This window comes from Ambystoma mexicanum, chromosome 11 (assembly GCF_040938575.1).
Source record: "Ambystoma mexicanum isolate Mex_15411 chromosome 11, UKY_AmexF1_1, whole genome shotgun sequence".
NCBI classification, from domain to species: domain Eukaryota; kingdom Metazoa; phylum Chordata; class Amphibia; order Caudata; family Ambystomatidae; genus Ambystoma; species Ambystoma mexicanum.
Window position 1 is genome coordinate 1455642640 of NC_090934.1, and position 132768 is coordinate 1455775407.

Genomic DNA, 132768 nt, shown 5'->3' on the forward strand with positions numbered 1-132768 from the left:
TTACTTGGGTGGGGCTGTGGAAGAATACTTACCTGGATCTTCTTCCAAGGCTATTTAAACCACGCCCGGACAGCCACACGTGCTTTGCGTTATTCTGCTTGCTGCAGCGTAACGCTCACCGTGTTTTCAGCAGCTCCAGTCTTCAGCCACACCTGCTTCAGTCCTGGGAATCCTGAAACAAGAAGACAAAAAGGATGAAGGTTAGAACAGGAGTTTTAACTTTAATCCTTACCTGAATCCTGATCCATTTCGCCACGGAACTGAAAGACAGAAGTCTTTGAAGCAACGCTTCGCATTCCTACGGCGCCGCGCTGAACTCACTTGGTTGGTGGTACTTCAGCATTCCATCACGCTCTCTCCATCCCGCGGCCGCCCTCCGACACCTAAGGAGACAAAGACAGCAAGGTGAGCAAGGGGACTCTCAAGGCCATACAAGCTACCCCCAAGGACTTACCTGATTTACCACGGGGGTCTCACCTCATCTCGTTCGGCACAGTCAACTCTGCTTCATCGCCGTACCCCGGCCCCTAAGGGGAAAAACACAATAGACTTACCTGAATCTTACCGAGTGCCATTTGAAATCTTCGAGTGGATTAATTGGCAACCTGCAAGGAATCGGACAGAGTGAAGAGCAGACATTTGAACTCTTATGAACAATTGGACTTTAGAGTCAATACTGGAACTCACCAATTCCTCAACGCCAGTGAAGTAACTGGTCATCAACGCGCCCCTGCGGTCGACGCAGGATGGAGAGCTCATCCTTCCAAACCATCAGGTGAGACTAAGGAGGGGACATCAAGAGTGATCAGTGGGAAGACAACGGGAGTGGGGAAGGTGGGTTGACACTCAATTCCACGGGTGGTTAATTCCTCTTCTCCTTTGCAGAAGAATATTCTTGCGAGCCAGACAAACTAGGCTGAGCGGGCCAGTCCATTCAGTCATCTCGGCGCTACACGTCACGCTGGTGGAAATAACAGCGGGCCAGTTCCGGTCGACGCCCCCGTGGGAACCAGGTGAGCGTAACAGATACATGGAGCAGCATTTAGATGCCAAAGCCATTGTATTCCAACAACTGCCATAGCATTTCTCTAATAGTCTCAGTGCCCCACAAGCTCTAAAACCCGACTCTTGTCACCAAGAATTTAAAATTTTTCGATGTAGGTTTGAACCTGAAGGCCAGTGGACCTGTCCAGTATCTTAAAACAAATTGGGTTATTTGCCGCGTGCATATGTTTGGACCGGAGAGAGGGATTGAGGTCTGCTTTCTTCGGCAGAGGGGAAATCCAAGTCTTTTTTGGAGGGCTGGTGGTGGACCTCACTAAAGGACTCATTTATCGTTTTCACCATCAACATTGTGCTGAACACAGCAAATCAGTTCTTCGGTGCCATGAAGGGAGTTTATATTTTGGCATATTCCTTAAGTGTGACGAAGAGGCAGCAATGGCCGGGCATTTTGTCAGGTTCAGATTATGGGCAGAAGACCCCAGAACCCCAATCTCGGTTTTATCAGTGTTCATTTTGAGAGCGTTTATGTCCTCCAGTCCTTGATTGTAATGAAGGGAAGAGCAAACCCCTGTGCCAGGTTATCAATTACAGGGCATTTTCTTTGTTTTCCATTGATGAGCAATTAGATTGATTTTTACAAACGAATGAAAGTTATTCTTAAAATCAAACAAGATAATTGGCTTTGGGATTACTGTACTTCTTTTAAATTGTGTATCGAGAGTCGGACTGCTCTGACTGATCAATGATCGCCTTAGTGTAGCAAATGCCCGCTCATTGCATTGAAAGGACTCATATGCGAAAGCACTTTTGGGAATTTGTCGGGCAATTGGGAAGCAATATTAAATAACCCTGGATGGATTTCCCATCATTCTGGTAACCCTGATCTATAAGGATTTTAGATATATTAACAGCCTTGTATGGTGCCCCAAATAAATTATCAAATTTGTCTGACAAAGCGTTTTTAAAAGAAACAAAAAATGTGAAGGAAGTGTGGCAGATTCACTTGTAAACTTTAGGCAAAAGTAAAATTATAATTTGTAAAAATAGTTGAACGGTCTTTCCAAAAACAGAATCTTGGGAATTTAACAATGCTGACGGTTCGGTTTTGTTGGCCAGGGATTTAAACTCACAGCGTACTATGTTAGAGTCTGATGTGGAATACTTTGGTTTGGCCCTCTCCTCAGGGATTAGCCGATCTGTAGATTGTAGCGGGAGGGCCGCGGGGAGTGGTCTGCCTGCATCGTCCTCGATGGGCTTGAGAATGCTAACCGGAGCTAAACGGAGCAATTCCTGGACACGTCCCTGGACCTACTTCTTGGCACATAGGCTCTAGAAGTTTTACCCTGGACTACATGTATATGAATGAGTTGCTATTTGAGAGGTGTTTCCGCTGGCGAGTGGTAACAACGTCTTTGAGTGATCACGCAATGCTCTGGGCTGAGTTTAAAATGCATAGACGTTCATCTGATAATGGTGCACTGGTTGATCTGGTGGTTAACACTGGTGAATCCAGAGTTAAGTGGAAAGATAGGCTTTTTAGCTGTTTTAATAGAGAGATGTTATTCTTGATCGAAGGCACGTTTGAGTGGAAACTCTCTATTTTTAAATTAGGTAATTATGAGAGTACAATGGCTGAACTGATAAAGGGGTTTATTGAAAAGAATTTGGGAGCCCCTGTAGTTACGAGTAGGAGGGACACCCATGGCCATGCATATAATCATGAGGTTGCCTTGGATAAAAAATTGTATTATGTTGTAAGATCAGGGATGTTAAGAATCGAGGAATTATGCTGGACGCTGGAACCCTTCTGATAAATAAAATCAAGTCAGGGTATAAACATTGGTTACGGTCACATCACGCGTTGGTGCTACAAAGGCACGCTGAATGTATGATGTTGATTTTAAAAAACAGGAAGGTCAGTGATTTTTGGGCAGCTATTAATGCTTTAGAATCTGGTCAGGCTTCCTATCAGACTAATGGAGTGTCGGAGGCCAATTGGGTCTCTCACGTCGAGGCATTGTACTTAGATAATACCAGTAAAAAAGTGGTGTGCCTTGGGTGATTACTCAGAATTGGGCATTGGATGTGAGTGCAGAGGCTATTCAGAGGTAGTTAAACATATTAGTGACTCGAGGACCCATGGCCCAAACTCCCTGTATAATACATTGTTTAAGGGAGATATTTGGGTGTCCATTTTGTCCATTATTCTTTTTGGAGAAATTGTAACCCAGGGGTATTTTTACGGAAAGCTGACGCACATCCAATGTAATTCCAATATATAAGAGGGGTGCAAGGACCGAACCTAGGAATTACCGTCCACTTTCTATCATGGATGCAGATGGTAAGGTCTATGCATCCCTCTTGCTGCCCTATTCCGAAAAAATTGGCTTTGGACGTGGGCAGACTTAGTAAGTACCAGACAGGGTTTAGAAAGGGCCACAGTACCTCGATCAATTGATTCCTTGTTTGTTTGTTTATTTATTTATATTGCACACCGGACCTGAGGGTATTAGGGCACAGAAGAAGGAAAAGAGGATTGTTCAGCTTAGGTTACATTGCTGTGCATTATAATACAAAATATTAGTAAACATTGCAGGCTTATATCATACAAATTAGCAAAATAGTAAAACATAAAGCAACAGTTATATACAATATATACAATTATACGCAGTAGTGGACAGTGTGATGGAGGGTTAAATGTCATGCTCCTTAATCCATTGGATAAGGTTAGATCTGAAGCGTGGGAAGGGCATGTTAAAAATCGACAGGAATTAGCCTGGTCTAAGAGATATTCCTCCATCTATGAGGCCTCGATAGATCTTTCGTCTGCCTTTGACCGGGTAAATCAGTCCCATTTGTGGTCATAATTGGCGAAATGGCGAATTCCGACAGGGCTTCTGAGTCATATAATGGGTATTTATGAAAATGTGTGCATCCAAGTCTGACTAACGTTCTTGCAAAATTGCTACGAGATCAAGTTTAAGGCAGGGATGTATTTTGGCTCCCTGTCTTTTTAATATTTATGTTTCGGGTGTTGGGGACTACATTAATCTTGCAGATTTTGTTTCTCCTAAAGTGTGAACTAAGTGTATAACTTGGCTGGCATACGCTGACGATTGTTTACTCTCACTGCACACCCACAAGTCTTCAGCAGCTACTTGGGGCTTTCTGTGAGTTTGCTAATGAGAATTCTTATAGTGTTAATCCTGGTAAAACTAAAATCTTGCAATTTTCAAGCCGTCGTAAAAAGGCTGCTTATAGGTGATCTCTAAATAAGGAGTTATCAGTTGATGCTTTTATCTACTTGGGTTTTCCGATTTATTGCCAGGCTCAGAAAACCAACATTACTATTTTGGGTCTCAAAGCCCAGACTTTAGCGAAATAAGTGATGAAAGTGAATCTAAAATATGGTAGACATACTTACAGTCCGCTGTTAAACTTCTATGAAGGTAAAGCCGTGCAAAAAATCATATATGGGGTTGAATTGCTGCGCCCTTGGGCATTGGAATTATTGGGCAAACCTGAAGCTTTGATATGGCACAAGGTCCTTAGATTTCCAGACGCTGTGCCTGTGACTGATTTTCGTTATGAACTAGGGCTGACGCTGCTTAGGGGTCAGGTTATTTGGAGGGCTTTTTGAGTATAAACGTTGCCATTAAAAACTCCCTGTATGATGAGCGGTGTGTGGTAATGAGATTGGAAGAAAATGGTACTTTGACTATCTTTAAAGATTGTGCCATCAATTTCTCTTAGAATGTGGGGAAAATGTTGATGTTTCAGGGGAGAACCCCGGAGGACTTAAGTGTTCCTTGTACCAGCTGGATTGGTGTAATATGGTTGATAAACTTCCTGGCTACGCCTCACTCAGGCATTTGAGTCATGAGCACAATAAATTGGGAGATGTGGTACAATACTTTAACATTTTCCCTAAGCGCCTTTGGAGGGAGATTTTTGCTCATTTCAGGTGGAATTTATTTTATGCAAGGGAAGTTCTACTCAGAAGAATATTGATTCCACCGGAAAAAGCGTCTTGTTTATGTTGTGTGGATGGTGACTTAGAAACCATTAGGCATCTGTTAGTGCACTGCAAAGCTTTAAATGTGCAACGTATTTTGAATTTTAAGACTTTTTAAAAATACATTTGTCATCTGTTTTGGTTAATCTGTCTTGAGGGCCGTTCTTTATCTATTTGCGTAGAGGTTTTAAGATTTTTTTTTAAGCTAAACCTATCTAACTTGGATGATTAAAGTATTGTGTAGTAATTATTATGCATGGAAGACAATTTGTTAAGGTTTTCTTGTATTTGAAAATTGTATTTCAATATTTTGTATTTTGTAAAGAAATTATAAATTGTGAACTTTATGAATTCTGTGTAATGTAAAGTCTGAAATGTGTTTTAGGCATATACAATTAAAAAAACAGAATCACAAAAAAAGGAGGAGTTCAAAATCAGTAAAAAGTAAATCTTCATATCACACACCTGAAAAGCATATCTAGCTGTTTTTGAGTATTCTATCTGAAGAAAATGGGAATTAATAGCCAAACAATTATTGCCTGCTTTCAATTGGTAATCCTTATAAATTGGCGATCAGATTACTTGCGGGTGCTCAAGCAATATTTATTTCTCTGTGGATCAAGACATTCAAGCATTTCATTTAATTGCAGGGCATACATGCGGGTAGTCCAGGAGGAAGAAAGCACACAGCACTAAGTGGGTGGTTTACAGTACATACTTGTGATCTTGGGTCACTGCTATATATAATCTGAGCGTTTGGGTTCTGCTGCCATAAGAAACACATGGATCTTTATTAGCAAGCACAGCCTGCAAGCTTCAAGCCAGGGGAGAGGCAAGTAATCACTGTGAGAAGTGGACTGATTGCAGTGAAGTCTTATGATCTTGGACAATCATAAGATCTTCTGAATACTTGTATTTGTGTAAACATAATTAACACATACTACCCTGGCCACAGCTCACACGTGACCTTGCCTTTTAATATGACGTGGATTGCTTTTATGTGTTCCCCTACTTGTAGGTGACTCACCAGTAATATCTGTGACCTGGAAGAGGGTGCACAAGAAACATTCCTTTCTGTGTATAGCAAAGAGATGCAGGCATTTTAATTAATGACTCCGGTGAGTTTAGTCCAGGAGGAAGAAAGCAAACAGCCCTAAGTGGACGGTTTGCAGTACAGCCTTATGATCTTGGGAAATTGCTGTATATATTCTGAGCTTTTGGGTTATTTTGCCATAGTAAATACATGCCTCATTATTAGCAAGGTGCAGCATGCAGGCTTGAAGCCCAGAGGGGAGGAACGAAATGACCACAATTAGTGGATTGATTAGAGTACAGACTTGTGATCTTGGGCAATCACTCAATTTTTCTGAGCTTATGTTTGTAAATGCAGAGTGAACACAAATGTACCCCTAGCCACACAGTTTACGGTATACCTCACCATTTTACAGGGCTCAAGGTGCTTTTGTATGCCTCCCCACCCCCATAGAGTAAGGTCTGTGACTTCGAAGAGAGTTATGTTATTTTACGTTATACAAACTTGTAAAGCGCAACGTCCACCCAAAGGCATCTTGGCGCTAAAGGGAAACAGAAGATAAGGACCAGAGGCAGAAAGAAGGGATCAGAACAGTTAGGTCTTCAGCAGCCGACGGAATGAAAGATGTTTGGAAGTGCTCGTAACGTTAGAGGAAGAGAATTCCAAGCTTTAGCACCAACAACTGAGGGAGCCTACCCACCGACCCGGGACCGCTTAACAGCTGGTACCTCTATGGTCAGGGATGTTTGAGAACGCAGTACTCTCGAGGAAGCCTAGGGGTGGAATTTAGCCTGACGATATTCAGCACCGATTTTGTATAAAGCTTTGTGAACGATGCATAGTGATTTGAAAAGAACTTGCTTCTCAATGGGTAGCCAGTGCAACTGACAGAAAGGGCGACATGTCAAGCCAAACGGGGGATGCAGTACTGCCCTTGCTGCCATATTCTGTAGCAGTTGGAGGCGGCGTTTAAGATATGCTGGCTGGGCGAAGTAGAGAAAGTTACATTAGTCGACACCACTCATGACTAGCGCAGATACTACTGGTGCATGGAAATGGGAGGGAATGAAAGGGAGAGTCTTTAACTTAAAATGTCCAGCTTGGCAGATAGAGGCGACCTTATCCTTCATTGAAAGAGAAGCTGAGATTTTAACACCCAGATCCTTCACCAAGTTGCCGGAAGAGGACAGAGCCCAAGAGTGGGTGGCCAGAAGTCAGGAGTCCAGTAAAGTGAAGAAGAAGAGGAGGCCATTACCAGCACCTCTGTTTTCTCAGCATTTAACTTTAGCCAGTTGTCAGACATCACCTCTCCACATCCTTCAGGCAACCTCTAAGATGACCGGCTGTTTCAAACGAAAGAAGGTCAAGACACAGAATAATCTGTGTGTCGTCAGCATAGTCACTCAGGGTCAGTCGTTTTTCTAAGAAACGAGCTGGGGGTAGACCTCTGTCTTCGGCTGGGGCCTCCCTCTGGAACAGCCTCCCTGCCACTCTAAAACTTGAGGAGAACCATCTCCCGTTCCGGAAGCACATCAAGACCTTCCTCTTTTCTTCTGCCTTCGCTCCCCCTCTCCCCTGCTGATCTGTTCTCCCTTGGCGCTGTGCACCTGGCCACCCTCTGTCTTTTGGGCCCAGGTACTTGCTCATCCTGCCACCCTCCCGCACTGCCTCTGGGCCACCCCTTGCACTGGGGTCTGTATCTGTACCCATACAGCCCCCCATTTTTCTTCCTGCACTTATCAGACCTACTTTGTCTGCTGCCTTAAACCTAGCACTTGCAAATTGCTGGCTGCATTACCACTGTTTGTTGCCTTTATTATTTATTTATTGTTATTTATCTGTTTCTCCTCTGCTTCGCACTTTCCACCTCTCCCCCCTTCAATGCACTTTTCCCCTCCTCCCTCTCCCATGCACTTGCACGTTCTCAATGTCACTGGGCCTAGTAAGATCGCTGTTTTGTTCTCCCCTGTTCCCCTCCCTTGTCGCGCTCTGAAACACTTGTGTTCGAGCGCGATAGAAATAAAATATCAATCAATCAATCAATAGGACGCTGTGGGATTGGAAAAGTCTGACAAATGGCTGGATGTAAACGTTGAACAAGACTGGAGAAAAAGCTACGCTTGCGGAACTCTGCAGGTCAGAGGCACTGATTTCGAGCAGAAAGGAGAGAGGGGAAACAGACTGAGAGTGCCCAGAATGAAAAGAGGAGAACCAGGCAAGCACCTGGCCGGAGAGCCCTGCACGGGCTAGCTGAGGGATCAGGGTGGAGTTGTTGACAGTGTCAAAAGCAGCTGACAAATCTAAAAGAATCAGTGCACCCACTCCACCCTTGTCAGCAAGACGTGCTAGATCGTCCAGCACTGAGAAAAGAACCGATTCAGTAACCCGGCCAGGGCAAAACCCGGACTGACATGGGTCAAAGAACCCAGAATTTCAAGAAAAGAACAAAGTAAAGGAGAGATCAGAGATTCCAATAATGTCATCAGAAAAGGGAGAAGTGATATGGGACGAAAGTTGGATAGTAAAGAGGGATCCAGTGAAGGTTTCTTCAGAAGAGGGACAATTAGGGCATGGTTCAACATATCGTCGAGAAGGAGTCATTGGGCCTCATTACGAGTTTGGAGGTAGCCATGCCTTTAATAAGGGCATAGCTGCCTCCAAACTCGGGTCCGGGTTCCCTGAATGGGGAATTACCGGGCCATTCCGACCTTGGAGGGCCCGGTATTTCCCCATTCCAGCAACCCATCCCCATGCCCTTTCGGGCCCCAACAGGGCTCAATGGGAATGGGGAGCATGCTAATAACGGGCCTGTTAATAACGGGCCCATTGTTAGCATGCTGGTCCCGTTGCGGGACCCGCAAAGGACGGCTGGTCCCGCGAGGGAACCTCGTAATGAGGCAGAATGGGTTTAACAGCACTGGCACCTTTACCGGCGCCGTTAAACCCATTCCACCAGGGTCGTAATGAGGCCGTTTGACTGCTGTCGTTATCCAAGAGACAGTGTCAGTTGAGATATCCTTAAGCATTTTTAGAGGAATTGGATCAGAGGGGGATGCAGATTTAAGGTTACTGACTGCTGTCAGAATGTCCTGAGTAGTAAATAAAGGAAAATTGGACCAAGATGACCTGAGAGTAGCGTTGAAATATAAAGGAATATGCAAACGTGACTAAGAGGAAGTGTTAGTGATCTTATCGCAAATGGTCATGATTTTTCTATGAAGAAATTGAATAGAGAATCGCAGAGAGGTTGGGAGGGAACAATTGTGGAATTTTGGCAGTGGAAGACAGAGTTCACCAAGCCAAAGAGCTCTTTAGGCTTGTTTATTGTCTCTTAAATGTTCTCCCATAAGAAAGCCTGCTTGGCTGAGACAATAGCTTTCTGCTAAAGGACAGTGGCTTGATGAAGTAGGATTTTATCAGCAGGCTTATAGCCAGACCTCCATTTTCTTTCAGCTTGTCTGCGCTTAGTCTTGAGGAGTTTCAGTTCCTTATTATACCACAGTGTTACGCTCACCTGGTCTCTGCGGAGGCATTGGGGCATGGTTGCAGCCCTCCCTCAGGTCAGACTTCGCCCTCTGTGCTTATGTGGTGACTGGTGATAATAGGTGATGCTGCTTGGGACTGCTCCTGCGTGGAGAATAGGGGGCGTGAGTATGCCAGCTTGTGCGCCTGATCCCCTTCCAGACCCCTTCTCCCAAACCGTGGTACCCATGGGATGCGCTGTGCCTGGAAAGCTCACCTGTTGATTAGTTTTGGCGAGCACTCCATCCTGCTGCTTCTGGCAGGGGCACTTGTATGATCTGGAACAAGTTCCTTCACTTGTCCCTTGCACGTGGTAGCCCAGTCCTGCTGCGACTAAGCCACTATACTTCAGGTAAGTGTTCCTGTTTGCCTTTGTCTTTCCTCGTCTGTTTTTGTTGTATTGTAAAGTTTGTTATATTGTATTGCTGTCAGTTCCACTTTTGATGTTTGTTCTTTTGCTTTCTTCCCTTGCAGGTGATGTTGCCGGCCCCTAACAAACACCTGAGAGACTAGAGGAAATATTTCAATGGACCACTTGTGAACAGCCCTCTAAGAAAACAATACAATATCATATATTCACAGGGTCACTTGCTTCCCCAAAGACCATTCGTTTCTATCCCTTTATTATGTATTGAGTTGGATTAAATCATCACATACGATCCAATTTGCATAGAAAAATATCAATTTATTTATTTATTTATTTATTATATATAAAGTATTTCAATAAAAGTATCAACATCTACTGTTCTATAGATTGTTTATACACAATTCTAAAACATACATAAACAATTTTAACACAATTGAATTGTATATTAGCAATAATGTGTGGTACCCAACAATTATTTGTGTCACTAGAGTCAAATTTCAGATAGGGATCTGTTGTTAGCTACCCTTGCCCATTCAGGGAGCACACCCCAGTCCATACAATTTAGTACTACCCGTACTACCATCACTCATTCCATCTCTCATACACTACTCATACAATACCCAACATGTTTCTTTCGTTTATCATATCACACATTTCACTAGGAAATTCTTCAGGGGTCTATACAACAGTTATTCAAAATGTACACTTTTATCTTTTCTTCTTGGACTATTTGGGGGGTTAGCTTCTAATGTTCTTCCTTTAATCCTTTCTTCAGGCAAGATCACCGAATGGAAATCTGTGGGAAGCAAGTAGAGGATAATCGATTTAAAATTCAACCAATCCTAGTTGTGATTATTATTAAATACAACTTGCTGTGCTACATGTCACAGCCGAAGGGAATCATTAACTTGGTCACTCCTTCTTATCATTTGTTTTTAACTCATTTCTCTTGGGATTTAGTCCAGGTCACACATGGCTCTATTCTTGACTATCACTTTGTCTAATCACCATTTTTGAAATTATTTTTATAGACCGACAAGATTTTGTAGGGAACAACGGTATTCGTTCGACGCACTACAATGTTCTATGCCGTCTCTCTTCACAGTCTCTATCCGTCCATGGTTGCTGTCCCTGGATCAAATAGGATATGTGAAAGGACTTCATCGCGTTTGTTATTTTACCATAATTCAACCACAAATTAGTCACCTGCTCTGACTCATGCTCTTACCATGGCCGTTCTGTCGCAAACACCCACACTTTGTTATGCTACCCTGGGGTAACGGTCCGTTTTGTTTAAGGCCCTTCTACCATCCTATGACTTTTTGGCTGGTATCCAGTGACCTAGGATGTGGGTGACACAACACCCTTTCAATGCTAGATCTATTTGTCATGTTAATGGCTACCTAGATCAGTTGGGTTATGTCTCTATATTCTACCATACGTTTGCTGCATATTTTGTCCTTACCACTAGAGCGTAGCTTGTTGTCACTCTTGGTTTTTGGGCTTCTCCGCGTCTGTTGGCTCAATTCTGGGGATGCACTTCTTGTTGATCTTTGATATCCTGCTGTCGACAGCTGGTGGGCTGAGGGGGGACAGTCTCACACCGTCTCTATTAGGGACCAATTATGAAAAACCAATGAGCAACTAAGTCTTCTTATATATAACAAGCCCAAAGATTAGTGCATGGCTTCAACTGATCATTTCTTTTACTGTGAAAAACAACTTTCACCAAATGATCTTCCATTCCCTTTTTACCTTGGATTGCTTTTAATGCAGGCATCCTTTCGGGGTTTGGATCACTTCCTTGTCCACTTCTGTCTGACCCTCACGCATTCACCGCCATCTGTTTTTCGACTTTCCTCCTCGTCAGTAGCTTGCCACTATCTGGAGTCTCGAGTTTTCCTTTTTATCTAATGATGTCGGCCATCACATGACCCCTCGTCATGTGATCATACGTTTTGTAAGGTGCTTTTCTTTTTATTTAAGTGCATCTCGCCGAGTTCTGCCTTCGGCCCCCCTCCATATGTCAGGCTCCTACAATGTGCCGTCCACGCATGAATGGTGCAACTGCCGCTGCTTCACCAAAATCTCCTATGCATGAACGGCAACAGACTCACGTAAATAAAGGCTTTAGTGTTATGGCTGTATCTGTTTCCGTTGTATCTGCTTCCGACTCGCTACTTCCCTGAGGGGTGTGAGTGCGTGGTATGTTTTTTTATTATTTGCCCTAATCAGTTTGCAATTATCTCTTTAACTCGAGAATAGATGTCCCTTTATCTCGAGACCATGCTACCTGATTCTGGTCCTAATGGACCTTTCAAGTATACTGTTGTCCTCCCAATTCGATGTTCGAGTTGCCAAATTCAAAGCCATTCCATCAGCGTGTCTTACACGGGCTGTGTGAGTCCACATGTAAAGGTTTGTCTCACTCCCCTTTGTGTAGAGGTTAGGATAGATAGGAGAAAGAATTCACTGTTTTGATTTTTCATTCAATCCTATCTCTGTACTCTTGGTAAGGAACATTAGTTCTTTTTCTTTCAATATTTATTTTTTTCTGTCCAGATTAGTGTCATTTGTTGTTTTCATCTGGTAGAAGACAGACCACCTAAGGTCTTCAACTTTGTGTATTTTTTCTATAAAGTGTCCAACTAGAGGGGCTGAATGCACTTTGTTCTTTATGCAACTTTTGTGCTCCGGGTCTTTATTTTTCTTTCTATCTTCCCTATATATATTTTCTTACAAGGGCACCAAATAACGTATACCACAAACTTCGAATTACAGTTTGTCAGAACTTCTTGTTTCCATAGGCTATTTAAACCAAGATCTATCTCTGTAGATTTTTTGGTTTGTTGGCAACATGTACAGGACTCACATGGGAAATATCCCTTTGGAGCCCGCATCCCCCATGTTTCTGTCAGGGTTGGTTGTGTCTGAGTTTGTTTTGTAATGTCGTTACGCCTTGTTTGATACTTGATAGATCTGCTCCTTCGGAACGCAATCAGAGGTCTTTCTAAAGGGACCTTCCCTTTTTCCAAAATACCCCAGTTGTGATGCACAATTTTCTTAATCCGATTTGAGAGGTTGCTATATGTGTTAACAAAGACTAGACTAGAAGCTGCGGAGCTCGAGGCGACAGCCGGAGGGAATGAGGAATGAAGCTGCAGTGATACAGTAGCTGGTAAATTGTTAACTAGGGGGCGCGCGGGGTCAAATGTGGCGCGGCCCTAGGACAGGTGTTCTAACCTTGTCTTTCTTCTTCTTAACAGAGTCCGAGTTCGAGGATGCAGAGTGAGTTGCTGCGGCGTTGGGATCAAGATCACTGGATGTCAGGAGATTAGTCTGCAGATGAAGCGATGAAGCACCGGTTTCCTGGAGGTGAGTATGCAGGAGAACGCCTGGTTTCAAAGGTAAGTAAACTGGTCCAAGTGGCGGTGAGCGTCACGTTGCACGTGAGTGCACAGGAACGCGAAGCACCGGCCTTAAGGATGGAGCAGCTTATATAGCTGAGCTTCTGAATCCACGGCCACCAGGTTTAGCCTGCCTGCCACACCCTGCCACACCTGATGAGTCAGCACATGAAGACCAGGCCTAGGGAGACACACCTGATGAGTCAGCACATGAGGATTTTCTCTGGAATAAAGGCTTTCAGCTCCTGGAAAGTTCTTGTAAAATAAAAGCACTCCTGCACTGAAGCAAAGTAAAAGCACTCCTGCACTGAAATAAAGTGTTCCTGCTCACATCTCTATATGAGCCTGGTGCCAAAGGTGCCAGGATAGAGTCCAGCCAGGGCCCCTGTGTTTATAGGTCCCAAAGGGACATAAGTGAGTCAAGTGACCCATATCCCCCATCACTAGATCGGGTGGTTTTTGTGTTCTGGGGCCTGTGGCCATGGCACACGGCTCAGAGGGATAATTCTCATGTTTAGAATGTTTTTTCGGAGCCAGACGGGCAGCCACATTGGTGAATACCTGGGTCAGGGCGGCTGAAGTGCATGAATCTAAATTGGCACAGCCAGCCTCAATATGAGTACTGTGAGAAACCAAAGGGTATCTCACTTGCTAGTACCCGGGGATCTCTTTCTCAGGTGGCCATGGCATGGCCATCGATTTTGGATCCAGACCCTGGGGTCTGTGGGAGGATCACCTTGGTGGGGGATCTTCGGGAAGTGGGGGTTAGGCAACATATGGTGGGACGCGGTATCCCCTCCTTTCCTGTGCCCATATCACATCCTATTTTTTAGAATTTTCCAACGTCCCAACTCCCCCTCCCTTTTTACATAAACACTGGGCCGAGGAAGTGGGAGACTGAGAGTAAAGAGGCTAATCCTTACATATCTCATTGGACATGTCACGTTAATCAGGTCAGGCAACGTCAGGCATTTGACCTTAATCACATACATCTGATACCCATTCGCTCCCCCACAAAAAGGGGTAACATAGAGACACACTCAGAGCAAGGTGAGACATGAGAATGAGCAGATCTTTCAGGGCGAAGGCAAACCCATGCAAGCAGGACGACCGATCGAGGGACCAGAGTGAGGGGTAGGAATATCCTGAAGTTCCCTGAAGGTCGTTGCCTTTGGGAAACCGTAAAGGAGACGCTGAGAAAGCCAAATCTCAGACAAGAAGAAACCTGCATTTTATTTCAAGGACACCAGCAACCCTACAGGGTGAATGACAGAGTTGGGGAGGCGAGGCCAAGCCTGTGGTATCAACCCTGACTTGTGAATCAAAGCTGCAAAGACAAGAAATGAATGCACACAACCGGTGAGTTAGTATTGTATTTTATTGTATTGCATTTTGTTATTTATATAGCGCTATTTCCCCACTTGTGTGGCCTCAATGCGCTTTGTCCTTGGTTGGAACGCCCTTGGTGACCGTAGTCGGTGTGGTTACAGATTCTAGGGGTTTAGCTTAGATGCGTGTGTGTATGTTTGCCATTTTAAGACTTGGGTGGCTGGCAAAGCTCGACTAAGCAGCCGAGTAGTGGTCAGATACGTGGGTGGATGCTCTTGAGGTTAGAGATAGAGAGCTGTTGTTGAGAGAGTCTATGTGAGGCCAGCTAGACTGGGTGGTGGTCGCTGCATGCTAATGGCGGAGATGTTGTGGTACGTCAGGTGTTTCAATCTGGGCGGCTATGTGTGAAACTAGGCCGGATGTGCTTAGCCGTAGACGTGTTCTATTGTGCATGGATGTTTGGCCGTGCCTGCGGCCTGTGTCCATGCTAGTGGTGTGAGCAATACGTACTGTAGGCTGTGAGAATTGCTTATTTGTCTGGGTCTAGAATTGAGAATCCTGTAGCGATGGGCCTAAGTTACCTACTGTAGCTGGTATCAGCGTATGATGAGCATACTAAACACAGCTAACTAATAATGCAATTTGTGAGCAAGACTAAACACAGCTATATTTGCGAACCCTGTATAGTGGGAGAGAGGCCTACTTGTAGCAATGCAATTTGAGTACAAGGCTAAACACAGCTAGATTTGAGAGTCCTGTATAGTGGGAGAGAGGGAGGCAGAGGAATGTAGTCGCAGTATTGTACAGGTGTAGGTAAGTATGCTAAGTGGCTGGGTTTCCAGGGTAGAGTAATGGTCTACTCCCCCCAGGCCACTCCTACTGTACTAGTCCTAGCCATTGCTGGTTGACAGCTGGCCACTGGTTTCCCCTGCTGACACCTGCAGACACTTTCTGGAGCCACCTCTGTTCGAGCCACCCTTTGCCTTGGGGCCCTTAACCGCAGGGGCTGCGACAGGCAGAGGGTTGCCCTGGGAGGGACTGTTAAATGAGTGGATTAGCCAATCAGGGCAGGGGCGCGGGATGGGAGGCGGGTTGCAGGCAAGCAATGGAGAAGTGAGACCGGGTACACAGTGGGGCATCCAGGGCAGGGTAGGGGCTGGGGGGTGGCACCAAATCAAGAAAGTGGGTCAAATTAGGTGGCCAGGAGGCCTGAGCACACTTGCGGCACCAAGATGGAAATGGCAAGCAGGGTGGAAGAACCGAGGCTCCAGGCTAAGGCGACTAATGATGAAGGACCAATCAGAGCAGGGGGGGTGGGATGGGAGGCGGGTTGGAGGCATGCAATGGGGAAGTGAGACCGGGGGCACAGTGGGTCATCCAGGGCAGGGGAGGGTCTGGGGGCAGGCACCAAATCAAGAAAGTGGGTAAATTAGGAGGCCAGGTGGCCTGAACTAACCTGCAGAGCCAAGATGGAAATGGCGAGCAGGGTGAAAGAAATTAATGGCCGGTTTGTGCAAGAAAAGATTGAAGCCACAACAGTCTATCACACAATTGAAGGTTGCGCACACACTGATGAGACTCAAAAGAAAGAAAACCAGTGATGAACTTGTGAGATAAAGATAACTGTCAAGCCAGTGATACAGAGTACCGCAGTGGTCCGGCGAAAGGAAATAGCCCACTCGAAAGTCTCTGCGAAATGTTTGACGTCTTGTTATAAAGCTGCAAATTGAACAAACTCTGAAATGCGCAATGGACAAGATTACCCCTGATTAAAGGGGAAGTTAAAAGGTGATTGATAGAAGAGGAAGATTTCTTTGAACTTTTCTGATTGAGATATAAAACTACCAATACCAAGAGACATTGGCCCTCATTACGACCCTGGCGGAAAGGGGAAAACGATGGCGGAAATGCAATACCGCCATCGAAAAGCGCTCGGTGCGACTATGACCCGTCACCGCAAAGTACGAAGCCATTAGCGACACCGTAGTGAACGCCAACGCTAACTGCACTAAGCACGCGCGCGCGCACCATGCCAAACCGCAAACACCACCATGGTGCAACGGTACGGCAATTCCGACCCTAGCGGACATGTACCTAACGCCATCAGGCATGGCGGAATGGACCATTCCGCCATGGCTAGAAATACGGCATCGTGAACCAACCGTAAATGGCCCACTGAGTGCCTGTACTCCACTCCCTGGCCACATTGCACAACTCCTGGCAGGCGCAATGTACTCACACCATGCAACCAGTGAAATCTACAATTCACCCATGCATGCCAACGTAGAAATGCATGCAGGTGTTCGAAGCGCCCCGTGAGTGGGCATCCATGTACGGCATTTCACCATAGCCGTACTGATGCAGCACAGGCATGTGAAGGTACAAGACATCAAAATGGAAATCAAGAACACATGACACAAAACAACAGTAGTCCCCCATCGCTTGCCACCAGCGCAAGGCAACATCCAAAACAGCATCCTGAGGGGGATTGCACCAGACCTGTACTCTTGCCAGTAAACAAACCAACCATCAGCAGAAGCATGTACCACACAAGTTGGCAGAGTGACTGAGCAGCCAGGCACATCCCAAGAGGGGCCGATGGGAGCTGCAGGGCACAGATGGCATGAATACAGAAGCTATTCCAATGGACATGACCCCAGTCCCCCTCCAACAAACGCACGCAAACACAGGCACCTGTGACCAGCCACATTCTGAACATCCCATCATACCATCAATCGACCTGGCTGACAGGCACCAGTCGGCCAAAAGCCAATCCCCCGCCCCTGAACAGCACATCATGTAAACAGTCACAATGGCAGCCCCTATCCGTGACCACACTGTGCTACGTAGGCAAAAGCGGCCAGTACTGTACCACACAACTCAACTCAGAAGGCGGAACACAATGCAGATCATCTCGCAATACATACCGCCACAAATCGAAAATCGCCACATCACCTGCAAAGAATAACGCAACACGCCAAATATCGGAATACAATTTAAATGCACATCCAAATGACAAAGGCCTCACAGCAATTTGTAAAATAACACCAAAACATCCATCATCACCGAGGGCTGCATCTGCAATAATTGACCAGCTTCCACTTGTGTGACGCCCTGTACCATCATGGCACACAGGGCCAACATCAACGTTCCAAAAGGCAACATGGAAGCGGCAAGAACCGCAGGTCCGTCCCATGAGGCAGGCACTAGTCCAGCTGAAAGGCCGAAATGTTGCACCTAGCCACCAGAACAGCGTAAGGGCATGTGGCCCATTGGCGATCGTCCCATAAGATCGTAATGCTGCTCCACTGATTCACCCGAAGCTGCAGGTGTCGAGAGTAAAAACCATCTGGAGGAGTGGCGTACAGATGGCATCTGCAATAGGGCAGGAGATACCTGTCACCAAAATGAAACACAAATTAACCGATTGCACTACATGACACATGATGCATCACTATCTTCATTCAACACACCAAATCCACACCCATATGCATGCTAGCCCACTCCAAAGGAATATACACACCCCTAAATCAGTATCGATACATAACGAAACCAATCGAGGTTAATACACCATTGGCAACGTCGGTTACTGTGCATGCGTCCGTCAAGATAGAACCCATGACATGGGATTAGTAACGTGCCTAGACACAAGTGTATGAAGGCGCGTCGAGACAGGGAGGATCCGACAAGGGCAGATAGACGTAAGTCCCACTATGGCAGCCTTGCATCACATAGCGCAGGGGAAGGGGATTGAATCAAAAAACACATGTACATGGCAGACCCTAAATGGAATCATCTGTCCATGCATCCATTCATCATTCCCTCATCCCGCAATGAAAACGCATGAACATTCACTCACATAATATGTGAAACTTCCATCGCGTCTGTGCGTAATGCAGTCTGCAAAAACCACTGTGCTCCTGGCCGGATCTGTAGTGTCGTGAAGCTAGATGGACTTGGGAACGTCCTGCCTTATCGTCCACTACGCTATTGCGCATCCCATTCAATTCATGTCATTCATTGCTTGCTCGTTATGGGCCCTGTCGCAAGGACATTCAACAATAGAACGTTACATTTCCAGGCAGACCTGTGGGCGTCTCCTCACCGCTACTTCGCAACCAAAAATCCTGGCCTTCGAATTCCTCACTTGCAACATTACGTCGAAAAGGCTTCTGTGAACGCTTGCATTCACAATTACATCAATGTAGTGCGGCTGTGTGTCATAATGCTAACTGGCTGCAATCACAAATGGGACGCCACGCCCGTCGGTGAAGTACGATACTGTGCTGCATGAGGGTCGGCCATCGATCGAGCCCTACATACCACTGACTCTTCACAGGTATGTAAGCGGCTGCAATCATAGCATGTGTAACAATGGGAGCATAGCATGAAAATCAGTCAAAGTACATCACACTGCCATCGGGATTTGATACATGATTCCAATCCCAAGATGCCATGCGGCCAAATGCAGCCTTACGTGCGGGACGTGCTCGGCCAGAAGGGATTGCATCTGCCACAGATTCATTCAATCAGCACAGGTGGAGGCCATACAGGCCGACAGCACATATATAGCAGACCCAAACCCCTCCCACAACCACTCCCACTCCAAAATGCTACCGGCAGGACTAGCGATGTTGGGCCTGGGGCACCAGATAGCACTGCAAGTGCTACAACTACAAGAAGACGACGAACAACAACAGGTACAACAACCGGGCGCACAGGGGAGACGGAGGAGAAGGAGGAGGAGGAGGGCAAGGCAGGGTCAGCAAGGCCCACAAGCACTGCCACTACCACCACGCAGGCGGCCCGCAATCCCACGCCTCCGAGCTGATCCGTTCAACCTCACTGCTGAGCAGATCCACACCCTCTACCGTTTGGACCGGGACACCATAATCGCCATTGTGGACATGACACATGCTGACCTCGTGAGCATGATAGATAGCCCAACCGCCATCCCACCCCTACTGAAGGTGGTGTCTGTACTCCACTTCCTGGCCACAGGCACCTACCAGCACACAGTGGGACAGTTGCATGGCATTTCACAGCCACTGTTCTCACGGACACTCTCCCAAGTGCACGATGCCCTCCTGAAGCACGCCGACGACCACATCACACTACCACGCACGTACCAGGAGATTACCAACGCAAAGGTGGGATTCCATGCACTTGGCGGCATCCCGGGTTGCATTGGTGCCATCGACTGCACCCATGTTGAATTGGTTGTCCCACATGCCATGGAGGTCCAGTACCGCAACCGGAAACAATTTCATTCAATCAATGTGCAAATGGTGTGTGACTCCAACAAGATCTTTACGCATTGTTGTGCCAGATTTCCAGGATCTACCCATGATTCTATGGTCCTGAGGAACACAAGAATACCACGCTACATGGAGCGACACGCAGGGCACAGATCCTGGCTACTCGGTGAGTCTCATTCCATGCATGACATCGTGGCCCATTTGATGCGTCAATGACCTTGCAGGAGGGGGGGGGGGCTACTTAGCACTATCATTCCACTGACACCCTTTATTCGTCCCATACAGGTGATGCCGGGTATCCACTGAAGAGATGGCTCCTTACACCAATCCGGAACCCACAGAACCAGCATGAGGAGGACTACAACCATGCCCACTCACGTAGCCGTGTGGTCATTGAACAGGCATTCGGCCTACTGAAGGCTCGTTTCCGCAGCCTCAGCAGGTCTGGCGGGGCACTCATGTACAGCCATGAGAGGGTTTCTAAGATGGTCATGGCATGTGTCATGCTGCACAACATGTGCATACGTAGGAATGTGCCCATGCCCCCTGACGCTGTACTGCATGCACCTGAAGATGATGATGATGAGGGTGGGGATGTGGAGGGACGCCAGGGAGTCCATGAGGCACAGGATGCACGTGCAATCCGACAGAGCATCATAGATGCATGCTTCTAGCAACCACGCATGGTGCCTATTACACGGAAAGGGGACCTGTGGCACTGTGTGTGTGTAGTACAGGCACATAGTGGACTGTACGCCTATGAAGGCCTCGTACGCAAATATCAATGTCCACACATGTCATTGGATGATAATGAAGTGCTGTATTGTTAATGTGATTTGATTCATACACCCTATGGACCCGCCACCCAGTGAAGCCCAACACACCCCCTCCACCCTACTTCCTCCCCCCCCAACACCAGTGTCCAGATATGCATGCTGCCCGTGGGTAGACGCTATTGCAAGCCCCCTCTACGGGTATCAGGGGCACCCCTGCCCGTGGAGCGCAGGTTCCTGCCAGATCTGCGTTGGGGGCTGCCCTGGACGGAACTTGCCACGGATGACGTCTCTGCCTGCTCGCGTCCATGCATGTCTCTGAGGGTTTGTGAGAGCTCCGAGAGCACACGGCGCACAGCAGCAAGTTCAGCACAAACGTCTTTGGACGTCGCATGCAGTTCCCCCCTCAGGCTCTCGGTGCTTCTCTCCATTTGTGCTCTCAGGCTCTCGGTGCTTCTCTCCATTTCTCCCCTGAGGCTCTCACTACTTTTCTCTATTTGTGCCCTGAGTGTCTCGGTGGATGTTTCCATGGCTGCCCTGGAACCCCCGCATTCATTTGCATGGTCCTTGAGTAGCGTGGACGCTTCCTGCTGTTGCTCGATCAGCAGGTCGAGGGACTGTTGCCTCTGCTGGGCCATGGACATTTGCGGTGGTGTGACAGGGGGGCTGCTCAACACATGTTGCCTTGGCACAGGACTTGTGGGGGTTGGCCAGTCGTCGTCTTCAGGGTGCCCCTGCGTGGTTTCGTCATGGTGTAGGGGATGGAACATGCAGGGGGATTGGGAAAGGTCATGGATGGTACCTACGTCGCCAGCACTGTTTTCCGTGTCGGAGCATGCTGGCATGACAGCTGTGTCACCTATGGTGCTGCTACCACCAGAGGCAGTGCCATCAGATACGTTCTTTGGGGGGACCTGTGGTGCTGGGGTTGTGGACTTGCTGGCTGCTGGGGTGCCTGTTGCAGTCCCCTCCAGTGTGCTGGCACTTGATTCCTGCTGCTGCCGTGTCTTGATCCTTGCACCTGAGGTGGAGGCTCTTGGGACGTTGGTCCTGGCCCTCTTTGCAGGCGTGCTGGTAGGGGTGTCCTGCAGCTCGTCGTTGGTATCGGACCCTGTGGTGGAGTAAAGAGGGGCGAGCGTTAGTTATGGGTCTGTCGGATTTGGAATGGCAACGTGTCAAATGCATTGGGGTGGTACATGAGGCTGATATGGGACTGGGCCTTGGAGGTGGTCTCATTTTCGTGTGGATTGAGGATGCATTCATTTGGCTGCCTGCAGTTAGGGGGTGCATGCTGCACATGTAGGGGTTGTTTATGGCATCTTGATTAATTTGTTTATTCATTCTGACTTTTAGAGGGCGCTGTCAGGGCAAAGTATGTATTGCACTATGGGGTCACATGGTACTGCACATGTTCGTGGTTTGTGGATTTCGCATTGTTTCTCTTGGCAAACCTACCTGATTCTCCGGATGTCGGCACTCCTTTCTCCATCCCTCCGACTCCCTCTATGCTCTCCATTCCTATGGTGGAGGCGCAGATCTCCTCCCAGGGGGTCAACTTGATGGGCGACTCTGATCCCCCCCCGGTAGCTGTGGCGATGTTCCTGTTCGCAGAAAGTATGCTGCGTACGCGGATCCGCAGGTCGTCCCACCGCTTGCGACATTGCTGTGGCGTGCGGGGTGTTGTCCCCACCGCACTTACGCGCTGTGCCACAAGGGCCCATATGGCCTTCTTGTTGGCAAGGGCCGTCCTGGTCATTTGACTGGAGAAGACGACGGCGGCATTTTCCTGCAGGGTCTCGGTCAGCACGGTCAGTTCCTCTCGGGAGAAGTGGACCTGCCGCTTGCGATCACACGCTTTCTTGGCTACCTTTCCCATATTTATTTTTTGAACTGGGGTTGCTAACGGGTTGGGATGTGTGTCAGGGTCGGATTTTTAATGGTTGTGTTGGGATTCGGATTTTATAGTTGTGCGGCGTGCTGTTTCCCGTTCCGGCCACATGCTTTTACTTCCGTTTCCGTATATTTACGGTGCCCGTAATTTGCGGTGCCCGCTCATTACGGTGCCCGCTCATTACGGTGACCGCTAAGATGGGTGGCGGTATTGCACCTGGTGCAGCGTACGGCGGCGGTAAGGGCCGTTTTGGGGTCATTTCCGCCATCGCAGCCTTTCGGATTCCGCCATGGCGTAATGCTCGTGCCCGATGGGTCGTAATTAGCCGCACTTTGCTCCTTCGTGCAATGGCGGAAACGCTATTTACGCTGTTGCGGTCCGGTCAGTCAATTTCCGCAAGGGTCGTAATGAGGGCCATTGTGACAAATAACATTAAGGGAAAACTAAAGTGAAAGTCGAAGTGGTCCTGCAGAAGTATATGGTAAAAGCCTTGCATATTCAAAAGTCTTCCACATCAGTGAAAGGTCTGAGCCCAGCAACATGAAATAAATTAGGGGAAGGGAACCCCTAAAGAATGTGAATGAAGCTTGGGGAAGTGAAACCTGCAAGTGCTCTGATTGCGAGGTCTGAGCCCGGCTGAGGGAGATCTACGCTGAATCAAGTACTTTTTGGTTGAAAGGTCCGAGCCCAACTGAGGGAGACCTACTTGAACTTTCTTTGAACTGTGAAAGAACTTTTGGAAAGCAGGGATAAGTGACTTTAACGTGGAAGGCCAATCGGGCCCTGACCCACGTTTTGAACTGCCTTTTTTAATAATCTGAGCCAGAGTATATCTTCCTGTTTACGGGGGCCACCTTACTCCGTGATGTCCAACGTATGGAGGAGAGCTGACTCAGCCACATTGATCCTTTATGTTAGAACACTGACTTTTCTTTGCATACATATTTCCCTTTGCACACTTTTTGTATAAGAGATAGGGCAGACATTCTTTTTTAGTATAGGCCATTTTGATTTGACATAGACTGACTAGGACTGTGTCATCTTTATTATTTGATGGTAGACACTACTCCCATCATAGCTATAGGGCAAAGCAGGAGTTTTTCCAAACAACCAAGAATCTAATAAAGGTTTTAAAATGGGTAACTTTTTTGTAAGTGTTATACTTGTGATACCAGGCCTCCTTTACCATACACAGATCTTGGGGGAGGGGGGCACCAAATGCCATTTGTGTCTCCAGATCCCCTCTTACTTGGCCTTAAGAGGAAAGGCTGGCAGGTAAACAGAGAATTGTACGATATGGTGGTCGGATAGGAAACACTGAGATAAGAGTCTTAGGTGCAAAGATAAGATCTGGGGTATTGCCCAGCTGATGCGTAGGATCTAGCACACATTGGGCTAGGCCTAAGGAGAATTGAGTAGTCGCTGATCATCAGCCTCATTGTCAGGGAGATTAGAATCACCTAAAATAGGTAAGTGGGTATATTTTAGCTGTAATTCAGATGTGCAGGAAGGAAATTCTTCACAGAAGGAACGGTCATATCCCGGAGGGCGATGGAGGCAGAGAGAGTCAAACAGATTAGGAGAGCCTCCATCTTTAGGTTGTGCTTAGTGGGCAAAATACTGATTCAAAAGGAAGACTTGTGAATCATGGGGACACCTCCACCAGGAGAATTAGAGGGGCGGTCGCAATGTAGAATATTGTAATTGGGAGGCAGTGGTTGAAGTACTGAGGGAGCAGAATGCTCACGAAGCCAGGTTTCAACAACAAAAGTTATAAAATTATACCAACCCTGGGTGTGGGCCACCAGGGAGCGGGCATTAACTAGGAAGCAGGATAAAGAAGGAGAGGTGTTTCCCAAACGGCCATACTGTTTACTGGTGGTACAGTGAATGTCGACAGGTTGTTTGGTGCTTGCTGGCGCGCAATGTAATATTTCTGCGCGTGACAGGTGACAGGTGTGTTAGGTCAGGACACAACAGGCACAGATAACTCACCCCAAGGAAGGGGTGTTGTTAGGTCTGAAAAAGATCTGGGGCTATGCTTATGTCGGGAATGGTGGGATTCGGGGCAAGCTATAGGCTTTTGTTTGTAGCCCCTGAGCTTCTATCCGGGGCTACAACAAAAATACCTGTGGCTATAGTGCTTTTAGCCCCCCCCACCCCGCCCCCACTGCAACTTAGCAAAGCCTCTGGCTAAAGGAGTACTTATTTCTCTGTGGACCTTGAAGCCCAGAGGGAGAAAAGTAAATCGCCAGTAGTAGTGGACTGATTACAGTGAAGCCCTGTGATCTTGGGCAATCACTCGATTTTTATGAGCACACGTTTGTAAATGCAGAATAAACACAGGTGCGACCCTGGACACGCCTTGATGTCAGCATTCAGGTAAACCAGGTGGCAAGCTGTTTCTGTGAGATCCCTCGCATTTGGGCGACTCACCACAGAGAAGGACTGTGACGGGGAAGAGTATGGCGTGCCAGAATGAAAATGAGCCACGTTTCCCAGTATGTAGCTGTGACTCAGTCCACAGCTCACACAGCTGGGTTTGCCTACATGTGCACTACCTAGATGAGATTTTGAGTTCAAAGGGTTTTAGTGTATCCTCAACATAGATAACAGCAGACATTACAGCAGGGGTGGAAGTTATTTTATAGTGGCCATCCATATTGTCTGACAATGAACTTGACTGTGTCACATTCTTCTTTTCACGTCTGGAAACCTCGGCCTCCGGCTTCCTGTTCCCAGCGGTGCCACACACAGCATGGCCGACCAGACATGCCTCCCTGGCCCTGCATATGGCCCGTGGGAGCCAATCAGCAGCCAGCGCGTGCTTCTTTTAACCTATCCCCTGCGCCTCCTCTCTGCCCACCCATGTCCATGAAGGGGCGGTGCCAGCAGCCCGGGCAGGACGGTCCCACATGCAGAAGTGAAGGTGGCAAGAGGGAACTGTGTAGGACATGAGGGGTGCCAGCAGAGTTCACATGACCTGGGCACGTGCACTCATCACAGGGGCTGGGCACTCACACGCAGCAGCACGCCAAATAAGTGCTGCAAAGCTGCACACCTGTCCCTGCTCACACAGGCTGTGTGCGGAGGAGCAGCGTCTGTGATCAGCACAAGAGCTGTGCGCCGGGCATCTGCAAGCCAAGGTGCACATTGGCACTCATTGCAACAGCTCTGTGCACAAGAGGTGTGTGCACGAGGACAGTGGCCCCAGGGGCTGGATGCTTGCACTGATCACAACTGTTGTGTTCACAATAATTGTGTGCACGGCAGCTGGATACCCCCCAATGACTGCAAAGCTGTGCAGACGGGAGGTGGGTACCAGCACTGAGCACAAGAGGCGGGCCCACTGGATGCCAGCGCAGATCATGTGATCTGTGTGCACTGTGCACAGTAGATGCTTCTCCACAGATCACAAGAGTGGTGTGCACCAGATTGTCCTCGCGGGATTCTCCAGCCAGCACCGAAGCTGTGTGCAGCATTGTGCCCGTGGGCAGGGCACTGGCACGGGATTTGGACACCAGCACGAGGCACAGGAGCCGGGTGGGCGAGGGCAGGGCATCTGCCCCGGCTGACTGTGCACATCGTGCGAGGACGAGCCCCACCCACATCGGCTCGCGAGAGGCAGGTCTGCTGGCCGAAGTACTTCAGCACAGGAGCGGCGAAGGGCAGGTGCAGCGGCGCTGCAGCGCAGGAGAAGCGTCGTGCCCAGGGACCACTGCCAGCAGGGGGCGCCACAGGGGGCGATGCAGGGCTCCGTGCGCAACAGGCATTACCTGGCCTCCGCCCAGCAGGGTTCCCTCTACCAGAACAGGTTTGTTTTTCCTATCGTGTGTGTGTGTGTGTGCGCGCGTGCAGATGTCCTCTCTACAGCGCCTTGATGCCCATGGGCGTAGTACGCTTTATGTTAAATGTTAAAGGTATTTGTACCGCGCACCGTCACCAACGGAGTTGATCCCCAGGCGCTCTGGCGGATCTGCAAACGAGAAGGTGGGATGGGTTAGTGAGGTGAAGAGGGAGTAGGATAGTGAGAGTAGTGGTATTCTGTTAGCAGCTTGAACTCGGTATACACCGGGTGCTGAGCTTTGGAGCGCATATGGGAGCGATGTCAGTCCTCGTGGTGCTGTTGGTGCGGCTTAGGTGTTGTTGCGGTGTTGTGAAGTGCGTGCGGGTTGTTGTGCGAGAGATGGTTGTGTGAGATTTTTGAATGAGTTAAGTCTGCAGAGATGCTGAATTTTTTGTTAGTGGGTTATATGAGGTTTAACATGCTAACATTCAGAACTCTTCCGAGTGTGGCGCTCGCCAATCCTACCAGTCTCATCAGGATGGGCAAAGGGGTTACGCCTGGCAGGGTTTTAGGTTTGTATCAGGCGCTCCCTGTGTTCTAACGCGCTCTGTAAGTGTTCTAATTCTGGTGGAGTGTGTGTTGTGGGTTGGGGTTTAGTTGGTGCGATGCGCTCGGCGTTCTATTCTAGCAAGCTCTGTAGGTGTTCTAATTCTGATGGATTGATTAGTGTGGGTTGGGTGTCTATTCTCCTCCTTGGGCGTTGGAGCAGGTGTTGTGGTCTCCTCTTACAAACTTCTGTCTAAATGTGTCTGCTGGGGGTTTGGATATGGTACGACCGGGAGGCAGTCGGTGTGTCGTTTAAGGGCTTTCTTCTCAGTCTGAGTATGTGATCAGTCTATGGTGACCTCCTTTTGTGGCTATTTCCCATCATATCTTAGGGTCTGTCGTGGGGTCATTTCTTTTTTTGGGAGAGACCGAGGTTGGTGTTTTTTTTTCATCGTTGTTTAACGGGGTGGGCATTCTAGTGCGTCGCTGTTGTGGTTACGCTGTGAAGAGCCAGGATTTGAGCAGTTTCCTGAATTGTAGGTGGTTTCTTGTGTTCCGTATATCCTTTGATAAGTCATTCCAGGTTTTCGGTGCCTGGTGAGAGAAAGAGGATCCTCTGAGTTTCCTTCTGTTATAGGGTTTTGGTTCCAGGCGGATATCAGTGTTTGATCTCAGTGTTCTTGTTGGTTGATGTAGGCGTAGTTTATCGCTTAGGAATTCTGCGCCTTGTTTGTGTATTGCTCTGTGCGTGATGCACATGGACTTGAACTTTATTCGCTGTTTTAATGGTAGCCAGTGTAGTATTTTTAGCGCGGGTGTGATGTGTTCTCTTGTGGGTAGCTTGAGGAGGAGTTTGGCTGCCGCATTTTGTATGCGTTGTAGTTTTTTTAGAAGTCGTTCGGGCATGCCCAGGTACAGGCTATTGGCGTAATCTTTATATATTTGAAATAAATAAATAAAAGGAAAGCCGTAGAACAAAACTTCTCGTGCACACTGAGTTGCACACTGGTGGTTTGGCAATGCACACCGAGAAGTACACTGGTGGTGTGGGAATGCACACTGAGCAGTACTCCAGTGTTGTGGGAATGCATACCGAGCAGTGCACTGGTCGTGTGGGAATGCACACAGAGCAGTGCACTCGTGGTGTGGGAATGCACACTGAGTAGCACAGTGGTGGTGTATTGTGACATCCCCCCGCCCCCCCTCACTCCAGTATCTTTCGTTAGTACTGAATAAAAACCCACGGGAAACATATATATATATATATATATATGTGTGTGTAGGCTACCCCTATGCAAGCTTTCATGTTCGCGCAGCACCCACCCAATAAGTGTGACCCCTCAAGTCCAGATGTGTCTTTACACCAGTTCAGTTGCTATTTATTTGTTCAGCCTAAAAGTCACTAGACACGAGAGCACAGCAGGCACGCATGACATATTCATAAGTAGCGTTTTAGCTGCATTTCCAGGGAGACATAACGCCACGGCAGATACCTGACTGCGGTGCTCTGTGCAGTATTATTAGTATTATTTTTATTTGATTTAATTGATTACAATTTCTACAAATTGAAAGCACAAAACAATCCCCTCCATTCACAATCCTGTTAAGAGCCCTCACTGTGCCATCAATAATGAAATGCCCCATACTCGACCAGGTGTTAGGAAATGCTTGGATCAGGTCAGAGGAGTTTCATAGTTTTGGCATAAATGAAGTTGGAGGTTTCTTTCTAAAAATTCTGTTGCCTGAGCAAAGGCCTCCGCGAGTGAAGTGGCTGCAACATGAACATTCAGAGAAAGACGCACTCATTTCAGGCCAAGTAACAACAATCGAAATACAAACAAAACAGCGATTGGGACCAATGCTGAAAACTGCCTTTACAACTCCTAAGTATGTCTTCCCTCATAGAAACCAATGACAGTTTAAAAAGTTTGCTCACTTTGAAGATTGTTTTACAAACTTTAGGGAAGTGTGCCCTACTTGTGAGATCAGTAAGGGGAAGCAGAGTTTCACTGTGAGCAAATAGTGCTTCCTTTACATAGATGTCAAGGATTGTGTATATTTAACAGAAGCCGCAGACCAACAGTGTGAACAGTTGGTCACAAATATCCAAAGTAGTCAATGGGGCCCAATTGAAATCTATTGACAAACCGGAAACGAAACAATGACAAAGCTTCTCAGAGGTAGACTTTGGCCAAGGGTACATCCAGGAAATGATCCAGGCTTTGCGCAGAGAAGTGGGGGGCCTTAGAAGAGTGGGTAAGGCAAGGGCACGCCCCTGCAGGCTCACACCAGAAGAAATGCAGCCCGCTAGGAAAGAAGGCCCACAACACTGCTTGCAACGATAATCCGTATTTATTTCTACAAAATAGAAGTGCATCAGCAAAGAACTCTGCTGCCACCGAATGTCCTGAGCTCCGTAGGCATGTCACATGTGGAGCGCATTATAAGCACAAACGATGTCACTGATGACGTCATTACATACAGTACAATTCTACAGTACTACTTGGAGGAGCCCTATAGATGTAGGGCCTGCTCCATAGGGGATGCCAGGCCATTGGTCCGTCTTCATCTGTTCATCTTCGTCCACGTGGGTGCTGCTGGGCTCGTTCCATCCGCTGTGGGGTTGGACTAACTATTAATTAGCTACAAAAACAAGTTATTTTATCATTGTAAAGGCGCACCTGGCAGGCACAGGGATGAACCCGGGGGGAGAGCCGAGGTCACACTAACTCACATGCTCCACTCTCTCACAGGCAGCTCTGCAACTCCCAAGGCCTTCCACCCTAGTTTTACGCTATAATTTAACACCACCCTGCACCTCGCTGCACAAATCATGTGACCCATTTGTGAAGGTGCGATAGCCTTGCCTTCTGATCATAGTGACCGATCGAGGGGTGTAAAGGTTTTATGGTCGGTGGTCTGGGTTTGGATGGTTCTGTGGCATGCGGGGGTCTTGGGATGAAAGAATTGCAAAGCTGTATTTCTCATGTGGGAATAGTTGGGGGACAGGAGGGCCTTGCTATCTGTTCCGTGGGATGGTACTGCCAAGAGGCCCTCTGCTCCCTTCTCATGACCTTGCAGGGTGCATTCTTCCCAGGGCGCGAAGGCCTGTAACTCCCAAGGCAATGGAGGGTTTTATGGATCTCTGAAACCTGCCCAGGGTGGGGGTGATGTCTGCACTCATTCAGGGGATCTAATACTAACATGCTGTTTGCTGTGCTTGGGCCTAAGTTTCAAAATGGCTGCCATTGGCGAAGATGGCGTTCACACCCACATCTACTATATGCCCTCTAATGCATGCACTAAGGTGATAGTGCTCCCTCCTTTGTGTGCACCCCCAGACCCACTGCTCCCTGGATGTGCTCTTTAGCATTTATTTCTCATTTGGTATCGCTTAGGGGGGTGGGATGACCCTCTCTCCTTCCCAACATTCTCCCCTTTTGTTACTCCCAAATTAACAAACTCCCCTGCAGTGTCATTGGCACCTAATTCCAATATCTAGTCTCCTCCCCCCTCCGCACCCTTCCCAGCATTTCAGCTTCCGAAGATGATGCTGACCCATCCTTTGGAACCCATGCTCTGCACACATCCCATAAGCTAGCCCCAGAGTGGGCATACTTCTCAGGGGTACATGTCATGTAAATGCATCCCCCGTCCCCAGCTAAATGAACCCAGTGCTCAGTGTAGTTTTTCAGGGTCTGGTGGAGGTCTGGTGAATGTACCAGGGGCGGTGTAAGCAGTGTTCAATCTGTACCATGCAGGGCTTATTTGGGTCGTCTGTCTGGGTACCGCTCTCTGTGGTGCCGCAAGGTGCTTTGAACGTTACCCCAATGGAAACCATCATCATTGCTCTATTGGGCACTGTTTTGGCACAGCGTCGGAGACCCATTTGGCAGGTGCAGAAGATGACTAACGCGAAGACGATGACAGGCACCAGTATTTTAAATATTGCCCCCAGCCAGGATGGTGTCCAGGAAAAATGGTGTTGAACCAGTCCTCACTCTGTTATCCCAGCTTCCTTTTTCATGCGCACTCCTAGATTGTGTACAGCTACTATGATCTTCAAGGGGGAGCTGTTCTCTGCATCTTTGGGGGGCGCAAAGGTGAAACAAGAGTCCCTGATTTTTTTGCAAACGCCTCCTTCCATCGCCGTAAACAGTTCGAGGACATACCTGTTCTGCGCGGTCATCAGCCTCAGGGCGCGCTATTTCACCTTTATAACGTTGAAACCTTGTTCAGTGTTTTTGCCAGCTGTACCAGCTCCCAGTGTACAATCTGCAGACATTTGGCGTTGGCTGCTGCTTGCGCACCAGGTAGCAACATTGAGGTGAAGAAAGTCTCTGCCTGTCAAATCGGTAACAAATTGCACTAACCTGGGCAGACTGCGACCCGGAATGGAGACGACTGGCGGATGTCGTGGAAATGGATGAATCCCTAGTGGGAGTCCTGCTTCCCAGCTCCCTGAATGATAAACCAGTTAGGAGGAGAGCAGGATCCCCAGGGAAACCCTCCTGGGGGAAAAAACCCTGAGCCGCTGCAACTCTTCGGAACGGGAGGTGGAAGTCTGGACGGATCCTCTATGCGCGCTGGACAACGAAGAGGGTCGGAGACATTTCCAAGGAAGCAAGATAGAACAGGTAAGTTCCAGGAAGACTGGTAGCGAGAAATAAGTGAGAGTGGGAAGTGTGAAACCACGTACAAGGGATTAAGGAGGGTGTCCTCTAAGGAAAGAGACTGCTCTCGGAAGTGTCCGAGGGCTTGAGAAGCCGGTCCTGTTCCGGGGATGTGGTGGCGCTAGCAAACAGAAAATAGAAAGTAAGCTTTAGAATGCCGGGGAGAGAAATCTACTGAAGGGAGATGAGTCTGATTGTACTCACTAACACGGGGGGCCAACCCGTCAGAAAACCCACGAATCCCACCAAATACGTCCAGCAGCTGAGTCTATGCAAGGGAATAGAAATCAGAACAGAAGTAAGGAATAAGGAGAAACTCTGAGTCAGTAGAGGAAAGGAGTGTGCGTCCTAGAAGCAAACTTACGGAGCATCCACAAAGGCAGTAGCGACGCGTATACAGACAGCACTTCCTTCCTTATCAGGAGTCACGTGACCCGGCGCGAGTGCGTCAGATGTACGTGAAACAACTAGACCGTTGTTGTCTCTAGGAAAAGGCGCCGTTATGGGAGCCTGCATTATTACGTTATGTGCCGTTCTCCCTATTCCACGGCTTTGCCACCATGACCAACGTTGATAATGTGTAACACTGCCTTACTGAAAAGTCTATATTCATCAGGTATTTCATTGAGCAGCTCCGATGAGTCTTTGGACAGGTAGTTAGCTCTCTTCTTCCTCTGCAATTTTTGGATTTCTCTTTTCCAGGGAAATGCACAATTCTGGTGCTGGCAAAGTTTTCTGTTTGTTCTTCAGAAGTTGGGATGGTGGTTGGGGCAAAAGCGGTAGTTGGCCCCCCTTGCAAGCATTTTTCTGGGATTACAAGTAGGGCTGATTGCAGCATGGCCAGTGAACAATAGCCACTCCATGATGGTGGGAGGTGCAAGTACGCTTGCTGGCTGTACACCCAGTAGTAATCCATCACTGTGGCTGTGCCTTTCTTGAGATCGGGAATGAGCAAAGCCTTGTTGCAATGTTTGTTGGCCCCTACAAAGGTAGCTCCGGCACTATAAAAGCAAAGTTCATATGTTTCTTCTCTGTGCACTTTCACTGGTTTCTCCATTGCTTCAATCCATGTTAGTTTTGTGATATGTTCAGTCCAGAACGGTGCTTCCACTCGGGCGAGGACCCCTTCTTCGAATCCTATTAGACGCTGCAGCTGATTGTGATTTCCTGCCATTTGTTATTCACATATTTGTATCACTAGGTATGGTCCTTTTAGGCATTGGTTGCTCTTTGGATTGCTGTTGCATCGCAGGCGATCTGGATCAATAACTTAAAGTCTCACATTGTGTGCCTGGAAGGTGCCCCTAAGTCTACATAGTGCACGATGTGCTAGGCACTGGGCCTCTAGCATTGGTACGTCTTGTGGCACTAAGACCTTGGGTAGCCCTGACACGTGCAGTATCAACGAACACACATAGCAGACCCCATTCACTTTGTCTCTCCCCACCAAACTCATGTCTGTATACCAACTGTTGGACTATTCTGGGTGACGCACATCTTCTATGGCGTCGAGACCAAGCCTGTGGTAGGGGTCATATTTCACCCTTCGCGCTTGACTCTTTGTACGCTTGGGTCCGCTTACGTATCCATTAATAACATTACTAATACTATTTACATCAGTAAAGCTTGAACTACGAAAAGCATTGGGGAATCTTGAAAACAATAGTGACCTAGTAATATATTCTCCAGTGTGAGAGGGTGCATTCGTATCCTGGACATAGTTGTTGTCGTGTTGATGCTTAGAGTTGTGCATTAGGGAAAGTAAATATCTACTTTTGTTTGTGTGTGCATTTGACTTATATACAGTGGAATTGTGATACCTGCCCCTCCCACCCTCTTTTATATGCCCCCCAATATAAAAGAAGCTCCTAAATTAATCCCTAATATAAACATTGAAATTGCAAAGATTCCTGCAATAACACCTAGACATAATACTAATATTAGGATTTTTCTAAGATATAATGAGTGATTTGAGAGCGCTGGTTCCATTTTCTTCACTAACTGAAAGGTAACAAATAATGCACAAAAAAGAGAGACAGAGGGAGAGAGAGAGAGAGAGAGAGAGAGAGAGAAAGATATTTGGGCGGGCGTATGAAAGCGCCTTCTGTGCAAATGTAATGTTTTTAGCAGCTGAGCAGGTGCACGGGTTAGGGCCGACCGAGATTGGTTGCTGGTAGTACAAAGGGAAATGAGGTAGTTATAAAGTATCAGTCTTTTAGGGTAGCAGGGCAATGGTCGGGGGTGCCCTCCGAAGATCACATAGGTGGATCCAATAGCTGAGCTCCTTCACTTTGACCGCAAGAGGAGTAGAGAACACTACCTCATACGGCCCATTGAACCTGATGCTGGCCACTTGCGGACGAAGCGCTGTACGTATATGAGGTCTCCTGGCAGCAGCAGTTTTGCAGGCGGGAAATCAGTTGCTGCAGCAGCTGTGGTGCCCGGCATGTCCTCTGATCGGGATGATGTCGAGAGACACATTTAATGACCCGTGTTAGTGGGATGTCCATGATTTCACCGAATCCACTTCACCTAAAGGTGAAATCCATGACATTTCCTTTCTCCAATTTTTCTTTTATTATGCATGGGAGACCCCCCACTTCCCCTCACCCCACCCCTTCTGTGTTTTACAATGTACCTACTTATCTAACCAATTCAAAGAAAAACAAATTTGAAGATTTCTGATTAGGTGAAATTGGATTCGGTATACTCCTGTGTTAGGGAAGTCCAATAATCCTTAAATTCGTCATCTAAAACAGCTGCTGCCCTATGGGTGTCTGACGCCCTCCTAACAGGAGACAGGTGTGTATGCATACGATGACCAGTTACCACCTCATGGGGCGATGAATGGTGATCCTTGCTGGCCTGTGTTTGCTAAACGAAACAGTGCCAAGAGTAAGCAATGCACTCACTTTTTCTTCAACATGGTGCAAAGCTTAGACAATTTTCCTTTGAGGAGTGCATTGATCCTCTCTACATTTCCGTTGGCCTGGGGTGGTAAATCGTGCACATCCAGTGTTTAATGCCAAGTAATGCAGTTATCTCTTTAAATAACTAATTGAAAAAGTGTGTGCCATTATCTGACCTTAACACATTGCACCCTCCCCATCGGGGGAACACTTTGTGAACCAGAAACTTGCCCACGCATTTGGCATCTGCATGGGCACAAGGGTCCACCTCCACCCATCGTGCGAAGGGGCAGACAATAAAGATCAAGTATCGAGACCCATTGCATCCCTTGCCCATGTACGTGTAGTCAACATGCAGCTCGAAGAACGGCACAGTAGGGTGGGGCAGTGTGCCTCTCAGTGTTTGTAATGTCATACCTGTACTGAAACTCTGACATGTGGTGCAACGAAAGACCACACTGGCCAAGTGTTCCTGGAGGTTTGGAATAAAGCAATCTTCCTGGATGTCGGCAGCAATGTGGTTTTTGGAACTGCAGGAGGGGTGTCGAAGCTGGTCAAATGCTACTGCAAGCTGCTTGTGTGGCATTACTGCTTTCCCCGTGCATTGCTGTCTCCATAGTAAATCAGTAGGGGACTGCTTACATCCTCTCTTGACCCACAAATCATTCTCCTCCTCTGGGGCTCTCCGCTGCAATTCTATTACTTGTGCTAGGGTCAATGTATTGTACGGTACAGGTGGCTGTTCAGTGGCAGGTGTTATGACAACATATTCAGCTGGTGTGGATACTGTGAGATATGCTGCAATTGTGGCTGCTGTCTCCGTGGCAGCGTTTCCGAGTGACACCTCATTAATGTTGTTGGTGTGGGCAGCGCATTTAACAACTGCAACTACAGAAGGTTGTGATAGTGCAAAAATGAGTCTGTCCAACAACGCAGTATGCTGTATTGCGGACCTGTCTGCCTTCCTAAAGCCCCTCCTTTTCCATTGCGAGAGACCGGTGTGCACTGTTGTAGTGACCTATGCCGAATCAGAATAAATGGTCACGTCACACCCCTGCGATGCATGCAGCGCTTCAATAAGCAATATGAGCTCTGCTGCTTGGGCCGAATAATGCATTGGCAGCCTTTTTTTAATCAATGTCTCATATTCACTGTCCACTTGGCGCACCACCGCTGCGCCAGTATGTGTCGGGCCTGTGTCCTGGTTAATTGTCGCTGACCTGTCAACGAAGAGGACCCCCCTCGAGTGGACTCTCTTTTGCCATGGGAATGTCATCCTACACCCCATTGTACGTCACACAGTTGTGCCTGGCCAGATCCTCATCAGTGCACATTTCTGTTATAAACATACATGGTGGGATTTACTGTTTTGCATGTACAATATGAATATTGGGGCTGGAGAGAATAACCTCATATGCAGAGGCTCTCTGGGTAGTTAAAGTAGATTTTGACCTTTCTAGAACTGCAAAGACGGCATGTTCCATGTAGAGTGTAACAGAACAACCCATTACAATAGTGTAGCTTTTCTCAATCACAAACGCTGCAGCAAGTGCCTGTTCGCATACAAACTGCCCTTGCATCACCAAGTCTAGCATGTGGCTGTAATATGCCAGTAGTTTGTGGCCCATTGTGCTTTTCTGAGTCAACATGGCAGTCATGAGCTGACCATTTGAGTGTGAGAATAATCATAATTTGCGCAAGCAATCTGGGGTTGCTAACACGGGGGCAGTCGAAATCGCCCCCTTCAGGTCATTGAAGATTTGTAACCTCTCTTCCGTCCACACAATTGTATTGTCGGTCTTCTGTGCCTCTTTGAGGCCCTGTAAGAGCGGCTTGGTGTAAGACGCTTAATCAAGTATCCATACCCTGCAGTAATTACACAACCCTACGAGCGTTTGCATTTCTCTCACTGCCGTGCGCTGATGGATGGCACGCACAGAGGTAGCGTGGTCTGGTTTTATTCTCTTGCCATTTGCTGATATTAACTGCGCTAGATACAACACTTCCTGTAGACAGTACTGCAGTTTAGTTTTGTCAACCCTGTACTCCTTGAGGGCCAGGAGCCACAGAAGTGTTATGGAATCTTGTCTGCAGCGTTGTTCACTGTCGCTGCACACCAGCAGGTCGTCTACATACTGGATGATCATGCTGGTCACTTGGATATTGCCTAAATCTGCGTGGAGTATTCTGTTGAAAATGCCTGGGCTCTCACAGTACCCCTGAGGTAATCTTGTGTGTTCGCACCTCCTCCCCCCATGTGTAAAGGCAGTGAGTTACTGCAAGTCTGGATGTAATGCTATTGAGAAAAATGTATTTTTTTAGGTCCAGCACTGTGAAGTGTATTGTTTCTTTGGGGATGCTACACACTTTTGTGGCAGGGTTAGGAACTACAGGAAATTCCTGCTGTACCACATCATTTAGGTGGCACACATCCTGTATCATTCTCCAGTTGCCCCCGTTGCCTCTTTTAGAGGGTAGATAGCCATGTTGCATGGGGAAGTAGATGGTACTATTACCCCTTGGTCGAGTAGGGCATTGATGGTATCTCTAATTCCCTCTTCTGCCTCTGTGGAGATTGGGTATGTGATGCTGGAAATGCATTGGAGGGACAGGGCAATCCAGAGCAGAAGTACAGACACCCCCTCCAGTCTTTACAGGGTACTGTTTAACTCAGGGTAGTACTGCTCCTGGTTTCAGCGTTATAAGTACTGGGCTCACTCCCTGTAGAAGCCCTACATCATGGGGGTTAGTGGTACACAATCTTTCAGGAACCTGTACCAAATCTGCCTCAATGAACTGGGGCGGGGCCGCAAGGGCCATCAGGGGACATTGAACCTTTCGGTACTGTACCATTATTTTGCAGGTTATACATACTGCTAGCACTATTTCTCTGTCATCTGGTTTATCTTCAAACAGTCCCACATCATTTACCTCCTTCAGGGGCACAGTGGGATCAATGCAGAGCACTGCGCGCCACTCGCACTCATCCTGGTCAGTTCCTATCACGACAATCCTTTTTAAAGAAACCACCAAACCTTGCAAGTCTAGGGACAGTATTTTACCTGCCGCCAACTTGGGGGACACCACGGGACGAATTATGAAGTCTGGGGCACTCGCCAACACCCTTTGCCAATCTGAGGCACTGCCTCTACAAGCACAGTTATTCCGTATTCAAACATGTCTGGGTCCACGGGAATCCTGCAAATCACCACCTCCCTCCCATTGCATGCATGAATTATCAGCATGGCACAAACTATGGCTCTCTCTGTGAACGAGATAGTCATATTAAGCTTGCCGAGCAGGTCCCTGCTAAAATCTACTCAGTGTAAGGAACCGTGGAAACGGCTCCAGAGAAGCCCTGCGTGTCAAGAGTTTTGCCCGAACATTGGAAGTCTCCCTCACTGATGCATGATTTTGTTGCACCCGCATCAAGTGTTTATTTCCTATCTCTGTGCCCACAAGGATTCCTCATCAGGACGGACGGTCATCGACAAAACTGGGCACGCAGGAGCTCTCTATTGGCTGTCCTAGTCAGAGTATGTGTATGTCCCCGGGAAACAAAAGGGGTTACCTCCCACTATACCGGCCCCCCGATTAGCACAGCTTAATTTGCGGGCATGCGTCCTGCGTTTTGGGGTTTGGGCGCGTGCTGTTGAACTGCTTGCTGGTTTGGCATTTGTGCATGCTGGGGTTGTGGCAGCATCTATGGGGGTGTATGCTAACTCTGTCTCTGGTGGTATGGAAGTCGGCACTGGAGGGAGTGAGCTTTGATGTAGGGGTTGGGTTGGCAGGTAATATAAGGCATACATTCGTTTTCAAAAATTAATTAGCAGAGTTTGATAATGAAATTTTTCTTGATTAGCAAACAAACCCATTTGATTAGCAATGGCATACTAATATTTTTAATGTCACCAGAAGTAGTTTGTACCCAAGACATAAAACAAAAAACAATACAACATTATTGTGTGCCGCTGAAGTAAGACATTAGAGAAAAAGTCAGGCCTTGCAAATTCTTTAAAATTCTACTAGACCTGCAGGTCTAGTAACTTAGTTTACCTACTCGGCCTAAGACAAATTAACTTGACCCTTGGCAACAGATGACAAAAAATGTAAATGCGCTTTCTGTAAAATGGTTCAAGTCACCAAAAACACACTGGGCCTCATTACGAGTTTGGAGGTAGCCATGCTGTTTATAGCGGCATGGCTACCCCCAAACTCGGGTCTGGGTCCTGCAAAAGGGGACTTACTGGGCCATTCTGACCTTGGAGGGCCCGGTAATTCCCTTTCGCGGGACCCAGACTCGGTACGTCCCCATTCCCATTTGAGCCCCCATAGGGCTCAATGGGAATGGGGAGGATGCTAACAACGGGTCTGTTAATGACGGGCCCGTTGTTAGCATCCTGAACTGCTAGCGGGTCCCGCTCTGCACGTCTGGTCTGGCCAGGCGTACAGAGTGGGACCCGCTGCAGAACTCGTAATGTGGCGGCCTGGAATGAACGGTGCCGGTCCCTTACCGGCACCGTTCATTCTGTGGCCGCCACAGTCGGAATGAGGCCTACTGTGTTTGGCACACTGCTGCCACCCAGAGGCCAGCCATGCACATTGAAACTTTTATTTGACATTTACTGCAAACAAAGTAAATATTAAATGCAAGTTTCAAACGTCCCCTGCAAATGGTACTCGCCCTTCATAAAATCTGCTCGACTATGTGAGTGGGTGATCTGAGAAACCTGAAGGTGTATCACTTACTAGTTCCCATGGATCTGTCATCCAGGTGGCCAGGACACAGTTCCTAGGGGTGGACTTGTGCAGGAGGATCACCCAGATGGGGGATCTTGGGGGAGTGGAAGTGGGACACCGAAGGGTGAGACGCGATATCCCCTTCCTTACAACACCTTTTCCCCATCCTGCTCAGTAGGGTATTTAGAAACTCTACCCCCCCCCCTTTTCCGACACAGACACTTTCTCACACACCGTGAGCGACCATAGACTAACACCAGAGCTGTTTCCCTGACATGTGCCAATTCAAGGGTCAGGCAGAGTCAGGCAATTGCCGATAACTACAACACACCTGACTGCCTTTTCCCTTCCCCACAGGGATAAAAGGCGGAGCATGAGAGCACACTTTGAGCAAGGCCAAATACACGAGGAAGCAGTTATTCCGGAATGGCAGTTCAAACGGAGGAGAAAGGCAGGAAGATCTGAAAGGACGACCAGGAGGGAATTGCCTTTGCCCTTTTCAACCCAGATCTGTGAAGCCTCAGAGAAAAGAAACTAAGACCGGGAATCACATTTGGCGAGTGTTGTGACGGATGTTAACAGTACATGGGACCCTCCCGCACTGATAGCTGAACTGGGGAGAAGCGGTTTCCTTCATGGTACCATCCTTGACTTCAGCGGCAAAAGAAACAGCCGGTGAGTTGGAAGAAACTGATAAGTGATCCGCACTGTGTTAGACTCAAGGTTGAAGTGCCAACATTTAATATAAAGAAAGAAGATAGTAGACAGAGGTATTTTGGGTGTGAAATTGATACCAGAAATAGAGTGGTCCGGCGCCACGTGGGTGCTCATTCGAAGGACTCTAGCTGGTACACCTCTTCTGAACAAAGAGAAGGAATTGAACTAAGATTACAGAAACTACAAGTACCAAGAGGCCTTAGGGAAGGCCGGCGTGAAGTGTCAAAATGGTCATACAAGTGTCAAGCCAAATCCCTTGTACAGTCGAAAGTCTTTGACACGTTGTGGAAGTAAAGTAAAGCTTGACTGGGGGCTCAAAGGAAAGCTTGACTGGGGGCTGAGACCTGGACTTAGGTAAAGGGAAGAACCTAAGGGGTCTAGAATGGCTGTTTGTTGAACTGTGGCAAGTGTTATCATGACAGAGGGATGCAGAGAGAAAAGGGGTGTGAATCCTGAATTTGTAAGAAAACAAAGTGAACAGTGTGATAAGGGCAAACGTGAACCTGACTGAGGGATGCCTGTGAATTGAGGTGAATAGTGACACATCCATGAACATTGTGACGACAAGTGTGTACCCGACTGAGGGATGTCCACAGTGAAGTTGGTGGTCTGTCCATGACTGAGGGAGGCTATCGTTGAGAGAAGGATTGGTGCTCGCCTGAGGGGGCTCCAAGGGTGAAGAGTACTCACCCGACGTGATGATTACCAGAAGGAACTTTTTGTTTTGTTGTTTATAGCATATCAGGCCCTCTGAAGCAAGAGACTTTGCATGAAAGACTTGGGCACAGAAGGCCCTGATTTTGTGGAAAGGGACTGTAAGCACGTGCCAGAGAAACCCAGATGTGTGCTGTGCTCAAGAGTCCCGCCTTGTCCCGTGCTAAAAACATGGGCAAGGGAGACCCCAGCCATAACACTGGACTTATCATTTTGTGAACACTCTTTCTTTTCTTGTGAACATTATCCCACACTGCTCTGTAACATAGTGGTAAGGATTGGCAATAGTCTTCTTTAGTATAGGCCCCTTTTATTTGATCAGACTCCACTAGGACTGCATTATTATTGGTTGGTCGTAGCTTGGTCCCATCTTAGATTTAGGTTTAGATTAGGCTTTTAAGTAAGAGACTAAGCAGAGTGGATGGTGTAGCAGGCAGCGAACTGGACAAACTGGGCAGACAATTGTAGTTTGTGGCCATCCCACTTTCAAGGTAGCTGGTATAAAGCAACATGGGGATAAGATAGAATGTGCAGGAGTATGTGTTGAGCTCATGGGTTGAGCACCAGTTGCAGGTGAGTGCAACCAGTAGGTCACAGAACTAGGATTGCTATCAAAGTTATGGTTGTGTAATCATGAGCATTTTCAAAAGTGTTCACTCTTCTATATGATGCATCTTCCCCAACAAAATGAAATCTAGTTGACACTGAGATTTAGATGCACTAACCCAAACTTTACTGTAAAGCATGGAGACACTGCAGTGTTTTACAGTAGCAATACTGCAAGTATGCATTATGTAAGGAATGGATTTCCATGACTGTAAAGTTAACACATGCTGGTCTTTGCCGGAAAGGATATAGTTGGCTTAATAAAAAGTGTCACCCTGATTCCTTCAGGCTTGCAATTATTTGAAGAAAAAATATTCTTTATTAGCACTCCCACCCATGCTTTGACACTTAGAAGTGGAGGAGATGATTACTGCATTGAACAGAGGAAACAAGGGTGGAGCGAGGTCTGAGGACAAGAGAGGAATGTAGGGTGAGCTGTGCTTTCCTTGAACAGGGTAACTTAAATAGCTATTTTTGCTACACAAGTGTCAATTTAATTAGCATACATACAGAATTGCATAGCAAATTGATATACAACACTGCTTATTTTATGCCTTGTATCGCTGGAATATGGAGTGTACCCTGTCCCCTGTCTGCTACTGCATTCTCTTGCAAAATGTCCCCACTTTCAGCAGTTCCAAGGCCTTGTACATTTACTCTAAGGGGGTCTCCCCTCCCGTTACAGCAATGTCCGCGTTCTGAAGCGTCCCTACGCTTCTAATCTTGCACTGCGCATGCTGCAGATGTCACAGTTAAAAATCAGCACACTGTCCCCCTCCCTCGTCAGCACACATTCATTCCCCTCCCCACCCTTTCATGCGCACCCAATATCTCACTCCACTCACTCAAAAACATACTCGATAAACATAGCCTCTCCTCGGGCCTTCACCTTATCTAAAAATAGAACACTAAAACAAGCTAAAACAACAACCACTACTGTATCCAAGCCCACTAACTATGCATGGCTCCTACTTCTTTCCTTTTTCCTCTGTTACTTAAATTAAGTGGTACCACCTTCTCGCCTCACTCGGGAGGCTCCGTACACTCCTGTTTTCCTTTCCGTAATGTCAAGCAAACAATCACGCTTATACCATCCAAACAACCTCGTCCTCCACTCACTTGCACACCACACTCCTCCCGGTACACCGCTCCCCTACTTGTTATCACTTGCAAGGGTATACTAACATATGCGTGCTCACCCAAACTCCTCCATCCCGGGGCTCCACCAACGGCCTGCACTTTCCCCAAAGCCGCGCCCCGCTTCCAAGAGCAGACAGAACTTCTCTGAAAAAGGCTTCTGCACACCTCTGGGAATGACGCGTTTGGGGACTGGTCGCTGCAGGTGGGCACTGGCCCCTTCGGAGAAGTGGCCTGGAAGCCTCTGTATGTGCAGTGGTCGTCGGAATCACGTTGGGACCACCAAGTGAAGGCACGCCCCTGCACGCTCACACCAGAAAAAATGCAACCCGCTAGGGAAGAAGGCCCAAGACATTGCTTACAAGGATAACAAGTATATATTTCTCCAAAATAGAAGTGCATCAGCAAAGAACTCTGCTGCTGCAGTACGTTCTGAGCTCCGTATGCATGTGAAGCATGTTTAAAGCACAAACAACGCCAATAAAAATGTCATTACATACAGTACAATTCTACAACACTAATTGGAGGAGCCCTATACATGTAGGGCCTGCTCCACATTGGTCCATCTTCATCTGTCCATCTTCGTCCACGTGGGTGCTGCTGGGCTCTTTCCATCCGCTGTGGGGTTGGACTAACAATTAATTAGCTACTTACAAAAACAATGTTATTTTATCATTGTAACAGCGCATCTGGTAGGCACACAGATAAGCCCGGAGGGAGACCCGAGGTCACACTACTTTGCATACTCCACTCGCTCCCAGGCATATCAGCAACTCCCAAGTCCTTCCACTCTCATTTTAGGCTATAATTTAACACCACGCTGCACCTCGCTGCACAAATCATGTGACCCATTTGTGAAGGTGCGATAGCCTTGCCTTCCAATCATAGTGACCGATCGAGGGGTGTGAAGGTTTTATGGTCGGTGGTCTGGGTTTGGATGGTTCTGTGGCATGCGGGAGTCTTGGGATGAAAGAATTGCAAAGCTGTATTTCTCATGTGGGGATAGTTGGGGGACAGGAGGGCCTTGCTATCTGTTCCGTGTGATGTTACTGGCAAGAGGCGCTCTACTCGCTTCTCATGACTTTGCAGGGTGCATTCTTCCCAGGGCGCAAAGGCCTGTAACTCCCAAGGCAATGGAGGGTTTTATGGATCTCTGAAACCTGCCCAGGGTGGGGGTGATGTCTGCGCTCATGCAGGGGATCTAATACTAACACACATAATGCTATTTGCCGCGCTTGGGCCTAAGTCTCAAAATGGCTGCCATTGGTGAAGATGGCGTTCATAACTGCATCTACTATATGGCCTCTAATGCATGCACTTAGGTGATTGTGCACCCTCCTTTGTGTGCACCCCCATCCTCCCTGCTGTCTGGTTGTGCTCTCTAGCATTTATTTCTCATTCGGTATCGCCTAGGGGGATGATAAGATACCGTATCCTTCCCAGCATTGGCTAGTGGGTTTGGCCAACTTTGGATGGCTGCTTTTTTGCCATCAGATAGGATCTCTGTAGTCTCTCAGAAAATAATTAAGTGTGACGTAGACAGGATCCAGAGGGGAGCGACCTGGTTTTGGATCCAACAGGGTAGATCGTTTCACCTGCACAGGCCTCAGAGGAGGGCTTGGTTTCCAATCACTGGTCGGATGTCTAGTGTCCAGTGGGTGTCCTGGTTAGGTTTAGGATGTCTAGAAGGGGAGCACTGTGCACACCGTGGGGGGGAAAAGTAGGTTGGATCCTTTCCTTATACAAACAAGGCGTTGGAAAAAATGGCACTGACAGATTTCCTCCAGGACCCTGTAGTAACAGGCCGATGCTGCTTCTCGCTGCAAGGTCCTAAATTCTGAGTCACCGTCATGGTGCTGGGGAGTCACTATGAGTCAAACCTCAGTCCATTCACAGCAATACAGCAGTTGTACTCAGGATCTCCCTCCTTCTCTGTAGGGCAGCTGTCATTGTCACAGGGGTTTCTCAGCGGGAAATGTTTATGGGGCGCATTCAGCATGCAGGCAAGTGGCTTCAAGATGCAGCTCCTCTTTAAAAACAAGAGGAGCCAGGGCGCAGGCTAGTTTCTGGAAAGGCTTGCAAGAGCTTTCTGGTACATCAAGGCTCCCAGCTCGCCCTCTTGTCAAGCAGATGTAATTGCTACCTAAAGGATCTCTTCTGATGGAACAGGAGAGCCTTCCAAAATATGGGCTGGTCCCAGAGGTAGATCATGAACCTAAATCACAGGCTGACCCGGATGGACACTCCATAAAGAAATGAAAAGCAATTTTTGCGACCACTTACTCCAGTCCCCTGAGTGTGTGCTCATCTTAGAGAAAGCCATTCTGAACAAGCCGCACTGGTGGAAACAATTCATATTAGCACCAGTCGAGCAGTAGGCTAGGAACGTGGGCTGGCACTGCGGGTAAAAGCGTGCATTCTATTTTTCCTTGGCTGACTCCTGCGCCACACCCCCCCGCCCCCAACCGCCATTTATTTGTACTGCCGCTGGCCCCAGGGCCCATCAGTCGCCTTAGCTGCAATCCACCCACCTCCCACACCCTTTCCTTTCCCCACCATCACCTATTTGCCCTACTTACCAGTCTCTGCAGCCTCCTGCGCCAAGTTGTTTCCATAAACTCATTGGCCTCCATGGAAACAGAAAACGGACAATGTTCCTCCTCTGTTTTCCCGGTGGCCATCTTGCATCGTAGTTTGTTTTCTTATGGATAGTCGGCACGAGCAATACACATAAAACCAATTTTCCTTCAAAAAAATTCAAAAAGGGATATTAACACCCAATTGGCCAATAGCCTTCACCGCCTCAATCTGGGGCAGGCCTCAGTGGTAACAGTCCTGAGCCCTTTCTGAGGCATGATCAAAAGGCTCGGGCTGGTGGGCCATTACCGCCGAGGCTCACCCAAGACCTCTGTGGTCAACGCTATCATTTAATGCAACGCCATTATATTTAGGGGTGTCACACAATAGCGGCCAAACCCTTTGGGGAGCACCACGAATACGTGTCGACCAATGTTGGTTGTAAGATTTCAGTATCGCTTGGCATCTGGGCTGCCGTTCCTTAATAGCTATACCTCCCTTGGCTGACCTCCTGTGTTGTAAACCAAGATGTGCAGTTTCCAAAATGATGACCTCAGGCAGGAAAGTATCAGGCTTCCAAGCAGATGCCACCGGAAAGAAGGATATCACCCACTCCTGCACTGCTTAAAGCTTTTAGAAAAGGGGGCAAAACAAGTCATTTCCCAAAACTCTACAGCGGCTCTCCCCATCCTAATCTCCGCAAGTACAGTGGAGATCAAGGCATAGGGAACAAATGCGCAAACAGTCCCTTGTGCAACAGCAGTGACGCGACATTCAGCTCCAACCCCACCTCCGACTCCTCCTACTCGAGTGACTGGAACTGGAAAAGTGCATTAGAATCTGTGTACTCTATTTCCATGCAAAGGAAACCACTACTCGAGGCCCAAATCAGCCGCGAGTAGGAAGACCCAACTCAGCCTGTCTGATTGCACCTTCTGCACAAAATGAATAAAGACCCTCTAAGTGAATGGAGGATCTCCTTGCCCAGTGGGCTTAATCCATTAATGATTAATGTGAGCACCCTCAGTGTGTGTTCACATAAGTCTTTGAATGAATGCATGTGTGTTTATTTGGCACCATCCAATGGCGTGAACCTTCTCAAGGTGCCCATCAGCGATGAGAAGGTGGCATTCCAGGATTCAGTGATGGTTTGCCAAAGGGAAGGGTTGGAACTTCAGGTCCTTTCCAAAAGCAGCATAGATGGAGATAGTATTGCAGTTGAAAGGTACTTGAACTCGACTTCTCGAAGCAGAGGCGCGATAGTTTGGCGCGCTTCTTTGAGTGTAGAGAGAACCTAGGGATATAGCTAGCAATTCTGGCACGGCGATTGATGGACACTGAGCCGTTTACTGCTCTATGAGTCAAGAATTGAGTCCTACATTTGTGCTCCTGCCTCAGGGTGATGCCAGTGAGTAGGTTTTCTGAGTCCAAAGAGACCATCATTCCTTCATACCCCAGGTCCACCTGACTGACTGCAGACTGGGAGGCTGCAGTAGTGGACATTACAATAGTCCAACAGGGAATTGGGGCAAGCCCCCACAGCTTTGAAGGTATCCTTCTTTGGCGATAAAAGTAAGGATAGACCGGACCTCAGACAGCTGGCAATAGACCAATAACGTTAGCCGGAGAAGAACGAGCGTGGTGCAGAACCGCAGGAAAGGAACCTGGCGGCTTGTTGGCCGCCAAAGAAAATCTGTGTTTTTCCAGCATTAAGCTCCAGACAGTTGTTTTGCACCCAGAGCCTGTGTTGGACAGGAACCCACATTGGGTAGGTCCACCATTCATTGCAGCAGCAGAGTTGAGCATTGCCAGCACAGGGAAGGCGTGCGCATTGGCGTTAATCAGATGGGTGAGGTTTGGCGTGCGGCTGATAAAGAGAATGGGCCAATCTCAGTCTCTGAGATGACCCCACATGTACTCTCCCTGGACAGGGAGAGAATTCCATAGATTCGCGGGTGAAGATCCAGGTGCCAAAGAGAAGAATAAATGAGCAAAGACAGCCTTCATGACCTTTGACAACCCGGTCAGAAGGATGGGAAGGTCCACTTCGTCGAAGGTGACCCAGACACCCATCGGAGCCAGGAGGCCACCGTGGTCTGTGATAGTCGCAGACGTCTACCCGTGCCCGCGCTCTACCATGACCCAATCCAAAGCCGGATCCCAGTGGGCGGAGTGAAAGATGGCTGTCCACACTGCTCCTGGCTCAGAAAAGGTCCTTCTAGTATCACAGTCTTCTGGGGCGTGACCTCTTTCCAATTGCACAGTCAGAATTGGTGCGGCCAGCAGTGGTATGACTTGTGTGGTTGCGGCAAGAGGCGCCCTCTCAGTGCTGGTCAGGCCTCCTCCTGATCAGATCTGACCCAAGCGGCTTAGTTCGCCCAGTCGCATGGGTGTCACATGACTACTGCCTTTACACATGCGAAGCCGAAGGACATTTACAGCTTGACTTTCTTCTTCCTTCCGTTTTGCAGAGACCAACGAAAGATCATTGTTCAGCCACGCCATTTTGTTTATAATAAAAGCAGTTACAAGAAACATTATCGGGGTCGTTTTAAAAGCAACAGAGTGGTAAATTAGGGCGTAAAACCAAGGCGTAATGCATTCATGCCTGGATCTACCGTTCTGCCCCATTTCCAGGCGCTGGCAGGGCCCAAGGGGGCGCGGGCGTGACTTTCTTCTAATTTCACTGCCAGAGTTCGCACCTAGCTCCTGTTGAAAAAAACCCAAAACGAATGGCTTTGCCCCCCCCCCCCTCCCTCCGGGGGGCCAAAAACAGTGTCAGAGACAGCTAGAGTTGTTATCAGGGGGTGTGGATTAAGGGTGGTACACAGGCAGGGCTCTCATGTACCCCTTGATTCCACTGGCCAGGTCATTGTTCACCAGTGATCAGGTGGAGGAGTGGAGGAGGGGCACGGGGTGGAGGAGGCGGAGGAGTGGAGGAGGCGGAGGAGTGGAGGAGGCGGAGGAGGGGCACGGAGTGGAGGAGGCGGAGGAGGGGCACGGAGTGGAGGAGGTGGAGGAGGGGCACAGAGTGGAGGAGGTGGAGGAGGGGCATGGAGTGGAGGAGGCGGAGGAGTGGAGGAGGGGCACGGAGTGGAGGAGGTGGAGGAGCGGCACGGGGTGGAGGAGGCAGAGGAGTGGAGGAGGGGCATGGAGTGGAGGAGGCGGAGGAGTGGAGGAGGGGCACGGAGTGGAGGAGGCGGAGGAGGGGCACGGAGTGGAGAAGGTGGAGGAGGCTGAGGAGGGGCACGGAGTGGAGGAGGTGGAGGAGGGGCACAGAGTGTTGGAGGGGCACGGAGTGGAGGAGGTGGAGGAGTGGAGGAGGGTCACGGGGTGGAGGAGGCGGAGGAGTGGAGGAGGGGCACGGGGTGGAGGAGGCGGAGGAGTGGAGGAGGCGGAGGAGTGGAGGAGGGGCACGGAGTGGAGGAGGCGGAGGAGGGGCACGGAGTGGAGAAGGTGGAGGAGGCTGAGGAGGGGCACGGAGTGGAGGAGGTGGAGGAGGGGCACAGAGTGTTGGAGGGGCACGGAGTGGAGGAGGTGGAGGAGCAGCACGGGGTGGAGGAGGCGGAGGAGTGGAGGAGGGGCACGGAGTGGAGGAGGCGGAGGAGTGGAGGAGGGGCATGGAGTGGAGGAGGCAGAGGAGTGGAGGAGGGGCACGGAGTGGAGGAGGCGGAGGAGGGGCACGGAGTGGAGAAGGTGGAGGAGGGGCACGGAGTGGAGAAGGTGGAGGAGGCTGAGGAGGGGTACGGAGTGGAGGAGGTGGAGGAGGGGCACAGAGTTTGGAGGGGCACGGAGTGGAGGAGGTGGAGGAGCGGCACGGGGTGGAGGAGGCGCACGGAGGGGCACGGAGTGTTGGAGGGGCACGGAGTGGAGGATTTTGCACCAGCGTAAAATGCATGCTTTCCTATAGAATCCACGTTGATTTTGCACCTGCTCAAGCCCAGGTGGATTCCAGAGTAATCCGCCCATAAATGCGTCTCCAAAGCTTCATTCACCTCCTTATACCCTTTCACTGTCCCCTCTGTTTTTTGAATATTAGAAAATGCATGTATTGTATTGTATTTTGTTATTTATATAGCGCTCTTTCCCCACTTGTGTGGCCTCAATGCGCTTTGTCCTTGCTTGAACGCCCTTGGTGACCGTAGTGGATGTGGTTAGTGATTCTAGGGGGTTAGCTTAGATGCATGTGTGCATGTTTGCCATTCCAAGACTTGGGTGGTTGGGTGGCTGGCAAGGCTCGGCCAAGCAGCCCAAAAGCGGTCAGACACGTGGGTGGGTGCTCTTGCGGGTTACAGATAGATTGCTGATGTTGGGAGAGTCTATGTGAGGCCAGCGAGACCGGGTGGTGGTCGCTGTATGCCAGTGTGCTACGTCAGGTGTTTCAGTCTCATGAAATGCACTGTAAAATAAAGGTTACATTATCTGGGGAATGATTCATATATACATAGCAACACAATAATCACGCAGGGTGTGCTGTTTTGGAAGTCTGTTAGCATGGGGCGTTTGAGGTTTTGTTTTCATATAATAATGAAACAATACAAATATTGAATTGAAAAAGGAAAACAATTGAAAGTTTGGATTTTTAGGGGTAATATGCCCGGAGAAAAGGCGTCTCACTGTTCAGCAGGTGATCTGCTGTTCACGTGAATTTTTATCATTTGAGGGTGAACTTGGTCGGGTCATCTTTAGGCTGGACCTTCTGCTGACAGTACAGTGCATATGGTCAGGGTGGATAGGTCAGCAAGGTAAGCAGTCGTCTCTGCTATCGGTCCGTCCTACACTTCACCAGTTCTACACTTGCTCGGGGCATGTGAGGCTGTCCCTTACCCCTGCTGACTGTGTACAGGGCATATGGTCAGGGTGGATAGGTCAGCAAGGTAAGCAGTCGTCTCTGCTATCGGTCCGTCCTACACTTCACCAGTTCTACACTTGCTCGGGGCATGTGAGGCTGTCCCTTACCCCTGCTGACTGTGTACAGGGCATATGGTCAGGGTGGATAGGTCAGCAAGGTAAGCAGTCGTCTCTGCTATCGGTCCGTCCTACACTTCACCAGTTCTACACTTGCTCGGGGCATGTGAGGCTGTCCCTTACCTCTGCTGACTGTGTACAGGGCATATGGTCACAGTGCCTCCTGCCCTTGCCTATTATCCAAAGTCATTTACACTAGGGTTGCCGCCAAATTCCTTTCCCATCCACCACGGGTGTTGCTAGGTCCTGAAAAGATCTGGGGCTACACTAATGTCGGGACTGTCGGGACTCGGGGATAGCTAGCCTTTTGGTTGTACCGCCTGGCCTTCTATCCGGGGCTACAGCCAAAGGACCCGGGGCTACACGACCCCCAGCCCTCCCTTACCAACGCCTCTGCCATCTACTGTTTCTAGAAATACCCAACCTCTGTAATAGGCGCCTTGAAGCTGCCTTTTACTTCGTGCAGCATAAGACACGCTCATGACATGATGGAAACATTTCGACATGGAGAGCAGAAAGTGACGCTATATATGTAGACTTTAGAATTGTACGGATAGCCTGCTTGAATATTAGATGGTCCGCTGTGTAAACGTAGCTCCTGAGTGCCCCACACACCTAGCCTTACCCTCCTGCTTATTAGCGTACCTCTCAACCTTTTCCGTCATCTGGGCTCGTGAAAAGCCAGTGTGCAGTAGCACCTTGGAGCATGTCTCATGCCCAGGATGGAATTTCCATAGTAAATGACGTGGACCCCAATAACCGGACAGACCCAAAGAATATGGCAAAGTACTACTTTATTGTCAGGCCAAATAAAGTAGGGAAATCTGGTGACCATACAAAATGCAGCTCACACACTCTCATCTAAGTTTCGATGACACAAAGACTTTATCCTTCGATGTACGTCTGCTGTGACGTCATCCCACTTGGCAAACAGTAAAACCTATCCAGGGGAGGTATTGGTTACGGGGACATATGTACCTATAGTATGTATAAATGTTAATAGCATTAGTGCCAGCCTCTCATCTGATAGGAACGCCTCAAACTACCTCCAAATATGTATAATACTACTTATAGAAAAATAATAACACCGGATTGGCTTCTGCAACATTGTATAGCATGCTGGTACATGGCCATTCATGATTGTTTGGCTTACTCTCCCAACCTTGGACCTTCGGCTGGCTAGCAGCACGTGAACAGAACGAAACCCAGGTGCAGAGAACAAAGTCAGACCACTGCCCACCATGGTCAATTAGCCCACCATCTCTCACCAGTCAGACCATGATCCAAGGCTTCTGCTTTGTTGTTGACCATGCTGGCTGTTTTCTCCTCTGGGATTTTTAAGGGAGTCAGGGTACACCACTATCTTCGCCTGAGGCTTAATGAATATACCTTGTTTCCGAATCTTGCACCATGTGTCAATAGACCACGAATTTGTCAATTTTGTCTTGTTATTTACTGCTATTTGATTTAATTGTGCTGGGTGCTATTACTCCTCGTGGCCTCTGGAGACTTGTTGCTCCGTCTTGCTTGTGCTTTCTGCAATCTTGATTGTCCAGTACTTGGCACTAGCAGATGTTTTAGTTTCTGCTTAATCGAAGAGAAATGTGCCCTTCGTTCATATCTTATCCTGGTTAACTCCTGTTGTACCTTCCAATCATGTCTTGCTGTGTCATCCGTAGCCTTGGCAAAACAGATATTCTTTGTTTCTTGCATGAAACTGTTTTCTGCAGCGTTAATGATTTGCGAACCTGGTTTGTCTCTGAGGTAGTTTTGAGATAATCCGACAACCATCTTTCTATTATGGCTGCTTTCCTCAGGTTATAGTTTCTACTACAGCAAGCTTCTATTTATCTAATCTACCTTGAGTTTCTGCGTATGTACATTCACTACTCGCCTGGTTACCCATCTTCCTTGTATATATGGTTTCTTTGCTTCTGCATGCATGTTTCTCTAATTACTTCGGTTACATTATCATTCTTTAATCCTTCGCATATCGTTTCAATACGTCTTAGTAGTTTCTCTTCATGACGTCACTTTACTCTGGTCCGACTTCATTTACAGCATGTCCAATGGTATATGCCGACATCCTCCCACAACATCAGTGCGAGGGTACATTCGATACGGTTGTCTGAGTGCATAACCTTTCTCATATTTTCGGTGCGGTATTGGGATGGTACCTGGTGTCATGCACAGAGTCTTCCTGTTTTGCTTCCAGTATGACGGAGGTGAGGTGGCGGGCACTAGAGATGACGTCATCTTCTCCTCTAGATGAGAGATTCGTTTTTGGTCATTGAGACCTCACTGACGTCTATGGACATGCAAAGGGCTTGGCGTGTGAGTGGCCTGACTCCAAGGCGGGTGTCACCTGGCTTGGAGTCAGGCCCCTCCAAGGCGCGTGTCACCTGCTAAAAGCATGCGAGTTGAGAGGTATGTATTAATATTTAATAGGGTTCTGCAACCTGTGGCTCTCCGGATGTTTTGGATGACGACTCCCATAATCCCTCACCATTGCAAACACTGGCTATGGGCTGATAGGAATTGTAGTCTGAGACATCTGGAGAGCCAAAGGTTGCACATCCCTATGTCCTGACCACAAAAGTGATGGGTGGAAGGTTTTGAATGACTCTAACCCACTGGCAATTGCTCTGGGCAACCTTCCACACCACCGTTTTTTAGCCCGTCTGCGCCATTGCAAAAGGGGACCAGCCATGTGCAAATCAGTCAGCAGCTGCCGCCACCGAAGGTAGCAGCCCAGCCCGAACTGCTAGGCCAGGTCCCCTCTGCACAGAAAACCAAGCAACCCCAGACATGTTTCGGCCTTGTTGGACCTCCTCAGTGAGGTGCAGCCTGGTTCCCTGTGGCGCAGCGAGCAAGGGACCCACGTCTGGGCATACCCTCTCTCACAAGGAGAAACAAACTGACCACAAAAGTGATGGGTGGAAGGTTTCGAATGAATCTAAACCACTGGCAATTGCTCTGGGCAACCTTCCACACCTCCGTTTTTCGGCCTTGTTGGACCTCCTCAGTGAGGCATACTTTAAATTGACACAATGTAGAAACATGTCATGCATTGTTGTTAAATGGGAACAAGCCGCGGGGCTGGTTGTGTGACATCGCTCTCCTTGTGCCACCCAACACCCAGACCAGCCTAACACAGACCTGTCATTACTCTGGAGGGCACAGAAAGGTGGGAGGAGCTCCACCTGCACGTAGCCCCAAGGGCTTCTAAGTACACAAGGGGTTAAGGAGCCTTATTGTCTTACCAGTGGTCTTTAGCAATAATGCAATAATGCAACAGATTCAGGGGTGGTCCAGCTGGAAGCAAATTCGTTTCAAGTTGGGTAGTTCTCTCAAATCAACCCCCTGATAAAATACATTTTCTATAACAGTACCCCAACTGCACCTATATTCCAGGAAGCAACACAGATTTCTGGCTGGGGGGATAGCTCAGGGGCAACGCGTTTGTCTTGGAAACAAGTCAGCCCATAGCAACACAGGTTTGACGTGTAGAAACTGGTCTGTGGTATTAAGCGCATAATAAAAGAACAATTATAATTATGCTCTGCTCAATATAGCATGCGTTCGATATGTCACATTATGTCAAGGCCTGAACTACAGGGCATGGTTGCAAGTCTTTCAGCTGTGCTGATTAACACATAGCCACATTCTCCAGGGAGAACTATTCCTTTTTGGCTTGCAGAATCGAAATCTCTTATTGTATCACACACAGCACCCTTTCCCCCCCTTAGTACGGCAGAATACGTTTTGGGGAATTATCGTAGGTGACTTGTGTCTGAGCGTGTGTTGTTGTGTTGGGGAGAAGGGTGTGCATGCTTGGGGATGCTTGTGGTCTCGTGCAGAAGGGCTGTGTCCTAGCAGTTGGGGCTGGACTGCCCCTTTTGGGTGGGACCAAGCCTGATTTGCATATGATCTTTCTCCTTCTGTTTGCAAGACAGGCAGAAAAATGATGGACTAGTGGATTGCCCAGAGCAATGCCAGTGGTTACGATTTATAAAAAAAAGCCTCTCCAGCCATTAATCGGTTTTGCAAATCACACTCCTTTATCTCCAATCTCCTGGCTCCCACAGATCCCGGCTTACCTTGGCTTCGCTGTTTAGATCTCCTTACATCACCTCGCGTTGAGTCCATGTACTTTCTGGGTTTTCATTCTATATTCCTCATGAAAGCGGAGGAATGTGGCCTTCTAAGCACATACATTCCTAATATTATCCTCCTTCTTTCCTTCTCTAAGGCATGGAAGTCCAAGGCACACCGATGTTACGCACAAGCCCTCGCAGTTTCACCGTGATCTTTGGTTTTACTTCACCTTGCAGAACTGGGTGCTAGACTTTGGCCGTCCTATAGCCATGGTGAGTATGAGCAGCCAGAAAAGACAGACTGGTATGTGATGGACGGGTAAAATGGGCATGTTTTACCTTGCAACTGGAGATGGTCTTCAACTCCCGTTTTATGGGAAACTCCTCAACTCTTACCTCACAGGACCACCCTCCAGTCTCACATGATGGAAGGCTCTTCTACTCTCACACCATGCTTGACTTCCCAGTTCTATCATCATGGGAGGCTCTTCTACGCTCACCCCCATACAGAACTTCCTAGTTCTAACTTCACGGGAGGCCCTTCTACTCTCATCCCACACAAGACTTCCCAGTTCTAACTTCACGGGAGGCTCTTCTACGCTCACCCTATGCAAGACTTTGCAGTTCTAACTTCATGGGATGCTCTCTATTCTCACCCCACACAAGACTTCCCAGGTCACCCTATGTAAGACCTCACAGGAGGCTCTTCTACTCTCACACCATGCTTGACTTCCCAGTTCTATCATCATGGGAGGCTCTTCTACGCTCACCCCCATAAAGAACTTCCTAGTTCTAACTTCACGGGAGGCTCTTCTACTCTCATCCCACACACGACTTCCCAGGTTTAACTTCACGGGAGGCTCTTCTACTCTCACCCCATGCTAGACTTCACGGGAGGCTCTTCTACTCTCACCCCATGCAAGACTTCCCAGTTCTAACTTCACGGGACTTCTACTCTCATCCCACACAAGACTTCCCAGGTTTAACTTCACGGGAGGCTCTTCTACTCTCACCCCATGCTAGACTTCATGGGAGGCTCTTCTACTCTCACCCCATGCAAGACCTCCCAGTTCTAACTTCATGGGAGGCTCTCTACTCTCATCCCATGCAAGACTTCTCAGTTCTAACTTCACGGGAGTCTCTCTACTCTCATCCCACACAAGACCTCCCAGTTCTAACTTCATGGGACGCTCTCTACTCTCATCCCATGCTAGACCTCACGGGAGGCTCTTCTAATCTCGCCCCATGCAAGACTTCCCAGTTCAAACTTCATGGGAGGCTCTCTACTCTCAGCCCATGCTAGACTTCATGGGAGGCTCTTCTACTCGCACCCCATGCAAGACCTCCCAGTTCAAACTTCACGGGAGGCTCTCTACTCTCAGCCCATGCTAGACTTCATGGGAGGCTCTTCTACTCTCACCCCATGCAAGACCTCCCAGTTCTAACTTCATGGGAGGCTCTCTACTCTCATCCCATGCAAGACTTCTCAGTTCTAACTTCACGGGAGTCTCTCTACTCTCATCCCACACAAGACCTCCCAGTTCTAACTTCATGGGACGCTCTCTACTCTCATCCCATGCTAGACTTCTCAGTTCTAACTTCACGGGAGTCTCTCTACTCTCATCCCACACAAGACCTCCCAGTTCTAACTTCACGGGAGGCTCTCTACTCTCCCCCCATGCAAGACGTCACAGTTCTAACTTCACAGAGGCTCTTCTACTCTCACCCCATGCAAGACTTCTCAGTTCTAACTTCATGGGGTGCTCTCTACTCTCACCCCTGAAGACTTCCCAGTTCTAACTTAATGGAAGTCTCTTCTACTCTCACCCCATGCAAGACTTCATAGTTCTAACTTCACGGGAGGCTCTTCTACTCTCCCCCATGCAAGACTTCATAGTTCTAACTTCACGGAGGCTCTTCTACTCTCACCCCATGCAATACTTCTCAATTCTAACTTCATGGGGTGCTCACTACTCTCACCCCATGCTAGACTTTCTAATTCTAACTTCATGGGAGGCTCTCTACTCTCACCCCCTCAAGACTTCCCAGTTCTAACTTCATGGGGGGCTTTCTATTCTCACCCCATGCAAGACTTCCCAGTTCAAACTTCATGGGAGGCGCTCTACGCTCACCCCATTCAAGACTTCCCAGTTCTAACTTCCTGGGAGGCTCTTCTACTCTCACCCCACGCAAGATTTCCCAGTTCTAACTTCCTGGGAGGCGCTCTACTCTCGACCCATTCAAGACTTCTCAGATCTAACTTCCTGGGAGGCTCTCTACTCTCACCCAATGCAAGACTTCCCAGTTCTAACTTCCTGGGAGGCGCTCTACTCTCACCCCATTCAAGACTTCTCAGATCTAACTTCATGGGAGGCTCTTCTACTCTCACCCCACGCAAGACTTCCCAGTTCTAACTTCCTGGGAGGCGCTCTACTCTCACCCCATTCAAGACTTCTCAGATCTAACTTCCTGGGAGGCTCTCTACTCTCACCCAATGCAAGACTTCCCAGTTCTAACTTCCTGGGAGGCTCTCTACTCTCACCCCATTCAAGACTTCTCAGTTCTAACTTCATGGGAGGCTCTCTACTGTCACCATATGTAAGATCTCACAGGAGGCTCTTCTACTCTCACACCATGCTTGACCTCCCAGTTCTATCATCATGAGAGGCTCTTCTACGCTCACCCCATGCAGAACTTTCTAGTTCTAACTTCATGGGAGGCTCTCTACTCTCATCCCGTGCAAGACATCCCAGTTCTAACTTCCTGGAAGGCTCCTCTACTCTCACCCCATGCAAGATTTCCCAGTTCTAACTTCACGGGAGGCTCTTCTACTCTCACCCCATGCAAGACTTCCTAGTTCTACCTTCATGGGAGGCTCTTATACTCTCACCCCATGCAAGACTTCCCAGTTCTAACTTCATGGGAGGCTCTTCTACTCTCACCCCATATGCAAGACTTCCCGGTTCTAACTTAATGGGAGGCTCTTCTACTCTCACCCCATGCTAGACTTCCCAGTTTTTACTTCATGGGAGGCTGTTCTACTCTCACGTCACGCAAGACCTTCCAGGTCTAACTTCATGGGAGGCTCTTATACTCTCATCCCATGCAAGACTTCCCGGTTCTAACTTCATGGTAGGCTGTTCTACTCTCACGTCACACAAGACCTTCCAGGTCTAACTTCATGGGAGGCTCTTCTACTCTCACCCCATGCAAGACTTCCTAGTTCTAACTTCATGGGAGGCTCTCTACTCTCATCCCATGCAAGACTTCCCAGTTCTAACTTCACGGGAGGCTCTTCTACTCTCACCCCATGTAAGACTTCCTAGTTCTAACTTCATGGGAGGCTCTCTACTCTCATCCCATGCAAAACTTCCCAGTTCTAACTTCACGGGAGGCTCTTCTACTCTCACCCCATGTAAGACTTCCCAGTTTTTACTTCATGGGAGGCTCTTCTACTCTCACCCCATATGCAAGACTTCCCGGTTCTAACTTCATGGGAGGCTGTTCTACTCTCACGTCACACAAGACCTTCCAGGTCTAACTTCACGGGAGGCTCTTATAATCTCACCCCATGCAAGACTTCCCAGTTCTAACTTCATGGGAGGCTCTTCTACTCTCACGTCACGCAAGACCTTCCAGGTCTAACTTCATGGGCGGCTCTTATACTCTTCCCCTTTCCAAGACATTTCCAGTTCTAACTTCATGGGAGGCTCTTCTACTCTCACCCCATGCTAGACTTCAGGGGAGGCTCTCCTACTCTCACCCCATGCAGGACTTCCCAGTTCTAACTTCATGGGAGGCTCTTCTACTCTCACATCACGCAACACCTTCCAGGTCTAACTTCATGGGCGGCTCTTATACTCTTCCCCTTTCCAAGACATTTCCAGTTCTAACTTCATGGGAGGCTCTTCTACTCTCACCCCATGCTAGACCTCAGGGGTGGCTCTCCTACTCTCACCCCATGCAGGACTTCCCAGTTCTAACTTCATGGGAGGCTCTTCTACTCTCACCCCAATGCCACTCACACCCCGGTGCAGGCCCTGCAGGAGGTATATAGTGGATGCCTCAGGCTCCCCCAGCCCATCCATAGCCTGGCACATATGAAGAGCCCTACTCACTCTAAACCCTTTGCATCGCCTGCGAAGTGCTGCTCTAGTGGGGAATACACTAAGCGCTGGGTAGAGAACCAAGATACTGGTGAACCCTCAAATGCGACTGTCTGTGAGCCACAGAGTGCCAGTACAGAAGCATTGTTATTACTATGAATATTATTATTATTATTTTTATTTTTAATAGGGTATTTATTGAGTGCAGACCTAGCTTCTGGAAGCAATGGCTCACTTTACAAATTATAGGGGGGAGGACACAGTGATGGAAGCAGAGATACAAAGGAGCCCGGAGTTCAAAACTGGGGAGGGCGGGCAACTTGGCAGCAAGGGATCTGCAAGCAAGCAGGGGAGGAAACGGGGGGAGCACATCAGCCAGTGGGTGGGGATTGGAGGACGCTTTACTGAGAGATGGGTCTGCAAGCGCTGTTGCCACGGTGACCGGCGGATCCCCTGGATGCTCTGGAAGATCCATGATTTTCCAAAGGCTCGGTGACCCGATAAGGACGACTAGTAGCAGAGGGTCTCCCAGGCGACGGCATATGCGCAATGGGAAGGGGAACCACGTTTACACCTTTATGTTCTTTGTGGAAAGAGGTAAAACACCGTAGGGGAGTGGTGCCGGAATGCAGCAGTCAATTATCCTGTGAAAGGCTCTGTAGGTAATGCTGAGGGCTTTGAAGTTTACTCTTTTGGCAACTGGTAGCCAGTGCAGGGAGCAGTGAGCAGGATACACACGGTCATTAGAGTGGAGAAGGAGTATTTTACATATACAGGTCTGCATATAAGAGGTAAGCTTAGCATTCACTCAGAGGTGGAACCTGTAGAGTTGTACTATGAAATCCATTTAGAGTAGGTGTTAGAGGCACATGTCCATTAGTACTCCTAGGTTAGGATGTGGGTATGAATTCACTCTGGAAACACCACACATGTGGGTTTTGGTTTCCCAGGGCTCCTCTAGTAATGTATCAGAGTTTCCTATTGGGTCTGGGGTTCCCGTGTTTGCATGTATGCCATCACAGTTGCCCACTGGTGCCCCACTATTGCTTGCGGATCCCAGGAGACCCACGTTACGGCATGTGTTGGTCCCACATGACTCAAGTAAATCAGGATGTTTGAATGCATTTTGCTTCTGTGTGGCCCAAAACACACATTCTGTGTTTCTGAACCTCTGAGGTATCCCCGGTGCTGCTTGTTGATGCGCAACCATAAACTTGTGTCCCCCACTTCAGATTGTCCTTCCACTGGAGTGGTTCCCCTTAAATAAGCCGAGTGCGGGGGACTATTTTCACATGGCGTACAACATCATCACTCCGTTCCTCCTCCTCAAGGTAAGTCTTCTGATCCTTGAGACTCATCCGGTGGCTTGGAAACCTGTGCCGAACGTGATAGTGACCAGTGATATGGTTGTGTGTTTTACAGCTGGTAGAGCGCTCCCCGCAGACCCTGCCGCGAGCTGTCATCTACGTCAGTATCATCACCTTCGTCATGGGGGCCAGCATTCACCTGGTGGGCGACTCTGTGAACCACCGCTTGCTCTTTAGCGGCTACCAGCACCACCTGTCTGTCCGCGAGAACCCCATCATCAGGAACCTGAAGCCGGAGACGCTGGTAAGCCTGCACAGAAAGATTGGGGGTTTCTGGGGTACGATACCAGGCACAACGAGTTAGAACTGTCTCGGGGTGCAGACGATTGTGACATATTCCATCAGGCACAGCATCATCCATCCCAATGGGCTCCATAATGTCAACACCAGGATCCAATGCATCACCAGGACACTCAGACTTAAAATGTCCTTCCACCTATCATCAATCACCAGTGTCCATTCCAGAATCCTCCACCTTAGTGAAAGGATTCCTGGTCCACCTATCACCAATCACCAGTGTCCATTCCAGCATCCTCCGCCTTAGTCAACGGATTCCTGGTCCACCTATCACCAATCACCAGTGTCCATTCCTGCATTTGCCACCTTAGTCAACGGATTCCTGGTCCACCTATCACCAATAACCAGTGTCCATTCCAGCATCCTCCGCCTTAGTCAACAGATTCCTGGTCCACCTATCACCAATCACCAGTGTCCATTCCAGCATACTCCGCCTTAGTCAACGGATTCCTGGTCCACCTATCACCAATCACCAGTGTCCATTCCAGCATCCTCCACCTTAGTGAAAGGATTCCTGGTCCACCTATCACCAATAACCAGTGTCAATTTCTGCCACCTTAGTCAATGGTTTCCTGGTACACCTATCACCAATATCCATTTCAGCATCCTCCGCCTTAGTGAAAGAATTCCTGGTGCACCTATCACCAATGTCCATTCCAGCATCCTTGCCTTAGTGAAAGGATTCCTGGTCCACAAATCACCAGTGTCCATTCCCGCATCCGCCGCCTTAGTCAACGGTTTCCTGGTCCACCTATCACCAGTCACCAGTGTCCATTCCTGCATCCGCCGCCTTAGTGAACAGATTCCTGGTCCACCTATCACCAATCACCAGTGTCCATTCCTGCATCTGCCGCCTTAGTCAACGGATTCCTGGTCCACCTATCACCAATAACCAGTGTCCATTCCAGCATCCTCCGCCTTAGTCAACAGATTCCTGGTCCACCTATCACCAATCACCAGTGTCCATTCCAGCATACTCCGCCTTAGTGAACGGATTCCTGGTCCACCTACCACCAATCATCAGTGTCCATTCCAGCATCCTCCACCTTAGTCAACGGATTTCTGGTCCACCTATCACCAATCACCAGTGTCCATTCCAGCATCCTCCACCTTAGTGAAAGGATTCCTGGTCCACCTATCACCAATCACCAGTGTCAATTTCTGCCACCTTAGTCAATGGTTTCCTGGTGCACCTATCACCAATATCCATTTCAGCATCCTCCGCCTTAGTGAAAGGATTCCTGGTGCACCTATCACCAATGTCCATTCCAGCATCCTTGCCTTAGTGAAAGGATTCCTGGTCCACAAATCACCAGTGTCCATTCCCGCATCCGCCGCCTTAGTCAACGGTTTCCTGGTCCACCTATCACCAGTCACCAGTGTCCATTCCTGCATCCGCCGCCTTAGTGAACAGATTCCTGGTCCACCTATCACCAATCACCAGTGTCCATTCCAGCCTCCTCCACCTTGGTGAAAGGATTCCTGGTCCACCTATCACCAATCACCAGTGTCCATTCCAGCATCCTCCGCGTTAGTGAACGGATTCCTGGTCCACCTATCACCAATCACCAATGTCCATTCCAGCATCCTCCGCCTTAGTGAAAGGGTCCCTGGTCCACCAATCGCCAGTCTCCATTTCAGCATCCTCCGCATTAGTGAAAGGATTCCTGGTCCACCTATCACCAATCACCAATGTCCATTCCAGCATCCTCCGCCTTAGTGAAAGGATTCCTGGTCCATCAATCACCAGTGTCCATTCCCGCATCCACCGCCTTAGTGAACGGATTCCGGGTCCACCTATCACCACCACTCAACAGCACCTACCCCTTAGCATGCTTCACAACAACTTATGGAGACATATAAACTTCCCAGCACTTTCCCACAAAACATGGACTTTTCTCTCTCACAATCTCTCCAAAAGCGACGTTTTATATGTGCTCTGGTTTCCTTCATAAGAACATCATCCTGGTCCCCCTTTTCCAGGCTCAATTCACTCATCCATGATGGCACAAACTTGCACCTCAGCATTCAACCCCTCATCGTGACATAGGGTGCTTGACCAGTTGGACACGGCCGCCAGTCGATCCGCTCACATACCATAGAAAACCTTGTGCCATGAAGCCCATTCAGCGACACAGTTCTTCACTACCCTATTGACTCTCAGCTAGACCAGCAGCACCGGTTTCTTAAAGTGCAGTGGAATAAGGCTCAACAGCACCCAGAACCCCCTTTTGGGCATAGCTGTGCTATGCAAGTGCTGTGCTATGCAAGTGCTGTGCTATGGGAGGGTTGTCAATCATTCAACCATGTGAATGGTCAGAGAAAAAGATCTTCATGACCAGGTGTCGAGAATATCCACTTGTGGTGTCTGTCAAGGGGGGGTGACAGGTGGCCATCGCCCTAGTGGCTTGTTTGATGGGGTGGGGAGGAGATTCGGGGTCCAATTACCACACGTATGCAAAAGTCACTGCTTCAGACAAGTTTTGTTTGCCTCCTGCATTAAAAAAATATATATACATATACCTTGAGGCGTATAATGTCTTTGTGCATGCAGGGAGTGCTGTATGTTGTCATGGGTACATGTCTGGGCGGAAGGTTCGAGGCTGGAGGGGGTGGATATTTGTACAGAGCGGGGGGTTCTATGGGAATGTTGTTTGAGTGTCAGTTACTGCCTCATTGTTTCCTAAACCTACTAAGTGTTTCTTCCAGTAAACCTGCTAGAGTCAGGAGGGCCCTGCTCCATCACAGGGGGCTTCTCCTGTCACAGAGGGCGCCTCATCTCGAGGAGGACCTTCATGGGCCCCGTAGAAGCCTCCCCCTTCACAGATGCCACCACACTGCCATTGAGGGCCCTCACTATTTTGCTCTTCATTGTCAGAGAGAGGCAGGCTCGGAAACTCAAATCTTGACATCACAGAAAGCCCCATCATGGAGAGGGCCTCACCTGTCACAGAGTACCTCCACAATCATAGTGTTCCAAAGAGGGCATTGTGAGGAAGCTGAGGGCGGCCTCACTTCTTTTCCCCCTGTATCCTCCTAAGGGAAAGGCCATTGCTCTTGGATCCTGACCCTGGGGTGGAAATGCGAGGGAGGATCACCCGGGTAAAGGAGACTTGGAGAGTGGGGAGCAAATGTCCTTAGGTGAGACATGGTATCCCCATTTCCCTTTCACAATGAGTCATCTGCCCTCAAGCCTTTAAAGGCTATTGTCAGTCCTTTCCCTGTTCTGTCCTTGAAACATTTCCCAAGAAACACCAGTTTGGCACTGGGACGAGGAAGAGACCAGCTAGCGAAACTCATCCTCATTTCATTAACACACACCCACACACATACAGACATCAGTTGTGTACTGTAAGGAAGGCCTGGTATCAAGGTAAGACAGACACAAGTGACCACAGTTCAAAGGTGTTTATTGAACTTTAACAAGGGTGTGATAAGCGCCCATCTAAACCTAAATCTAAGATGGGAGCAAGCTACGACCATCAAAAAATAATTATGCAGTCCTAGTGGAGTCTCGTCAAAATAAAAATTGATTGATTGATTGATTGATGCCACCACACTGCCATTGAGGGCCCTCACTATTTTGCTCTTCATTGTCAGAGAGAGGCAGGCTCGGAAAGGGCCCTCACTATCACAGAGACACCCACCCTCACAGAAGCCATAGAAATGGCCTATACTAAAAAAAACTATTGCCAATCCTTACCACTAAATACAAATAGTGGGGGATAATGTTCATGAAAATTAAAGAAGTGTTCACAAAATGATAAATCAGGATGTTCAGGCCGTTGGCCTCCCTTGCCCACGTTTTCAGCACAGGACAAGGCGGTTCACTCGAGCACAGCACACTCTCGGGCTTCTTCGGCACGAGGACACAGTATTATCAACATCAGGGCCTTCTGTGCCCAAAGTCTCTTAAGTTATCAAAGTCTCTTGATTCAGAGGGCCTGATGTACCAATCAAACGAAAAGTTCCTTTACAAATAGTTAAGTCTGGCGATTCACTCTTCACCCTGGATCCCCCGCAGCCGGGGACAGATCCCTTTTATACCACAGTCTTTAGTTTGGACCCCCCTCTTCCGGGCTCAGATCCTCTTCGGCAATGCTTATAGAATATCTTTTCTCAGGTGACTCACAGTTCACCTCAGATCCCCCTCAGCCGGGCTCAGATCCCTTTTATACAATTACTCTCCCTTAGCTGGGTTCAGACCTGCTGCAGTTCATATTAGCTATCGAAGAGCTCCGAATGTGCACAGGGTTTCGCTTGACCCGTTGCAGGACCACTTTGATTTCACAGTTCACAATTTTACACTCTCAGCTGGATACCTAACAGAGACCTTCGAATGAGCACCCATGTGCTGCTGGACCACTCTGTATATGGTATCTATCTTGGTTTCAAAAGTTCAGTCACTCCTTGGATATTCAATTATATTTGCGTCATTGCATCACACACGCCTGACACTCTGTTCTTTGCAGATTTCTTCATACAATGTTGATGCCTGCAACATGGGTTCTAACACAGACCGGTCTGCGATGAGTCTGCCTGACTCACCGGCTGTGCTTACTTTACTGGTGCTGCTTTGTTGTAGGCGCCAAGGACAGTATCACAGCGGCAATCACTTCTCCCCGCCTCGGCTATCGATGCGGGAGAGCCCGGGTACCTTTGACACACAATGCACTTTTCTTTAATTCCAGGTCTTATGTTTCTTATTCTCGAGTGTTCGTTAAAGTAGTGTTTTTTCGCTGAAAAGGTCATGGGCACTTCCCTCCTTGCAACCCTCTCTGGTCTTGCCGTCTTTCTCCTTGTTTAAACTGCCATCTTGGAACTGCTGCTTCCTCGAGTGTTTTGCCTTGCTCAGAGTGTGCTTCCGTGCTCTGCCTTTTATCCCTATGGGGCAGGGAAATGGAGGCCAGGTGTCTGGTGTCAAGGTGTGATGCCTGACTCTGCCTGATCTCATTAGGGGGACAGGCTCGCAGGAAAAAGCCAGAGGTATTTCTTTTAGTTTTGTCTCTGGGTTCTGTCTCTCGATCGTGGAATGAATAGGAGTGTGGCAACTGAGGTGTTTTATAAAAGCAGACTGGGAGTTCGGAAAATAATTGTCAGTGGGACGGGGAGAAGAATGACTGGGATGGTGGGTGTTATAGTATTCCTGAGTAGGCAGAAAAATAGTTGCGTCAGAGAAACAAGGGAAGGTTTATTGCCAAATAGAGGGGTTTTGTGTATTTCTCCCTTTCCTTGATCGTCCTCCCTTCCTTCCAGTGGATGTTAATTTAAAAGGGTAGATGTTGGGTAGATTATTGCCAAGAGGGCGGGTAGGGATGGTTCTACATTTCAGAGAAGGACATGGTGGGGATGAGGTTGAGGTAGAACAACAGCATCCTACAAAATCTGAGGTGACATCGGGCAAGGACATTAGAATAAATGGGGGAACACCCTGTCTCACCTAATGGTGTTCTCCTCTTTTGGCATTCTTCCTTGAGCTTTCCCCTCAGCTGTGCAGAAAGGGGGAAAAGACCCTTGGGTTTTTCACAGTACTCGGGTGAGGAGGAGGCCAGCAACAGTAATGCAGGACTACTGTTTCAACAGTGAGCGGTCTAGTCCTTTTTGGACCAATCAGGGTGGCAGGAACTTTAAAAGCAAGAAGTACTCTGGGGTCAGCTGTGGAAGCAGGGGTACAGACCGCTGGGTGAAAGCAGACTTCTCTGGAGAAGTGGCGTGGTAAGCAAACTGCTCAAGACCCTTTGGAAGATGCAGAGCGTGTGCAGTGGGTAGCGAAGCTGAAGGACGCTGGAGGACGCTGGAGGCCGGTGGCAGACCACGAGATGGAAACCGGCATGACCCAGCGAAGCAGTCGTTGGAATCCCGAGCTGCAGGAGAAGCATCGCTGGGTGAGCGAAGCTACAGAGAGCCTGCGGGAGACTATGTGAGGTACCACACGGGGAAAATAGAGCTTGTGGCAGCAGGAAACCTCGAAGGCAAGCTTTAAGCTCCGACCGCAGGGGGGACACCGGGATGGCAGTCGGGCATGCAAAGTGAATAGTGAATACTGATTTCAGTGGAAGCAAGCATTTCTGTGAATATCGATTTGAGTGAAAGCAAGTTTGAGCACTTTTGAATACTGATTGGGGTGAAAGAATGTTTGTGAAGCCTCCTGATATAAGGAACTGTATTATATGAGAAAACAAGTAGTGGCAAAAGCCAACAGAATTTAAGGAACTGTATTTGTTTGTTTGTTTGTTTTATTTATTTGTATAGCGCACCAAACCCAGAGGTAGAAGGGCACTTAAAGCAGACGGTTACATAATTATGATATATACAATTTACAGTTATATGTTTAAACAATATACAGTTTGCAATATAAAATTTCAATATACATCCATTTACAGGAGTTACAGACATAGTTAAGCAGTAGGTGTACACGTATGTCTGGGTGGTACTTTAGCATCACATACAGCAGTTTATCAGGCAGAGGGGAGTGTAGCCAGGTGTTAGTGGTGCTACTCTTTGTTCAGGAGCCAGCTGATAACATGCTTCCTAAAGATCTGGAAGTACTCAACAGTTTTGATGTTGAGTGGTAGGGTGTTCCAGAGTTGGGAGGCAAGTACTGTGAAGCTAGCCCCTCCAGCTCTTATTAGGTGGAATCTAGGTACTGACAAGCATAGAGTGTTGGAGGATCTAGTGGTTCTGGTGGCTGGTTTCATGGTGAATTTGTTAGTTAGATATGGTGGGGCTAGGTGATTAAGGGACTTGTACGTGAGGCAGATGGTTTTCAGATCAATTTTCTGGCGTATGGAGAGCCATTTGCAGGATTTCCTAGCAGTGGAGATATGTTCTCGCCTGGGAATGGTGAGGGCTACGCGCAGTGCGTTATTTTGAAGTACCTGTAATTTTTAATTATGGACTGGTTAGCACCTAGGTACAGGCTGTTGCAGTAGTCCAGTTTGGATTGAATGAGGGCTCTGGCAAGAGTGAGGCAGCTATTGGATGATAGGAAGGGTCTGCTGGCCCTGATGAGCTTGCCGGTGTTGGCCGAGGCTGAGGCGATCATGTTGGTTTGTTTGGCGAGGTTCATGTTGGCATCAAGGTAGAAGCCGAGTGTTTTCACGTTTTGGCAATAGGGATGGTGTGACCATCGATAATGATGTTGTTGTAATTGGGATTAAGTTTAGATAGGTTGCTGGGGGAGCCAACAATGAGGAGCTCTGTCTTCTCATCATTCAGGCAGAGGCCATGAGAGGCCATCCATGCCTGAATGATGGAGAATATTTAGTTGATCCGGGTGACGTCTGCTTGGTAGTTGCCTGTGATGGTGAGGAGTATCTGGGTGTCGTCTGCGTAGTTCGTGTAGGTGACATCCAGACGGTCCAATTGGTCAAATAGGGGCTTTGTAAATATGTTATACAAAGTGGGGGATACACAGGAGCCTTGTGGGACCCAGCATGAAATGGGGATGGGGTCTGCTGCAGCTGTTGTTGAAAAAACCCGCATGGTTCTGTTTGCCAGAAAGGATTGTATCCATGTGATGGCAGAGGAGGAGAAGTGAGCTGTGGTGGCTAGGTGGCTGCAAAGAATTTTGTGGTTGAACAAGTCGAAGGCCACTGAGAGGTCTAGGAGGAGTAGAATCGCGGCATCGCCTTTGTCTTTAATTTCGTCAATCCGACTTTTGAGATCAACAAGGGCAGTTTCTGTTCCATGTTCAGGTCTGAAGCCAGATTGACGTATTCCTAGCAATTGGTTGGATTCCAGGTATTCCTGAATTTGGATGTAGGCGACTCTGTCCAGGATTTTTAATAAGAATGGGACTGTGGTAATAGGTCTGTAGTTGGTGGGTATGGATGGGTCTAGGGATTGTTTTTTCAAGATTGGTAGAACCCATGATTGTTTTAGGTTACTGGGGACTGAGTTATTGGTGAAAGATAGGTTTGGTGATGAAGGGGGAAAGCTCTCTAGCTGGGTCTTTTATGATTTGGGCGGGACAGCTGTCCCCTTTGCAATTCGATGGTTTTAAGGAGGTGATGATTTTTTGAACTTCGATCGTGGTAACTTTCTTGAATGTGAAGCCCGATCTGGTATTGTTGGGCGTGGGTTGGCCAGGGTTGGTGACCTTGTTATTGGTGAGTTGTTGGCGTTTGTCCTCAATTTTGGTTTGGAGTCCAATAATTTAGTTGTTAGGGGCGTTTTGGATGCTGGTGCACCAGGGTTTGTCTTTCAAGCAGGTGTCTGGTGGTGAATTGGGGTTCTCTAGTTCTTTTAGAATTTTAAATAGCTCCTGAGTGGAGGACCCTGCCGGATCAATCCTGGTGTTGTAGGCATCTCTTTTAGAGCGAATTAGCTCGCTTTTGTATAGAGAGGATATATTCGTGAGATTTGATTTGTTTTCCGCGGAGGGGTTGTTTTTCCATGTGAGTTGTGCTTTAGCTTTATTTTTTCTGAGTAATTTAAGTTCCGGGGTATTGTATGAGAAAACAAGCAGTGGCAAAAGCTGAGAATTCAAGTAACTGTATTGTATGATCCTGATACAAGGAACTGTATTATATGAGAAAGCAAGCAGTGACAAACGCCAAGAGAATTTAAGGAACTGTTTAATCTGAGAAAACAAGCATTTGCAAAAAGCAGGAGAATATAAGAACGTGCACCCAGTGCATGGTGGCAAAACTAAGCCACGATGCAAGGTCAAGACGGTGTGATCTATGTGAATGAATCAAGCACCACTGTCAATCTGAAGCAATGGCCATGTGTTGATGGAAAAGCAGCAAGTAAGGGGCATCATCTGCGTGACCCGTAATGGGTGGACCATGTGGTCCTACAACTGCGCCTAGACCCAGTGCCCCCTGGATGGAAAAGCCACTGAAAGCACGCACAAAGAAGCTTGTGTTTGAATCCTAAGGAACTTTTATGTAATTTGAAGTCAAGGAACTGAGTACAGATGGGAATTGAGGAAAGGTAACCAGATCATCCACATTGGGAAGTGCCCCAAGGAATTGTGTTGTTTTGAAAGGCTGAAACATTTGAACTGTATGGGACTCAAGGGGAAGGGAACTCCTGTGCCTTGTGAACTATCGTGAACTCTAGGGGAAGGGAAAGCCTGTGGCTTGTGAACTATCTTGAACTTGGCAAAAGGAATGCTGTTTACAAGCCGGAGCTGGAAGAAGCTCTGAACTCTTATTTGAACACTACTTATTTTGATGCTGACATCCCTAGACATTGTAAACATTTAGATGTGAGGGCAAGTATGGGTTTACGACACAGACATCCATTTGCTTTGGACTTCCCAACACAGAATATCCTTAGGTTTCTTTAGGTCGGGAAATCCCACCTTACCATAGGGCAATTTAGGCCTTACTCCACCCTAAATTTTTAGTTAATAAAACTTTGTTGATCAAACTGTGTCTCATTTGTGATGCCTTCACAGCACCCACAATCAGGCTGAGGGCATTCACAATCATAGTGAGGCACGGTTTATAGTCATAATGTAGAAAAAAAAATGTCGACTTACAAAAATGTAGAAAAAAAATGTAGATAACAATAATGTCGAAAACCTATACATATAATGAAAAGAGTCAATTTTTAGAAAAAATAATGTCGAAAAAAAATGTCAATTAGCATTATCAATAAATAAATAAACAAGAAGAGTATCATTTACTAGGGGGGGTTCCCCCCCAACCCCCCTCACCCAACATCCCCCAGCCACCCCCCCACTCCCCTCTCACCCCTCATACTCAACAAATTTTAATTATATATATATTTATTTATTTTTTTCAAAATAATTCTAAAAAATGTAGAAAAAATTCGACATTATTGTTTTTCGACATTATTGTTTTCTAAAAAAAAAATTCAACATTTTGACTTTCTACATTATTGCATTCTACATTATGACTGACCACCGTGAGGCATGCACCTGTCACAAAATGTCACTGAAGGGCCTCACTTGTTATACAGAGGCACTCAGCAAACGCATGGAAGGTCTCACCTATCACAAAGAGGCCCTCAACAATTACATTGAGAGACTCGGCTGTCACAGAGAGGGCCTCCACGCTCACAGTGAGAGCATCAGTTGTCAGAGAGGGGACCTCCCCGTTACTGAAGTGCCTTTCTCATTAGGGAGAGGACGTCTTAAAGAGAGACACTTCCGTGCCACACAAGCAACCCTTCTAAAAAAAATATCCTCTCCTTGTCAAGCCTTCTCATAATCAGATGGGCGATGAAAAAGCACTGACTGATCAGCCAGGTGGTTCTGTGTGCACTCCCTCCCTATCTCAGAGTTCATGTTGCATCTCTCTAAGGAAGGGGAGAAAAACCAAGGCTTCCATGGTACACTTCAGCTGACGGACAATCGAGGCCAATGCTCGGCAGGTGGCGCTGAGGCTGAGCAAGAACCAGCAAAGAGCACTAATTGCAGCCATGAATAAATAAAAGGGTTGCCACAACAACCATCACTTTATGTACTTTACACAAACACCCCAAGACGAGCTGGGTACACCGGGCCCTTCTAGTCGTGAACGTTTAGGATACAGCCAAAGGGTCACAGCAGAGACCATGTGGGCTTCCAGAAAGTTCTTCAGCCAATGCAGAGCAGTAATGAACCTTTCGGGACTGGCCCCGCGTGCACATCTCTGGAAGCAGCACCTCAGAGTATGGACCTGGAGGCTGAAGGCAGAGCTCTTATGCTATTAGAACACGTGCTCCTCGGCCCCGGTGGCAGACACTTGAGGAGCATATCAAAGTATTAGACGGAGGCGAGTTCCCCAAACAAAGATGGCGCTGATTTTAGTGCAGAAAGGCACGGATGGGCTTCCAACAACTCCTGCACACAGTACTGATGGTACTCCCGTTACAGATGTGAACATCGAAGTTCATACGCATGTGGAAAGAAGGTTTGATAAGAAAAATAACTTTGTTCTCAAGAGACAGAGTTTCTTTACCCGGCTGCTAAGTTTCGCGGGGCAGCACGAGTTCGGGGTTGGCGGTTCCTAGGTCAGCTCAGACAGAAGGGGTCCAGCACAGTTAGAAAACCCCAAGACGCTTCCCCAATGCCGGCTTTACCACAGGATGAAACATAACTCTCAACCATTTGTATCACAAAGGCGGGTGAAAACACCCGATTTTGTTTTTGGCGGGTGAGAGGCCCATTGAAATGAATGGGCGTGCTGGAGGCTTGGCGGGTGAGTCATCTGTTTACAAGGCGGGTGACACCCGCCAAAAGCGTGTGAGTTGAGAGCTATGGATGAAAGGTGCTTTCTCTTTGCAATGGCAGTGTTGCGTAACCAGGGGCTATAATCATACATGCCAACATTCCGAAGCAGCTGAGAGAGATTTCTACAGCGAAATCGGGAGACAATAATTTCACCATAGAAATGCATTGGGGAAATAATTATTTTAGGCGGGAGAACGTGAAAAATAGCAGTATTTTTCACTAGAAAATCGGGAGTCTCCCGCCTAAATCGAGAGGGTTGGCATGTATGTAAAAGGCCAAACAGCGCCCAAAGTGAACGTAAAGTAGAATACTGGTCTGGCTCGGCACTATTTTTCTGGCAAAAGAGATTAATACCACAAGGTGGGGGTGGGAGGCACCAAGGTATAAGATATGGTTTCAGGGTAAGGAAATATGGGCGAGGTGGGAGCTTAACACATTCACGCGTGCTCTCAACATTACTGCTCTGGACGGGACGCAGGGCATTCTGGGATATAACTAAATAGCAAAGGGATTGCAAACATGCTATGCTGTTCAGAAACACCTTCTTGTCTGCCTTTGTGGTGAGAAAGGAGGCCCTGGCACTTTATTTTGTTGGGCTTGGCCCAGGTGCAAATTGGAAACCCTGTGGTCTCAATAGTGGCTGACTCATGATATGATAGGTTATTTATAATGCGCTTAATACCCAGAGGTTTCTAAGCGCAGACCGTGGAATCAAACCTGTGTCGCCTTGCACGTTGTCCCTGAGCTATCCTACCGAGACATGCAATTCATACGCTACCTGACTAACTCTACGAAACATAACCTGGCATTTGTCCATTTGTTACGCCAACTTACATCACCTTTGCTCATTCATTTTGCCCTTCCTTTTCCCTCCAGTAAGGTGCCGAATGAGACATGTATTCTTTTTTGGCATAAAAAGGCATCAGATTTATTTTCACACATAATAAACACAGCAAACAACAGTGAAAATAGCTCAGGAGGTGCGGCGACTGCTCCATATCCAAAACCTGCTTCCTCCTTTTTCCCAAAGTCCATAATAGGCACAACTCCCCCAAACCCTTTGTGCCTGAGACCCGTCTGCCCCGGCAGGTGTTCCTGGGCTGAGAGAGTGCCGTTTGTTGGGGGGAAGCTGAGCCCTCATTGCTACCACCAGACGCCCACGCCGTTTAGGCTCCCAAGAGGCGCTCGTCCGAAAGAGCGAAGACCCTTCTGGCTTAGCAATGGCTCATTCGGAGTCTGTCTCTCCTCCCTGGTCGCCAAAACACTGCCACACCGAAGGTGGGTTACCGCCCACCGCGGCTCCCCCCTTCCCTCCTTCACAGTTCCAGTAGCTTTGTGCACACATTCCAGAAAAACAGCTCCATTCCCAATGGCGACAAAAGCACTCCATCTTTCAAGTAGTATTCCGGGGATTTAAGGTTGATCAATCAGTACCTGGTGTGGGGGAAACCTCTGCCCTTGCAGAATTTCGCCATTGCGCAATTCAACTTCCTCCTTGAATGCTCCACAGCTGAATGACTCTCCGCACCCCTCCATTCCTGTCTTGGAATGATTTCCAACCATGCAATCTCGGTCTCCCCCAGCTGTGCTGACAACTCCTACAAAGAAGACATAATTTCTCTCATCAGGCTCCCTCTCCCAAGACTCGTCAAGTCGTTGCCCCTGAGATACACGACCAGCACCTCAGGTTTTTGCTGCTTACCCAGCAACTTGCGCACGTGCCCCTGCAGCTGTGCCGATCTCATGCCAGGCACCCTGTGCCACCATATCCGATATTCGCCAGCGGTCAACTCTCCCTGATAGGTCGTCCAGCTCGCCCCGTCCCTTGACACAAATGAATGCCCCACCACCCAGACGGACCGCCTCCTTCTTTGTGCTGCAACTACTAGGGAGGGGATGAGAGGGAAGCTGTTAGCACTACATTTTATCAGGCATGATGTACCTCTTGAAACATTCCGATTTCCATCCCCCTATCTGCTTGATCGCCTCGGCGTTAGGGCCCATCCCTGCCGCTGAGGTGGCTGTCCCTATCCTAAATGAATGTGTCCCAAACACCCCTTCTGTAACCCCCGCTTTCACCAGTGTCCATGACCCTCCTGAATTGGAAACCGCTCAACGCCGACCCATCGCTGTGCACGAGAAACGGGGACCCTTCGCCTGTAGAAACTCTCAGATGTAGATACGCCGCTACACACCCTACTGGGCACACCCTGCTGCCCTGCGTGCTGCCGAGTGTAATCAACCTCTTGGATTTTGTAAAGGGGATGCTGAACCGCCTTCCCTCTAAGCGCACATCGCCCATCCCAAGGAACCCAGAACCCCTGCCTTCCTTATTCTCTGGTACCAACTTGCTCACCCTGAACGTCCCAAAGAAAGCCAATGTGAAGGCCACCATAAACAAGACCTTCTCATACTCATTCCGGCACACTCCTGCCAGGCATCCGATCATACTGTGCAATTTCCCCACGTCAATGGGTCGCCTGTCATCAGGGTTCCTCTCGGCCTGCTTGGCCCAACCTCTCATAGCCATTACAATGTAGTGCTCTTTTGTGGGATCCGTCCTACCCCCCAACTTGTACTAGTGAGCTATTGCTGCCAAGTAAAATGCCACCCAAGATCTGGACCTCCCAGTTTGCCGTCACCATCCCACAAACTGCTGTACTGGCAAATCTCTCTGTGATTCTGACAGCATATCGCTCTGAAAGGCCAAGAACCGCTCCCAGCACCCTTTGTATCTCATCGCTGTGCCAGGTACTAGAGAGGTGTTGTTCAGGGAACTCAGATCCCCCCAATCATGCCCCACCATTGCGCTTTGAAAGAGGTCATCCTCACACTTGCTTCCGGACATCTCCCCCAAAACATCTCCCACTGCAAACGAGAGAGAGAATCAGCCGCCACATTTTTCACCCCTGGAATATGCCGTGCCCTCACCTCTGTGTTCAGATTCAGCATGCTCCTTGTGAGCTCTCTAAGCAGCTTAAGCACCCTGTGGTTACTACACATGCCTTGATTGACGATCTGCACCACAGCCAGGTTGTCTGACCAGATAATCACCTTCTTGTCCTTTAACTGTTCATGCCACATTTTAAACGCCACTTCTATAGGAAACAACTCTAACAGCATAATATCCGTAGTAATCCTTTCGCATCGCCATGCTGCTGTCCAGGCCTACCCGCACCATTGGCTCCCCAAAATGGCCCCAAATCTGTGTGAACCCGAGGAATCAGTGAACAGTGTAGGACCCTTGCTGTTGTCCAAGCCCTCTCGCCATAGCAACACCCCATTAAAGTTGTCCAAAAACGCATCCCACATTTCGAGGTCCTCCTTGACTACCGCACCCAGGCGGACATGTTGCCCCGCGTGTTGTAGCCCCACTGTCTTAAGCCCAACGCTCCTAGCAAACTCCTTCCCGCCCGGATGACCTTCCCCGCAAAATTAAGGTTGCCTGCCAGTGATTGAAGCTCCCTCAAAGTGGCTTTGTCCTTACCCCTCAACCTCTTGATCGTTTCTCTCAATTTCAGCACTTTATCCCTTGGCAGTCTGCACTCCCCTGCGACCGAATCAATCTCGATTCCCCAGAACGGTCAGCATTGTGACCGGACCGACTGTCTTCCCACTGGCCAGCGGTACCCCCATTTCCTTCATCAATCCCTGAAATGACGCCATGAGCGACCCACACTCACCCATCCCCTTCTTACCGATAAACAAGAAATCATTGAGGTAATGCAGTACCCCCCTTCAGAAGACCTCTGCCGCAATGCAAACTCCCAAGAAACTGCTGAACTTTTCAAAGTATGCACATGAAATAGCACAACCCATTGGCAAACATTTATCATAGAAGTACTCATCGTGCACCTTGAAACCCAGCAAATGATAGCTTTCCTTGTGTATTGGCAACAACTGGAAAGCGGACTCTTATGTCTGCCTTCCCCATAAGCGCATCTCGCCCTGTGGCTCTCACCATCTCCACGGCCTCGTCAAATGACGCGTAATGCACCCTGCATTGCTCATCCGCTACGCCATCATTCACTGATTCACCTTCCGGGAAGGACAGGTGCTGTATCACTCTGTACTGCCCCTCATCCTTCTTAGGCACCAGTCCCAAAGGTGACACCACAAAATCCTCCATAGGAGGGGAGGCGAAAAGGGCTCGCCACCCTCCCCAATTGGATTTCCTTACCCACTTTCTGAGCCAATACCTCTGGCATTACCAATGCTGACTTCAAATTGCTTGCCTCTTTGCCACCCTTGTTCCTTTGAAAGGAATCCTGAACCCCCACCTAAAACCTTCCCATAGAATCTTAGCATCGCCCATATTATGATACACAATTAGAGAAGGAATCCTGGCCTGCGATCGTACAGGTGTGGGTAACTGATTTTTAATCATGCTTGGATTTCTCCTTGGGCTTGACGCTACTTCGCTGCTTCCCTTCCCCGGCTGCGGAGCTGCACCCCCCTGAGCCTTTGCCCTTGGTGCGCTTGAATCAACAAGTGTTCCCGTAGGTACATTTCCCCTCGGCAAACCCCCAGCATTCAGGCTGCTCCCCCTGGAAGGTTGTTCCAGGAGGAGTTCCCTCGAAAAGACCCCCTGCCTCTGTGCGGGTAGGACCCTCTGTTTTTCCTGTATTGTGGCTTCTCCCCTTGGGCCTTTTCTCCCATTGCTCTGGCTGGTACCGTTTTGTCTATGTACCCACCCACATCGACTTCGTCCCAGGACATAGCTGGCCACACCTGCATCTTGAGTCTAAACCCTCTATCATAGTTGAGCCAAGTATCCCCTCCATGTTTTGCAAGCACTGCCTGCCCCGCCCCAGGGCTCACCTCTCCTGGTGCCATGGTCTCCCCCTGTAGGTGCATTGCCTCAGCATTTCTACCCAACTGGTTAGATGAATTAACATTATTATATAACATTTGTCCATTACTCCCATTTCCCCATGCCTGCATACACTGCATGAACATACCTTTTACCATCTCTAAGGTGGTGGGGCCCTCCGCTGCTACCGCTGTGCTGGCTACAGGGCGTTGGGAGTGCCGCCACGCCTCCTTGCAGCCTCAGCAGATACAGGCGCTGTTGCGGCTACAACCTCCTGCGCCCTCCCCCTTCCTTTAGGGTCTGCCGGTTTTCATCTCCTAGCCACTTCTGCCTGTTGCCTGCTGGCCTTGGCTTTCTCTGTCATGACCCTCTTCCTTTTGGAGATTGGCTCTTCTTCCTCAATGCGTTCCTCTTCCTCACCCTCTTCCAAAGAATGTATTTCAACCCAAGCCTCCTCGTTGGATGCGGGTGGAAACAACAGAGGTGATTCAGCCCTTTGGTTGCGCCCAGCAACCTATGCCCCCATTTGAGATCTCACCAGCTCCATCCAGCCTGTGCCATGTTTGTCGGCTGCCATCCGTGCCATGGCGAGCAAGGCCTCCAGATCCATCTGAGAGCAACTAAGCCCTTTGGTGCCTTGGCCCTGTGCCTCCATCTTTATTGCTTATAAGGCAGCGAAATGACACTGCTATCCCTTTGTAGCACCTCACCCACGTGAGCCCGCTTTGCGCAGCTCAAAGTAGTCCTGTCCGTTGCGTGCTGCTGTGCTTCACCTCGTAGAGCCTGCTTTGCGCAGCTCGCACTAGTCCTGAGGAGGTTTGTGGTGGAGGGCTTCACCCTGTTGCGCCTGCTTTGCACAGCTTGTCGGTTTGTGTTACCCAGCTGAGCCTGCTTTGCGCAGCTCGCTGTGCTCCCACAATGTGAGCTGAATTACCCCAAGTCTCTGGCCTGTTCTTTCTGTTAGCCGCTTCCTACCGCCGAGCCCGCTTGGCGCAGCTCACAGTTCTTGCAACAAAGTTTCTGTTTGGCCCGCTCTGTTCCTTCGATTCCAAGTATTCTGTGGCCTTCCCTCTTCTTTGCTCCGGCGAGCCCGCTTAGCGCAGCTACTACTGGGCCCTTGTGCCACCAAACAGTAAATTCAGCGCTTCAAGGCCTTCCCCAAGGTGCACTTGCGACCTCGGTCGAGCACGGAGCTTCAAACGTTTGTTCCCCCCAGCTTCCGCTCTTATGTGCCTGCTTCAAGTTTTCAGCGCCTCCTCCGCAATGTGTCTCGCTGCTTCCCTTTTACTCTTTCACCCCCAACTGCGGCCCAGGCGTATCTTTCCAAATATTGTTAGCTTTCTGTAAAATTTCACCCTTCGGCGGCCTGGATGTATGCTTAGGCAGGCTCCCACAAACTAAAACGAAATCCTCTTCACCAGTGGCGGGCATCCTGTTGGTGAAAACAGCAAGTCCTTTCCAGCAGGACGCCCACCTCTTATATGGGGATTGCCCCGCCCCTTTTTTGTCGTCCTTCGCGGGTTTTCCGAGCGCATTTGCGCTGTTTGTGCTAATACCTCCCCCTTGCGCAGAGGCTGGGGAGGGAAGAGGAGTGAGGCCCCTGCCCCGGTTAGCAGGGTGACTCCTCCATTTTGGCTGTATTTTTCCATCGTCAACTTCAGGCGATGCTAATTTAAGCCTTGCACCCCAGGAGTGCCATGCAGAAGCACCCCTATAGAGCAAATCGATGTGCTAGCCTGTCAGGGATCGGCCGCCAACCCCATCACAGAGACCTTCCTGTTCACTGACAAAACATCTCCTGTCACAGGCAGCGCCCTCCCTCTTCGCAGAGAGGTCCGTTCTTTTAACAGCGAAGCCCTCTCCCTCCTGCCACAGATAAACCTTTCAAGTCACGAGAGACCTGGCTTTTCACAGAGAGGCCCTGTCCTGTCTCAGAGAGTCCCTCCCATGAGAGGCCATTTCACAGATGTCCTCTGTGTTACTGACCGCCCGCCCCTGTCCCATCGAGCCCTGCTCTCCCCTCCTGCGACAGCAATCCCTTCTCCTTCACAGTGAGGCGTCTCCTGCCTCACAGGGCCCATATTATACACACACTGTGGGCCCTCGAGAATGCCAGCGAGTCAACTCAGCGGGTTGAGCCCTTGCCACAGAAAAAGTAGTATGAGTGAGGGATTTATATCGCGCATGCAACAAACCTAATTGAATCCCGGCGCAGTTGACATATATCATCATGTGAACAATACCATCAACAATCATGTATCGACAGAGACCTACAACGATTAAGAGTTTATTTCAAAAGGTGAGTTTTCAACCCTTTTCGAAATGTTGGCTGGGATTCCACTTTCCTCAGTTCCAGCGGACGACTGTTCCACAATCTGGGCCCGAAAACCGGAAAACGACATTTTCCCCTAAAAACGCATAATGAGCAGGTGCTTGTCTTCTGATCTTAAGTACTGGGTTGGTTGATATTGTATGTACTTGTCCCTCAAATATCGTAGTGCCAGGCCATTCAGACACTTAAATATAAGATATCCAACTTTAAATTTAATACGATCCTGCACTGCTAGCCAGTGGAGGGAGCGACGAAGGCCAGAAATGTGGGTACATTTTGATACCCCAAAGACTAGTGTAACGGCTGCATTCTGTTCCTTTTGTAACCGGTGGATTTGTTTAGCAGGAGCCCCGGCGAGAAACCCATTACAATAGTCCAGCTTTGAGTTCACTGAGGGTCCGACCACTATGGCACAATCCTCTTGTGGCATGTAAGGAAATGCCTGGCGCAGCAGCCGTAGGTTATGAGATACTTCCTGAACCTTTGCTGAAAGCTGCCCGTCGCAACCCATGTCACTCTGCCAAATGCACCCCAAGTTTTTGACTTTGGACGCATACTTCAATTTTGAGCCCAAAAAGGGAGGAGGGGGGGCTGCTATTCACCTCCAATAGATGTTTTGGTCCAACAAGGATCACCTCGGTCTTGCTTGGATTGAGTTGCAGCCAACTAGACACCATCCATGCCCCTATTTCCTCTATATTCTATATCTATACCCTGATATGGGAGCATTCTTCGTCATCCAGCCTAGTGTACAGGTGTGTGTCTTCAGCGTAAGATTGAAAACTGATGTTATGTTTTCTCAGAATGTGCATCAGTGGCCGGAGATACAGATTGAACAGGAGTGGTCAACGCGCGCAGCCCTGTGCGACCCCGCTGATTTGTGGGAGAGTTTCAGACAGGAAACCCCCCCAGTTGCACTCGTTGTCTGCGCCCATTCAGGAAGGAGGTAAACCATTTAAGAACACTCTCTGAAACATTTCCGGTGGTTTTCAGACATTATAATAGAACATTGTGATCCACAGTATCGAAAGCTGCGGATAGGTTGAGCAATACGAGCAGGGAAAGTTTACCATCACCTGCCGCTCGCAATAACTTGTCGCACACCGCAATCAATGCTGTTTCGGTACCAAATTTGGACCCAAACCCTGCTTGTAGGGGGTCTAGAAAGCCCTCTCTTTCGATATAGTCTTGAAATTGTATTGTGGACACTTTTTCTAAAGTCATTCTGGGCCCGGAAAGACCTGCTATAGGGCGGTAGCGCTGAAGGTTTTCTGGGTCCAGGTTTGGCTTCTTCAACAAAGTGGAGATAAACGGCAGTTTCAATTCTGCCGGAACTGACCCCTGGTTGAATGACGCATTTATAAAAGTAGTCGCAAATGAGGTTAGGTCCGAGGCCATACGCTTTGCTGCACATGCAGGAAGGGGAAAAAGTGTGTTGTTAGTAGGCTTTAGAGCTGTTAGGAAAGCAAAGATGTTCTATTCTGAGACTGGCTTAAAAGCAAAAGGTGGGATATTAGGGGCATGGTCCTTATGTCCAGACGTATAGGCGAGAACATTTCCTCTGATTCTCTTCGAAGTTTAATACTTTGTGGATCATTTTGATCTTGTCCATGAAGAAAGTATTAAAGGCATTGGCCTGGTCACTCGCTCTAGTTGGGACACACACAATTAGCTATCACTCTGAAAAGTTCTTGAGAGTGATTAGCTGCTGCTGCAATCTTTCCTGGTAAGAAATCGAACTCTGCCTTAAAAATTGCGTTTTTAATATCTCCTTAGGGCAGCCTTTTGCCATGTCAGCATCTTCAGGCAATTTTGTGGAATGCCTTCTTCTCTTCAAGACCTTTGTAGATGTTCTTTAAATCTCACAGCAGGCCAGTGTACCAAGCTTTAGAGACTCTCTTAGGAGTTGTTGTTCTTAATGGGGCATACGTAGGACACTAATTATTCATTATTGAAGCCTCCTCCCTGAAAAAGGCATCGTATTCATAAGGAAGATCTCGAGAGGCCAGCGCATCTCTTCAATCGCTACCAGGAATTGCATCTAAGTCTTTTCTTTTGTGCATTAGATCCACACAATTAGTCATAGGTGAATGATGTTTATGTTTGGTTACATTTTAATGAAAAGAGCCTAAGATAATGAACTATCCACAAAATTCGTACTGTGTCTGTCATTGATGTGCCCCGCCCTCTAGCGAAAACAACGTCCAGACCGTGACCGAATGTATGTGAGGCTGAGGTTGTTAAAGGTGACAAGTTGTGACGAGCCATTATTTCCCAAAGTTGTTTAGAATCTGACTTTGTTTGCTCCTCCAACCAAATATTTAGGTCGCTGAGGCATGGTACCTCCTTATATTTACTTCCTACATGTGCAAGATATTGATCGTGTCCCTCTAACGAGGCCGTGGCAGGACCTGGGGGCCTGTATGCAAGTAGTATCTTCACAGTACAGTTTGGTGACGTGGAGAAAGTCATATGGCCAATTTCAGCTGCATCCTTCCAGTCACTGGGAGATTTTCGAATAAGATCAATACCTTACTGTAATACCTCCTCCTGTCTTTAAGTGACGGCTGATATTTTTAATTGAGTAACCCTCGGGCAGTAGATTGTGTAACATGTGGGGTGTCTCTGAACCATGTTTCTGTTAAGAAAAGAATGTCCACTTATATGTTTCAATTCAAATATTTAAATCAGTAGAACCTGGAAGCCCCAATTTTTACTTGGGCAGCTCAGCATTTCATTCCCCTTGAGGCTGACACAGGGAGTGTCATTTAGATGAGTAATTATAGCAAAGCGAAGGGCTCTATAAATAAAACAGCGTTTCATCTCTTCGTTCCCTAACATGTTTATTTTGATTTTTCTGCAGATTGATTCCTTTGAGCTCCTGTACTACTATGACGAGTACCTGGGCCACTCCATGTGGTGAGTAACTTATATCTATCGCAGCTGCTCCCCGTGTACCCCCCAATTGACAAGGGGTGAGAATGTATGAAATGGACAGCTTTCCTTATAGCCCGGCCAGAACAGTTCACATTATAGCCAGGGATGCACAGCTTACATTGTAGCTAGTTACAGTGCTGTTCGGGATTCACACGAAGATTAAAGCTAGCAATGGTCCGGACACTGTGACAACCCTCCCTCCCCCCCTTTATCTGAAATCCAACATGGGTGTATGACTGTCAATGAGGAACTTAGGCACTGCGCTGCATGTTTCCAAACGGCCCTAGTGGGCGTAAGCCGCAATCAAAGATTGATAGAAGCCCCACGGAGGCCAAAGCTCCAACTTCCATGTTCTTCAAGAGTTTCACCTATCCTGGGTGCCCCGCTTCTTGGAACCCCATCGGGGAAAGCTTATCCAGGCCGCTAGCACCATTATACAAGGCCTTGCAGGGCCCAAAAGTTACTCATGAGAATGTGGGAAGGCTTTCTTGGGAAAAGGTCAATCCAGGGAACAAGTCATTGTGGTGTTAGAGGTGAGAGAACTGGCATCAACGAGTCTGGGAACGGACCAGCCTAAGTACAAGAATGGGAAGTCCCAAATAGCCGACACAGCTTATATCATCTGGGTAGCTCAGGGTGCATAGCATGTTTAGTAGCTCAGCGTGCATAGGATGGTTTATAGCTCAGGGTGCATAGGATGTTTTGTAGCTCAGGGTGTTTTGTAGCTCAGGGTGCATAAGATGGTTTGTAGCTCAGGGTGCATAAGATGGCTTGTAGCTCAGGGTGCATAGAATGTTTTGTAGCTCAGGGTGGAAAGGATGGTTTGTTGCTCAGGGTGCATAAAATGTGTTGTAGCTCAGGGTGCATAGGATGTGTTGTAGCCCAGGGTGCATAGGATGGTTTGTAGCTTAGGATGCATTGGATGTGTTGTAGCTCAGGGTGCACAGGATGTGTTGTAGCTCAGGGTGCACAGGATGTATTGTAGCTCAGGGTGTATAGGATGGTTTGTAGCTCGGGGAGCACATGATGTGTTGTAGCTCAGGGTGCGTAAGATGTATTGTAGCTCAGGGTGCATAGGATGTATTGTAGTTCACGGTGCATAGGATATGTTTTAGCTCAGGGTACATAGGATGTGTTGTAGCTCATGGTGCATAGGATGCTTTGTAGTTCATGGTGCACAGGATGTGTTGTAGCTCAGGTTGCATAGGATGGTTTGTGGCTCAGGGTGCACATGATGTATTGTAGCTCAGGGTGCATAGGATGTATTGTAGCTTTCAGTGCATAAGATAAGATATATTGTAGCTCATGTTGCATACGATATATTTTGACTCGGTGCATATGATACATTGTAGCTCAGGGTGCATAGGATGTATTGTAGCTCAGGGTGCATAGGATGTATTGTAGTTCACGGTGCATAGGATATGTTGTAGCTCAGGGTGCACATGATGTATTGTAGCTCAGGGTGCATAGGATGTATTGTAGCTTTCAGTGCATAAGATAAGATATATTGTAGCTCAGGTTGCATACGATATATTTTGACTCGGTGCATATGATACATTGTAGCTTAGGGTGCATAGAATGTATTGTAGCTCAGGGTGCATAGAATGTCCTGTCGCTCTGGGTGCATAGAATGTATTGTATAGGATGTTTTGTAGTTCAGAATGCACTGGACACTTTGGCCCGATTCATGGAAATGTGCACGGAAATCCCACAGAGGCCGCGCTCCGAGAAGGTCACTGTGCAATCCTGTGCGCAGAATGAAAAATGCACGCTCCTTGTATTCATGGAATTTATTGCGCAAAGTAACAGTAATCGCAAACTGTGGCCGTAATGCCCCTGAAACGCCCCCACGCAAAGCAGAAACAGACAGTACAGCTACCTTTGTGCGCTCCCCCAGGCGAAAATACATGCACCCTCAAAATAGTGCGTGGGTTCCTCCGCAAGCATGCCTGCATCTTGGGGACTGTGCGCGTGGTCCCCCATAACTGTATCCGGCACTGCAACAACATGCGAATTAAAAATCATAACTCAGTAATTACACTGGAAATCTGTGTGCAAACCCCCATAAACCATTACTGCACCCCGCTAAACTGTGTATGCGCACCCCTAAGTTACATCAGAATCCGGGTTGAGTACACGCACCCTGATATCCAACATGCAACCCCACCTTCTGTGTTGCAAACCCTAAGCGCAAGTGTACTTACGCCTGCCTTCAGCTGGCCGATCGTCTGAAGGCCATTTCCTGGCCGAGAGGTTGTGAGATCGGATCCATGAATATGTCTCGTGCCACGCAATTGTGGGCCTGCAAAGGGCTGCCTGCAGGCCGCTCCTTCGGAACACCCTTTTTTGAGCAAGTTCTTCCTCATTTTTGTTGTTCCACCCCCTTCCCAGCTCTCTGCGCAAGCCACGGCCACGCTCTGGGTGGAGTCTTGAGCAAGGCCCTCGACGGCTCGCAGAGACATGCTGAGCCTATGAGAACTCCACGCAAGTCCCGGAAAAGTACAGCGCATTTGATTCCATGAATCAGCAAACGGGGATTTGCGCGCAGAATGGCGCGCACATACCCTATTTTACACGCAAATAATTCCATGAATCGGGCCCATTGTATTTAAAGATGCACAGGATAGATGTCATCTCGGGATGCACAGGGCATGTTGTTTGGGTTGCACATGTTACATTGTAGCTCAATGATGCACAGGAAGCTATATTCGAGTAATGGACGCACAGGGGAACCGTAGCACCTGCATGGTAGCTGAGAATGTACAGGTCAATGCACTGATCTGCACGGGATACAGTGGAGCTAAGGGCAGAAGGCTACATTTAAATTACTCATGCACAGGAAGATACATTGTTGCTGAAGGGGTAAATGCTACATTGTAGCTTTGTGTTTGCTTGATATATTATAGCCCAAGAGGCACGGAATACACTGCAGCTCTGGGTGCACAGGCAGGTATGCTCTGCTTAAGGTGAACAGGCTATGCTGTAGCTAAGACTACTCTGGATACATAATAGCTCAGGATAAACTGGATACATTGTAGATCTGTAAGGACAGGATATACAGTAGTACACAATGCACCTGTTTCATCTTTAGTGGAGCGCTGGCTTGCCATGGACTGGCTACACAGTGCTGTACAGATCCAATGGTTCAAGACATACAGCACATGCCCAATTATTAAAATGAAGACGAAAGAGTGACCACCAACCCTGCCTGTCGCTCCCATTGGCCAGCTGTGCATTGCCCCGTTTCTAGAGCTGACCAGCGGTGCATTGCCCCAGTTCTAGAGTCGACCAGCGGTGCTTTGCCTCAGTTCTAGAGCCGACCAGCGGTGCATTGGCCTGTTTCTAGAGCCGACTAGCGGTGCATTGCACTATTCTTAGAACTGACCAGCGGTGCATTGCCCGAGTTCTAGAGCCGATCATTGGTGCCTTTCCCCAGTTCTAGAGCTGATCAGTGGTGCATTGCCCCCATTCTAGAGCCGATCTGCTGTGCATTGCCCCAGTTCTAGAGCCGATCAGCGGTGCATTTCCCCTGTTCTAGAGCCAGTCAAGCGGTGCATTGCCCCAGTTCTAGAACCGATCAGTGGTGCGTTGCCCCAGTTCTAGAGCTGATCAGCAGTGCACTGCCCCGTTTCCAGAGCCGACCAGCTGTGCATTGCCCTGTTCTAGAGCTGATCAGTGGTGCATTGTTCCAGTTCTAGAGCCGATCAGCGGTGCATTCCCCAGTTCTAGAGCCGCTCAGTGGTGCCTTGTCCCAGTTCCAGAGCTGATCAGCAGTGCATTGCCCCATTTTTAGAGCCAACCAGCAGTGCATTGCCCCAGTTCTAGAGCCAATCTGCAGTGCATTGCCCCAGTTCTAGAGCTGATCAGCAGTGCACTGCCCCAGTTCTAGAGCCGATCATAGGTGCACTCCCCAGTTCTAGAGCCGATCAGATGTGCCTTGTCTCAGTTCTAGAGCCGATCAGCAGTTCATTGTTCGAGTTCTAGAGCTGATCAGCGTTGCATTGCCCTATTTCTAGAGCCGACCAGCAGTGCCTTGTCCCAGTTCCAGAGCTGATAAGCAGTGCATTGCCCCATTTTTAGAGTCAACCAGCAGTGCATTGCCCCGTTCTAGTGCCAATCTGCAGTGCATTGCCCCAGTTCTAGAGCTGATCAGCAGTGCACTGGCCCAGTTCTAGAGCCGATTATAGGTGCATTCCCCAATTCTAGAGCCAATCAGCGGTGCCTTGCCCCAGTTCTAGAGCCGATCAGCAGTGCATTGTTCGAGTCCTAGAGCTGATCAGCGGTGCATTGCCCTGTTTCTAGAGCCGACCAGTGGTGCATTGCCCCAGTTCTAGAGCTGATTAGCGGTGCATTGACCTGTTTCTAGAGCCGACCTAACGGTGCATTGACCATGACTCTAGTGCACTTCTATAGCGGCCCACTGGCGCATTGCAAGTGCTCTTGTTCGAGTGCAGGTTAGTGGTAGTCTCATGGCGAGTACTGCGGTGGGGTCTGCGTGCCTATCTAGCTGCGCCTGCGGCCCTCTCTTCCCTCTGCTGATGGACCGTATGGTCGCCTCTCTTCCCGTTGCAGGTACATCCCTTTCTTCCTCATCCTCTTCATCTACTTCACCGGCTGCTTTACCCGGGTCAAGCACGAGAGCCGGATGCCGGTGTCCGCCTGGCTCCTGGTGGGGCCCAGCAGCCTCTACTATTGGTGAGTGTGAACCCCCCACCCCACCTAGGACCCCAGGGTGAAGCATGTCTGGGGGAAACCAGCAATGGCAGAGTCCTGCAATACTGGAGAGCGGGAGGGCATCATAAATTCACAGGCCCAGACTGTTGACTGGCCTTGACTTTAGAGGGATATATACAGTAATGTATCCAGCTGTACAGTACACAAATATGAAGTCACCACTGAGATCTGTGCATGTATTAAGCACAAGACCACGTGCCATTTCCTTTTCACAGACTCTGTGGTGTCTCCCAGGTGATTTTGATCCCTAGGATAAGCCTTTGGGTGTCGATAATTCTTGAGAATACCAAACTGAAAAAGTCATAAAATTGCAAACGTTCTGTAGAGATTATGAAAAATAGCAATGTAGTGGGCCTTGATTTAATTGCAAAGTTTTAGACGAAGCAGCATTTTCTATACATCCCCAGTGTGTACACTACTCGGGTGCAGAGCTGGGCTGAGGTGGGGGTGGGCAGGGCGTCCTCAGTGTGGGGTTGGACTTTGGAGTGGGAAAAGGCATCAGGGTAGAGGCGGGCCTTGTTGAAGGGATAGGCCTTAAGGGCATGGATGGACCTCATAGGTAGGATGGGCCTTGGAGTAATGAGGGGAGGGCCTTGATTAAGAAACAAGTGGTATCCCTCGGTGAGGAGCAGGACAGGCTCGAGAATGAGTAGTGACATTGTGTCTCTCATGTACAATGTGATGATGCCAAACTAGCCAATTAAAAGAAGGTTTTCTAGTTCTAATGTTGTAGCTAGCTCATTATAACATTATTCCGAACTGTAAATGATATGTCTGCTATATAAACACTTGGTATTATGAGGCAATAAGGAGTTAACTCAGATGGGCCAAGCACAAGTGCTTTTCTTCTGACCCGCCTCCATCTCTGATCCAGTTCTCTATATTTTGGTTTTGGTGCATGTGGTGGGACTTGAGTGATACCTTCTGGCCAAAACAATGCTGCATGGAAGAAGAGACGGAAATGGGTGTTCAGAAGAATGATACTGCTGTAGTCAGGGATCCACAAATTAGACAATTAAAAAAAAAGGACTCAAAAAGTGGAGCACACACCGGGCAAGAAGCAACGCTGTTTATTACAGCTGGGTGAGCACACATCAAACAGAACAGTGGATAGGCTCTGATCAAAAGGCTGACATCTGAATGGAATACAACCAGTAGTTTTATACCAAGAAATACAATGGTCGGAAATCCATTGAAACAGCTGCAATTTAGAGAGTACACTTTTTTCAATGTTTCCCAGGAATTTCATTGGCTGATTGATGTCACCTCCTTGATGTTTACGTTGATTAGTGAAGCGTAATTGAAGCAAACGGTTCAACAGTTTCCCATCACATTACCTCCCCATGTGGTACCACATTTATTCACACCCCACCCTGGAACAACTTGTTATTACTGAAGTAACATTTGTGCTGACCTCCGGAACTTTAATACACTGCCATTGGTCAGCAGCATTGAGAACGGAACTCGAGACACCCTACAGCTGGTGGGAAAGGGGACATTCACATGATGCCTGTTGGAGAATGACCTTCGCAAGCAAGCTCTGTGGTGGATACTCTGAAGGCTGATCACCTCCCCAGAGCTCAAGAACATACTCTCTGATTGGTTCTCCCAAGAACGTCACTCTGTACAGTGTTCCCTTCTGAGTGCTGCCTGCCGATGGGCATCAGAGGTCATGTGATTGGTACAGAGCCACTTCCCCGCTGCCTTATAGGTCGGCTAGTTTGGTTGACTGCCCTGTAGTTACATCACCCAGTTCTACCTATGTTGGCTTCCTTGTGATGAGCATCTTGAGCCCCGCCCCCTTTCGCATATCCCTGTCGTACTCATCACGTGTTTCAGATTGAGGTTTCCCAGGGCCAGCCTGCCCCGAGTGATTTCCCACTACGTGTATTTATAATGGCACTATTTTTATCCTTCCCCTTCTTCGACTAATCATTGGATAGTGACTTGGACTGTCTGTACACCCTGTGCATCGTTACCCCCAACCGTTCCCAGTAAAGACCTTTTTACGGGGTGTCTGTGGCTTAGAATACCTGTGTTATTTCCGTGTAGCTGCCCTCACCGCCCCCTTCTTTACACCCGCAGTTGTAGGTGCGCCCCCCGGTCTGGTGCTGAATTAGCACCTTTAGTATGCTTCGTTGCCATGGCAATTGGCGATGCATATGGCATTCAAAGGCCAGTGTACATTATGTTTTGCGTGTTTCCCCTATATCCCAGTGAATAGTTGTTTTACAAAGTAGTTGCCCAGCAGAAGTTAGGATATAGGCATGTTCGCTGTTACTCCTCTCTGTGCTTTCGTCCTCTAGCATATCCCGGTGCATGCACAAGTAAGCAAAATAACACAGCAGAATAGGGTGTGACTCCAGGTTAAGCACTAGCGCCTTGGGAAAGGCCTCCTCTGGTGCTCCGTAAAGGTGGGTGCCCAAATGGCATGGAATTGGAGGTCATGTTTTAGTGAGCCCGTGCCCTCCTACCTCTGGTACACCGATTAACAGCAGAGTGGAAAGCTCTTATATATATATATAAATTCCTCACTCGTAATTTATGGAGTCTATGTCAAAGTCTCTCCATGACAGTCTTTTAGTCTAAGCCACTGTCTCTAAGTCACAGTATCTCTTCCTCAGCCCCAATCCCTCAGTCAAAGACTCTCAGTCCCAATCCCTCAGTCTCAGTCTCCAGTCTTCTTCACAAACTGTGTCTCAGTTCCTCAGTTTCATTCACAGACTCCCAGTCTCTCCGTCACTATCCCACAGTCACTCAAACTCTGTAGCACTCTCAAAGCTTGAGTTACAGTCTTCGAATCCCAATCACAGTCTCTCTGCAACAGTGTCAATCACTCTCCAATTCTGCTCATGACAGCCACACTCTCAGGCTCACTCTCACAGTCTCAGTCTATATTAGTCACAGGTCCTCAAGCTCTGTCTCAGTCTCAATATTGCAAGCTCAGTCACAGTCTCTTAAGTGTCTGTGACTGATTTAGAGAGACTGTGCTTTCTCACAGTCTCTGTCATCTCTGTTTCCCAGTCCCATTCTGTCAATCTTAGTCACAATCTCTCAGTGTTGGTGTCTTACGTGCACACTCGGAGTCTCTCTCTCTCTCTCTCTTTTTTTCTCTCTCTCTCTCTCTCTCTCTCTCTCTCTTTCTCTCTCACTCTCTCCCCCAGCATTGCCTCATCTGTCCTTTCTTCTTTTCCCCATCTATATGACACTCTTCGTCACTCTATTTGTCTCTCGCTTTCTCTCTTTCTTGTGTCTTTCCTTCCCCTTCCTTCCTTCTCACTCGGGAGTGTGCTGCCGGTCTGGATGGAAATCATGCATCGGAACGCATTGAAAGAATTACAAAGCTGCATGGAGAGCTTGTAAGGGGCTGGACGCAGACTTTGTCTCGTCAAAACAGGGTCTTCCCTGTTCTTCCAAAACCATCAAGGACCACATAGGCACCCTGGCTCCTGCTTTGGCTGACTACTGCAACCACTCGTTCACCACTGGAGCCCCTCCCCCGAAGCACTCTCTTGTTCACCCTCTTCTCAAGAAACGCTCAGCCAACCACTCCTGCCCGGCTAACTATCGCCCGATCTCAATCACTCCTTTCGTGGGCAAACTCCTGGAAAAGCTGTCAATCTCCCAGCTTAATCTTCACACTGAATCTGTTGGTTGTCTCCATGACCATCAGTCTGGCTTCAGAGCTGCCAGAAGCATAGAAACCGATCTCCTGAACATCCATGAAGAACTGCTCTCTAACCTTGATTCTAATCTCCCCTCTGTCCTCATCTTACTCAGTCTCTCTTCTGCCTTTGACACGGTCAACCATGCCATGCTTCTCAACCGTCTTCGTGATAACATGGGTATCACTGATCAGGCTTGGGCCTGGCTGACCTTGTCCCTCTCTGATCAACCCTCCCAGGTCCAACTTGGGTCCTTTCTTTCCTCTATCTCACTCCCTACCTGTGGTGTTCCCCAGGGATCTAACCTCTCTCCCTGGCTTTTCAACCAATACCTGGCACCCCTCGCCCACTGCATTGCCACTCTCTGCTCCAACTTTCAGTGCTATGCGGATGACACAACTCATTTTCAGGCTCGTCTCAGCCACCTCTTCTCCTTCTCTCATATCTAATTGTCTGTCCGCTATCCAGGAGTGGTGTGCTGCCAACGATCTCTGCCTTAATGCCAGTAAGACGGAGATTCTCCTCATTGGCACACCTGCACCGTCCTTTCCTGTTCCTCTGTGGCAGGCCTCTCTTGGCCCTCTTCCTGCTCCCACCTGTGAAGTTAAGAACCTCTGGGTCATCTTCAACTCCACACTCTCCTTTTCTACTCACATCTCTGACATCTCTAAGAAGTCACACTACCAGCTGCACCTCCTCAGAGGTATTCTTCCTTTCCTCTTCGTCCCCCAGAAGCTTACTGTCTCTAGAGCTCTGGTTCTCTCTAGGCTGGACTACTGCAACAGCCTCTTTCTAAATCTGCCTGCTTCTACTCTCCGCCCTCTGCAACTCATCCAGAACAGGACTGCCTGAAGCCCAGGGATCGTATCTCTCCGGCACTGAAATCTCTGCATTGGCTCCAAGTGGCTGCAAGGATTAAGTTCAAGACCCTCTGCATTGTCCACAAGGCCTTCCGGGGCCTGGGTCCTCAATACCTCCAAATCTCTCTTCGTAAATACCTTCCTACTCGAGCTCTTCACTCTTCCACCTCCAAATCCCTCAGGGTCAGTCGTTTCTCCAAGCAACGAGTTGGTGGTAGATCTCTTTCTTGGGCTGTGGCCTCCCTCTGGAACAGCTTCCCTGCCTCTCTGAAACTCGAGGAGAACCATCTCTGGTTCCGGAAGCACCTCAAGACCTTCCTCTTTGCTTCTGCCTTCTCTCTTCCTCTCCCCTGCTGATTTCCTGTCTGATACGGCACTGGTCACCTGGCTACCCTCTGATTTCGGACCCAGGTCCTTACCCGCCCAGTTGCACACCCGCACTGCCTCCCGGCAACCTGTGCACTTGGGTCTGTATCTGTAACCTAAGAGTCCCCTTACTTGCACTTTTGGACACCTGCTGTTTGCACGTACCCTCGCACCTGCCACCTGCTGGCCGCACTTCTTGTTATTGTTTTGATCCCATGTACAGCACTACCCCCTCCCCTTTCCCCAGGCACTTTTCCCCCTTCCCTGTAGTTGCACGATTTAAATGTCACTGGGCCTAGTAAGATCGTTGTCTCTGTCCTCCCTCTGTTCCCCCTTCCTTGCCTCATTGCGCCTTGTAACACTTGTGTTTAGGTGCATTACAAATGCCATATCATATCATGGGTCGAGGTTTGTATGGAACTTAAGCTCTGTTGTTAATCATGAAACCTGCAGACAAACACTGAGTCGAGCAGCAGCTTCAGTCGAACTGGAGCTAAATATTCGAATGTTGCTTAAATGATTTTCAGCTAGAAATTGGCATATGGCCTTCACGCTATTGGATCATCCTTACATCACGATTATAACTTGCTTCTTTACATGAAGGTGGATGCCCTATTTGCCAGGGTATGACTGGTGAAGGGGCTGACCTGAACCTACTGGCTAACTTTCGCCCTATGTCTCTCCTTCTACCCTACTCTAAAGTGCCCGAAAGGGTTGTGTTCAACCGTCTTTCCAATTTCTTAAACATCCACCACCTTCAAGATCCCCTACAAGCAGGTTTCCGCTCCTGTCACTCCACTGAAACTGCGCTCATAAATGTGTCCATCTTCATCGCCTCTTCTAAGCTCTCCAACCTTTCCTCTATCCTAATTCTCCTTGACCTGTCTGCTGCCTTTGACACTGTCGATCACTCTGATCTCCTTAATACTCTCTTTCTTCTTGGGATTCGCGTTCAGGCCCTTGCCTGGATTGAATCCTACCTTGCACATCGCCAATTCTCTGTCTCCTGGAGTAACAACACCTCTCAACTCACTCCTCTAACTGTTGGTGTTTGACAAGGCTCTGTCTTGGGTCTGTTCCTCTTTACACTCTACACACCTGCTCTTGGGGCACTAATCCCCTCCTTTGGGTTCTCGTACCAACTCTTCATGGACGACATCCAAATCTTCTTCTCCATCCTTGAACTCTCCTCTGATCTCTCTATCAAATATAATGTCTCACTGCCATTAAATATTGGATGGCTTTGCACTCTGTGATGTTAAACAGAGGTGCTCTTCTGCCCTGCCAAAAGCTCCCTCTCATCTCTTTCTCTGCCTATCCAGTTCCCACCTTACACTCTCCCCTACCCTTCTTCAGCTAGCAGTCTCAGCATCATCTATGACCCTTCTCACACCTTCTCTGCTTTCATCTCCAAAACTGGAATAGCAGCGTCCCTCAACTTCCTACATGTTAGGAAAATGAGGCACCTCCTTCCTTTCAACACCACCAAGCTTCTCTTAACCACTCTTGTCTTCTCTAAACTGTGCCAGCATCCTCTTTGGTCTCCCCAACTATGCTTTCTGTCCTCTCGACAAGATCATTAACTTCACTACCAGGACTCTCTTTCAACTCCCTCACTTCACACCTACTTCCTGGTACCGTCACCAGGCTGGATGGCTGACGATGCAAAACAGAGCCAGATTTAAATTTCTTCTACTGGTTCACAAATCTAACCACGGTAAGGCTCCTCTGTATGTAGCCTCCTCTATCCAACTCTGCAAGCCTTCTCTTCATTTCCGCTCTGCCTCCTCGACTACCTTTGTGGCACCTTTCCCTCCCTGTGCTTCCTCTCGTTTCCGCTCTTTCTCTCTTCTTGCTCCATTGCATGGAATTCTCTTGCCCCGGACATTCGAGAAACAGTCCACACCGATTTGTATAAAACCAAATTAAAGCATACCTCCTCACCTCCGCGTTACACCCTTAACCTACCTCTCATCTGTGCTTACTAGCTGACATTCGTCCCTCACCTCTAACCTGCCTCTGTCCCTCACTTCATCCATCATGGTCACAATCCCAAGCACAGCTGGCTAAATCGCCTGCCTGCACTTAAAAACGTCCAGTGTTGGTTGTCCTTAATCTATTTATGTCCACGAATGTATTGTCCCCGGTAACTGTTCCATTTACTCCCCTCCCCAAACTGGTTAGAAAGTCCCCCATACTCACTCCATTGTAAAAAGCTCACTGCTTAGTGTCAAATCTGATGTCTTATCTATTGTAAGTTCTTTTGCGATCAAAAGAGCATTTTTCCTTCTGTGTATGTAAATAAATAAATAGAATGTTGCTGGGTCTTGCAACAGCACAATGTTCCAACTTGCTGCAAGCTTTAGGCAGGGTGGCGAAGAAAGAGTGTGTACCCAGTCAGTGAACTGTTGTTACTCCACCCCGTTGCTGGCATACGCTAGCGGGTTTTCTCAGCTGAAGGCAAGGGGACCCTCAGGCATCATTTTACAATGCGGCGCCAGTGAAATGCAGCTTAAAAAGCATTACCCTCGCATGGCGCTCTGCCTCAGCCAATCTTTGCTTCAAAGAAAGCCAAATATTCCATGGACTGGGCTCCTTTACACCAGAGCTAGCCGGCTACCTTTCATTCTCCAAATGTTATGGCCTACAATTCCCAAATCACCTGGAAGGTAACGGGGGGCTACCTCTGCTTTAGACAGCTCACCTGCACACCCCATTGTCACAGGTTTAGCCAGAGTTATTGCACCTGCTGCTGGAGCCTAAGCCGAGACTGCCATCTAGTGGCATGTTTTTGCAATTGCACCCTTGTAACTTCTGTTGTCTTAGTCGCCTTGAACATGGTTGTCATTTTTCATGTGTGTGCCCTGTGTCGCGCTCGGATGACGTCTCTAACACGTGTCCCTTGATCTTTTCCGATGCCAGGTACCTGGTGACCGAAGGGCAGATCTTCATGCTCTACATATTCACCTTTTTTGCCATGACGGCCTTCATCATGCGCCAGAAGCAGAAGGGCTGGGTGCTGGACAGCAACGGCCTCTTCCTCCTCTACTCCTTCATCTGCGCCCTGGTCCTCATCGGCGCCTGGGTGGCCTGGCTCTGGAATGACAGGGTCCTGAGGAAGAAGTACCCTGGGGTCATCTACATCCCCGAGCCCTGGGCCTTCTACACCCTGCACATCAACAGCCTCCACTGACCAGGGCCTACCTAGGCCAGCACCAAACCACCGCTCTGCTCTCTGAGGGCAGCCCCTTCACACGTCTGCAAACTATTACACCACCCCCTCTTCGGAGGGGATGCCACTCTGCTTTCCTGTACAGAGAACGGGACAATGCTCCTGAGAGGGGCCGCAAAACAAAGGGCTTGTTGACAAAGCTAGCGGTCAAGCTGAGATGTTTAGTTTTGGGACAAAGAAGCTGTCACTTGTGTAGTTTGGGGGAACCAGTGTTGTCTCGGCTGTGCAACCTCACACCTCTCTTTGTATGAAACAGACACATGGCCTCCTGCCAGAGGTGGAGTGAAAACCAACAGAGGCCCTGGAAATAGTGTTCAATGTTCTCATTCTCAGCAGGTCCAACATTTTTCCTATGAGAGCATTTGGAAATAAGACACAGAATAGGCCCAGGGTGCAGAGGCATACCGGGAAATCTCCAGCGTTCCCCATAGGCCAGTGCACCCTTGCCTCCTGCACAAACATTGCGTTGTACATTGACAGCTTTCCCTAGGACAGTACGGTGATAATCTCGCATTCTGATTGGCTGGATTTTATTTTGCCGCCTGCATTGCAGAATTCTGTTATTCAAGCTGTCATTGAGACCGACAATCAGACTGTAAACCATACTCTCGGCCAGGCTGTTGACCATACCTTTACCATCACTGTGTGGCAGGCTGTTAAATAGTCTCTAAGCAGAAATGTTGCTCCCACTTTCATGCAGCCTTTAACTGGGTGACTGCAATTTTATGCTAATTTTAATCATTTTAACCTGCTTTTTAATATAGAGTGTATTAGGCTTTTAATGGTAAGAAGGCATATACAGATTCATTTCATAAGACTACTTTTTTGACCAATAGACTTCGATGCTTTCACCCGACTACTGGTTACCTCTGGAGGCTCTGCTTAGAAGTCCTTAGTTCCAAACCAGTTGGCTCTACTGCAAAGCCGTAAAAAAAACCATGACTCTAATGACAATGTCAGTGTCGCCAGGAAGACAGTGTTTTTCTGCTCAGCAGAGACATGTTATGTTAGGTTATTGGGCATTTGTATAACGCCTTATTTATAATTGGTATGATCTCAAAGCGTGTGGGTTGAACGCCCTCGGGGACCGTAGTCCAGGTCAGTGGAGAGAGTAGGGTAGTAGGTAGTGCTTGGGTGCACTCACTGTGTGTGCAGCCAGTGCGGTTTACGTGGGACACATAATGTAAATACATAGTGGGCCAGCAGCGCACCGCGCTGGAACACTTCATTTTACCACATCACACCAGCAGCATCTGGAATACTCTAGAATATTGCACTGCAAATTGTGCCCTGCACACTGAGTAATTGCAAGGACAGCTGCGTTCACATTCAACTAGAAATATGTCCGTTGTTCGATCCCTGACAGGTCAGTGATACTGAAAGCCTGGGGGGCCTGGGTCAGAATCAGTCACATATGAGGCTGCTGCGTGTTATTGTGTGGACGCAGCTCTCCAACAGCAGAGCAAGAGTCGTGTACAAGCTATATTGGGGGATTGAGGGTTTTGAAGAGGAAAGGGGTGCCTTCCTTGTTTGCTTGAAACTGCTTTTATAATCTTTGAGTCTGCCGCTGGGTGGTATGTTGCCATGTATTTTTCGAAGTGTGCCTTCCTGAATTAGGACACTTGCTGGTTCATTCAGATTGAGTCTATGCATTTGGGGCTCTCCCAGTTGTCTGCATAAGAACTTAATGAACACCGAGAACCACAGAGAGGCATTTCCTGTCTGGAGGTGCCCTCCAGTACATGTAATGCTATGTTAAATACTTTTATAAAGAGCTTAAACCCCAGAGATGTTAGACACCATACAAGTGTATGAAGAAACACTAAGCTGGGAGTTATACGCAGCGTACATCGCGTCATCGGTAAGGGGCGGCCAGGCTAGATGGGCCTGGCAGTTCCTATCAGTCATCAGTATCCATATATCGCGCCAGCATCCACGTCACACGCCTAGTTTGCTTGGTGATGAGGGCACCTGCCATCTTTGCTTTGCCTCATTCTCTCTGGGGTGTTGTGTTACCTTTTCAAGCTGATCATTGCGGCGGGGTGTGTGTGCGTGTGTTTGTGTGCATTGATCTTTCCACATCCTGTCATCATTGTTGCCCTCAAAACATAAAATAAAAAGGTGTGCAAAGCTAAACATGACTTTGCTTGTTGTGTGCCAAACACCACCCAACACCTTGGTTTGGAGTCTCCAGAAAAATGACCTGAGGTCCCATAGAGTACACCTTCAGGGTCAGATACCCACACGAGTGTGGGGGCAGCGGTTGTTCCCTTAACCTTGTGGTGGTCCTTGTTCACTGGTTGTTTTGGAGACAGAGATAGAAAAACCAGAACTTCTAGGCGCGCTGGCTTGCTGGACATAGCTGCCATTGGAAGACTTCAAGGTGGGCATCTTGTGTTGTGATGCATTGCTCTGCCACCCATCGCCAGCCTGCTTCCCATGCCCACTGATGGCCCCTGATTGGCTTTCTTTGCTTTTACCTATTAGAGTTTATTTGCTACCCTTTCCAACTGATAATTGCACACAAGGGACTGAATGAACCTCGCTTGTAGGGCAGGTTCTATCCCCACTGGTTCATGTTTCTGACACATGTTTGATCAGTCTGTCAGTAGTGTGATGGGGTCACAGGCGGGACATGAACCCTAAAAGGCCAGGGCACCCAGATAAGGGGAAAACGCCATTCCTTAATAATGTCTGTTCTGTAGATTTGTCCAGAAAGAACTTCTATTATAAACTCCAATCAATTGTCCTATCCTGGAGCTCAGCCCTGACTGCCCTGCTTACCTCTGCTTACCTCTGTTGAACCTAAAGGGTTAGAAGGGTGATCCTGGGTGTAACTCCCATCCTAGAAAGGCGTGAGAGAGCTGAGGCAGAAGGACAACCGTGCCGATAAGGGCCACAGCCTGAAGTTACAAACCATACCCCCATTTTTAAAGCCTAGGTACAATTTAGGACATCTATAGGCTGTGTGGTGACTCATGCTCATGGCGTTGCAAGTAACTAAGGGTCGCATCGGGTAAGATGACAAGATGGGCTGTACAGCGTTGTGCAGGAGGTTGGCATGTTGGGATGAAGCGGGGCTCTGGACATTGTGGAAGGAACGTAGTGTTGACGTCAGGGAGCCTCCCCAGCTGGCTGCTTGATTTCAGAATGACTGGTTGCCAATGCAAAGCATTGGCCTGCAAGGTGAAGGACAGCTCAAGGCAACCATTGGTACCAGTGGTGGGAGGAGGGAGGGTTTAGGCCTTCCATGAACCAACCTGGTCCTCATCCAAGTGGCAAGGTACACCTAGGCCCAATAGGAGGGTGTGTGTTCCAATTTTCAAATCCGGAGCTAAATTTTAAAAAGAGCTCTTTAACGAACAAGTGTTGTCGCTTGGAAACAGAGTGAAACATTTGGGGGCCAGCAGGAGGAGAGGCAAGACAGCAGTGAGCAGGAAGGTGAGGGAGTGGTAGACACTGAGGTGTAGGAGATCCCGAGAGAGAATTTGTTGTTGGACGGTGAGTAGGATGAGATTGGTGCACATAAAGTAAAAGTAGAAACAAAATGGAGAAGATTACAAATAAGGTATAATGAAGCGACAAAGTGATACAGGAAAGGAGGGAAGGGACTGCAGTAAGACCTTGATTGGCATGGCCTTCCAGAGACTGTGGTGCCAAGGAGCCATGTCCACATTCTAGACCAACTAGTTGGTTCACCCTGAAGGGTGAGCATGTTATGGCCTATGACAGTCCAGTCAGTCAAGCTTGGAAAAAGGCTGGGTACCCTGCATTCCAGATATTCATAGGAGTGTGATGCACAACTCCTATAAAGATGCCTTAAGCCCACAAGAGCGAAGGTGTCGGGCAGACCAGAAATCCCAAAGGACCAACCCGTCCACACAATTAGGCGCAATCAATCTCAGGGACCTTTTTTTCCTCCAGGATACTAACAAATTCCTAAAGACAGAAATAGACAGCAGACTATGACACTTGTGAAAGCCTTAATCCTATTTTTCTCATTAACAATAAAAGGAAATCTAAACTGGCAAAAGATCTTCAGGCCTTCATTACATGTAGTGCTCAAGATATATGGCGCCAGAAGTGGGATCAAGGGGACTTGACCACAGAGATTCACAAGAAGCTTAAAGGTTGGACAGGTACCCGAATGCAGGCAATCAACTCAATGGAAAGTCGTCCCCCCTGATCATAAAATGAGTGCCCTGGACAAGATCTGGCAGTTTGGCAATCAACTGGAGGACTCATGACGAAAAAAAGCCCTGGAATGTTTACTGCTGGCTAGTCAATCGGACTGGTAACCTGTAAAATACCCATGCACTGGTGCTATGAAATCTTTTGCTCCAATGTCATTCCCAGTCAAGAAAGAATCCTCCTCCAGACCGACCTAATAGTATAGTACATATACCACCTTGACGGTCCTAGTGCATCCTTCCCTTTGAAGGGGTATTGAGTTCAATCCATTCTCATGAAAAAGAGCCAGAAAGAGGATTACCCATCTTGGCCCTAAATCTTTCAGTCATGAGCATCCAAATCATTCCTGTGGATTGAAATGAACAGCTCGACTATGAGTTTAGATAGACCTGCACCATTTCAAAGGTGGAGGGTCCCAGCCTATGACCCTATAAGAATGGTCCTAGTGCTCATCTTCCACCTGGATCAGCCACCATTCTGTATACCAGCATATGCATCCCGCCGAAGAACTTTGGGGTCAAGAAATCCCAGATCGGTCTCTGCTCCTTCCAATCCCAGGCAAGCAACTAGACCCAAAATACTACAGTGTATGACCTACCCCATTTCTCTGTTTAAAGGGTTCTCTGACCCCAACTGCTGGCTACTTCTATAAGCTCCGAAAGGGATGTACGTGATTATACCGCGATGGAAACGTCCGAATTTGAAAATGTTAAATCCGAAATGTCTACCGTGGTGGAATCCCATATTGGTTTTCCTGCATCCCCTTACCTGCTCCCCCTCCGTTCCCCCTACTTGCCTGTTGGCTGCGCACTTCACTGTGTGCTGCCGTCTGCCTGCGATGCCAGTTCCCTTCACTTACGTGGACGGGAACCGGTGCCATTGGGTCCTTTTTTAATTTTGTATTTTTTTTTAAACAACTTTATTTCCGAGCAAGCGGTGGAACCCCCCGCAACCCATGGTCCCATTATAGCAAAAAAGGCTGCGGGGGACACCCCTCCACCCCCGGCTCCCCTTTGCTATAATGGGCAGGTATGGTAGAATTGTGCAAAGTCTTCGGCTGCACGAAATTTGGATACAGCTGAAATTCAAACAATTCTACCATACCTTTATTTTTTTCCAACATTTTATACGGATACCATCAGAAAGCTGGAAACCCAGAGTTGGAATATGAGTCAATATAGGGTCACTTTCAGGAAATCCTAGGAGTAGCCTTAAAAGATGATCTTTACTTTGTTGATAAGGCTGAAAGTGCTCTTCACCATGAAAGGACACTATCCAACCCTTCTGAGGCATGGAGAGAAGAGGTTGCAGCAACCCTTCAGGGAAGGACTCAAGAGGGGAAGAAGAGGACAATTCTTTGAATAAAGGATGGGATCCTTTTACCCTAATGCGGGGGAACAGAGGCAACCGGACACTGCTCCGGAGAAAGAAGGGAATGTGACGAAGTCCCCAGCAGGACATTGAACGTAAGCGGCTATGGATCCTGGATAAGCGGGAAAAGGCTTTTCTGCATTAATTTGCATTCTGTGAGTGGGGTCTAGAAGAGCTTTCACAACCTTAAGTCTGCCGCAGAGAGCCAGAAAAGGAATGGAACAGGACCAGTGAAGAATAGCCGGGACAACGCATAGAGGCAGAAAAGGAGCGGAACAGGACCAGTGAAGAATTACAGGGAGAACACATAGAGCCAGAAAAGAGTGGAACAGGACCAGCTAAGAATAGCAGGGAGAACACAGAGAGCCAGAAAAGGAGTGGAACAGGACCAGTGAAGAATAGCAAGGAGAACACATAGAGATAGAAAAGGAGTGGAACAGGACCAGCAAAGAATAGCAGGGAGACGCATAGAGCCAGAAAAGAGTGGAACATGACCAGCTAAGAATAGCAGGGAGAACACAGAGAGCCAGAAAAGGAATGGAACAGGACCAGTGAAGAATAGCCGGGACAACGCATAGAGGCAGAAAAGGAGTGGAACAGGACCAGTGAAGAATAGCAGGGAGAACACATAGAGCCAGAAAAGGAGTGGAACAGGACTAGCAAAGAATAGCAGGGAGAATGCATAGGACAGGACCAGCAAAGAATAGCAGAGAGAACGCATAGAGCCAGAAAAGGAGTGGAACAGGACCTAGCGGAGAATAGCAGGGAGAATGCATAGATGCAGAAAAGGAGCGGAACAGGACCAGTGAAGAATAGCAGGGAGAACACATAAGAGCCAGAAAAGAGTGGAACAGGACCAGCTAAGAATAGCAGGGAGAACACAGAGAGCCAGAAAAGGAGTGGAACAGGACCAGTGAAGAATAGCAAGGAGAACACATAGAGATAGAAAAGGAGTGGAACAGGACCAGCAAAGAATAGCAGGGAGACGCATAGAGCCAGAAACAGAGTGGAACAGGACCAGTGAAGAATAGCTGGGAGAAGGCGTAGAGCAAGAAAAGGAGTGGAACAGGACCATCGAAGAATAGCAGAGAGAATGCATAGAGCCAGAAAAGGAGTGGTACAGGACCAGCAAAGAATAGCATGGAGAACGCATAGAGGCAGAAAAGGAGCAGAACAGGACCAGTGAAGAATAGCAGGGAGAACGGATAGAGCCAGAAAAAAACATGGAACAGGACCATCGAAGAATAGCAGGGAGAACGCATAGAGCCAGAAAAGGAGTGCAACAGGACCAGCGAAGAATAGCAGGGAGAGCTCACATAGCCAGAAAAGAAGTGGAACAGGACCAGACAAGAATAGCAGGGAGAATGCATAGAATGCATAGAGCTAAAAAAGGACTGGAACAGGACTAGCGAAGAATAGCAGGGAGAATGCATAGAGCCAGAAAAGGAGTAGAACAGGACCAGCTAAAAATAGCAGGGAGAACGCATAGAGCCAGAAAAAGAGTGGAACAGGACCAGCTAAGAATAACAGGGAGATGCATAGAGCCACAAACGGAGTGGAACAGGACCAGTGAAGAATAGCTGGGAGAACGCAGAAAGCCAGAAAAGGAATGGAACAGGACCAGTGAACAATAGCCGGGAGAACGCAGATAGCCAGAAAAGGAGTGGAACAGGACCAGTGAAGAATAGCAGGGAGAACACATAGAGCCAGAAAACGAGTGGAACAGGACCAGCTAAGAATAGCAGGGAGATGCATAGAGCCAGAAACGGAGTGAAACAGGACCAGTGAAGAATAGCTGGGAGAACGCAGAGAGCCAGAAAAGGAATGGAACAGGACCAGTGAAGAATAGCCGGGAGAATGCAGAGAGCCAGAAAAGGAGTGGAACAGGACCAGTGAAGAATAGCATGGAGAACACAGAGAGATAGAAAAGGAGTGGAACAGTACCAGCAAAGAATAGCAGGGAGACGCATAGAGCCAGAAACAGAGTGGAACAGGACCAGTGAAGAATAGCTGGGAGAACGTGTAGAGCAAGAAAAGGAATGGAACAGGACCATCGAAGAATAGCAGGGAGAACGATTAGAGCCAGAAAAGGAGTGGAACAGGACCAGCGAAGAATAGCAGGGAGAATGCATAGAGGCAGAAAAGAAGTGGAACAGGACCAGCAAAGAATAACAGGGAGAACGCATAGAGCCAGAAAAGGAGCAGAACAGGACCTAGCGAAGGATAGCAGGGAGAACGCATAGAGGCAGAAAAGGAGCGGAACAGGACCAGTGAAGAATAGCAGGGAGAACGCATAGAGCCATAAAAAACGTGGAACAGGACCATCAAAGAATAGCAGGGAGAACGCATAGAGCCAGAAAAGGAGTGGAACAGGACCAGCGAAGAATAGCAGGGAAAACTCATAGAGCTAGAAAAGGACTGGAACAGGACCAGCAAAAAATAGCGGGAGAATGCATAGAGCCAGAAAAGGAGTGGAACAAGACCAGCTGAGAATAGCAGGGAGAACACATAGAGCCAGAATAGGAGTGGAATAGGACAAGCGAAGAATAGCAGGGAGAACGCATAGAGCGAGAAAAAGAGTGAAACAAGGCCAGCGAAGAATAGCAGGGAGAACGCGTAGAGCCAGAAAAGAAGTGGAACAGGACCAGCTAAGAATAGCAGGGAGACGCATAGAGCAAGAAACGGAGTGGAACAGGACCAGTGAAGAATAGCTGGGAGAACGCATAGAGCCAGAAAAAGAGTGCAACAGGACCAGCAAAGAATAGCAGGGAGAGCTCACAGAGCCAGAAAAGAAGTGGAACAGGACCAGACAAGAATAGCAGGGAGAATGCATAGAATGCATAGAGCTAAAAAAGGACTGGAACAGGACCAGCGAAGAATAGCAGGGAGAATGCATAGAGCCAGAGAAAGAGTGGAACAGGACCAGCTAAGAATAACAGGGAGATGCATAGAGCCACAAACGGAGTGGAACAGGACCAGTGAAGAATAGCTGGGAGAACGCAGAAAGCCAGAAAAGGAGTAGAACAGGACCAGCTAAAAATAGCAGGGAGAACGCATAGAGCCAGAAAAAGAGTGGAACAGGACCAGCTAAGAATAACAGGGAGATGCATAGAGCCACAAACGGAGTGGAACAGGACCAGTGAAGAATAGCTGGGAGAATGCAGAAAGCCAGAAAAGGAATGGAACAGGACCAGTGAACAATAGCCGGGAGAACGCAGATAGCCAGAAAAGGAGTGGAACAGGACCAGTGAAGAATAGCAGGGAGAACACATAGAGCCAGAAAAAGAGTGGAACAGGACCAGCTAAGAATAGCAGGGAGATGCATAGAGCCAGAAACGGAGTGAAACAGGACCAGTGAAGAATAGCTGGGAGAACGCAGAGAGCCAGAAAAGGAATGGAACAGGACCAGTGAAGAATAGCCGGGATAATGCAGAGAGCCAGAAAAGGAGTGGAACAGGACCAGTGAAGAATAGCATGGAGAACACAGAGAGATAGAAAAGGAGTGGAACAGTACCAGCAAAGAATAGCAGGGAGATGCATAGAGCCAGAAACAGAGTGGAACAGGACCAGTGAAGAATAGCTGGGAGAACGCGTAGAGCAAGAAAAGGAATGGAACAGGACCATCGAAGAATAGCAGGGAGACCGATTAGAGCCAGAAAAGGAGTGGAACAGGACCAGCGAAGAATAGCAGGGAGAATGCATAGAGGCAGAAAAGAAGTGGAACAGGACCAGCAAAGAATAACAGGGAGAAAGCATAGAGCCAGAAAAGGAGTGGAACAAGACCAGCTGAGAATATCAGGGAGAACACATAGAGCCAGAATAGGAGTGGAATAGGACAAGCGAAGAATAGCAGGGAGAACGCATAGAGCCAGAAAAGAAGTGGAACAGGACCAGCAGAGAATAGCAGGGAGAACGCATAGAGCCAGAAAAGGAGTGGAACAGGACCAGCGAAGAATAGCAGGGAGAACGCATAGAGCCAGAAAAGAAGTGGAACAGGACCAGCTAAGAATAGCAGGGGGACGCATAGAGCAAGAAACGGAGTGGAACGGGACCAGCGAAGAATAGCTGGGAGAACGCATAGAGCCAGAAAAAGAGTGAAACAGGGCCAGCGAAGAATAGCAGGGAGAACGCATAGAGCCAGAAAAAGAGTGAAACAGGACCAGCGAAGAATAGCAGGGAGAACGCATAGAGCCAGAAAAGAAGTGGAACAGGACCAGCTAAGAATAGCAGGGAGATGCATAGAGAAAGAAACGGAGTGGAACAGGACCAGTGAAAAATAGCTGGGAGAACGCAGAGAGCCAGAAAAGGAATAGAACAGGACCAGTGAAGAATAGCAGGGAGAACACAAGGAGCCAGAAAAGGAGTGTTACAGGACCAGTGAAGAATAGCAGGGAGAACGCACAGAGCCAGAAAAGGATGGGAACACAAGAAGTGAAGAATAGCAGGGAGAACGCACAGAAAAGGAGTGCAACATGTGGCGAGAGGAAGATGATAGGAGGGAAAGTGAAGAACCAGTGAAAAGTTGAAAATAGAGCCAAGGAAAGGCAGAGAAGAGGAGGAGGAAGTAGAGGTGGATAGGAGGCGAGAAGGTGGAATGTCAAAGCAGGAGACAAAGAGCAAACCAGTCCAAGTGGAGAGAAAGCTGTGTCAGTGGAAGAGCGACAGAGAGAAAGGAGTATGGAGTAAGAGGAAGGCAAAGAGATGAGGATATGAAGAAATATTAAAAGGAGATTGATTGCTGGCCCAGGATAGAAGAGTGGTGGGCAGAGAATGAGAGGAGCATGCAGAGATAGAAGGGCCATATGTGAATAACACGGCCTGTGGTAAACAGATGAAACAACCCCAGGAAACGGTGAGGAAATAGACAGAGGACTCAGAAGAAGTCAAGGCAATGAGAAGTGGGCAGGACCCTCAAGGCAGAGTAATAAGAATGAAAGAAGGACATCACCTTCACTCAAGAGGGCGAGTCTATACCTATGGCAGCCCAGATGGTCAAAGGGGAGGAAAAAGTACCCTGGGATCCAACCATTTATATAAGAGTTTGATGCATAGCCCCCTGTCAAGAACACTCAAGGCACTATGTTGGATGGGGCCAGGTAGACCGGAGGCCCTAGAGGCCCAGTGCCTAAACGCCTTGAAGGGCAACCAAGAAATACGGGGTGCGGTCAATGACCCTAGTACAAGACAATACTCATATCCGAGAGTGCAGAGGCGGTTTACCACCCAAGTGCCAAGGACACGGAAGAAAGACTGCAAGCAATGGCACCTGTGAAAGCCGTAACCCTGTTTTATTGATTAAATATATAAGGAACTGTGAACTGGGAGTCCTTCATTATACGATACTTTTGGGATCAAGAGCCTATAGAAAATGTATGTGATTCGTTCACAAACGGGTGACTGATAAGCCTGCGAGACTGGGGTCCGTCCAACGGTGGTTAACGTGTGATGACACTTCCACAATCCCACAGAACTCTCTGCCAGAGTGCTGCCAACTACCACTGCAGGACCGCCTAAGTCTCTTACAGATTAGGCCACCAACCTAGGACTGATATAGGGAAAGTTGACCAAGTGTTCCCGAATGACCAATCGAGATGCAGATCGTTTGCTCTGCTGCTGTGTCACGTGACAGCAGGTGATATTAAGAGAATGTAAAACCGACAGAATGTTACGACGATTGTAGGGCACCTGACTAGCACCTTCTTTCCCCTCCCATTCCATGCAAACAGGATTGCCTGTGAATCGTCCTCTCGGGGGAGCCAATGAAAGGCAAGACGAGCCATGCTGGTAAACAAGAATGGTAAACAAGAATAGTAAACAAGAATGGTGAATGGTAAACAAGAATGGTAAACAAGAATAGTGAATGGTAAACAAGAAAGGTAAACAAGAATAGTAAACAAGAATGGTGAATGGTAAACAAGAATGGTAAACAAGAATAGTAAGCAAGAATGGTAAACAATAATGGTAATCAAGAATGGTAAACAAGAATGGTGAATGGTAAACAAGAATGGTAAACAAGAATAGTAAACAAGAATGGTGAATGGTAAACAAGAATGGTAAACAATAATGGTAAGCAAGAATGGTGAATGGTAAACAAGAATGGTAAACAAGAATGGTAAACAAGAATAGTAAACAAGAATGGTGAATGGTAAACAAGAATAGTAAACAAGAATGGTGAATGGTAAACAAGAATGGTAAACAAGAATGGTAAACAAGAATGTTAACAGTAAGTTTCTATGGGCCAGATTCTTAAAAAGGAGCACACAGAATGCCCTCGTTTCATTTGCGCTACTTTCAGAATTTCGCAGGTCTCCTTATTTTCAAAGGCGATCTGTGCATTTCGGCAGGGGCTGTGCAGTGGCGCAGATATGCGCTGTCCAGCCCCCTTGTATACATTAATGAGTGCTTTCCATCTTCTGAAGATTTGTATCGCTGGCCTGGTGACACTGTCAGAGCATTTGTTGTGGGAGCCAACACACCAATCTCTTATAACACCCTGTTGGTAAATACCTGGTAGGGTAACATGTTGGCCATGTTTGCCACCCACCTGCAACCGCTGTCCCCCCCTCTTTAAGCCAATAATGACAAATTCACACTTCAACATTGATCTTTTCTGCTCCTCGTTTTCCTTGTGAAGAACTCCCTGCAGGGCTGCAACATCACTCTGATACCAAAGTCCTGGTGCTGTATCATAAAGTGGGGAGTTGTGGCTGTTGGTGGCCGGGATGGGGGCAATTTTAATTTTGGACTGTGCGAGAAGAGTTTGGGTCTTGTGGAAGACCTCAGAGTAGACCTCTGAGGGAAACTAACAGGGAATCTTGCCTTTTCCTCAACCAAAGCCTCATGGTCACCTGCCAAATGTCTTCTCTGCCTCAAAAGTCCAAACTCACAGCAGGTCTCTGAGCACATGAGCATGTTAGAGTGAGATTTTAGGCCTCACACAGCCTGTCAATCAACATACTAAGGAAAGTGAATGAGGCACACTAACCAGAAGTGACAGGCTCGGGGCGGGTCGGTTCCTGTGCAGAGAAATCAAGGCCGGGTCAGTAGAAAGGCTTCCATGTGTTAATATCCCCGCAAAAATAGCACCATACACAAATTACCCCCGCAACCCCCTGCATTATTTTTAAAGGAGCAGGGGACACCCCCGCTCCCAAAAACCTCAAATGATCCCCCCCAAAAATATCGCCTATGGCCATTCCTGACAACCATATATATGCCGATATTTTTGGTGGGATATGTAGTGATAACGTAGAAAGTGGTTGACGATGTACAGTAATTGCAAGGTTCAAGGACACATTCTCCAAGAGGTGGACACTAGTGGTTGACTTAAGAGGTGATGCAACCCAAAAGTTCAAGTTGCCTGCTAAAGCACACCCTCAAATGTGTAGGGTTCTTGCTGAAACAGACCCTGAGTTGCTGCTACAAGAAGCGCTTTTTTTCCTTTTTATAAATGCGGACCTGACTCTTGGTGAAGGCCAGAAACAGCTTGGTGGTGGCAAAATCACGAGGGTGCCTAGGGACTCACTCAAAGAAGTCGTACAAACAAGACCAGAGGCATTGGGTGTTGTGACGCGCCAGCTGCTGCTAGGACATGGTGGAGGAGGGCACGCACAGGAAAGCACTGGCACAAAGGTGATTGAGCATTGATGCAGGGAGCACACCAGAAAGGCATCTGAGGGTGCCCCCTTCCTGACGGTGATGGTGGAGGGGTTCAGCACAGATGACAGTCACTCACAGTCTGCGGGTCGCTTATGGACAGTGGGGCCTTCCAGAGCAGCGGATCCACCTGGTGATTGCATAGGAACAGCCAAGGGCAACTCCAGTTCTCTGCAGCCGCCTACGCCAAGTGCCAAGTTGTCGCCAGTGCAGAATGGAGGAGAGCATTGCAGGGTGGAGGAAAGATCTTTTTTTTTTAAAGAGACAGTGAGTACAGCTGCTTACCCACTGAACACTCACCTATGGAAAAATGTGTTTCCAGCAATCTGGTTTCAAAAACACAAGCAGTGTGTGATGGCAGGAAGAGTGCAAGCGTGTTCAGTTACTCTGAGATAGATTAAGTTAATTTGCTGAATCATTATAACTAGTATGTATTCATAGGTGTAGAACACAAAACAACAAGGCCCGGGGGCATCTGGGGGCTAGCGAATAAACCGGAAGGAAACATGATCAGTAGCCTTAAAGTAGAACGATTTTTAAGGCATTGCAAAAGCGCAGATGCTCAGGGATATCTCGCAAACCCTGCGGAAGAGAGTTCCACAACGTGGGTGCAAGGATGCAAAAGTAGCGTCCTGCGGACCTTGACCTGCAGAAGCACAGAACAGCTAAGAGGTTTTCACAAGCGGATCAGAGCCTCTGTGCTGGGACATAACCTGTAAGCATTGACTGAAGAAAAACTGGGCCTAGTGGGCCTTTCCCTCTGTTACTAATATAGAACACAGATCTTAGCTGCGCCCTAGTTGTTTAGGAGTGGACAATTGGCCTAATGTCATTAGGAGCGTGCACCCTTTTCCAGCCCCAGCCATTTACAAGCTGACACTCATAGCTCTGTGTTTTATATTTTTATTGCAGATATGGGACCAGGTATGCCAGGTACTGTTTGCTGAAAAAACACAACAACACTAAAGTCAACCCATAGGTGTGGTCCAAAAAACATCGGCCGCTCATCCTAGCTATTAACGAATAAGGAGCACATTTGCTTTCCTCGACTGGTCCTCTGAAAAACTGTTCTGCTAAATTACTTAGTAAGGAATTTTTTTAAAGCAAGTAAAATAGACACTGGACAGGAATAATTCATCCGGGGGGTGTTTTATCTGTGTTTATAGGTTTTAACAGAAAAACGAAAAGCTCAGATCTAATGAAAGAACTGCCGTCTGACTCCAGACCTGGCTAGGTCTGTTATTTCATATTTAGTTTTCCCATCATCAATAACTCAATCACAGAGCGGGGACTATCAGGTGATGGGTGGTTGGGATCAACTATCTTAAGTAAAGAAACATGAAGGACAAAGTGGATTATACACTTTCCAGGTATGACTCATATCAAGGTCACATCAAGGTCACATGAATTATCGTTCTAGAGGACGGAAATTGCCCCACAAACGGTGGTTTATTTTGGGATAGTGACCTGGTAAGTTGTTTCATGCAAAAACAGATTTTTTTATTTTCTTATTTTTATTGGACATTTGTAGGGTGCCTATAGAGAGGTGTTTTCCACAAGACAAGGTGAGGTGGAGGGGGGGACATGGGAATCAAAAAAAGTAGAACAACATAAACGGTTATATTGGCCTTGTGACAATCCTACCATGCAGGTGCATGACAAGGTGGTAAGTGCAAGGGGGAGGGGATAGAGGGAGAAGTGCAGGAGTGGGGTAGCCCCAAGCCAGGGGCGGGCACGTTGGAGGACCAAGTTGGACTGGTCCGGGAAAGGAAGCCTGAGGGCAACTGCTGTGAAAGGATGCTAGGGGGACTGGTAGGGGCCGGAGTGGCCCCTGTATGACTCAGAAGGGACCAGGCCCCAGTCGGGGCGGCAGAGGGAGAGTTCGCACGGGAGGGGAAGAGGGAAGGAAGAGGAAAAAAGGGAACTCTTGAGAAGATTCTGGAATTTAAGAAGATCGCCTGGAGAGATATGGTCACTGGGCTTGTGGCCAAGGATAAGTCTTGTAGTCCTGTTCTGGATTAGTTGAAGGGGGCAAAAGGAGGAAAGGAGCAGGTTGAGGAAGAGGCTGTTGCAGTGGTCAAGCATATAGAGAACCAGAGCCCTGGAGACATTGAGCTCTTGGGGAAAGGTGAGGAAAGGGAGAATACCTCTGAGGAGGAGGAGCTGAAATTTGAATTCTTGGCAAGGTCCATGATGTGTGGAGAGAGAAGTCAAAGATGATCGCAAGGTTTGTTGCCTCATAAGTGGGTAAGGGGAGAGGATCCAGGGAGTCTGGCCATAGTGGGGGGGGGGAAGCAAGGAGCCGGCGTCCCAATGAGGAGGATCTCTGTCTTACGAGCCACCAGAGGGGCCAGGTAAATTTTTAAGAGCCATGGCGATAGGATAGAGCCCTGAGGGACGCCATAGATAGAGAGTGACGTGGAGAAGAGAACAGGACCCATTTGCACTTGGGAAGCTCTATTTGAAAGGAGGAGATCAGCCACGCCAGTGCCCTGTCTGTGATGCCAAGGGTGTCATGGAGACGGTTTGAGGATGGAGTAGTTGACTGTGTCAAAAGCAGAAGAAAGATCGAGGAGGAACAGAACAGACGGAGTGTTAGAGTCCAGGTTAGAGAGTAGGTCTTCACTGGTATTCAGGAGAGCAGTTTCTGTGCCTCCGGACTGGTGGTCATGGAGGCAGCCAGCCCCTTAGGTGTGGAGGGTCGGTTGGGGGATGGCCAGCTGCACCATGAGTCTGCCCAAAAAAGGGGTGATAGAGATAGGGCGATAGTTGGCTGGGCAAGAAGGGTCAACAGATGTCTTTTTTTAGGAGAGGGTGCACAAGAGAGTGCTTAAGGCGTTGAGGGAAGGAGCCAGTGGTAAATGAGTGGTTGCAGAGGTCAGCCAAGGCTGTAGCATGAGAGGTGATGTTGTCCTTGATGGTTCTGGAGGAGCAGGGGAGCACCTGTTTAATGGTGACTTTCACAGAGCGGACAACTCTGGAGTCCTCATCTGGTGCAATGGGAGAGAAAGAGGAGAGCTTGGGGGGATGAAGGGGCCAAGGGAGGCGAGAGAAGGGGGATGACAGAGAGGACAGGATGTCCAGAGTTTGGAGGAAAAGTGGGCGGCCAGTGCAGAGCAGAGGGCATGGGTGAGGAGAGGAGGAGACTGCAGTAGGATTGGCAAGTTCCTTGCAGATTGTAAAACGTTCAACCATGTTATTGGTGGCTCTAGAGATGCAGGCTCGGACAGGAGCCCTCTTCTTGGAGCAGATGGAGAGACGGTTTTGCCTTTGGAGTAGGCGGCAGGCCAGTATTTCAGAGGATGAGCTAGATGCCTGTTACTTCCGCTCTGAAGCTTTGCACTTGCGTTTCAAAGCGGCCAAGTTGGAATCATACCAAGAGTTGCATTTGGAGGAAGCCTTCATGCGGATCTTCATGACGGGGGCAAGGACGTCCAGTGTGTTGGAGATAGAGAGATGGAGGTTAGCAAGAACAGAGTTCGAGAAGGAGTCTGATGAAGGGGGCAGAGGTGTCAAGACTTGAGTGTCGTGCAGAATATAAGACCTCTGCCCCTAAGTACTGAAGAGAAAGGTAAAGTAACTTGCTGTTTAGTCTTTAGGGTCACAGGTGGCAGGTACAGGAATGCAGGTAACCCCGAGAGCTGAAAAGGAATAATGCAGGTAAGATAAACAAATGGCAAACAATATAGGTTGGTAAAGCACAGGGAAGCAGGGTTTGGAAATCTTACCTAAGTGTTGGGGATACTATCCCGGAAGGGGAATGAGGAGTGGCAAGAAAAGAACACTCCCCCCGAGAGCGTCAATGTACCCTCAGTGAAAGCAGCGGCAGGTGGTGGCAAGTGCTCTCACTGGAAGCCCCCTGAGAGATGGTAACTTGAACAGTTCACTTAACGGTATTTAGGTAAGTTCCAAGCTGATCCAGGAAGCTGAAGCGAAGGCTGGAGCTGGTGTAAGTGAACCAAGAAGTATTCATCAAAACGTGATCCAAAATCGAAGTCCGTAATACAAAGTCGAGGTCGGGGAGTCTGGGAGCAATGTGAGCAAAAACAAACCAAAGGAAATCCAAAGACAGTCCAAAATACGTATCCGAGGTCAAGGTAACAGTTCCAAAAGTAATCGTGACTCCAACACCAGGAACACGCCATAAACACAGCTGTGAAGCAAAGGAAGGCGTAATCTTCCCTGTTTTAAGGGGGTTGCCATGGAAATCTGGTCACGTGATCGGGATCCCAGTGTCATGTGACGCGGATCTAAGCGTGGTGTCATGGCAACACTGCTCTTTTTCAAGCACGATGACAAGTGCCATGGAAGCTGCCAATAGAAAAATGGGCGCAGCCGGCTGCCAGAACTCTGAGGCCGCCGGAATGTCTTGCAGCCTCAGCGAACCACCCACTGCCGCTGTGAAGGCATGGGCGTAAACTGCAGGTGGGTGTGTTTAGAGATACTGGTGGCGCATTCTGGGAATTGTAGTGCTGTGGGCCTGAGTGTTGGGAAACGTGATGCTGTGGACATGGATGCATGACAGGAGGAGGGATGAAGGAAGAGGCAAATGCAGCGACTGACACTCTTCTTAGGTCGAATGACAGAGAAGGAGACTGGCAGTGCAGGTGGAGGTGTCAGGGGACAGGCAAGGTCAGGGTGGGAAGAGAGGAGAGAGTGGTCAGACCAGGAGAGAGGGGTAGTGACAGGCTTGGAGAGAGGGATATGTGTTGAGATGAGAGCATCCAAATTGTGTCTGGCAGAGTGGGTTGGGCCAGAGGGAAGGATAGTGAGGGAAAGAGTGTTGCAGAGATCGTGGAAGAGAACAGTGGCCACATCGGGAGAGTCGAGATGGATAATGAAGTCCCAAAGGAAGATAAGTGTGGGGGGAGGAGGCAAGAACAGAGGAGGACAGGTCGACTCATTCTGAGAGGAAGAGGGAGGTTGGTCCGGGGGTCTGTAGGTGGTAGCGAGAGTAAAAGACAGAGAGTAGGTAAGACCGACAGCATGCAGACTAGACTTTAAAAGAATGATGAGTAGGTTCGAGTGGGGATGATGGAGGCAGGAACCCACTCAGGGAAGTACAGAGCCACTCCACCCCAGGCCGGGAGGGCCTGGGGTTGGACGGGGTCTTGTAGCCCTCAGGGAGAAGATTGTCAAAGGCAGTAATGGAGCTGGCCTTGAACACCGTCTCAGTGAGAGCAAGGATGTCAAGGTCAAAGTCTTGAAGGAGGTGACTGATGTCAGAGGAGTGTTTGATAGCAGAGCGAGAATTTACGGTAGCTAAGTGAAGCTGGGGTGGGGCGCCACCACTGTAGGGGAGGAGAGAGTGGGAAGGAGGGAAGGAGGGGGGGAAGGAGAATGGGGATTTGAAGAGAGAAGGCAGGCGCCTGTCAAGAAGGAGGAGGTTGGGCTGGGACCCCTGGGCCATGATAGTGCCATAATGGTAGCCATTAATTGTGTATTTAGAAGATGCAGTGAGCCAAGAGCACTTCCCATCTGGTGCCACCAGTAAAGGGTGAGGAGGAGAAAGGAGAGAGGACAGAGACCATATGGGGGGTCCATAGGTTAGAAGAAGGAAAAGAAAAGAGGATGTCAATGATTGTTTGGAGGAAGCATGGATGTAGGTGCCTGCGATGGGCAGACCACGGTTGGATCTCAGGAATGGCTTTTTTAGTTTCTTCCTTCCAGACCTTGTGAGAGAGGGAGGATAGGAGATGTAGAAGCAGTTAGAAAAGATAGGGGAGACAGAGAGCACCATGGAGGCAGAAACGGACAGGGGAAGTCAGGGATATGATATGATATGTCATTTATAACGTGCCTATGCACAAGTGTTTCAAGGCATGAGGGTCAGAAGCACTATGCAACAATAGATTCACACCAGGCGGCCAAGTAGACAGAAATTAGTGAGCACTCTGCAAAATGGTGGATGCACAGCTGGAAGCACACCAGAGAATAGAAAGAGTTATACATTATTTTTTTTCCTTTGTCTTTTGAAGCAGGGCATTAAGAGAACTAATCAGCATGAGGCACATAACGAAGCATAGTACTGTTGGTGCAGCGATTAGAGGTTGCAGTTTAGGCAGGTTGGAAAGGAGCAGTTATAGTGTCCAAGGAAGGTGGGTGTGGACCAATGCGATCCATAATTGCTTACCAGTTGAAGTCAAGATATTGTTTGTGGTAAGAGCATGCAAGGGACCAAATCTTAATGAGTCCTTTGCGAGTGATGCCAAGTGGCTGCAGGGAAAGGTGCTGCCTCCGGCTCCGGTCAGGGCCAGACAGGGGTCTTGGTGAGGGCCTTGAGTCGGTGGGCCGGCTCTCTCACATGCCGGCTCACCGATTGGCCTTAGGAAGATGTAGTCAGCCAATCACGGCAGCCGCAGCAAAGAGGGTGGAAGGGGCACTCATGTGCCTGGAGGGGCTGCTACGGTCATGATGAAAAGGAAAGGCTACCACAGAAAAAAGCTCCACTAGGGCCTCTAGGGTAATTGTAATGAAATAGCAACTGTAAACGGCATGGTAGGAAACACAGATTTCGGCAGAAAAGCCATTTATGTAGAAATTAGGCACCCAAAAAGTGATCGACTTCGGTGCACAATTAAAATTGTGCAAAAAGGTCTTGCAGAGACCCACTGGGCTTAACTTGCGTTGTGCAGATATCACATAGATGTTGCTGCCTTGTGGTCTCTCCAGGGGAAGAGCGTTCCTGCAAGCGCAGTCAGGCAGATATGTGGAGAGACTGTGATCCCCCCAGAATAATTACGTACCATTGCAATTTCACATCACTGGCTTCTCATGCATGTCTTTTCTGTGAGAGTTGATGAAACTTATTTGTGTGTACTTGAGATCCTGCAAATTCCCTTTGCAGAAGCCGGAGCATCTATGTGGTAGGACTGACGTAGATTTATTGGTAACACAACATGAAATGTCTTTTAGCAAACTAAAGGCCCAGAGTCAATCCCAGCCCAGGAGGGTGAATTTCTCTGTGCTCTCACCAATGATATTGAGAGAAGACGGATCAGAAGAAGTAAATTTTGCATTGGGAGATTGAATCGCTGTTGGCCTGCATGTGTACTGGCAACTTGTGAGCATTCAGCCGGTTCAGGTTGGCCACAACAGAAGCACGGATTCCCGTGGCTTCTCATCTTAGATTCCTGGACCTTGCAGGTTATTTGTTATTTTTATATTTATTTATTGTGTTATAGTTGAGTTATTGATGTAATAGCCAACATCGTGTGATCAAGGGCTTCTTGGCAAAGACCGCAGTGAAATATAATAATTTATGATTTCTATAACCATATAACGAAGATGACCGATTGCTTCAAATGAGATACACGTGCCAACTAAACCCGCTACTGTCACGAATGTGCCACTGGCGCACCAATTGGCACCCATCGTGGACTATTTGGGACTCAATTGTTTCCGTAATACTCCCTGAACAACACCTATTCATATTATTGTCTTTACTTTCCATTTACAAGGCTTTGGAACTTTCGTATTTACTTTTACAAACTACATGTCCCATAATGCACATTGTGGCGGTTCCCATTTCCTGGCTATTCCTATACAGCATTTCTAGAACTACAATCCCCAGAAGCCTTAGAGAACAGTGCAGCTTTTGCTTTCCCAGGACTAGAGAGGGCAGAGGCCAGTTACATTCAGGTGTGCTGCTCCAGGTGCTGCTAATTAGCCTACTTCAGCACAGGGCAGCTCAGTATTTAAGCAGCTGCCTGCAGGAGCACAGGCCTCTTGCATTGAGCTTTCTACCAGCCCTGTGTTGCCCTGTTCCATGGATATTTGCTGTGTCCTGTGGCTTCCATTTCCTGCTCTTTTTCCAGAGCCCTGTGCTTCCTGCCTTGCTGCCCTGCTTCTCAGCCCTCTCTCCCTGCCTTTTGCCTACACATCTGTGCCTCCCATACTGCAGCCCTGCTTCCTTGTTTGCAGCCCTCTGTTCCCTGGCTACAACCCCCTTGCTACCTTTCTTATTTAAGGCCCTCTGTTTCCGGGCTACTGCTTGCTTGCTCTCTTCCTTGTTTGCAGCCCTCTGTCCCTGGCTACAGCCCCCTTGCTCCCTTTCTTATTTAAAGCCCTCTGTTTCTTGGCTACTGCTCCCTTGCTCTCTTCCTTGGCTGCAGCCCTCTGTTCCCTGGCTACAGCCCCCTTGCTCCCTTTCTTATTTAAAGCACTCTGTTTCCTGGCTACTGCTCCCTTGTTCTCTTCCTTGCCTGCAGCCCTCTGTCCATGATTCCTGTCCTTGACTTCCTTGAGTCTTCAGTCCTCCCCTTTGGTTTTCCACTTCAGTTATACTGTTTCCTTAATTTCCCTCTGCTCGCCTTCTCTTGTCTTTCCAGCCCTGAGTTACTGTTCTTGATTCCCGTGTACAGTTTCCGGTCGCCATTCCCTGCATTTAGATACTAGGTTTCTGCCCTTCCTTTCTTCTGGTTCTCTGTTTTGAACCTTTCTCTCTTTGACTTCCTCTTCCCTGGATATTTCTGTTCTTGTCTTCACTTGTGTTTTATTTAAATCCTATGTACAGAGTTTGACTGTTGGATTCCAGCAGGCAATTTCTGCCCCTTCCCTTGTCGCGTTTCAGTGTTGTACTTCGTGCCATTGTTTACAGTGTACTGGTTCCTGTTTCAGGAAGCAGTCATTGTTCGGTTCCTGCTGGACCTGTACAGGCTTCAGTCTTGTGAGTGCTGTTACCTTGTTCGTGCCTTAGGGTTCAGGGACAGACACCCAGTGCTGTTGTTCCCAGCCATGAGCATACAGCGTGGGCCCCTGTAATAGCAATCTGTGCAGAAGGCTGGAGTTTCCAAAGGTCCGTGGAACACTCTTTCCCCATTCTGCGTACACCCCAAGAGGGAACCCAGCGTGTTTGTATCTTTGTATTCCCTGCCCCTTTTTGTTCACAGCCTCTGGCCTCTCCTTTTGTGTCTACAGGACTCCTTGTAGTCCAGCTTATTGTGTGCCTTTCTCCCTTTAGCTTAGTGGGCACGCCTCTACCCTCAGGCTCTTCCTAACAGCTACCACTCATTGGGCCTCATTACACGGAAGGCGGTAAGGGTTAACGGTCACCGTTAAGGGTACCGGTGACAGTTAACCCTTACTGCCTTACTACGAGGTCCCTTCGCGGGACCCGACCTTAACGGCTGGTGTAAGCCAGCTGTTAAAGTTGGGACCCGCAAAGGGACCTTGGTGCTAATTACAGTACCGCAATTTGCGGTACTGTAATTAGCTCCTTCCCCATTCCCATTATGCCCTATGGGGCAAAAATTGGAATGGGGAAGGGCCATGGAGAAAGGGTGAATTACCGCCCCGCCAACCTTGGAATGGGGTGCTAATTCCCCTTTCATCCATGGTGGTACCGGGATGGTACCGGCGGCAACCATGGTGCTAATAGCCCCATGGTTTACCGCCTACCCTGTAATGAGGCCCATTGTCCAAGGATTCCCATGTTCACACCTTTTCCCTTAAGCAATACATTCTTGTTCAAACCTCGCTCTGAATTTGGCTTTACAGCTTTCGTTTTCTTGTATTCTAACATAGCTGAAAGGAGGAGTTACTCTGGCTAGTTCATCAGGACCCCGATTAGGTACAATTACGAGGGCCATACTTTGATCATTCAATCGATCAATCAAAGTTTTTTAATTCAGATGTCTCCCTTAACAATACATAACACATGAGAAGATCAAGATAGACACATCATAAAACCCAATTTAAAATCTTCCAGCTCCAGGCACAGAAGTTCAACAACAGGCAGTTTGAGAAGCTTCAAGGCGGGTAAAAGCGTAGGCCTATTCGCCCGCGTTGTGCAAAATATGCACGCTCAGATCTTAAGCTCTTTTTAAAAATTCAGCCAGATCCTACAAAAAAGAAGTTTCCTCGATTACTTTGATCATTGACATTAGTGGGTTGTATCAATAATGTAGAGGGAATTTTGGCCCTGACGGTTGAGAATTCCCCCAGACCCACGTGTCTGGCCGATGTAGCGCACCCGACATTCAGCCCGAAACTGGCTGTCTTAGTGGTCATCGGCTAGTTGAGGCAATGGGTCATGGGCAGGAGGGTTGGCAGGGCCATTCTGTAAAGTGGTCGCTCGTTTTCCCGATGCTTGGTGATGGGGCTAGTGTATTTGCCACCAATTAAGGTGTGCATTGGGCTTTTGCGCACTGTCAGGCGTGCAGTGCAACCCAGAAGATGATTAGATGCTAGCACCCCCCAAAAAGGAGTCACGTCTCGTGCTAAGAACCAGGAAACCACGCTAGCGCCGGATATTAATGCCGCTATAACAAGATCACAACTAGAAAGTGCCAAGTTTGTCTACAAAGACACAAGAAAAGCAGCATCACTAAAGAGTGATGCCAGCCCTCCCTCTCTCCCTGCCGCGGATTACAATACAGATAAGCGAAGTAGATACAGGCCATGTAAATAATGCACGCAGTCCGGATGAAGTGGAGCGAGGCAGCCACATACAATGAGGAAAAAGGACACTGCATAGTCAGGAAGCCCAGGATCTGGATCAGCTGAGGCACAGGACCTGTGCGCATGGTGCTGTGCAACAAGGGCATGGCAAAAGCACTGACAATACTACGCTGTGCACAGAAACCAAGGCACGTCTCTTGACTTTGCCGCAAGGAGTTCTGTCTTTAGCAAACACCAACCCTAAACTAAGAGATGCACGTATGCCAGGACACAGCCCAGGAGCAACAACTGAAGAAGGCTGTGTCTGTATTCCTCGGCACATTTCAAGTGAGGTAGAACGAGGGCATTGCCATGACAAGCATTGCAAGCAGCTCCCTGGAGCAGTAGGGGTCTAATGGAGAACATACTATTATTAAATAGCAACAAGCTAGGCTAATTGTGTACGGTAGCCATATTCTGCGCTTAGCCTAATTGTGTACGGTAGCCATATTCTGCACTTAGCCATATTCTGCGCTTAGCCTAATTGTGTACGGTAGCCGTATTCTGCACTCAGCCTAATTGTGTACGGTAGCCATATTCTGCACTTAGCCATATTCTGCGCTTAGCCTAATTGTGTACGGTAGCCGTATTCTGCACTCAGCCTAATTGTGTACGGTAGCCATATTCTGCGCTTAGCCTAATTGTGTACGGTAGCCATATTCGGCACTTAGCCTAATTGTGTACGGTAGCCGTATTCTGCACTCAGCCTAATTGTGTACGGTAGCCATATTCTGCGCTTAGCCTAATTGTGTACGGCAGCCATATTCTGCACTCAGCCTAATTGTGTACGGTAGCCATATTCTGCGCTTAGCCTAATTGTGTAAGGTAGCCATATTCTGCGCTTAGCCTAATTGTGCACGGTAGCCATATTCTGCACTCAGCCTAATTGTGTACGGTAGCCATATTCTGCGCTTAGCCTAATTGTGTATGGTAGCCATATTCTGCACTCAGCCTAATTGTGCACGGTAGCCATATTCTGCACTCAGCCTAATTGTGTACGGTAGCCATATTCTGCACTTAGCCTAATTGTGTACGGTAGCCATATTCTGCACTCAGCCTAATTGTGTACGGTAGCCATATTCTGCACTTAGCCATATTCTGCGCTTAGCCTAATTGTGTACGGTAGCCGTATTCTGCACTCAGCCTAATTGTGTACGGTAGCCATATTCTGCGCTTAGCCTAATTGTGTACGGTAGCCATATTCTGCACTTAGCCATATTCGGCACTTAGCCTAATTGTGTACGGTAGCCATATTCTGCACTCAGCCTAATTGTGTACGGTAGCCATATTCTGCACTTAGCCATATTCTGCGCTTAGCCTAATTGTGTACGGTAGCCGTATTCTGCACTCAGCCTAATTGTGTACGGTAGCCATATTCTGCGCTTAGCCTAATTGTGTACGGTAGCCATATTCGGCACTTAGCCTAATTGTGTACGGTAGCCGTATTCTGCACTCAGCCTAATTGTGTACGGTAGCCATATTCTGCGCTTAGCCTAATTGTGTACGGCAGCCATATTCTGCACTCAGCCTAATTGTGTATGGTAGCCATATTCTGCGCTCAGCCTAATTGTGTAAGGTAGCCATATTCTGCGCCTAGCCTAATTGTGCACGGTAGCCATATTCTGCACTCAGCCTAATTGTGTACGGTAGCCATATTCTGCGCTTAGCCTAATTGTGTACGGTAGCCATATTCTGCACTCAGCCTAATTGTGCACGGTAGCCATATTCTGCACTCAGCCTAATTGCGTACGGTAGCCATATTCTGCGCTTAGCCTAATTGTGTAAGGTAGCTATATTCTGCGCTTAGCCTAATTGTGCACGGTAGCCATATTCTGCACTCAGCCTAATTGTGTACGGTAGCCATATTCTGCGCTTAGCCTAATTATGTACGGTAGCCATATTCTGCACTCAGCCTAATTGTGTACGGTAGCCATATTCTGCACTCAGCCTAATTGTGTACGCTAGCCATATTCTGCGCTTAGCCTAATTGTGTACGGTAGCCATATTCTGCACTCAGCCTAATTGTGTACGGTAGCCATATTCTGCGCTTAGCCTAATTGTGTACGGTAGCCATATTCTGCACTCAGCCTAATTGTGTACGGTAGCCATATTCTGCGCTTAGCCTAATTGTGTACGGTAGCCATATTCTGCGCATAGCCTAATTGTGCACGGTAGCCATATTCTGCACTTAGCCTAATTATGTACGGTAGCCATATTCTGCACTCAGCCTAATTGTGTACGGTAGCCATATTCTGCGCTTAGCCTAATTGTGTACGTTAGCCATATTCTGCGCTTAGCCTAATTGTGTACGGTAGCAATATTCTGCGCTTAGCCTAATTATGTACGATAGCCATATATTGCATAAGATGTTTTCTAAAATCATTCACTCAATGTCTGTCTATGCATTCTAGGCCCTGCTCTCCTTCTTGAATCTACGGGATACGTAGCACTGCTCTAGGTAAAGGATTGCTTCTTGCACAGCTGGCCCTTTTTCTCCCCTCGCACCCGCACCTTCGTAACTTAGTGTAAGGCCCACCCTGCACTCGCATATAACACAAACACTACTGCACACCAGCTTTGCCATAAGAATGAAGCTAACTTTAATGACAAAAGTTTGAATTGTAGTTTCCCACATAATTCTCTTTCTTCCTAAACACAATCCTTCCCTGTTTAGTTGATAGTTTACCTCTGCGGCACCCATCCACACGCCATTCAGACATGGGTGACTAGCAGGGTCTTGGTCACCCTCACATACCTTTAATATCTGAAATGCAGACACGCATAATAGCACCTCACAATTCTCCCAAACTTGGACTCCGGTCCCTCAAAGGGCGTTCAACCAACAGCGCTTTGAGACCATAATTATGGTGAAAGGCGCTATACAACTGACAAAATGAATGAATTAATAATTGAATATCCTCCTGATGGCTAATGAGGTGCACGGGGCAGAGAAGGCACACTGTGGGCCTCATTACGAGTATGGAGGTAGCCATGGTGCTATTAGCGCCATGGCTGTCTCCATACCAGGCTCCAATACAGGGTTCCTGCAATGAGGAATTACCGGGTCATTCCGACATTGGAGGACCCGGTAATTCCTCCTTGCAGGAACCCATCCCCATTCCCATTTGAGCCGCCATAGGGCTCAATGGGAATGGGGAGGGTGGTAATAACGGGCACATTACAAATGGCCCGCTATTAGCTCCCTCTAACCCTCGCTGGACCCGGAAAGGACGTCTGGTTTTACCAGACGTCTGTTCCGGGTCCCACAAAGGGAACCTCGTAATAGGCGCTCCCGTAATGAAGGGTGCCGGTCCCGTACCGGCACCCTTCATTACGGGAGCGCCAGGGTCGTAATGAGGCCCCGTGTCTTGGTATCTCTACTTGAAGAACTTCCCCTTGGAAGCACTAGAACGCAGTCATTAGCCATCGCAACCAACCCCAACACTGATGCCTTATGGTCAGGCTTCATACAAACCATGAAGGGATTGGCATATATAAATGCCCCCACTGAAACATCGTCAAACCATGGTGAAACCTTCCGGCTCTGGTATACCTGGATCTGACTTATAATAAACACTCTATCCAAACACAAGACTCAAACAGGTTCAGGACACATAAGCAGGCAGACCTCCTCTTATAGGCATTACACAGGAACTCGCCGGGAACTGTTCACTGATTCTAAAGCTGTGTGTCACTCCATTACTATTGCGGCAGCCGCTAACAGGAGTAAAGCTCTTTTTGCAATAGTGAAACACTGCTCACACCTGTTTACCAATCTGATAATCCCTGAGTCCACAGGAAAATTGAATGAAATTCACAAAACGCACAACAAATCAATGTGTCAATATTAGTGGCCTCTACAGCTCACGATCCTGCCTCACGCAACTTAAGCCTGGACAACTTTCACACCATCCACCCTCAAGGACCTTGCTGATGCTCTTGCATCTTCACCACTCATGATCGTGCCTCATGCATCTCAATCCTGGACACCTTTCACACTGTTCACCCTAAAGGACATCGCTGATACTCTCACATCTACATCGCTCATGAACCCGCCTCACGCAACTCAAGCCGGGACACCTTTCACACCGTTCACCCTCAAGGACCTCACTGATACTCTTGCATCTTCACTGCTCACGTTCCCGCCTCACATAACTCAAGCCTGGGCAACTTTCACACTGTTCACCCTCAAGGACCTTGCTGATGCTCTTGCATCTTCACCACTCATGATCGTGCCTCATGCATCTCAATCCTGGACAACTTTCACACCATTCACCCACAAGGACTTTGCTGATACTCTCGCATCTTCACCGCTCACAATCCCACCTCACGTAACTCAATCCTGGACAACTTTCACAATGTTCACCCTCAAAGATCTCGCTGATACTGTTGCATCTTCACCGCTCATGCTCCCGCTTCATGCAACTCAAGCCTGGACAATTTTCACACCTGTACACCTGCAAGGACTTCGCTGATACTCTCGCATCTAACCCGCTGACGATCCTGCCTCATGCAACTCAAGCCTGGACACCTTTCACACCGTTCACCCTCAAGGACCTCACTGATACTATTGCATCTTCACCACTCATGATCGTGCCTCATGCATCTCAATCCTGGACACCTTTCACACTGTTCACCCTAAAGGACATCGCTGATACTCTCACATCTACATCGCTCATGAACCCGCCTCACGCAACTCAAGCCGGGACACCTTTCACACCGTTCACCCTCAAGGACCTCACTGATACTCTTGCATCTTCACTGCTCACGTTCCCGCCTCACATAACTCAAGCCTGGGCAACTTTCACACTGTTCACCCTCAAGGACCTTGCTGATGCTCTTGCATCTTCACCACTCATGATCGTGCCTCATGCATCTCAATCCTGGACACCTTTCACACTGTTCACCCTAAAGGACATCGCTGATACTCTCACATCTACATCGCTCATGAACCCGCCTCACGCAACTCAAGCCGGGACACCTTTCACACCGTTCACCCTCAAGGACCTCACTGATACTCTTGCATCTTCACTGCTCACGTTCCCGCCTCACATAACTCAAGCCTGGGCAACTTTCACACTGTTCACCCTCAAGGACCTTGCTGATGCTCTTGCATCTTCACCGCTCATGATCCTGCCTCATGCAACTCAATCCTGGACCACTTTCACAATGTTCACCCGCAAGGACGTCGCTGATTCTCTCGCATCTTCACCACTCTCAATCCTGCCTCACGCAACTCAAGCCTGGACAACTTTCACACCATTCACCCACAAGGACTTTGCTGATACTCTCGCATCTTCACCGCTCACAATCCCACCTCACGTAACTCAATCCTGGACAACTTTCACAATGTTCACCCTCAAAGATCTCGCTGATACTGTTGCATCTTCACCGCTCATGCTCCCGCTTCATGCAACTCAAGCCTGGACAATTTTCACACCTGTACACCTGCAAGGACTTCGCTGATACTCTCGCATCTACCCCGCTGACGATCCTGCCTCATGCAACTCAAGCCTGGACACCTTTCACACCGTTCACCCTCAAGGACCTCACTGATACTATTGCATCTTCATTGCTCACGATCCTGCCTCACGCAACTCAAGCCTGGACAACTTTCACACCGTTCACCCTCAAGGACCTCACTGATACTATCGCATCTTCACCGCTCACGATCCCACCTCGCGCAAATCAAGCCGGGACCACTTTCACACTGTTCACCTTCAAGGACCTTGCTGATACTCTCGCATCTTCACCGCTCATGTTCCCGAACTCACGCCTGGACAACTTTCACACTTGTACACCTGCAAGGACCTCGCTGATACTCTCGCATCTACACCTCTCACGATCCTGCCTCGTGCAACTCAAGCCTGGACCCCTTTCACACTGTTCACACTCAAGGACCTCGCTGATACTCTCGCATCTTCAATGCTCACGATCCTGCCTCATGCAACTCAAGCCTGGACAACTTTCACACCGTTCACCCGCAAGGACCTCACTGATACTCTCGCATCTTCACCGCTCACGATCCCACCTCGCGCAACTCAAGCCTGGACCACTTTCACACCGTTCACCCCAGCAAGGACCTTGCTGATACTCTTGCATCTTCACTGCTCATGATCCCTCCTCACGCAACTCAAGCCTGCACCACTTTCATACCATTCACCCGCAAGGACCTCACTGATACTCTTGCATCTACACCGCTCACTATCCCGCCTCACATAATTCAAGCCTGGGCAACTTTCACACCGTTCACCTTCAAGGACCTTGCTGATACTCTTGCATCTTCACCGCTCATGATCCTGCCTCATGCAACTCAATCCTGGACCACTTTCACAATGTTCACCCGCAAGGACGTCGCTGATACTCTCGCATCTTCACCACTCTCAATCCCGCCTCACGCAACTCAATCCTGGACAACTTTCACACCGTTCACCCACAAGGATCTCATTGATACTCTAGCATCTTCACCGCTCATGATCCAACCTCAAGCAACTCAAGCCTGGACCACTTTCACACCATTCACCCGCAAGGACGTCGCTGATACTCTCGCATCTTCACCACTCTCAATCCTGCCTCACGCAACTCAAGCCTGGACAACTTTCACACCATTCACCCACAAGGACTTTGCTGATACTCTCGCATCTTCACCGCTCACAATCCCACCTCACGTAACTCAATCCTGGACAACTTTCACAATGTTCACCCTCAAAGATCTCGCTGATACTGTCGCATCTTCACCGCTCATGCTCCCGCTTCATGCAACTCAAGCCTGGACAATTTTCACACCTGTACACCTGCAAGGACTTCGCTGATACTCTCGCATCTACACCGCTGACCATCCTGCCTCATGCAACTCAAGCCTGGACACCTTTCACACCGTTCACCCTCAAGGACCTCACTGATACTATTGCATCTTCATTGCTCACGATCCTGCCTCACGCAACTCAAGCCTGGACAACTTTCACACCGTTCACCCTCAAGGACCTCACTGATACTATCGCATCTTCACCGCTCACGATCCCACCTCGCGCAAATCAAGCCGGGACCACTTTCACACTGTTCACCCTCAAGGACCTTGCTGATACTCTCGCATCTTCACCGCTCATGTTCCCGAACTCACGCCTGGACAACTTTCACACTTGTACACCTGCAAGGACCTCGCTGATACTCTCGCATCTACACCTCTCACGATCCTGCCTCGTGCAACTCAAGCCTGGACCCCTTTCACACTGTTCACCCTCAAGGACCTCGCTGATACTCTCGCATCTTCAATGCTCATGATCCTGCCTCATGCAACTCAAGCCTGGACAACTTTCACACCGTTCACCCGCAAGGACCTCACTGATACTCTCGCATCTTCACCCCTCACGATCCCACCTCGCGCAACTCAAGCCTGGACCACTTTCACACCGTTCACCCGCAAGGACCTTGCTGATACTCTTGCATCTTCACTGCTCATGATCCCTCCTCACGCAACTCAAGCCTGCACCACTTTCATACCATTCACCCGCAAGGACCTCACTGATACTCTTGCATCTACACCGCTCACTATCCCGCCTCACATAATTCAAGCCTGGGCAACTTTCACACCGTTCACCTTCAAGGACCTTGCTGATATTCTTGCATCTTCACCGCTCATGATCCTGCCTCATGCAACTCAATCCTGGACCACTTTCACAATGTTCACCCGCAAGGACGTCGCTGATACTCTCGCATCTTCACCACTCTCAATCCCGCCTCACGCAACTCAATCCTGGACAACTTTCACACCGTTCACCCATAAGGATCTCATTGATACTCTCGCATCTTCACCGCTCACGATCCCATCTCACGTAACTCAATCCTGGACAACTTTCACAATGTTCACCCTCAAAGACCTCGCTGATACTGTCGCATCTTCACCGCTCATGCTCCCGCTTCATGCAACTCAAGCCTGGACAATTTTCACACCTGCACACCTGCAAGGACTTCGCTGATACTCTCGCACCTACACCGCTGACGATCCTGCCTCATGCAACTCAAGCCTGGACACCTTTCACACCGTTCACCCTCAAGGACCTCACTGATACTATTGCATCTTCATTGCTCACGATCCTGCCTCACGCAACTCAAGCCTGGACAACTTTCACACCGTTCACCCTCAAGGACCTCACTGATACTCTCGCATCTTCACCGCTCACGATCCCACCTCGCGCAACTCAAGCCGGGACCACTTTCACACCGTTCACCCTCAAGGACCTTGCTGATACTCTCGCATCTTCACCGCTCACGCTCCCGAACTCACGCCTGGACAACTTTCACACTTGTACACCTGCAAGGACCTTGCTGATACTCTTGCATCTACACCGCTCATGATCCTGCCTCATGCAACTCAAGCCTGGACCCCTTTCACACTGTTCACCCTCAAGGACCGCACTGATCCTCTCGCATCTTCACTGCTCACGATCCTGCCTCATGCAACTCAAGCCTGGACAACTTTCACACCGTTCACCCTCAAGGACCTCACTGATACTCTCGCATCTTCACCGCTCACGATCCCACCTCGCGCAACTCAAACCGGGACCACTTTCACACCGTTCACCCTCAAGGACCTTGCTGATACTCTCGCATCTTCACCGCTCACACTCCCGCTTCATGCAACTCACGCCTGGACAACTTTCACACTTGTACACCTGCAAGGACCTCGCTGATACTCTTGCATCTACACCGCTCACGATCCTGCCTCATGCAACTCAAGCCTGGACCCCTTTCACACTGTTCACCCTCAAGGACCTCACTGATACTCTCGCATCTTCACCGCTCACGATCCCACCTCGCGCAACTCAAGCCTGGGCAACTTTCACACCGTTCACCCTCAAGGACCTTGCTGATTCTCTTGCATCTTCACCGCTCATGATCCTGCCTCAAGCAACTCAATCCTGGACCACTTTCACAATGTTCACCCGCAAGGACGTTGCTGATACTCTCGCATCTTCACCACTCCCAATCCCGCCTCACGCAACTCAATCCTGGACAACTTTCACACCGTTCACCCACAAGGATCTCACTGATACTCTCGCATCTTCACCGCTCATGATCCAACCTCAAGCAACTCAAGCCTGGACAACTTTCACAATGTCCACCCTCAAAGACCTCGCTGATACTGTCACATCTTCACCGCTCCCGCTTCATGCAATTCAAGTGTGGACAACTTTCACACCTGTACACCTGCAAGGACCTCGCTGATACTCTCGCATTTACACCGCTCACGATCCTGCCTCATGCAACTCAAGCCTGGACACCTTTCACACCGTTCACCCTCAAGGACCTCACTGATACTATCGCATCTTCACTGCTCACGATCCTGCCTCACGCAACTCAAGTCTGGACAACTTTCACATCGTTCACCCTCAAGGACCTCACTGATACTCTTGCATCTTCACCGCTCACGATCCCACCTCGCGCAACTCAAGCCGGGACCACTTTCACACCGTTCACCCTCAAGGACCTTGCTGATACTCTAGCATCTTCACCGCTCACGCTCCCGCTTCATGCAACTCAAGCCTGGACCACTTTCACACCATTCACCCGCAAGGACCTCGCTGATACTCTTGCATCTTCACCGCTCACGATCCTGCCTCATGCAACTCAAGCCGGGACCACTTTCACACCGTTCACCCTCAAGGACCTTGCTGATACTCTGGCATCTTCACCGCTCACGCTCCCGCTTCATGCAACTCAAGCCTGGACAACTTTCACACTTGTACACCTGCAAGGACCTCGCTGATACTCTCGCATCTACACCGCTCACGATCCTGCCTCATGCAACTCAAGCCTGGACCCCTTTCACGCCGTTCACCCTCAAGGACCTCGCTGATACTCTTGCATCTTCACTGCTCACAATCCTGCCTCACGCAACTCAAGCCTGGACAACTTTCACACCGTTCACCCTCAAGGACCTCACGGATACTCTTGCATCTTCACCGCTCACGATCCCACCTCGCGCAACTCAAGCCTGGACACCTTTCACACCGTTCGCCCTCAAGGACATAGCTGATACTCTCACGGCTGATCCTCAACCTGAGATCTTCAATTTCTAAATGGAACCATGTGGGTCAATGCTCAGCCACTCTAATACTTCCCTTCACTAATCCACTGATGATACTCTGTTATACTTCAAAGTGACTTATACTCCAGGCATTTCTCACCTCAGGAAAGGCCTCACCTCCGTCCAAGCTTTGATGACAAGCACCTACCTGAAACTTAATCCCAACCAATCTGAATTCCTCCTAGTAGTCCATCCTTATACATAGGCGGCCATCCAGCTTAATGCATTCACAGCTCATTTGACCCTAAGAATAACTTTTAAGTAAATTACTACTTTTTAAAAACTCTGTATGTATATGTTCATACTTAGTAAGTGAGATCCTTGACACAAAGGCAGAGAGATTGCCAATCAATTAACCATAAAAAGAAAATGCAACATCTACAACTATTTAAAAACATCAACAAGACACAGATAGAAATGCAAGTTTAAAAAGCATTGGCAAAGCCAACGATTTGGGCTTCTGTGTGGGCACGTTACCTCCATGTAAATCAGGAGTCACTTAAGGGCCCCTGATTTTGGCCCTAGAGGTCTTTTTATTTCTGCGGAAAGTGAATATTCATTGTGCCGGGAGTATATGTTAGAAATGACACACACAGGTGTTTATTGTGGCAAAACAATTCATTGCATTTTTTTAATGTCATTGCAAAGTGATGTTTTCATGAGCATGTTTAGCCTAGCCTGCGAATGTGCAATGCATGTGTTCCCTGGTGCTGTGCTTCTAACTGTAAAACATGGCCTGCTCACTGTTTGTACATCCTTGCATTCATAAAGCATTTTATTCCGGGAGAAAAAAAACTGTAAACAAACGCCATTTTGGATACCCACCTGCACTTACTTGATTGGCTGATCCTCAAGTGGCTGGCTTTGGTATGTCCCAGAATGGGGGACACGTTGTCCTTCATGACGTACAATACATGTATTTTATGGCTGTCACCCCTATGGGATCGCAGGGAATGGAACAGCCCACAGGATGCTTGAGGGAAGAAAGCCCAGAGTTTTCCTTGAGGAAGCGATGAATTGGGGGGGGACTGCTTTGATAAAACCCTGGCAGGCACTTTGAATGCAAAGTTTGATGGTAAGGCTTCATTAAAGCGAGCTCAAAGAGATCCCATAAGGTGGTGTTTTGGGCGGGGAGGGACGAGAACTGTGTGGGAATGGCCATGTGGATTAGCATGGCCATGGCCCATTACAAACCTCCCATTTATTGGCAAAATCTTGGACAAAGCAGTCATGAGTAGCACACCGGCATACCTGACGGCTAAGCTCTCTGGTGGCACATGCTGCTCACACAGCAAATCGATTAACCAGCTTGAATCGCAACTCGTTTGCCAATAGAGGACTCGCAACCAATCCTTCTTTTGTCATGCACCCACCCTCTGGAACTCAATTGCAGGATCGACTTGTAATGCCCCCACAATTCTCCAATTTCGCAAATCTCTCAAAACATGGCTCTTTCAACAATACCTGACCAAGGACTAATTCCAATGGATGCACATACCGACGCACAGACCTCACAGTAATGTGTTACTGTTGAAAGGTGGCAGCCCAAATGCTGGCTATCCACAATCTGTACAGCGCTCCGCTGCTCTTGAGGTCAGCGCTTTAAACAATAAAAATAAATAAAAATAGAAAAGGGCAGTCAATGGGTGGGAAAATAACCAAACAACACCTGCAAGCTTTGTGTCCCTCCTCATATGCCATTTCTGCCTATCTGTGCTCCAATGCATTCGTTTCGGCTTATAAGTGGTGCTAAGCGCCATCTTATAGTCCAAACTCAAAAGCAAGCATAGAAGTTCTGGGCCACCCTGCACTTGGATGGCCTTGGTGAAGAGAGAAAGAGAAGGAGCCAAATCTCTGTGCTGCGGCACATCCAGGAAGAGTTGTGAGCAGGCTCTACATGTGCTCCATCCCACAGCCCACAGCAGGCTCTACATGTGCTCCATCCCACAGCCCACAGTGAAGAGCCACCCGCGACACCAGACTCAACCCAATAGGTGTTGGCGCTTCCTGCTCCCTGAGAGACACTTTCCCCCTGCCTTACTCTGGGTTCCTGCTCCAGTATTGGTACTATGCGGAAAAAAAAAAGAAACTAGCACTCCTGTAACCATCCGTGCCTGGGACTGAGCCAATCGTGTTTGGCCTGTATCTCTGGTCGGGCACAGGCATAGAAGGTTTGCCCATTGGTTCACCCAGAAACAAGAAACAAAAATAGGACTAGAGGACAACAATTGCTCAAAAGTCTGGTCCGACCACCGTCTGTGGCCCAGGTGAGGTGAGAACACTTATCTGGCCCTCTTCAGTACCTGCATGTTCCAGAACCCGCCGCTCTGGAATTGGTCCTCGGCCAGCGCTTTAAGTGGGAGAAGAAATCGAGGGGGTGCGGCTCTAAACGCCATGATGCAGTATTTGGAAGCAGCCCTAATAAGGGGCTTACTCAGCCTCCAATCCCAAGTAGCCACTAAACCTTTAGCAGAGGCCTGTGTAATTAAAGGAGTGGCCTAACAGAGCCAATCGAGTTTCCATAAGTGCATGTTAAAAGATGTATAATTAATGCGTGTAAAATAAATTGAATATTCAAATATAAAATAGAAACATCAAATCAAAATCGGGCATGCACCATGCCATCCCACAGTTCCTGTGAAAGAAATCCACAATGACATACTCACTGGCCCTCATTACAAGTGCGCCGGTTCCGAAAAAATGGCGGTTATTCCGGCTCCAGCATTTTTGCCAGACCGGGACACTTCAGTTTGCCAGTGGGGGCCACGGATCTACCAGGAGGCCTGACCTGTCGGGAGTTCAGGCTCCTACCGGCAAATCAATGCCTGATTCACTGGCACTGTTACTAACTGTGCCGGTGATTCAGGAAATCCCATCCCATGGAGTTCTGCGGGACTTCATGGGAGTGGGAACTTACTGACTAGCACTCTGCTGCCAGTCATATCATGATAATACTGAGCTATCGGGCGGCAGGTTGCCGGTATCCAGCCCGATACTGGCAAACTTATAATCAGCCCCAACGTCTTGCAAAAATCAAACAATGGGCCACATTACGAGGTTGGAGGTAGCTTTGCCGGTAAAACCGACAAGGCTACCTCCAAACCAGCAAGAAAATCCGGCACCCGCAAAGGGGCAATTACCGGGGTTTTCTGGCCCCAGTAACTGCCCTTTCGCGGGTGCCGGTAGATCCCCATTCCCATTTGAGCCCTATAGGGCTCAAATGGGAATGGGGATGCCTGTAGCACCGGCACCGTTCATTACCGTGCCAGTGCTACAGGCTTACTGTTGCCTTCCATTCCGCCAGGCCTCTTCCTCAACCTCCCTTCTACTACCCTGCGCCTCAAGCCCAGGGACCGCATCTCTCCTGAGACTACCCAAATGACTTACTTGGGTATATCTATAAACAACAGCTCGAATGATGCCCTCAGAGTGACTGACTTAAAAAGGAAAACAAAGATTCTTTCATTACAGGCCAAACTTATTAGATCACGACATGGTAAATTCTCACGGCTCCCGGTGATCACATTTTTTCGTACGAAGGTTACTCCCATCCTAACCTATGGGGCAGAAGCGTCACTCGCATTGAGTTGGAAAGTGTGGCAGACTCTGGATGGCACATTCTGGAGGTATGTCCTTGCCTGGCCTCAGGAATTTTAACTCCATTTATAAAGCAGCCGTGAGTTTTTGTGCCTTTCCCTGAGGCCCTACCAAATGTTAGGACCGCTGATTTGGATGTGTTCATCTGGAGGTCGTTGGCTGACAGGAAGGAAGCCAATGCCCCTAGTTGACGTTGGAGGCCTATTGGTGTTTGATCCATTATCACTACATCATCTGCGCATAAGGGTCTGCTTATCGGAATCCCTGATATAGATGGCGGGAAACATTTAATCCCTGTAAAGACATCTCCCATGTCGGATGTATATGATTTGAAAATTGCCGGTGCAAGGCAACAACCTTGTTTAAGGCCCAGTGTTGTCTTGATCGGGTTTGTCTTGTCACCCGATGTGTTCAGCCTTATTCTAATCGGTGATACCGAATGAAGTGCCTGTATTGCTTCTGGTAGGTCAGTAGGGCAGCCCCAGGCTCCTAGCTTAGACCACAGGATCTCAATGAGTCAAGTGCTTGAGAGAAGTCCACTGAGGCTAAGTAAAGTGTTTTGGTATTCTTTAGTGTTGTTCTCATCTTCAAGACCTTGATCAGGAAAAGATTCAGAGCAGTTCCCGTGCCAATAGTCGCAATGGTTTGCTTCCTTGCTCCAGGCGATTAGATATTTCAATATTAGGGCTGCAAATGTTTTGCCAATAAGATCAAGAAGGGCGATAGGCCTGTAATTAGATGGTCGAGACCTATCGCCCTTCTTGAAGATTGGGACCACAATAGAGGTGGCCCAGGAAGCAGGTATTTTCCTCTTGAGTTTCACTACGTCCAACAGATTGGAAATAAAATCAGCCCAATTTTCCCGGTGCCTCTTGAGGGTCAAATTGGTCAAGCCGTCGGGGCCGGTCGCTCTCCACCCCATGCTTGTTCTCGGTTCCATACCTTCCAATTTCTGCCCCCCACCCGAACAATTGTGGAACATTTTACCCATGGAGCTTTGCTCCTGTGCTACTCTCAACCAGTTTAAGAAGCATCTCAAATTCCACGTGTTACAGTCTGTGTCATCCTAACAATCTTTCCATGAGCAAGTTTGTGTTTGATTTTTCTGGCTTGGTTCGTGCTATCTGTTTTTGGCATTGACTATACCGATCGTTCAAGTGTTCAGCGCTTTGATCGGTTCAAGATTCAACCCGCAGATGTCAATCCATGATTGTGTTGTGTTTATTAATTTGAACTGACAAATAAAGAGTTTAACTTTTTTTTTTTAAGCGCTATACAAGCTTTGTAATAAATAAAAATAAAAGCAAGCAGCCCAGAGAGAATTGAAGGCCTTGATTGGTCATTCAGTGGGGGGGGGGCACTGTTGATGTGGGTTCAATATCAGGCAGTGCATTTAGTAGGAGGCTAAATTGAGGGGGCTCTCATTAGAGGGTGTGGCCTAACTTAGGTCACGCC

At 48.4% G+C, this 132768-nt stretch overlaps 1 protein-coding gene across 2 annotated transcripts; it reads left to right on the forward strand.

Moving 5' to 3' along the window:
* Positions 1-25484: 25484 nt before the first annotated feature.
* Positions 25485-96107, forward strand: CLN6 (CLN6 transmembrane ER protein). 2 transcript variants are annotated; one of them, XM_069625117.1, is made up of 7 exons: positions 25485-26414; positions 54227-54344; positions 59410-59508; positions 59600-59788; positions 81041-81096; positions 85687-85809; positions 93662-96107. In XM_069625117.1, the coding sequence occupies exons 1-7, from the start codon at positions 26347-26349 to the stop codon at positions 93930-93932; spliced, it is 924 nt and encodes a 307-aa protein (XP_069481218.1). In that variant the 5' UTR covers positions 25485-26346; the 3' UTR covers positions 93933-96107. The 2 variants fall into 2 exon arrangements, with proteins under 2 accessions (XP_069481218.1, XP_069481219.1); XM_069625118.1 differs by lacking the exon at positions 59410-59508.
* Positions 96108-132768: the final 36661 nt, after the last annotated feature.

Coding starts and splice junctions, on each gene's coding strand:
- CLN6 (XM_069625117.1), top strand. CDS start 26,347: ATGCAGGGCTCCGTGCGCAACAGGCATTACCTGGCCTCCGCCCAGCAG. Junction 26,415..54,226: donor GGTTCCCTCTACCAGAACAG/GTTTGTTTTTCC, acceptor TCCTTCTCTAAG/GCATGGAAGTCCAAGGCACA. Junction 54,345..59,409: donor TTGGCCGTCCTATAGCCATG/GTGAGTATGAGC, acceptor CCCCCACTTCAG/ATTGTCCTTCCACTGGAGTG.